This window comes from Salvelinus namaycush, chromosome 6 (assembly GCF_016432855.1).
Source record: "Salvelinus namaycush isolate Seneca chromosome 6, SaNama_1.0, whole genome shotgun sequence".
NCBI classification, from domain to species: Eukaryota; Metazoa; Chordata; class Actinopteri; order Salmoniformes; family Salmonidae; genus Salvelinus; species Salvelinus namaycush.
Genome location: NC_052312.1, coordinates 15477534 through 15578658, shown reverse-complemented (window position 1 = coordinate 15578658; position 101125 = coordinate 15477534). Strand labels below are relative to the sequence as shown.

Sequence of the window (101125 nt, the reverse complement as noted above, 5' to 3'; positions counted from 1 at the left end):
TGTTGTTGGTCCCAGGTTGGATTCCTGATCTCAGGCTAAAGATCGTCTGAGCCTGGCCAGTTTGGAGACGGTTGGGGACCGGTTGACTGGGGCTAAGTCTCAGGCTGTGGCTGGGGTTGGAGAGAGGCCTCCAGCTTCTGAGCTCCTCTGTGCCAAGAGAACATCCTTTTTCCTCTACTGTTCTCCTGCTTATGGCTACAGGGAAATGAATAAGAACATCATTCAGTTTCATTAAACACGTTTAAGTATAATTTATGTATTTCATTATAAATGTCTGAATACTAAAACCTCAATCAACACATTTCTAAATAGTGATTATCAAGTTATGGTATTAATTGCCTTGCTGAATTAAATGGACAATATGTTATAAGTAGTGGCCAGAGTTTTTTGTCCTTACATGACATTTAATATTTGTTTATAGGTCACTAATAAAGTAAGATAAGGCAGCTATGGAAGTTCATTGAGCTTGTTGATGTTTTCAAACACATAGCCTAAACCATCATATCTGGTCAAGGTAAACGATTTTATGTCACAAGATATCTTGAGGTCAAGCATTGACAATTTGATAAACACACAAATCATGTAAGGACACAATCGGAACAATAACCCTGAGTGCCTGGATATTGTTAAACATTTGCCCAACTGTTGTGCATTTAGGTCTATAAGACAAACAACAACTATTTGAACTTTATGGACATAGGTCTAAATGACCCAAAACAACCTTTGCTCACTTTTTATGCAATAAGATAAGCATGATAATTAAATCAAATCAAGCTTCATTTCTACAGCACATTTCAGACATGGAAAGATATGCAGTGTGCTTAACAGGAAAAAATCTATAAAAAACAAATAAAAGCTGAAATATTTACTGCACAACAAACATATGATAAAAAATAAAATAATTACGCAAACTGAACGAAAAGCACCATAAGGAAAAGCAAAGCTATTCCAGAGGCTGGGGAGATAATAAGTAAAGGCTGCCTCTCCATGCCTCTTGGTCCTAGGCTTTAGGATAGTTAAAAGGCCAGTTCCAGAGGACCTGAGGGACCTACTGGGTACATAACTTAAAAGCATGTCTGACATGTATTGGGGTGCACAATTGTGTATTGATTTAAAATCAATAGAAGAATCTTCAAATTAATTATAAATTCACAGGCAGCCAGTACAGAGATCTTAAAACCCGTGTAACGTGTGCTCTCCGTCTGGTCTTGGTCAGTACCCGTGCTGCAGCATTCTGTATGTTTTGCAGTTGATCAATGGCTTTCTTGGGTAGACCAGACAGGAGAGCATTACAGTCTTCAAGCCAGAGTCTCTCTGTATCAGCCTGAGAGAGAAACAGACGCATCTTGGCAATATTCGTCAGGAGGTAAAAAGCTATTTTGGTCACATTCCTAACGTGTGATTCGAAATTAAGTATAGAATCAAAAATAACACCTAGGTTGTTTACCTGGTGTTTTATCTTTATTGCCGGTGAATTAAAATGTGTGGCTAGATTCTCTCTCTGTGCTTTGGTACATTACTTCCGGCGCCGACAGAGATGGCCGCCTCGCTTCGCGTTCCTAGGAAACTATGCAGTATTTGGGTTTTTTATGTGTTATTTCTTACATTGTTACCCCAGGAAATCTTAGGTTTTATTACATACAGTCGGGAGGAACTATTGGATATAAGAGCAGCGTCAACTCACCAACATTACGACCAGGAATACGACTTTCCCGAAGCGGATCCTCTGTTTGGCCCACGACCCAGTACAATGGATCGGATCCCAGCCGGCGACCCAAAACAATGCCGCCGTAGAAGGGGCAGACGGAGCAGTCTTCTGGTCAGGCTCCGTAGACAGGCACATCGCGCATCACTCCCAAGCATACTACTCATCAATGTCCAGTCTCTTGACAACAAGGTAGACGAAATCCAAGCAAGGGTTGCCTTCCAGAGAGACATCAGAGACTGTAACGTTCTTTTTTTCACGGAAACATGGCTCACTCGAGACACGCTATCGGAGTCGGTACAGCCACCTGGTTTCTTCACGCATCGCGCCGACCGAAACAAGCATCTCTCTGGTAAGAAGAAAGGCGGGGGTGTATGCCTTATGATTAACGAGACGTGGTGTGATCATACCAACATACATGAACTCAAGTCCTTTTGTTCACCTGACTTAGAATTCCTTACAATCAAATGCCGCATTATCTACCAAGAGAATTCTCTTCGATCATAATCACAGTAGTGTATATTCCCCCCCAAGCAGACACATTGACGGCCCTGAAAGAACTTCATTCAACTCTATCTAAACTGGAAACCATATATCCTGAGGCTGCATTTATTGTAGTTGTGGATTTTAACAAGGCTACTCTGAAAACAAGGCTTCCTAAATTCTATCAGCACATCGATTGCGCAACCCGGGCTGGCAAAACCCTAGATCATTGTTATTCTAACTTCCGTGACGCATATAAGGCCCTCCCCCGCCCTCCTTTCGGAAAAGCTGACCACGACTCCATTTTGTTGCTCCCAGCCTATAGACAGAAACTAAAAAAGGAAGCACCCGCGCTCAGGTCTGTTCAACGCTGGTCCGACCAAACGGATTCCACGCTTCAAGATTGCTTCGATCACGTGAACTGGGATATGTTCTGCATAACGTCGAACAACAACATTGATGAATATGCTGATTCGGTGAGCGAGTTATTAGCAAGTGCTGTGCTTTCTGATAATGCTGCCAAAGGGTACCATATATATATATATATATATATATATATATATATATATATATATATATATATACACTAAACAGTACCGGAAACTAAATCGAACCTTATGGAATGCCACATGTGATATGTATTATCTTAATTATGTTCACCAAGGGTGACAAAAAACTCTTGACCGTTTAAATACATTTGAAGTCAGAAGTTTACATACACTTAGGTTGGAGTCATTAAAACTTGTTTTCAACCACTCCACAAATTTCTTGTTAACAAACTATAGTTTTGACAAGTCGGTTAGGACATCTACTTTGTGCATGACACAAGTCATTTTTCCAACAATTGCTTACAGACAGATTATTTCACTTATAATTCACTGTATCACAATTCCAGTAGGTCAGAAGTTTACATACACTATGTTGACTGTGCCTTTAAACAGCTCGGAAAATTCCAGGAAATTATGTAATGTCTTTAGAAGCTTCTGATAGGCTAATTGACATAATTTGAGTCAATTGGAGGTGTACCTGTGGATGTATTTCAAGGCCTACCTTCAAACTCAGTGCTTCTTTGCTTGACATCATGGGGAAATCGAAATAAATCAGCCAAGAACCTTGGGAGCAATTTCCAAATGCCTGAAGGTACCACGTTCATCTGTACAAACAATAGTACGCAAGTATAAGCACCATGGGACCACGTAGCCGTCATAACGCTCAGGAAGGAGATGCGTTCTGTCTCCTAGAGATGAACGTACTTTGGTGGGAAAAGTGCAAATCAATCCCAGAACAACAGCAAAGGACCTTGTGAAGATGCTGGAGGAAACGGGTACGAAAGTATCTATATCCACAGTAAAACGAGTCCTACATCGACATAACCTGAAAGGCCGCTCAGCAAGGAAGAAGCCACGGCTCCAAAACCGCCATAAAAAAGCCAGACTACGGTTTGCAACTGAACATGGGGACAAAGATTGTACTTTTTGGAGAAATGTCCTCTGGTCTGATGAAACAAAAATAGAACTGTTTGGCCATAATGACCATCGTTATGTTTGGAGGAAAAAGGGGGAAGCTTGCAAGCCGAAGAACACCATCCCAACTGTGAAGCACAGGGGTGGCAGCATCATGTTGTGGGGGTGCTTTGCTGCAGAAGGGACTGGTGCACTTCACAAAATAGATGGCATCATGAGGAAAGAAAATGATGTGGATATATTGAAGCAACATCTCAAGACATCAGTCAGGAAGTTAAAGCTTGGTCGCAAATGGGTCTTCCAAATGGACAATGACCCCAAGCATACTTCCAAAGTTGTGGCAAAATGTCATAAGGACAACAAAGTCAAGGTATTGGAGTGGCCATCACAAAGCCCTGACCTCAATCCTATAGAACATTGTGGTCAGAACTGAAAAGGTGTGTGTGAGCAAGGAGGCCTACAAACCTGACTCCGTTACACCAGCTCTGTCAGGAGGAATGGGCCAAAATTCACCCAATTTATTGTGGGAAGCTTGTGGAAGGCTACCCGAAACGTTTGACCCAAGTTAAACAATTTAAAGGCAATGCTACAAAATACTAATTGAGTGTATGTAAACTTCTGACCCACTGGGAATGTGATGAAAGAAATAAAAGCTGAAATAAATCATTCTCTGTACTATTATTCTGACTTTTCACATTCTTAAAATAAAGTGGTGATTCTAACTGACCTAAGACAGGGAATTTTTAACCTAAGTGTATGTAAACTTCCGACTTCAACTGAAGGTTTACAGGGGTATGATTTATCAGGCCATCAATGGTCGAGAAGAGCAATCTCAAATTATTCTGATTAATCGAGATCAAGTTACAAAAATGAGCCCATCTGGCATTTCCATACTTAACAAAAATATAAAGGCAACATATAAAGTGTTGGTCCCATGTTTCACGAGCTGAAAGAAAAGATCCCGGAAATACGTCCAACTGGCCTCACGACCGCTGACATGGCGTCCTGTGGGCGAGTAGTTTGCTGATTTCAACATTGTGAACAGAGTGCCCCATGGTGGCGGTGGGGTTATGGTATGGGCAGGCATACGTTACAGACAACGAACCCAATTGCATTTTATCAATGGCAATTTCAACGCACAGAGATAATGTGACAAGATCCTGAGGCCCATTGTCGTGCCATTCAATCACCTCATGTTTCAGCATGATAATGCATGGCCCCATGTTACATCTCTATACAATTCCTGGAAGCAGAACATTTCCCAGTTCTTCCATGGCCTGCATACTCACCAGACATGTCATGCATAGAGCATGTTTGGGATGCTCTGGATTGACGGGTACAACAGCGTGTTCCAGTTCCCGCCAATATCCAGCGACTTCGCACAGCCATTGAAGAGGAGTGGGACGACATTCCACAGGCCACAATCAACAGCCTGATCAACTCTATGCGAAGGAGATGTGTCCCGCTGCATGAGGCAAATGGTGTTTTTCTGATCCACGCCCCCACGTTTTTTTAAGGTATCTGTGACCAACAGATGCATATCTGTATTCCCAGTCATGTGAAATCCATAGATTAGGGTCTAACGAATGTATTTCAATTGACTGATTTCCTTATATGAACTGTAACTCAGTATAATCTTTGAAATTGTTGCATTTATATTTTTGTTCAGTTTAATTGCCTTGTTATACAGTATATGCCAAGTTGCTCTCCAGTGGTGGAAAAAGTACACAATTGTCATACTTGAGTAAAAGTAAAGATACCTTAATAGAAAATGGCTGAAGTAAAAGTGGAAGTCAGCCAGTAAAATACTACTTGAGTAAAAGTCTAAAACTATTTGGTTTTAAATATACTTACAGTAAGTATTCAAAGTAAAAGTGTAAACCATTTCAAATGCCTTATTTTAAGCAAACCAGACGGCACAATGTTCTTTTTTTGACGTACTATGTAGCCAGGTGCACACTCCAACACTCAAGACATACTGTAATTTACAAATGAAGTATTTGTGTTTAGTGAGTCCGCCAGATCAGAGGCAGTAGGGATGACCAGGGATGTTTTCTTGATAACTGTGTGAATTGGACAATGTTCCTGTCAAAATGTACTTTTGTGTGTCAGTGAAAAAATTACATTATTTTCTTTAGGAATGTAGTGAAGTAAAAGTAAAAATGGGCAAAAAATATAAATAGTAAAGTACTTTAAAGTATTTTTACACCACTGTTGCTCTCAGAATATCATAATGGTCCTGCAACTTTGATTTTCTCCACTTCCGCTCTGCCTTTCTACAATTTCTCTTTAATTGATTAGTTTCCTCACTCATCCAAGGGGCTCTCCATTTGGATGTGTCCTTCCTCAACTTTACTGGAGCTATGGCATCAATGGTTGTCCTTGCTATTAAAGTTATTAACTAAATCATCACAAGAGATAAGGGGCGGCAGGTAGCCTAGTGGTTAGAGCGTTGGACTAGTAACCAAAATCGTTCTGCCCCTGAACAAGGCAGTTAACCCACTGTTCCTAGGCCATCATTGAAAATAGGAATTTGTTCTTAACTGACTTGCCTAGTTAAAGGTAAAATTAAAAAATTAAATAAGCATAACACTGTACTTTTTCTCTCTCTCACCACTTGATGGAGCTAAACAACTAACATCTACAGCAGCTATCGCCAGACACAGAAACAGAAGTCTGTAGGACAAAATAAAGTTTTATTACATTAGTGCACTGACTAATATGAGAAAACGATCACTTTTCTATATATAAATGTTAATGATATCAGTAACTTTCATTAGGTTAGTGACATCAGTTACGTTACTTAAATATAATTCAATTTATCAATGCTATCACAATACAAAGTGTTGGGAAATAGTCTGTTGAGATGTTGAGGCTACTTGAGTAAAGGCCCATTGCAGTCAAAAACGTGATTTCCCTGTATTTTATATACGCTGAGTTTACAAAACATTAGGAACACCTGCTCTTTCCATGACATAGACTGACTAGGTGAGAACTATGATCCCTTAAGCCTTGTTCACACTGCAGGCCTTAATGCTCAAATCAGTCTTGTTTTTCAAATCCGTTTTGGACTACCGTCTGTCCCAACAGAAAGTTACAAGTGACCAAATCGGATGTGTGTGCGTTCAGACTGCAGTCATTTGCTGACATGGCTACGCTAATTGTCCTAGTAATGACGGGTGTGTGTGCAGTGGCATAGGCTGATTGGTGGTGGTGCTCATGCTTAGTTCCTATCACTCAGACATTATGTAGCAGTTAAGGTGACAATGCCTGCCATGGACATTTCCCTTTTGCTTTGAATGGTCAAAATCATAGTGTTCGAACACTTCAAAGGACAAGATGATCTGACTTTCAAAACAAGTACGTTTTGTCTAGCCACAGCAGTCAACTAGCTACCTAGTTAGCTGTTTAGCTTTCTAGCACATTCACTCATTTGTAAACAACGAAGTTAGTTAGTGACCACATGTCCTTGTCAAACTATCAACAGAGTAGCTAGCAAACAACAAGATCTGCCAAATAACAGTTTAAAAGCAACTTCAGGGCAAATAAATCAGATTTGACAGTTCAGACGAGCGCATGGCCAGGAATCAGATGTGTATCGGACTTCAAACCACTTAGGAAGGTGGCTTGAAATATCCGATTCCATGTGCTTTTTGGCTGTTCAGACTGCATGAAAAAGAACAGATTTGAATCAGATATGCAATTTTTTTCACTTCCAATCTGAACAAGTCTTAAGAGTCCTTGACACCGTTGCTGACCATCCACCAACCAACCAAAAGACAGAAATGCAGACAACACAGCTCAATCAGAGAGTAGTAGATTGTAAGTAACAAACAAAGATTTGAAGGTAAAAGCCTTAGAATAGGCCAGCTAATCAAGTTAGCTCTATTTGTTACATTTCTATTTGCATTCTGCAATCTTCTGAATCTTTCACCTCACTAAACACACCCCACCCTCCTCCAGAATTTCTGAGGAAAATTATACGTCATAGTGAAATTCAAGGGAAGGCATAAACCTGATGGAAACTTGGTTAATGCCTTTTCTAATATGTCGGCAAACTTTTCAAATGTTGACAAAAAGAAATATGCTAGACACGGTGGGAGCTTTTTGTGTTGGTAAAATTAATTATGAGAGAAATTGTGTTGGAAATGCCTTTACGTGCAAATATGGATACATACTGAACAAAAATATAAACACAACATGCAATGAGGAAATCAGTCAATTAAATTAGGCCCTAATCTATGGATTTCACATGACTGGGAATACAGATATGCATCTGTTGGTCATAGACACCTTAAGAAAATGGGCCTCACAATGAGCCTCTGGATCTCATTATGGTAATTGCCATCGATAAAATGCAATTGTGTTCATTGTCCGCAGCTTATGCATGCCCATACCATAACCCCACCTCCACCATTGGGCACTCTGTTCACAACGTTGACATCAGAAAACCTCTCGCCCATGTGACACCATGCAAGTGGTCTACGGTTGGACGTACAACCAAATTCTCTAAAACAACGATGGAGGCGGCTTATGGTAGAGAAATGAACATTAAATTATCTGGCAACAGCTCTGGTGGACAATTCTGCATTCAGCATGCCAATTGCACACTCCCTCAAAACTTGAGACATCTGTGGCAATGTGTTGTGACAAAACTGCACATTGTAGAGTGGCCTTTTATTGTCCCCAGCAAAAGGTGCACCTGTGTAATGATCATGCAGTTTTCTATTTGTATTTGTATTTATTATGGATCCCCAATAGCTGCCAAAGCATCAGCTACTCTTCCTGGGGTACAGCAAAATTAAGGCAATTTATACCATTTTAAAACATTACAATACATTCACAGATTTCACAACACACTGTGTGCCCTCAGGCCCCTACTCCACTACTACCACATATCTACATTACTAAATCCATGTGTATGTATAGTGCGTATGTTATCGTATGTGTGTGTGTGTATGCATGTGTCTGTGCCAATGTTTGTGTTGCTTCACAGTCCCTGCTGTTCTTGATATGCCACAGCTGTCAAGTGGATGGATTATTTTGGCAAAGGAGAAATGCTCCCTAACAGGGATGTAAACAATATTGTGCACAAAGTTTGATAGAAATAAGCGTTAGTGTGTATGGAACATTTCTGGGATATTTTTTTTCTGCTCATGAAACATGGGAAATACACTTAACGTGTTGCGTTTATATTTTTGTTCAGTTTAGAAGTAAACTTGGAGTCACGGGTTGATATATTGTGTGGTCCTCCCACTACGACTCAGGAAAGCATGCAGTTTCTTAGGCTACAGCTGAAAGAAGTTATAATGAACTTCACGGGGTGGTGAAAGTGCACGGTGATGAGCTTTATGCTCCTTTCCAATATTAACATTATGATCGATGCTTGGCTGCCGTTTGACAAATCAAAATAATCTCGCTCTTTTGTCTATAATCTCATCATGTAGGCTATACCCGCAATGTATCTGCAGGCTGCATCTGCAAGTTGTTGGCTGGAGCGCAACTGCCAAGACCAGAGTGGGTACATTCGCTATATAACACAAAACATTTTGTGACAAAACCATCAGTAGAATTGAAAATAAAATGGAAACCCATTATACTTGTATTTTCTATTCGGTAGCCTACTAGGGAATTTAACCGCAGAAGAAATGTTTATGTGCAGTACGTAATCACGCACATCTTTTTATTTGCAACAAGTCAATTTGATCGAAACATCTCTGGTGGGAAAATGTGCATAATGTTTTTATGCGATTGTTGAATATTCGCATGAAAATCTGTTGCTAATTGGATGGAAATGTAGCTATTGTGAACATTTATTTTCTTGATTATTGGATAGGCCTATATGGTACTGTATGAGCTTAAACTCTGTCTTATGTTCATAATAATGGTAAACCGAGCAGAAGTTCATAACTGTATCCTTTATTCACCTAAATGATTAACTTATTCTCATGGTAAAAGGAAGCATCAGTTACTGCTGTAACATATTTATCCAGGCTCTAGATGAAAATGAACGAACAAGACAGTAATATTGGTATGCCTATATGCTTTTATTACAACAAAACATAGGCCTACAAAAGGTACACAATCAATGAAAGTGAATGAAATAAATACACTGAATTACATATTGAATTATATTAAGTTTGTGCTTGTGAACTTAGCACCAACAATATTAAATACTTATTCTAATCTTTGGAAATGGAAAGTCATAGGGTTTGGCCGGGGTAGACCATCATTGTAAATAAGAATTTGTTCTTAACTGACTTGCCTAGTTAAATAAAATAGGCTACTTCGAAGCACCAAAGACAATTTCATACAAAAACATTTCATTTGGTAGCCTAATGGCTTCAGAGAAAAGCCTATATGGTCTTGTCATTTTCAGCCTTTACAATTCTGTTTTACCATTGTGTTTATGTTTGGTCACCACCAAATTATGACATGCAAGTGAGAAGAAATCGACATTTAGGCCTAGTTGGCTATTATAGAATGCATAGGCTGCATTTACACAGGCAGCCCAATTCTGATATTTTGTTTCCCCAATAACTGGTCTTTTGACTAATCAGATCAGCTCTGGAAAAGATCTGATGAGATTGGTTAAAGACCAATTAGTAAAAAAAAGCTCAGAATTGGGCTGCCTGTGTAAACAACGTTATATTCCTGCTAGTTTATTCTTACAATGAGTGTTTCTTTTTACAATATGTGGAGAAAAAAACTACTTTTATATCCAACTTTCCACAAATTGACCAAATGTATTTTTAGAATGTGTGGAGAAAAAAAAAACATTTATATCCAACTTTCCTCAAATTAACCAAATTTACATCCTATCTTCCTAATGGTGTGCTGCCATCTAGGATCACATGGTAAAATCACGTGGAAAACTAGTAGGCTGTATGGGGACTAGGGAGTGAGCTTCAGAAAATGTATATTTAAACCATTTTTACCATAGTTCACACATTGTATAGCCCGTACCGACTGGTAAACAGGATTATAGAATTGCCTTCAGAGACGGGTAAAGTTTCTCGTAAATAAACCAGAAGGCTGGTAAATGTTATTCGGAGTAAGGGATGTCGCCTTCAGCAACGGGAGATCAACGTGTACAGGTCTCCCAGTGCGAAGAGGCTATATTCCTGCTTGCTCCAACTTCCAACTGGACCTGCCTGTCTTCTACATTCTAAATACTGTAGCGGAGGCTCGTGGACAGCAACGCCCTCTCTCTGATCAATCAGGTGCAGCAGCACCTGATTACTTTTTTCCAACGAAGTCCTCATCAAATGATGTAGCATGACATCATGACAAGGTCTCGTAGGTCCTCATCGGTCATACAATCTGTAAGGGGAGAATAAATATGTAGGCCTATGAAAAAAACTATAAATAGTAGGCTTCTTTGCATAGCCACGGGAAGTAAAAAATTATCTGGAGAAAAAAAACAGATATATACAGTGCCTTGCTAAAGTATTCATCACCCTTGGTGTTTTTCCTATTTTGTTGCATTACAACCTGTAATTTAAATGACTTTTATTTTGGAGTTCATGTAATGGACATAAACAAAATAGTCCAAATTGGTGAAGTGAAATGAAAAAATATTAAAAAACAAAAAACTGAAAAGTGGTGTGTGCATATGTATTCACTCCCTTTGCTATGAAGCCCCTAAATAAGATCTGGTGCAACCAATTATCTTCAGAAGTCACATAATTAGTTAAATAAAGTCCAGCTGTGTGCAATCTAAGTGTCACATGATCTCAGTATATATACACACCTGTTCTGAAAGGCCCCAGAGTCTGCAACACCACAAAGCAAGTGGCACCATGAAGATCAAGGAGCTCTCCAAACAGGTCAGGGACAAAGTTGTGGAGAAGTACAGAGCAGGGTTGGGTTATAAAAAAATATCAGAAACTTTGAACATCCCACAGAGCACCATTAAATCCATTATTAAAACATGGAAAGAATATGGCACCACAACAAACCTGCCAAGAGAGGGCCGCCCACCAAAACTCACAGACTAGGCAAGGAGGGCATTAATCAGAGAGGAAACAAAGAGACCAAAGATAACGCTGAAAGAGCTGGAAAGCTCCACAGTGGAGATTGGAGTATCTGTCCATAGGACCACTTTAAGCCATAGACTCCACAGAGCTGGGCTTTACGGAAGAGTGGCCAGGAAAAAAGCCATTGCGTAATTAAAAAAAAAAAATAAGCAAACAGATTTGGTGTTTTCCAAAAGGCATGTGGGAGACTCCCCAAACATATGGAAGGTACGCTGGTCAGATGAGACAAAAATGTAGCTTTTTGGCCACCAAGGAAAACGCTATGTCTGGCACAAACCCAACACCTCTCACCACCCAGAGAACACCATCCCCACAGTGAAGCATGGTGGTGGCAGCATCATGCTGTGGGTATGTTTTTCCATCGGCAAGGACTGAGAAACTGGTCAGAATTGAAGGAATGATGGATGGCGCTAAATACAGGGAAATTGTCTTGTCTTGGAATGGCCTAGTCAATGCCTAGACCTCAATCCAATTGAGAATCTGTGGTATGACTTAAATATTGCTGTACACCAGTGGAACCAATCCAACTTGAAGGAGCTGGAGCAGTTTGGCCTTGAATAATGGGCAAAAATCCCAGTGGCTAGATGTGCCAAGCTTATAGAGACAGACCCCAAGAGACTTGCAGCTGTAATTGCTGCAAAAGGTGGCTCTACAAAGTAGTTATGCATGCTCAAGTTGTTTTTTGTCTTATTTCTTGCTCGTTTGACAATAACAAATATTTAGCATTTTCAAAGTGGTAGGCATGTTGTGTAAATCAAATGATACAACCCCCCCCAAAATCTATTTTAATTCCAGGTTGTCAGGCAACAAAATAGGAAAAATGCCAAGGGGGTGAATACTTTCACAAGCCACTGTATATACAGTACCAGTCAAAAGTTGACACCTACCCATTCAATGGTTTTTCTTTATTTTTCTATTTTCTACATTGTAGAATAATAGTTTAAACAAACTATGAAATAACACATATGGAATCAATTAGTAACCAAAACAGTGTTTAACAAATCCAAAGATATTTTATATTTGAGATTCTTCAAAGTAGCCACCCTTTGCCTTGATGACAGCTTTGCACACTCTTGGCATTCTCTCAACCAGCTTCATGAGGAATGCTTTTACAGTCTTGAAGGACTAAAAATAAAGAAAACCCTGGAATGAGTAGGTGTGTCTAAACTTTTGACTGGTACTGTATATATTTCACAAAAGTAGTGCACTGGGCCTTTAATAGTCCTGTATTAGCGGACACATACAGACATCTGCAGCGCAGGCAAACCCGCTATGCTTCTTTGGGTAGGTATAGAATATAATAACTTAAGTAGTGAAAATGCCATAACAGTAGCCATAGGCTATAACTAGAAACGAATTGAATATGAGAAGTCATGTTTTATTATCGTGAAAACTAAATTACAGTACTGCAATAGAATAGAACAATTTACCCGCACTCCGTTGGTCATGATTCCGAGTTAATTTGCCCCAGACGCGCCTCAGCGAACGGCGGAACCTTCCAACTATGGAACCCGAAGAGGAGTCCCTTTCCTCGGCTGAGTTCTCATGAGAAGTCTCATCATCCTCCTCATCTTCACTATCCTCCTCGTCGTCTGTCATGCTTAGCACGCCAGATAACACCATGCGCTCAAGAATACCTTCGTCTACACGAAGCGCTGCCCTCACTTTACCCGAGACCGACGTTGTGTACCGGCACAGTGGGCAAACAATTGTCTTGTCCTGCAGCGAACATTCCTTCCTGGATTCCACTTCACATACCGAGGGTCGAGAAAGAGTCACGATACAGCTCTCACAAAAGCTGTGCTTACACTGTAACTCACGAGGACACCGACGATCCGTGTTGTAGCTTCTGTAACAAATTCCGCACTCATATTCTGAACACATTTTTGTTTCTCTTTGGGTGCTGTTTCATTCAACGAGAATGAACTATCGGAATGATGAGACTATGAGGCTACAGTGTGTTTTGGTTCTTTTAGAGGGGAAAGTGCGTGGGAGGAAGGGATCTCACTTGGCAGCTTGCTGTTAACAGATGACTAATCTTTTAAAATACAATGATGTCATCAAAGAGAGAGGCAACTCCCACATAGGGTCATCACTTGTTAACTGTTAACACAGCCGCAAAGCCAAATTAACTACAAAGACATAAGGTTAGCAGTGTGGTTAGGGTTTACAATCACATTTTAAGAAGGTAAATGGTAGAAATGGGTGGGGTTTAGCCATAATTATGACTTTGTGCCTGTGTTAACTTGTGACAACCCTCACATTGTTGAGCCATAACCCTTCTCCCACTCTTTATCCACACTTCCTTTATACTGTATATATAATACAGTTAGTGGGCCATTGTCTGTCTGATATTATCACAAACATTTCCCAGATATAATAGAGAACCATAAATGTAAGACAAAGTGCTTGAGTCAGGGTTTCCTGTCTTGTGAAATACAGTGATTTTGATATTATTCTGCATCAAGCTGGCCCCTGTCTGGATGTCTTTCTGTTGGGAGAGGAGAGACCGGGGAAGATACTAGTGAAAGTCTTTATAGAATTCCAGATCCCTTGGTAAAATCCCTCTGTGCTTTTTCTTGATGACATCAGACTACTTTGTAACGGCACCAAACCGGACAGAACAGGAGTGAGCCATGACTAGCCTGGTTGCTGTCTCTGTTCAGCTATTACATTAAACTCCTTGCCACGACCTGTCATTTCCCAAAGACAGGAGTGGAACGTTAGCTAGAAAGACTGTTACCCAGACTAAACCATGACTGCAACGAGATCAGACTGACACAACTGCCAATGCTATCCCATAGCCTATCTGCTAATACCATAACCCATAAATAAACCCACATCAGTCACGTATGACCCATCTCATTTGATATGCCCTTGATCAGCTTAATAAACTTTGATATTAAACAAGCTGATAGTTATACCATGTGCTCTGCAAGAATCTGTGATGAAAACACAACAACAGATGCTATTGTATATGTTTCTGTAGGCCCTCTGTAATCCCTCTACTGGCTTTTCCCTTCCCAGCACCTCCCTCTTCCTGACACTCTCCTGGGTTTGTTGGGTCAAAGACGTAACAACAGTCTTCTGCCTCCACAGTAATCCTCCAGACAAAGCCCTGGACCTATCAGGTGACCCGGGAACTCTTTTCATGGAGATTTCCTCCTCCTCCTACAGTCAAAGCCAAGAGTAACATGATCTTGGGAAGGATGAGACATCTGAAAGAATCTAGAGAGTACTCTTTGATGTGTTGTGTCCTCCGGAACCCTTTTCCTCTGTGCTTAACACCTGTAGATTTACTTACTGTATAAGGGGATCCTGTATGTAGTTATGTTAAGAACAAAACAGTTTAGAACTTGTACTGAACAGAAAAAGAGGCATAGGGCCGGTTTCCCGGACCCAGATAAAGCATATTCCTTGACCAGAAAACATTTCAATGGAGATTCTCACAAACTGTACACTTTACTTTCCTTTACATTCGCTTTCTCATTCCCATTCCTGTTTCCAGTTCAACCCCATAAAATAACCAAATGACACACTGTTTGACCTTTGTCATGGGAAGTACCTAGATTCCCTCATTTGAAATAACACCCACATGGGTTCATGTCTATTTTGAAAGTGAGTCATCCTATAGTGAGTGAAAAATTGCAACATCCAGTCTTGCACGTACAGTATGATGACTCAATAAGATACGACCTCATGAACTGTCATACATCACCAAACACGCCACCTTGGGTTTCTTCACTGTACCCAAACCAAAAACTGATTGAACGCGCTGCTCAGTTATGTTTCGAGCCATGTCATCATGGAATGCTCTGCCACCAGAGGTTAATCAGGCAAAAAACAAGTTTAGCTTTAAAAAATGGATTTAAGAAAAACATTGCTTTTCTCAAACATGGCTTTCGGACAAGATACCCCCCATGGCTATCCAACTCAATGGATTCTCCTTTCAGTGAGTGGAGAGGTCAGTGGAGTCAGGGAAATGAAGAGCGGTCTGCCTCTTCATCAACAACAAATGGTGTGCTGACTAGAGCGTAGTGGAACTCTCGACCCATTGTTCACCCGTCTTGGAATACCTGATGGTCAAATGCCGACTGTACCTCTCGAGGGAGTTTTCAGCTGTTATCATGACTGTTGTATACATTTCACCTCAGGACGAGAAAAATAACTATCTGGAACTTAACGAACTGTAAGAGACTATAAACAAGCATTAAAACTTGCGACGCGGAGGCTGCTTCTCTTGCGATTTTAATTCTGCGCCATTAAGACACGTGATGCCCTATTTTCATCAACACGTCTCCTTCACCCTTAGGGGCGATAAAGACCACTATTACTCTACCACAAGCAAGCGCACAAGGCCCTTCCAAGTCCCCCATTTGGTAAATTAGATTATGACTCCGTACGCCTGCTTCCTGTTTACAAGCAGAAGTTCAAAACAGGAAGTACCCGTGACTCGCTCCTTTGAGAAATGGTCATCAGAATCAGAGATTTTGCTAAAGGACTGCTTTGTTAGAGTTTATTGGAAACTGTTACTCTACCACAAGCAAGCATACAAGCCCCCCCCCCATTCGGCAAATTATATCATGACTCCGTACTCCTGCTTCCTGTTTACAAGCAGAAGCTCAAACAGGAAGTAACCATGACTCGCTCTGTTGAGAAATGGTCATCAGAATCAGAGATTATGCTACAGGACATCTTTGCTAGGGCTGACTGGAATATGTTCAGAGTCTCTGCTGATAAAATCAACAAGCTTACGACCTTCGTCACCGGCTTCATTAGGAAATGCATCAGCGTGAAGGTTCGCTGCTTTCCCAATCAAAAGCCCTGGATTAAGACCGAGGCTGGCACTAAGCTAAAGGACATGGCTACCACACCCAGGGCTATCTCAGACAACCCTGAGGCTACGGCTGAGGACAGGGGCCAAAGGAAGACCCAACCGTGATCTGCCCAATGATACCTCTCTAGCAGTTGAAGTCAATACATTTTTATGCACAATTCGACAATAACAACACCGTGCCATGCGTGAGGGACCCTACCGACCCAGAGGACTGGGTGATCTCGCTCTCCGAGGCCGATGTGAGTAAGGTCTTTAATCAGGTCAACATTCGCAAGGCCTCGGGGCCGGACGTGTATTCCAGGGTGTGTTCTCAGAGCATGCGCAGAACAGCTGACAGGCATATTCACAGTCATTTTCAACCTCTCATTAGCCCAGTCTGTAATCGCCAAGTCTTAAGGTTACCCCCATCATTCCTGTTCCCAAGAACATTATAGCTTCATGAAACAATAACTACCGCCCTGTAGCACTCACACCTGTAATAATGAAGTGCTTTGAAAGGCTGGTTATAGCGCACATCAACTTTCTTCATCCTAGACACCCTAAACCCACTCCAATTTGCTTACTGCCCAACAGATCCATAGACAACGCAATCTCAATTGCTCTCCACATGTCCTCACCCACCTAGATAATCACCTTGGACTTAAAATGGTCCACACACACAGTCTGTTGAAAAGGTTCAGCATGGTCCCTCAAATCCTCAATAAGTTTTATAGTTGCACCATTGAGAGCATTTTGACTGGCTGTATCACTGCTACAGAGGGTGGTGCGGACAGCCCAGTACATCACGGGGCTGATCTCCCTACCATCCAGGACCTCTATATAAAGCAGTATGAAAGGAAGGCCGGGAAAATCATTAAAGCCACCCAAGCCATAGACCCATCATACTCAACTCTGGACCTCGAAGCCAGTTCCACACCATTTTTCATTTTTCCCTCTAATCAGGAACTGATTTAGACCTGGGACACCAGGTGTGTAGAATTTATTATCAGGTAGAACAGAAAACAAGCAGGCTCCGGACCTCATAGGGTAAGAGTTGAATACCCTGCCATAGACTGTTCTCTCTGCTTCTGCACGGTAAGCGGTACCAGTGCATAAAGTCTGACACAAACAGGCTCCTGAATAGCTTCTATCTCCAAGCTATAAGACTGCTAAATAGCTAACAGAATGGCTACACAGACTATCTGAGCTGACCTTTGTATTACATTTTGCACACTCACAGGACTCTACACACTCACGCACACTGACACACCAACACACACGCTTAATTTGCTCACAAACACATCATATGCACACACATTTATACTGACTCTACACGCACACACTCACATACAAATCATCATATCTGTTTATCATATATCTTGATGCTTAGTCACCCTATACATATCTACTTCTATCACTCCCGTATCCTTGCACATTGTAAATATGGTATTGGAACTGACCTTGTATATAGCTTACTTACTTTCTCATGTTCTTCTTAATTGGTATTTTTATTTCTTGTGTGTTTTTTATCTTCCTTATGTTATTTTTTGTACTATATTGATATTGATTACTGCAGTGTTGGGTTTAGAGCTTGCAAGAAGGCCATTTCACTGTACTTGTGCACGTGACATTGAAATTTGAATTGTCTGCACCCCGTGATTTAATTACTGGTGTCCCCCAGGGCTCGGTTCCAGGCCCTCATCTTTTTTCTCTATATACCAAGTCACTCGGCTCGGCAGATAGCCTAGCAGTTAGAGCGTTGGGCCAGTAACCAAAAGGTCGCTGGTTCAAATACCCGTGCTTACAAGGTGAAAAATCTTGCGACGTGCCCTTGAGCAAGGCACTTAACCCTAATTTGCTCCAGGGGCGCCATACTACTACGGCTGACCCTGTAAAGACAACACATTTCACTGCACCTATCTGGCGTATGTGACAATAAATAAGTTCCATGGTCTCTCCTATCATTACTATGCAGATGACTCTCAACTACTTTTCTCATTCCCCCTTCTGACACCCAGGTGGCGAAACGCATCTCTGCGTGCCTGGCAGATACCTCAGCTTTGATGTCGGCCCACCACCTCAAGCTCAACATCAACAAGACGGAGCTGCTCTTCCTCTTGGGGAAGGCCTGCCCGCTCCAAGATCTCTTCATCACAGTCGACAACTCCACAGTGTCAACCACCCAGAGTGCAAAGAACCATGGCGTGACTCTGTTGGCGTCCAGAGTCAGGATCTGATCAGGATTTGATGTTTGCAGATCCTGGACCCTGTTGTCCAGGATCTGCAAACATCAAAACAGTGACTCGCTCCTGCATGTTCATCCGTAGAGTACGACCTTTCCTCACACAGAAGCAGCGCGGGTCCAAATCCAGGCACTCGTCATATCAGGTCTGGACTACTGCAACTCTTTGTTAGCTGGGCTCTCTGCCTGTGCCATCAAACCTTTGCAACTTATCCTCGTCAAAGAGTATCTTAAATAAGACATCTCAGTCTTATTCCCCCCCCTCCCCCAAAAATAAATAAACCTTGTATTTTCTACTAGCACTGCTGATAACTTCTTTATTTAGGAAAAATGTACTTACTATGACTGTGATATGTGGTTATCTCACCTAGTTATCTTAAGATGGATGCACTAACTGTAAGTCGCTCTGGATAAGAGCGTCTTCTAAATGACTCAAATGTCAATCTTTCAGGGATTTCTTGTATTACTTGTTAAACAAAATCACGTACTCTAAAAATAATATAATTTCCCTTTTTTTTTTGAGCATCCAATATATGGATTATTTATATTATACAGTCTTTTTTTATAAAGGATGCCAATAATTATGGGTCAGACTGTATATTAATATGTATATGTGAATAGTGTGTAAATATTAATGTATAATTGTAACACATATTCACACACACAAATCATACCACAGTGCGCGTGCACAGACACACACGCTAACACGCACACACAATATTTGTGAAATGGGCAAAGGGTGATCTGTTCATGTCCTGTTTTTGGCTACCTATTTTATTTATTTATTTAACTAGGCAAGTCAGTTAAGAACAAATTCTTATTTACAATGACGGCCTACCCCGGCCAAACCCTAACCCGGACCAATTGTATGCCGCCCTATGGGACTCCCAATTACGGCCGTTTCTGATACAGCCTGGAATCGAACCAGGGTCTGTAGTGACGCCTCTAACACTGAGATGCAGTGCCTTAGACAGCTGCGCTACTCAGGAGCCCAACTGCCGACCTAACTTCCTGCATCTGTATCGGGACCTTATTTGGCTGCATACAGTACATGCATGATCAGAGACATGTTTTTCTGTAGATAATTCACAGAGGATGTTAACATATGCAATAGGTTTCCTAGGGTCTTACAGACATACAGATAGAAGGCAAGACATTATGTGAGTTCCATGAGACCAGCACCAGTCACTCAACTATTTATCAGGTTGCTGCTTTTTGAACTGATACCAAAATCATAAACAAATGAATTCCGCTCTTGATTGACATCCACAGCAATTTGACTCACAACAGTATGTCTTATGCTGTCATTCTGAATATCCTGTACATTGACAAAGACAATGTAAATACAAATACTGTACTGTCAGGACAGTGAGAAGTGTCAGGGTTAGAGGAGGTGGCTACTACCTATTACGTGTCCCTGGTTACTAGTTACCACCACGTCACCTGGAGATGAATTCATTAATGTCAGGGCAACCAGGAGACAACCCTGGGTCCAGTAGGAGAGATGAGAAGACGTCAAGGGATGGGTAAAGCAAGGGAGGGGAGGAGATACAGGGTGAAGAATAGAAAGGGAGAGTAAGCGAGCCAGCAAATATAAGAGGGAGAGAGGTAGATTTGATGTTTACTGTACGTGGTGGACAGAAAAGGAGGAAGATATGTATTGTGGCTCAGCGAGAACTTTGGTACGGAGCGGTGATCCGAGGGGTGTGTGACTGTGTGTGTGCGGAGGTAAGTCTTTCTTATCTTCCACCCACACTACATAGTGATGAAGTGTCAGCGAGTTTCACACCCATAGTGTTTTGATATCAACTGACATACATAGATAAAGTAGCAATATATTAATACACAGGCTATCATAACCGTTATATGACACCATAAAGTAGGCCTATGTATTATTTGTTTGGCTTTTAAACTATAGCAGCATGTATTTAAGTTAATCGCAGGATTTGCTGTGATTTAATCGCGGTTAATCACAAATTCTGAACTTTTTTATTTAACTAGGCTAGTCAGTTAAGAACAAATTCTTATTTACAATGACGGCCTAGGAATAGTGGGTTAACTGCCTTGTTCTGGGGCAGAAGGGCAGATTTTTACCTTGTCAGCTCGGGGATTCGATCTTTCGGTTACTGGCCCAACGCTCTAACCACTAGGCTACCTGCCGCCCCGACATGCTCAAATTAAGCTGTAGTTTAAGATTTTTCATACAAAAAACATTACAAGAATATTGTTGTCTTAATTTTGTCTAAAGTAACGGTTAGCTAAATTAGGTAAATTGAGAAAGCACACTTTAACTTCAATCTCATCTTATTTTTACATTGCATTGTTATTTTTTAGTTGCATAGATCAGTGGTTCCCAACCTTTTTGGGTACTGTACCCTAAAACACTTTGACCTGCCTGTAGTACCCCCTCATGATTGTGCGATCGGAGTGATTCATAGATTCATAGGTGTAAATTTGACAAAATGTGGGTTTATGCACCCAGTGAAGTTTGGCAGACTTGTTTTCAATGTCAAGGAAGTAGGAGTTGAACTCACTGTTGAGTTTGGATAAATGTGAGCGTACTATTTGCAGCATAGGAGCACTGTAAAAGGTTTGGTGTCATGCTGCTGGAAACGACTTATTAACCCCATCTTCACATTTCCTTTGATCTTCTTCATGAATCCACACACTTTGTCATACATGTTTAGAATGTGTGTCTTTACCAGGGGCGCAACTTTCACTGGGGACGGGGTACTTTATGAAATTGCATTTTTGTCCTCCCCAGTTTTATCATTGGAATGTGATATAAAACGAGGCCATGGTGTGCTTTAGGACCATGCGGCCGGGGAGGCTGTTTGGAGTGTTTATCTAACTGGATATACAACATATATATATATTATGTCCCCCTCACTTCGAAATCCAAAGTTGCGCCCCTGGTCTTTCCCTTGCAGAGTTAGATTCAGGTTGTTCAGTTTGCTTAACACTGATATCAGCAAGATAGGCAAGGAGGGCTCCCCAGTCTGTGTTCCACAAGGGGTGTGAGTGCTCAGACAGAAAATCACTTACTTCAGCACACAGCTCAAAAAGCCTCTGTTGCGTGTTCCCTTTGTCGAGACAACGGAGGTCGTCGCTATGAAGCAGTAGCTGCTGGTGCACAGTCCCACTGTCATCACAGAGCCTTTCAAACATTCGGTGATTCAGAGGCCTGGGCATTATAAAGTTAATCACTTTCACTGCGTCATTCAAAACATCATGTATCTCAGGACTCGTTGTCTTGCTGGCCAATGCCTCTCTGTGAACGATACAGTGGGATTTACCTTCTTTATGTGGTCCCGTGTGGCTCAGTTGGTAGAGCATGGCGCTTGCAACGCCAGGGTTGTGGGTTCAATTCCCACGGGGGGACCAGGGTTCAATTCCCACGGGGGGACCAGGATGAATATGTATGAACTTTCCAATATGTAAGTAGCTCTGGATAAGAGCGTCTGCTAAATGACTTAAATGTAAATGTGGCCAATTAACGTTCATCATTTCCCTCTCCCAGGCATTGATGCAGCACGACCCCGTGCCCACACGAACACAGGATTTCAAATCCAGATTGTGCTCTGTGAAAAAGCTGTCAATGATGTTAAACACCTTCTCCCCGTTAGCTTCTTGCCGAACAGAATGTGCTCATTCATTACCGAAATGTCTCTGTACCACACAAACGCAATCAACTGGGCTTCCCCATTGACATCAGTCGATTCGTCCAACTGCAGAAAAAAAGCAACTTATTTTTACCAATTGATCAACAATATCAACGCCCATGTCATCGATCCTACGGCACACTGTGTTATTTGTCAATTGTAACGTCTTCAGTGCATCTACTTCTGTCTTACCATTCGTAGTTTCTGTTAGGATAACTGTAGCAGGCATTATAGCCCTTGGAGCAAAGGATCACGAGCACTTGGCGCGAGCAGAGGATCAAACGTTGAGCCAACGGGCAGGCGGCAGAGGCCAGTAAAGTCAAAAAATAGGCCTAAAAATATAAAATAACTACATATTTCACACCAGTGACAGCAGTAAATGTTTTCCTGCCTAATAACATTTTAATAAATTTAATATATATTTTTGGGTAATATTTTTCCCAATATATTTTTTTCTTCTTCCAAATACCCCCTGGGGACTGCCCACCTACCCCTAAGGGGACGCGTACTCCCGGTTGGAAAACACTGGCAAAGATTATGTATTTGGGATGTTTTCAATGTATTTTGAATGCTTTCAGACAATGCGATTACCAGTAATCATGATTTTTTTTAAATGCATGTACTAAAATTACAAAAATGTAACTTGAGTTAACTGATTAACGCTGACAGCCCTAATGTTTTGCCATTCTGTGACATTTGTGTCTGTGCATGTCTAGGAGTTGGAACAAGTCATTAGAATTATTGTCAACCAAATTACACAGAGTAAATGTTGACCAAATTTGTGTGGAATATCTATTGAGGTTATTGAACAAAATCAAAGCAATAACTTCATTACTTTGATCTTATTAGATGTACAGCTAGATCAATTCCAGTTGTAAACGTGTTTCTTACAATCTCTGCTCCTGTGGCCCAATACAAAATAGATCCCTACTGCTAGGCAACTTCTCTCTTGAGTCAGGCTTGCCTTGCTCTGTCCCATGTGAGTGGAGGGTTGGGACTAGAATAGCACTGTTTATGAAAGTACACTGTGATCTTAATGAGGTAAACACATAAACGCCTGAGGAAATATCAGATGAGTACAATACAGTGGGTATACTCCTTTGCCATAATGTATACTACACTTGAATTGCATATTTTGGTTCATTGGCCCTATTATGCAGCAGTGGAACAACGCTCAGAGATTATATCATTGGCAGTTTACTTGAAACTAATCTATATTTCACTAGTCAACTAGCAGTGGAATTCAAACTCAGTAGGCCCGAGGCTGTTCTTCTGCATTGTATGAATTTTGCGTTGGTGTTGTTAGCGCAACAGCATTATAATGTTACCTAGCCTGCAGCAAGAAATACCTCAAACACAACGAGAGAGAAAGAGAGAAAGAGTGTGTGTGTAGGCCCCAGTAATCACTTCCATCCACAGCTCCTGTCCTCCTTTGTTTCTCTACTTTCACTTTTCCGCCTTTACTTAGTCGGAGTGTGTATCCTGCAGTCAGGCACTCTATTTCCTCAGCTCCCCACTGCTAGGGACTAAGGGGCAGGCTTTACATCAATTTACCGTTTTAACCCCATATAGGCCAATTTTATTTTCTCTATGTTACACACATACTGAAACAGGATGAAATGGCCTATACTATAGGAACACGTATACTGTACATATAAGAATATAATCAATATTTGATCATGTCATATCTCCCTTCAGGTTCTGCAGAAGAGAACATCTGACAGTCCCAACAGCAGTCTAACCCTGAACCCCCACTCTCTCTTCCACTCCCACCTCCATCTCACCCTCTCACTCACCATGGCTGAGCCCCCGGAACCAGTGCTCTTCCAGGGGCACCCAGTCTCAGCAGCCGCCCCCAGCCTGGGGGAGTCCACAGATGTGGAGTGTCCCATCTGCTACCAGGAGTACAACCAGAGCAGCAAGTGTCCTCGCATGCTGGAGTGCCTCCATGTCTTTTGCACCGAGTGCCTCCAGAGGATCCAGCTGTCCCTGTATCCAACTGACCCCTCGGACCCCCAGAGCCTTCCCAGTCCTGCCATCTCCTGCCCCCTTTGCCGCCACCCCACCACGCTGGAGACAGGTGACCCCCTCACCTTGCCCTGCAACTCCCGCATCCTGGCCCAGCTGCCGCCCATGGCCTTCCGCATGCCCACATCGGTGGCCGCCCGACTGGCCACCGTCACCCAGAGTGTGGTCCTCTCCCTGGAGGCCAGCAGGGATTCTCGCTTCATCATCCTGCCCACAGTGAGCCTCCGGGTGGAGCAGATGCACCCCAGCGATAGGCCCCACAGCGGAGGTGGAGGCCTGGTTGATGAGGTGGAGGTGCTGCAGCACCACAGGAGGACCCTGGTATGTGTGCAGCTGATAGCCGTGGTCTTCTGGGTGTTGTTTGGGGTGACCTGCGTAGTGGCGGTAGTGTTCGGGCCAAGCTTCTTCTGCAACTGAGAGGAGGATGAACACTTTTACATGCATCCTTTCTTCTGTCCTTGATTACTTTCTAAAGTAAGGAAATGTGTATTGTCAAAATATTTGAATATGGCCTCGATCCAGAATGAACTATAGGCCTACCTCAAACAGCCTTGAAACTGTAAATTACAAATATGCTTACAAGATCAAAGTTGATGTATACAGCCTCATAATCAGATTTAGTTGATGTAAGTAGCGCTAATGTTGTTCAGAAAATTCTGTATACAGCTCTGTTTTCTGCTATGCACTGATTTAGAGTTCCCTCTAGTGGTGTAATATAGGCCGTTCTCAACTGTGAAGATGGGCATTATGGAGTTTTTATTATTACATTGTACTACAGTCCATGGCTATGTATTAAAAGCATTTCATATCTGTTTCATGTTTTGACTTCCACATGTGTGTGTGTGTTTAGCATAACGGTTATCATCATGAAGATGAATTATGTTGTGGAATAAAATTCCTGGAATATTTCTACAGACCATTGGATACAGACAGACGGTGGCACGTTGAGCGAAAACGTAAAGGGAGCATACCTGACGTCATACGCCGCGTTGGCTTGAAATAGTCGAGAGAAAAGTTTTAGACCCCCCCTTATGTTTTTGTTGGGGGAGAAGTTGTGGGTAGCGGATCTTGTGAATGTAGCGTGTGCGTGGTTTTTAACCCCTTCGCCGTTAGGGAATTATATATTTTTCTTTGGAGGATATAAACTAAGGCGATATGTTCGTGATATAAGTAGATGTTCATCTTTTTTATTAGTTCTGGCCAGGGCAAACTCACTGCTGGCTAGTGTTGTAAGAGCACTTCTCCTCACCCCCCTTCTCCCGTTAGCATAGCTAGTGTTAGCTAACTAGCTACCTTTCTCTTCCATAGTTTGTGTGGTACAGCTGAAAAAAAAGTTGCTGGTGAAATGGCGGAAACCAAAATAATATACCACATCGACGAGGAGGAGACGCCGTATTTGGTGAAGATTCAAATTCCTGCCGAAAATATCACTTTGTTGGATTTTAAACAGGTCTTGAACAAGCCCAACTACAAATTCTTCTTTAAGTCTATGGACCAGGACTTCGGGTAAGTGAGAGCCAGTGATGCATGATTGTGCGGTGTCGCGTTGTGGGTTTCAGGAAAATGATGATGATAAAGAAGAAAACAAACCGAGTCCAGTAGTTGATTAGATACATTGTTGCAAAGTCTATGTATCTTTGACTATACTCCCAAAGACACAAAGGGTGAACTGTTGCTACACTTTGTTAACGTTAGTTACAATAGCTAAGTTAACTAGTAACCATTTAACTGGATGAACTTGTATGATCCAATGTTGCAAATGAAAGGTGTCATTAAGTAACTAGGTTTACAGATTTTCATGCGAATATTAATAAAACTGCGTAAAAAAACATGCGCATTTTCCCACCAGAGATGTTTCTATCAAATTGACCTGTTGCAGCAGATAAAAGGCTGTGCGCAATGACATTGTGCACATAAAAATTCAATGGTGTGCAATTCGGGGCGTTCCTGCCCCACCCCCTCGAGCATCCAAATGGTTCCTTCATGAACACTCCCCCCTCGAGCATCCCATTGGTTCCTGCATGAACGCCCCCCCCCCCAAGTACCCCATTGGTCCCAAGTACCCCATTGGTCCATCCCCCCCCCCCCCCCCTTGTTCAAAAGTGAAATAAAACTATCTGGGTTTTTTTTGTGCCCGCCCCCGGAATATGCCTTGCTAGCCAGCTGGTCGCTACCGCCTGCCGAACCCCTGCCCTTACTGTTGTTAACAGAACTGCGTGAAAACAGTGCCTGCCAGGTGGGGGCTAAGGGCATGTTGTCAACCCGCCTTCCGCTAGCACAGCTGGTGGGAGGATGGGGGATACACCGTGTGCTAGCTATCTTGTTAATTAGTGAGCTAGCTAGCTAGCACGCAGTGTCACACTCGCCTGCTGTGTACAGGAGAAAACCGTGCCCGAGAGGCGGAGGGCTGCGGCGACACTGTGTTAGGCTAGCCAGCTGCTGTTGTCGGCCCCACCCCTTCTGTGGGGTTTATTGGTGTTGTGCAGACCACACCAACCTCCGGAGTGCCCTGCGGTTGAGGGCGGTGCAGTTGCCGTACCAGGCGGTGATACAGCCCGACAAGATGCTCTCAATTGTGCATCTGTAAAAGTTTGGGAGGGTTTTAGGTGACTAGCCATATTTCTTCAGCCTCCTGAGGTTGAAGAGGCATTGTTGCGCCTTCTTCACCACACTGTCTGTGTGGGTGGACCATTTCAGTTTGTCTGTGATGTGTACGCCAAGGAACTTAAAACTTTCCACTTTCTCCACTGCTGTCCCGTCGATAGGGGGGTTCTCCTTCTGCTGTTTCCTGAAGTCAACGATCATCTCCTTTGTTTTGTTGATGTTGAGTGAGAGGTTGTTTTCCTGACACCACACTCCGAGTGCCCTCACCTCCTCCCTGTAGGCTGTCTCGTCGTTGTTGGTAATCAAGCCCACTACTGTTGTTGTCTGCAAGCTTGATGATTGAGTTGGAGGCGTGCATGGCCACGCAGTCATGGGTGAACAGGGAGTACAGGAGGGGGCTTAGCACGCACCCTTATGGGGCCCCAGTGTTGAGGATCAGCGAAGTGGAGATGTTTCCTACCCTCACCACCTGGGGGTGGCCCGTCAGATAGTCCAGGACCCAATTGCACAGGGTGGGGTTGAGACCCAGGGCCTCAAGCTTAATGATGAGCTCGGAGGGTACTATGGTGTTGAATGCTAAGCTGTACTCGATGAACAACATTCTTACATGGGTATTCCTCTTGTCCAGATGGGATAGGGCAGTGTGATGGCGATTACATCGTCTGTGGACCTGTTGGGGCGGTATGCAAGCTGAAGTGGGTCTAGGGTGGAAGGTAAGCTGGAGGTGATATGATCCTTGACTAGTCTCTCAAAGCACTTCATGATGACAGAAGTGAGTGCTACGGGGCGATAGTCATTTAGTTCAGTTACCTTTGCTTTCTTGTGTACAGGAACAATTGTGGCCATCTTGAAGCATGTAGGGACAGCAGACTGGGATAGGGAGCGATTGAATATGTCCGTAAATACACCAGCCAGCTGGTCTGCGCATGCTCTGAGGATGCGGCTAGGGTGCCGTCCAGGACAGCAGCCCTGCAAGGGTTGACACATTTAAATATCTTACTCACATCGGCCACGGAGAAGGAGAGGGGGGGCCCGCAGTCCTTGGTAGCGGGCCGCGTCGGTGGCCTTGTATTATCCTCAAAGCAGGCAAAGAAGGTGTTTAGTTTGTTCTCTAAGCAAGACGTCGGTGTCCGTGACGTGGCTGGTTTCTTTTTGTAGTCCGTAATTGCATGTAGACCCTGCCACATACGTCTCGTGTCTGAGCCATTGAATTGCGACTTCACTTTGTCCCTATAATGACATTTCGGTTGTTTGATTGCCTTACGGAGGGAATAAGTACATTGTTTATGTTCGGCCATATTCCCAGTCTTTCCATGGTTAAATGCGGTGATTCGCGCTTTCAGGTTTGTGCGAATGCCGCCATCTATCCAAAATTTCTGGTTAGGGTAGGTTTTAATAGTCACAGAGGGTACAACATCTCCAATGCACTTCCTTATAAACTCACTCACCGAATCAGCTCATAAATCAATGTTATTCTCTGAGGCTGCCCGGAACATTTCCGTCTGAGTGATCAAAACAATCTTGAAGCGTGGATTCCGATTGGTCAGACCAGCATTGAATGGTTCTTGTCACGGGTACATCCTGTTTGAGTTTCTGCCTGTAGGACGGTAGGAGCAAAATTAAGTTGTGGTCGGATTTGTCCAAGGGAGAGCAGGGGAGGACCTTGTATGCATCAAGAATGTTAGAGTAGCAGTGGTCCAGTGTATTTCCCACGAGTGCTACAAACAATGTGCTGATAGAATTTAGGTAGCCTTGTTCTCAAATTTGCTTTGTTAAAATCCCCAACTACAATAAATGCAACCTCAGGATATATGGTTTCCAGTTTACATAAAGTCCAGTGAAGTTCCTTGAGGACCGTTGTGGTATACGCTTGAGGGGGGATATACACAGCTGTGACGATAACCGATGAAAATTCTCTTGGGAGATAATATGGTCTGCATTTGGTTGTATGGAAATCTAGGTCAGGTGAACAAAAGGATTTGAGTTCCTGTATGTTGTTATGATTACACCACGAGTCATTAATCATGAAGCCTTCACCCCCGCCCTTCTTCCCAGAGAGATGTTTATTTCTGTCGGCGCGATGCATGAAGAAACCCAGTAGCTGTACTGCCTCTGACAACATATCCCGAGAGAGCCATGTTTCTGTGAAACAGAGAACGTTACAATCTGTCTTTCTGGAAGGCAACACATGCCGTAATTGTCTACCTTGTTGTCTAGAGACTGGACATTGGCGAGTAATATACTCGGAAACGGTGGGTGGTGTGCATGCCTTCGAAGTCTGACCAGGAGGCCGCTCCGTCTAACTCTTCTGCAGCAACATTGTTTTGGGTCGGCCTTTTTGATTATATCCAATGTCCTGGTTGGTGGTCCGAACAAAAGATCTGCTTCCTTTATAAAATGTTTGTGTTATATAGCGAGTGTGCCCACTCTAGTATTGGCACATGCGTTCTAGCGAACAGCTTGCAGATATACAGTGCAGGCATAGCCTACATGAGATTATTATGGACAAAAGAGCAAGATTATTTTGATTTGTCAAACGGCATTTGATCATGTCACCAGAATAAGACCCTCAATATTTATTAGAAAGGAGCATCAAGTTAATCACCTTGCATTTTCAACACCCTGTGAAGTTCATCGTAACTTATTTCATCTGTAGCCTAATAAACTGCATGCTTTCCCTACAAGTCTTAGTGGGTGGACCACACGTAATTGCGTGACTCCCAAATTTACTTCGATATGATGGTTATTGTCATTACATGTGCATAAAAGTGTTTCCAGCGACATTTCTCGCATAATTAATTTTCCAGACCCAAAAAGATTCCACCTTGTCTAGTGTATTTTGATTTGGCGACATTTGGAAAGTTTACTTAAAACTTCTTATGGCTTGGTGCTATTTTCGTCCGGATGAAAAGTGTGCCCAAAGTAAACTGCCTGCTACTCAGGCCCAGAAGCTTGGATATGCATACAATTGGTGTAGTTGGATAGAAAACACTCTAAAGTTTCTAAAACTGTTTGAATAAAGTCTGTGAGTATAAGATAACTGATTTGGCAGGCGAAACCCCGAGCACAATCCATCCAGGGATTTTTTTTTTAGGTCAATCTGTTTTCCATTGGTTTTCTATGGCAAGGCCGTTTTAATAGAAATATTCATGCAGTTGCTATAGCTTCCACTAGATGTCAACAGTCTTTAGAAATTGGTTGATGTTTTTCTTTAGAGAAATGAAGAGGTAGCCCTGTTATTTTCCTGTGTCACTCCAGGTGCACTCTAATGATTTGCTGCTCGCGACCTAGAACATGCTTTCTTTGTTTTCGTCCGGTATTGAACACAGTTTCTCCCGTCTTAAATTTTATCGATTATTTACGTAAAAAAAGACCTAAAGTTGTATTACGAAAGTTGTTTGAAATGTTTGGACAAAGATTACAGGTAACTAATGAGATATTTTGTAGTCATGTAGCGTGCGTTGGAACCCGTGTTTTTCTGGATGAAACGTGCCAAATAAATGGACATTTTGGATATATAACGACGGAATTAATCGAACAAAAGGACCATTTGTGATGTTTATGGGACATATTGGAGTGCCAACAGAAGAAGCTCATCAAAGGTAAGGCATGAAATATATATATTTTTCTGATTTTTGTGTCGCGCCTGGCGGGTTGAATTATAATTGTCTGTCTTTGTTTGATGGGGTGCTGTCCTCAGATAATAGCACGGTTTGCTTTTGCCGTAAAGCCTTTTTGAAATCTGACACTGTGGCTGGATTCACAACAAGTGTAGCTTTAATTTGGTGTATTGCATGTGTTATTTCATGAAAGTATAATATTTATAGTAATTTGATTTGATTTTGGCGCTCTGCCATTTCACCGGATGTTGTCAAATCGATCCCGCTAAAGCGATTTGATCCATAAGAAGTAAAAAATGTTTTGTTTCCGTCAGGTCTGTTGTGGTACTTTTTTATCCGACATGTACTTTACTCACACGAAAAGTTTGGATGGAAACCTGGTTAGCGGTTAGTAACCAGGTTTCCATCCAACCTTTTTATGCAAGTAAAGTACATGTCGGATAAAAAAATGTCGCGACTGGCAAAATGGAAACAGCAAATTTGTCTGTAAACTATATATACGCTAGACAAGGTGGGGTCTTTTTGTGTCTGAGAAATGTAGCTGGAAATGCTTTTATATGGATGTAATAACCATCATATCGAAGTAAATTTGGAGTAACTACATGTTGTGTAGTCCTCCCACTACGACTCGGGAAAGCATGCCTTTAACTTCATAGGGTGTCCCTTTCCAATAATTATCAAGGGGCTTATTCTGGTGGCATATTATTATTGATGTTTGGCAAATATTGTTGCTATTCTGTCCATAATAATCTCATGCAGGCTATACCCGCACTATCTGCGAGCTGTTGGCTAGAGTTCACATGCCAAAACCAGAGTTGGCAAATTTGCAACTTAACGCAACATTTTTTTGTGCCAAAACCATCAGTAGAGTTGAAAATGCAATGGAAACCCGTTTGACTTATTATTTTTTGTTCGGTACATGGGATAACACATTTTATGTGTCCTACGTCAGCACGCACAGACTTATCCGCACAAGTAAATTTGATGGAAACACATCTCTGGTGGGAAAATTTGCATATTTTATTTATGTATATTTTAGAATATTCGTGTGAAAATCTGTCGCCAATTAGTTACAAAATTGGCTAGTGGGAGAAAATAAGTGTCATGAGAAGGGGAAAACGCTTGAGTTGATCTGATGTTTGGAATAGGGGTATGTGATTTTATCTTTAGACAGTTAATGCAACAAGGTGACACATTTGGTTGGCCTGTTAGGCTATTTTAATAGTATTTAATTGAATTCAATAAGCACAATGTCCCATAACGTTACCCAATTTTATGACTGTCACCTATCAAAGAGGTAGGGAATGTGGGGGGTCAATGACTGCATATAGAAAGCCAAACCATCTCTCTATTAGAGGTTGACAGATTAATCGTAATGGCCAAAATTTTTTATTGTATTTTTTGTTATTTTTTTACGCCTTTATTTAGCTAGGAAATTCAGTTAAGAACACATTCTTATTTTCAATGACGGTCTAGGAACGGTGGATTAACTGCCTTGTTAACTTCTTCTGGCTGCAAGCCCTAAGTCGGGATCAATATGACAACAGCCACTTCAAGTGCAGGGCGCGAAATTCAAAATATTTTTTTTTGAAATATTTAACTTTCACACATTAACAAGTCCAATACAGCAAATGAAAGGTACACATCTTGTGAATCCAGCCAACATGTCCGATTTTTAAAATGTTTTACAGCGAAAACAGCACGTATATTTATGTTAGCTCACCACCAAATACAAAAAAGGACAGACATTTTTCACAGCACAGGTAGCATGCACAAAGCCAACCTAACTAACCAAGAACCAACCAAACTAACCAACAAACAACTTCATCAGATGACAGTCTTATTAGTTATTCAATAAATCTATGTTTTGTTCGAAAAATGTGCATATTTCAGGTATAAATCATAGTTTACATTGCAGCTACAATCAGAAATTGCACTGAAAGCAGCCAGAATAATTACAGACACCAACGTCAAATACCTAAATACTCATCATAAAACATTTCTGAAAAATACATAGTGTACAGCAAATGAAAGACAAGCATCTTGTGAATCCAGCAAATATTTCCGATTTCTTAAGTGTTTTACAGCGAAAACACAATATAGCGTTATATTAGCTTACCACAATAGCCAGAAACACAAGCCATTTCCCAGCAGTAAAAGTTAGCGATCGTGACACACCAGCAAAATATATATAATTTTTGACTAACCTTGATAAGGTTCATCAGATGACAGTCCTATAACATCAGGTTATACATACACTTATGTTTTGTTCGAAAATGTGCATATTTAGAGCTGAAATCAGTGGTTATACATTGTGCTAACGTAGCATCTTTTTCCCACAAGGTCCGGATATTTTTCTGACACTTTTTCTGACACACATATTCTGACCAAATAACTATTCATAAACATAACTAAAAAATACATGTTGTATAGGAAATGATAGATACACTAGTTCTTAATGCAATCGCCGTGTTAGAATTCTAAAAACAACTTCATTACGATATGCAGTTTACGTTATGGCGAGAGTACCCAAAACCTGGCTGCAAACGACTAGTTCACATGTACGACAGATATATGAAATAACATCATAAAATGGGTCCTACTTTTGCTGATCTTTCATCAGAATGTTGTACAAGGGGTCCTTTGTCGGGAACAATCGTTGTTTGGTTTTAGAACGGCCTTTTTCCCTCTCGATTTAGCAAGCACACTTGCCAAGTGGCGCGAATCTCTCCATCGTCAACAAACTCAGAGAACGGAACACGGCAAAACTCCCGAAAAAATTTCAATAATCTGATTAAACTATATTGAAAAAACATACTTTACGATATTGTCACATGTATCAAATAAAATCAAAGCCGGAGATATTAGTCGTCCATAACGACAGCTTATCAGAAGGTAAATCCAGGTCCCTTGACGCGCTCTCCAGAAAACAGGAAACTGGTGACACGTCATACAAAGAGCATTTATTCGAGCCCAGATCAAGTTACACACTCAATTTCTTCTCTCACTGCTTGTCGACATCTAGTGGAAGACGTATGAAGTGCATCTAAACGAATAAATATCAAGGACTTTAATAGGCAGGCCCTAGAAGAGAGCATCGATTTCAGATTTTCCACTTCCTGTCAGGAAGTTTGCTGCAAAATGAGTTGTGTTTTACTCACAGATATAATTCAAACGGTTTTAGAAACTAGAGAGTGTTTTCTATCCAATAGTAATAATAATATGCATATTGTACGAGCAAGAATTGAGTACGAGGCCGTTTGAAATGGGCACCTTTTATCCGGCTACTCAATACTGCCCCTGCAGCCCAAACAGGTTAACTGCCCTGTGACTACCTGTTACGCGAGGGCAGCAAGAAGCCAAGGTAAGTTGCTAGCTAGCATTTAAAGTTATCTTATAAAAAAACATTCAATCTTAACATAATCACTAGTTAACTACACATGGTTGATGATATTACTAGTTTATCTAGCGTGTCCTGCGTTGCATATAATCGATGCGGTGCCTGTTAATTTCTCATTGGATCACAGCCTACTTTTTAACAAGCGCATTTGCGGGAAAAAACACTGTCGTTGCACCAATGTACCTAACCATAAACATCAATGCCTTTAAAATCAATACACAAGTATATATTTTTAAACCTGCATATTTAGTTCATATTGCCTGCTAACTTGACTTTCTTTTAACTAGGGAAATTGTGTCACTTCACTTGCGTTCCATGCAAGCGGTCAGGGTATATGCAGCAGTTTGGGCCGCCTGGCTCATTGCGAACTGTGTGAAGTCCATTTATTCCTAACCAAGGCCGTAATTAATTTGCCAGAATTGTACATAATTATGACATAACATTGAAGGTTGTACAGTGTAACAGCAATATTTAGACTTAGGGATGCCATCCTTTAGATAAAATACGGAACGGTTCCGTATTTCACTGAAAGAATAAACGTTTTGTTTTCGAAATGATAGTTTCTGGATTCGACCATTTTAATGACCAGAGGCTCGTATTTCTGTGTTATTATGTTATAATTAAGTCTATGATCTGATAGAGCAGCCTGACTGAGCGATGGTAGGCACCAGCAGGCTCGTAAGCATTCATTCAAACAGCACTTTCGTGCATTTGCCAGCAGCTCTTCGCAATGCTTCAAGCATTGAGTTGTTTATGACTTCAAGCCTATCAACTGTCGAGGTTAGGCTGCTGTAACCGATGTGAAATGGCTAACTAGTGAGCGGGGTGCGCGCTAATAGCGTTTCAAAAGTCACTCGCTCTGAGACTTGGAGTAGTTGTTCCCCTTGCGCTGCATGGGTAACGCTGCTTCGAGGGTGGCTGTTGTCGTTGTGCTCCTGGTTCGAGCCCAGGTAGGGGCGAGGAGAGGGATGGAAGCTATACTGTTACACTGGCAATACTAAAGTGCCTATAAGAACATCCAATAGTCAAAGATATATGAAATACAAATCGTATAGAGAGAAATAGTCCTATAATACCTATAATACCTATAACTACAACCAAAAACTTCTTACCTGGGAATATTGAAGACTCATGTTAAAAGGAACCACCAGCTTTCATATGTTCTCATGTTCTGAGCAAGGAACTTAAACGTTTGCTTTTTTACATGGCACATATTGCACTTTTACTTTCTTCTCCAACACTTTGTTTTTGCATTATTTAAACCAAATTGAACATGTTTCATTATTTATTTGAGGCTAAATTGATTTTATTGATGTAATATATTAAGTTAAAATAAGTGTTCATTCAGTATTGTTGTAATTGTCATTATTTCAACAACAAAAAAACGATTAATCGGTATCAGCTTTTTTTGGTCCTCCAATAATCGGTATCGGCGTTGAAAAATTATAATCGGTCGACCTCTACTCTCTATCCATCACACCCCTCCTGATCTCTCATAGCTAAGACCAGGCAAAAATACTAGTATCCAAATATGGGTCAAAGCATAACTTCCGGGAAATAAATACTGTCTTTACATTGGACACCACAATGAAGAAAAACCCTTCTCACCCTGGCTGTTACCCTGGCTATTACCCTGGCTCTTCTCACCACTAATTCCCATTTCTCTCTCTGTGAAATCCTCAGCTTTTCTTCCCTTTTGGGAACTGGACCAAGTTTGTGTCTCCCTTAACACCCTAGCGTGGCTGGCTGCAACCCCTGTATACGTCCCTTTCTCCCCTCTCTCTCTCCTTCTTTTCTCCCATTTAAATCCTCCAGACTGAAAGAGCTGTCTCCTCTCGCAATTAATCTTTCTTTGGTGGCTGCCTGTCAGTCGTGCACTTCCCTAGGTTGAATGGAATGTATGTTTGTGTTGGAGTTTGACTGATGAGACCTAGGGCTTCTGTTAAACTCATTACTTGCAGTTAAACTGCTTAAGTTTTGTAAAGTTAGTAAAACGTACTTTGATGTCTCTCTCGGATGTTACTGAACATGAAACCAAAACGTTATGTTATTAAAACAGGCACTAAAACAATCAAATTCTCCTGCTTCATTAGTGGAGCTCCCGGGTGGCACAGCATCTCAGTGCTAGAGACGTCACTACAGACCCTGATTCGATTCCAGGCTGTATCACAACCGGCCGTGATTGGGAGTCCCATAGGGTGGCGCACAATTGTCCAGCGTCGTTAGGGTTTGGCCGGGGTTGGCCCTCATTGTAAATAAGAATTTATTAACTGACTTGCCTAGTTAAATAAAGGCTAAATCCATTTTTTTAAATGTGAGTTGTAGTCAAGCAGTTGGAAGTGTCTGACTCCTGGGTTCGTTAGACCTAAGTCTACTTCTGCCACAACCGCAACATTTTGAAACATCTCAAGAGAGTCAGTTACAAGCAGGCTACATTTAAACCCAGCTCAAAGGAGTCAGCTGCCCAATCAAAACAGAGCTAGTCAGCCTGAGGCCTCAGTAAAGTAACTAAAGCATTGGTGTGTGTGTGTGTGTGTGTGTGTGTGTGTGTTTGCCTGTTCTGTGTGTGTTTTGTTTCCTGGAGTGCGAGCCAGCTGTCAGACTGGCTGTGTGTGGCAGTCAGAGCAGAGCTGAGCATTGTGGAACAGAGCAGACCAGATCGGGGACCTGGGGTTGGACAGAGGCCATTTGCTTGGTGTCTGGCCGTGGCAGAATCAACAGGAAGAGAGAGGAGTGGGAGCAGGGGGAGAGGGGTCGAGGTAGTGGAAGTGAATGGTGGTTGTGGGTGTGCTGTGCGAGAGATTAATAGATGGGAGAAAAAAATGTGTGTTTGTTTGGGATGTGCGAGGCAAATAAGTAACGGCTAGGAGGGAGGTGCTGGGCAAGAATTTCAGGTTTTAGGATTCCAATGGGATTCTGAATTTCCAAGATGTGTTTGTGTTGTTTGAGACATTTTCGAGTGAGTTGGTGAAATAGTTTGAGGTGAGGTCATTTTGTTTGGAATGGTGAGGTATGCAGACTATTACCCTGTTAGGGATAGAATGTTGCATCTGTCCCTTTCTGGATGCAATCTGATTCTGCCCTCTTAGCAAGAAAGAACAGGATAGACCGAGGGCAAGAGAAAGAGGGCAACCGAAAGGATTGAAAGAGACAGAGCGAGAGATGAGAAAGTGGGAAAGAGAAAGAGGGCACAATAGGGGGTAAAGACGGGTTCTCACATTCACCCACTCCAGCACTGTCACACAAGGCCCGCCTCCTCCCTGTGACATGCCTCCCCGGTGCCCACCACAATCTGGCCCTGTGCTGCTTACACTCAAAACAACAGCTGCTCACACTCACCCACAAAAGCAAACATCAACAGCTGCTTACAAAACCTCAGAGTGGGGCAGAGCCGACCATACTACACCCCCCCACACACACATACACACACAATGGTGCATGTGTACACACACACACACACACACACACACACACACACACACACACTAGCCAACCAAACCACACACACAAAACATCAGGCGTAGAGGCAAATGAAGATGAAAAAGCTTAGCTGTAAGTCTTTAGACAGTCAGTTAAATGTTTCCTCTACACAGTACTCATGTCCAGCTCAGGTCCTAAGTACTGCAGTAATAAATAGTGGCTCAGACAGACAAATATTACACAGCAGACTCTGTCTCACTAACCTTGTATGAGTGGACGTAGAGGAAAAGAAGTGATGGATGTCTAAGTCTCAAGAAACATTGTCTGGTCCGTGAGTTGCAGACGTGATTGTAGGGAGTGTGTATCTGTCTCCGTTGTGGTTCGGTAAGGACGCTGAGTCATCGGGAAACACCGTGGTGTCCTCGTGTTGCTCTTTTACGTCGGCCTCTGCGTTATGGGTTTACAGTATGTGTTTGTCTCTGTGTTTTCACTTAGCCTAATCTCTCTTTCTTTCTTTTCCTCTTTTTTTTTTTTTTAGGGTGGTGAAGGAAGAGATCTCTGACGACAGTGCCAAGCTCCCCTGCTTCAACGGACGAGTGGTGTCATGGGTAAGGGCAAACTGGGAGAGGTAGACGGTCCACAGCTATCTTGGACCAGTGAAAGGCCAGCAGTAGAAGGGAGACAGAGGGGGAACTCCTGAATTGCTCCAAACTATTTTTCCAGGGCCGAATTGTAAAAGTCAAGTTCCCAAGTCGGAACAATACTGCTGAATTGGACCTAGCAGTTCAAATGTATCATAAACTGCTCAAAGTGACCTTTGAACCAGAGCCAGCGATGTAGGCTACAGACTCTGGCAAACTCGGTCTGAGTTTCAGAGTTTAAAACCATCTCCATATTGGCGTCAAGTTCCAAGACCATTGCATGATCTTCTAAGAATGCCAATTAGAACGTTGTTGTCATGGAACGTTTGGTGCCAACATGGCGGCCATTTCTTCACCGACCTCTGTGGCTATGACCCTGCTTTAACTACTAATAGAACACTGACAAGAACCCACTATCATGAACACCTTGGTCTGTGAATGTAACACTGACAGAACCAAGGTATTTCCTACATCCTCAAAATGTCCTCACTTATGATCATATTACCTACCCTAAAGAACATGCAGGATATGAGTCCTGCAGACAAAACATTGTGACTTGTCCCGGTCGGGAGGAAAACATCTGCTAAGTGCATATGAAGGAGAAGAAACGAGAGAGAGAGGGATTAAAAGGGTTGGACAAAGAGAGGAGGCCATAGGGACCGACACGTGATAGGATGGAGTATCCCAGAGGGATGACTGCTCCATAGTCAAACAGCCATTTGGAAGAACGAGGGAAGGAAGAGAGCTTAAAGAAAAGAAAGGGGAGGAAAGTGTTCTGTGGCACTGTGTCTCTGACACCTTAGAGGGGATATTCAATCAAAACGGCAAACTGGTTTTCAGGGGAAGGTTCAGGACAGAACTGTATCCGTGAAACTAGAACACATTTGAATGGATGCTTTGTTCAGTCTCCTTTGTCATAGAGACATTTAAATGTATAGAAACCCAGACTCTTTGTTGAAAGATGGTTTGTTAGCTTTTTAGCCCCTCTCCAGGCAGACTGGTCTGTGTAGGAGTATGTTGGGTCTGTAGGGAGTAGGTAATTGGATGTGTAGGAGGTCAGGGATGGGCAACTGGCGGCCTGTTGAAGGCCCTTTGAGTAAAAACAAAACAAAGTTAACAACCTATAGAATTGACTGACATAACAAACTAAAATAATAATTCCTCTTCTTCCACCTGATTTTTAAAATATTTTTTTATTTTGTACATTTTTTATCCTCCATCCTCACTATCATCCCCTTTCAACTCCTTTTCCCCTCTTTCCCTCTTCTGTCCACCCCTTCCAAATCTCTGTCCCTCCCGCTCTCCTCAGTTGGTTTCATCAGACACGCCAGGAGCAGCAGAGCCAGTACCACCAGTCCTTCCTCCACCCCCAGCAGAAGTCCGGCCCCCGCCATCACCCCCTCCTCCTCTCCCACCCCCACCTGTCGAGAGGACCGGGGGCATCGGTGACTCCAGACCCCCATCGTTCCAGTATGAGCGCACACCCTCTCCCACAGTCCCAAATAATCAGTGTGCTACTCTAATGAATCTCGTACTGTATCTAACGTATTCTATGACAGAATACCTCAGTCACTCCAGCCTATCATGTTACCTGCTGTTAAATACAACGGCCCATTTGAACATGATCTGAGCGTGTGCCGCCCATTGACAGTAAGCACCTGGTCTGGGAACAGGTTCTAGTTACTGTCTGTCTAGGTCATAATACACCGCAAACCTGGGTTCAGATAGTATTTAAAATCATTAGCTGCACTGTATCGAGTTTTCCTGGTGCAATGGGACCAGAGGAATGGCCCCAAAAGTACAAACCCACCCATCTAGCACTCAAGGCAGACTAAAGTAATCGCTCAAAGTTCTTGAAAATTAAGATTTCAAATGCTATTTGAACCCAGTTGTGATATACAGTACCTCTACTAGGCTTGATCCATTGCTTCCTATTCATACACATTGTCCTCATAGGTCGTAATATATGTAGCCTATATTATTAGATGTTAGGTGTGCGCTGCTATTTGTGTTTTATTAGTAATGTATATTCCAGAGCCGACATACAATACCATCTTTCATTCACCCATAGAATTAGAATGAGTAGAACGGACGTTCTCGTTCAAAGTCAATTTTATGTTTTCCCTACTTTAACCCTTTCCCCTATGCAGTCCCAATGCAGCAGGCAGTGTGGAGAACCTGGATGACCAGACAGAAACCGAGTCTGTGGTGTCCTTCAGGAGAGAGAGACCCAGACACAGGGAGGCCATGGAGCAACATGGTGAGCACTCTGCACCGCCCGCTCTACTGTCACATGATGGTTTCCACTACATAGAACAGCCACAAAGTCAGAATGGCTAAATCGTAAAAATTCATGAAAACGAGGTTGTTATTTTTGGTCCTAATTTAGGCATAAGGTTAGCAGTGTGGTTAAGGTTTAAAATCTAATGTAAAAAAATATAACATTTTTAAATATGCAGGGTTTAGGACTTTGTGGCTGTGGTAGCTATTGACGAACCATGATGGAACTGCACTGGGTCATGTTCAGTAGGGCACTGTAATGGAACATTTTACAATGGAAAATGACAATGAGCGTTTCTTATTGGGCAATGTCAGGCTTCCCGTTTCAAAATGTTTTGTCTACTGAACGCAACCCTTGTTCTAGTGGTAATAGCAATTGACATTGATAACATGAATAAACATGAAATCCATAGTTAACCCTCTATCTCTGTTCCTCTTCTCCCCCCTGCTCTCCTATCTCTCGATCTCTGGTGCGTCAGGGCCTAGGATGAACGGCCAGAGCCGCATGGAGCGCCACCTAGCGGGCTATGAGAGCGCTACCACGGTGATGAGCAGCGAGCTGGACACCACCAGTTTCTGTGACTCTGAGGATGACGACACCATGAGCCGGTTCAGCAGCTCCACAGAGCAGAGCACGGCGTCCAGGCTGCTCAAACGCCACCGCAGGCGCAAGAAACAGCGCCCGCCCAGGCTAGAAAGGGTAATTAATTCACTAGTCCTTCCCTCTTTTCATTTTTTTATTAAGTTTGCGACATAAACCGTTTAAGTCAGAAATGTCCCATTCTGCGTTGGAATTTATTGCGTTTTCCCTTTTCTTGTCCCAGGCGTCGTCGTTCAGCAGTGTGACGGACTCCACCATGTCTCTAAACATCATCACCGTCACGCTCAACATGGGTCAGTAACGTTTCGCCGTCTGTTCCCCGACACCACTCCCCTTCTCACGTCATCCGTTTTTACATCTTCCACCCATCTCTCTGACCCTCTTTGACTGTCGAGCTTTTTCACTCGTTATTTTTGACCACCTAACCGGTACTCTGCGCGTCCATTTTGTAAAAACCTCCAGTCGTTCTGGAAATAGCCTGGTGAAACCTGCCTGATCTTAGCAATAGCTCACATTCTGTGAAGTGAAACGGAACTTAAGCGCTCAGTCTGCTTTACCAGGCTATAGACATCCACCCCTCCCAACACATTTCTGCCCTGTGACCTGAACTCCATGTCTCACCATCGCTTCCTCCCCTCTCTCCTCCTGCCATGTCTCTCTCCTCCTGCCATGTCTCTCTCCTCCTGCCATGTCTCTCTCCTCCTGCCATGTCTCTCTCCTCCTGCCATGTCTCTCTCCTCCTGCCATGTCTCTCTCCTCCTGTCTTCACTTCCTGTCACTTTTTTTTCACCAACTCTTACCACCACCTCTCTGAGGTTCTTTATCTCAGGGAACTTTCTTCCTAAAAGTTTGAGATTAAATAACCAATATCCTCTTCCCTCCCACAGAGAAGTATAACTTCCTAGGCATCAGCATCGTGGGCCAGAGTAACGAGAGAGGGGATGGGGGCATCTATATCGGTTCCATCATGAAGGGAGGGGCGGTGGCTGCCGACGGACGCATCGAACCCGGGGACATGCTGCTGCAGGTGTGTGTGTGTGTGACTGACGGGTAACCAGATAGCCATATATAACGGGTGATTGATTACATGAGGTATTTGTTTCTCGAGTTAGGATTGGACCGTTCATATCTACTTTCTCCTCAAGGTGAACGACATCAACTTTGAGAACATGAGCAACGACGACGCGGTGCGCGTGCTGAGGGAGATCGTGCACAAACCCGGGTGCGTTTCACACCTAAGGACATCAGCACATTTACACGGTCGAGCCCTTTTTGTCTACGCTCAATGGGAAATGCCAGTTGACATGCGATGATGACGACCTGTCCTTCTGTCTCTCCCTCAGGCCCATCATCCTGACAGTGGCTAAGTGCTGGGACCCGTCACCTCAGGGCTACTTCACCCTCCCCCGCAGTGAGTAGCAGCCTGCACGCCTCGTCTCCACCATAGAGTTGTACAGCTACTCGGTCTCTATGGTCTTTGACTCTGGGTGTACTTAACATTAGGAACACCTTCCTAATATTGAGTTGCACCCCTTTTTGCCCTCCGAACATCCTACATTTGTCGGGGCGTGGACTCTACAAGGTGTCGAAAGCGTTCCACAGGGATGCTGGCTCATGTTGACTCCACTGCTTCCCACAGTTGTCAAGTTGGCTGGATGTTCATTGGGTGGTGGACCATTCTTGATACACACAGGAAACTGTTGAGCGTGAAAAACCCAGCAGCGTTGCAGTTCTGACACTCAGACCGGTGCTCCAGGCTCTTAAATCTTTTCTTGTCCCTTGACCCTCTGAATGGTACACATACACAATCCACGTCTCCGTTGTCTCCAGGCTTACAAATCCTTCTTTAACTTGTCTCCTCCCCTTCATCTACACTGATTGAAGAGGATTTAACAAGTGACATCAATAAGGGATCATAGCTTTCACCTGGATTCCCCTGGTCAGTCTGTGATGGAAAGAGCAGCTGTCCCTAACGTTTTGTACACTGTGTATAGTGGGGCCATCAATACTTTATCCTATGAAATGCCAAAGGAATTGTGTTTTTGAGATCTCTTGTATTCCCCCCCCCCCCCCCCCCCCCGTAGATGAGCCGATCCGGCCCATAGACCCAGCAGCATGGGTGAGCCATTCGGTAGCCCTTGCGGGGGCCTACCCTCCCTACACCGGCAGCTCTGCTCTCAGCACCATCACCACCACCTCTGTCACTGAGACAGAACGTGAGTACCACATGCCCTTTCTTATCTTGTCTACTCTCTCTCTTTAGCTACTCTCTCCATATTGCCACTCTCTTTTCAACTTTCTCACTCTTTTAAACATTTACCTTCTCGCTCTTTCTCTCTCCACTTGACTTACCCCAGTCTACTCTCTCTTACTTTGTCTCCCTCTCTGTTTCTCTCATTTCTGCCCTCCTCCCTCTCTCTGCTATCTTATGTTATTGTGGTCTATCCATTCCTTTGTCGCGTGCCAGGCGTTTTATCCCCGGCCTTGGCACAGGAAGCACCGGCCACATCTGGCTTTCTCTTCTAGTCTACTTTTTTTTGTTATGTGGTCAATGATGGCTGTCTACCTCCCTCTGTTTTCACCCATCCCTTTCTAAACTCAGCAGAAAAAGAAACGTCATCTCACTGTCAACTGCGTTTTTCAGGAAACTTAACATGTGTTAATATTTGTATGAACGTAACAAGATTCAACAACAGAGACATAAACTGAACAAGTTCCACAGACATGTGACTAACAGAACTTGAATAATGCCCCTAAACAAAGGGGGGGTCAAAAGTAAGTCAGTATCTGGTGTGGCCACCAGCTGCATTAAGTACGGCAGTGCATCTCCTCATGGACTGCACCAGATTTGCCAGTTCTTGCTGTGAGATGTTACCCCACTGTTCCACCAAGGCACCTGCAAGTTCCCAGACATTTCTGGGGGGAATGGCCCTAGCCCTCACCCTCCGATCCAACAGGTCCCAGACGTGCTCAATGACAACAAGCTCAGTCCGATGATGCTGTGACACACCGCCCCAGACCATGACGGACCCTCCACCTCCAAATCGATCCCGCTCCAGAGTACAGGCCTCGGTGTAACGCTCGTTCCTGGGATGATAAACGTGAATCCAACCATCACCCCTGGTGAGACAAAACCGCGACTCGTCAGTGAAGAGCACTTTTTGCCAGTTCTGTCTGGTCCAGCGACGGTGGGTTTGTGCCCATAGACGATATTGTTGCCGGGGATGTCTGGTGAGGACCTGCCTTACAACAGGCCTACAAGCCCGCAGTCCAGCCTCTCTCAGCCTATTGCGGACAGTCTGAGCCATGATGGAGGGATTGTGCGTTCCTGGTGTGACTCGGGAAGTTGTTGTTGCCATCCTGTACCTGTCCCGCAGGTGTGATGTTCGGATGTACCGATCCTGTGCAGGTGTTGTTACACGTGGTCTGCCACTGTGAGGACGATCAGCTACGTCTCACAGTACGGACATTGGAATTTATTGCCCTGGCCACATCTGCAGTCCTCATGGCTCCTTGCAGCATCCCTAAGGCACGTTCACGCAGATGAGCAGGGACCCTGGGCATCTTACTTTTGGTGTTTTTCAGAGTCAGTATAAAGGCCTCTTTAGTGTCCTAAGTTTTCATAACTGTGACCTTAATTGCCGACCGTCTGTAAGCTGTTCAACCATTCCACAGGTGCATGTTCATTAATTGTTTCTGGTTCATTGAGCAAGCATGGGAAACAGTGTTTAAACCCTTTACAATGAAGATCTGTGAAGTTATTTGGATTTTTACGAATTATCTTTGAAAGACATGGTCCTGAAAAATGGACGTTTCTTTTTTTTGCTGAGTTTATATTTCTCTCTCCTCAACCCTATCTCCCTTTCTCTTTTTTTATTTCTCCCTCTATCTTCCTCATTTTCTTTATTTCTCTCTCCCCTTCTTTTTCTCCCTCCTTTTCTGTAACTCTTACTCCTTCTCTATCTCTCCAGGTTTTGATGACTTCAACCTGTCCCTGCACTCTGACATGGCGTCGGTGGCTAAGGCCATGGCCTCCCCAGAGTCTGGCCTGGAGGTCAGAGACAGGATGTGGCTCAAGATCACCATCCCCAATGCCTTCCTGGGTGAGTTGGAGCGTGGGGGGGGTTTAAGAGGGCCATAGTCAGGCCTCTGTATCAAGACAAAAAAGGAAACATTTAAAGGGATCAAACTAATGACAAACTCTTTCCTCATCCTCTCTCTCTCTGTCCATATCTCATGTGTGTCTCTCTCTCTCTGTCCATCTCTCTCTCGCTCTCTTGTTTGTGTCTGTCTCTCTCTCTCTCGTGTCTCTCTCTCTCTCTCTCTCGTGTCTCTCTCTCTCTCTCTCTCGTGTCTCTCTCTCTCTCTCTCTCGTGTCTCTCTCTCTCTCTCTCGTGTGCGTGTCTCTCTCTCTCTCTCGTGTGCGTGTCTCTCTCTCTCTCTCGTGTGCGTGTCTCTCTCTCTCTCTCGTGTGCGTGTCTCTCTCTCTCGTGTGCGTGTCTCTCTCTCTCTCGTGTGCGTGTCTCTCTCTCTCTCGTGTGCGTGTCTCTCTCTCTCTCGTGTGCGTGTCTCTCTCTCTCTCGTGTGCGTGTCTCTCTCTCTCTCGTGTGCGTGTCTCTCTCTCTCTCGTGTGCGTGTCTCTCTCTCTCTCGTGTGCGTGTCTCTCTCTCTCTCGTGTGCGTGTCTCTCTCTCTCTCGTGTGCGTGTCTCTCTCTCTCTCGTGTGCGTGTCTCTCTCTCTCTCGTGTGCGTGTCTCTCTCTCTCGTGTGCGTGTCTCTCTCTCTCTCGTGTGCGTGTCTCTCTCTCTCGTGTGCGTGTCTCTCTCTCTCGTGTGCGTGTCTCTCTCTCTCGTGTGCGTGTCTCTCTCTCTCGTGTGCGTGTCTCTCTCTCTCGTGTGCGTGTCTCTCTCTCTCGTGTGCGTGTCTCTCTCTCTCGTGTGCGTGTCTCTCTCTCTCGTGTGCGTGTCTCTCTCTCTCGTGTGCGTGTCTCTCTCTCTCGTGTGCGTGTCTCTCTCTCTCGTGTGCGTGTCTCTCTCTCTCGTGTGCGTGTCTCTCTCTCTCGTGTGCGTGTCTCTCTCTCTCGTGTGCGTGTCTCTCTCTCTCGTGTGCGTGTCTCTCTCTCTCGTGTGCGTGTCTCTCTCTCTCGTGTGCGTGTCTCTCTCTCTCGTGTGCGTGTCTCTCTCTCTCGTGTGCGTGTCTCTCTCTCTCGTGTGCGTGTCTCTCTCTCTCGTGTGCGTGTCTCTCTCTCTCGTGTGCGTGTCTCTCTCTCTCGTGTGCGTGTCTCTCTCTCTCGTGTGCGTGTCTCTCTCTCTCGTGTGCGTGTCTCTCTCTCTCGTGTGCGTGTCTCTCTCTCTCGTGTGTCTCTGTCTCTCTCGTGTGTCTCTGTCTCTCTCGTGTGTCTCTGTCTCTCTCGTGTGTCTCTGTCTCTCTCGTGTGTCTCTGTCTCTCTCGTGTGTCTCTCTCTCTCTCGTGTGTGTCTCTCTCTCTCTCTCTCGTGTGTGTCTCTCTCTCTCTCTCTCTCGTGTGTGTCTCTCTCTCTCTCTCTCTCGTGTGTGTCTCTCTCTCTCTCTCTCTCGTGTGTGTCTCTCTCTCTCTCTCTCTCGTGTGTGTCTCTCTCTCTCTCTCTCTCGTGTGTGTCTCTCTCTCTCTCTCTCTCGTGTGTGTCTCTCTCTCTCTCTCTCGTGTGTGTCTCTCTCTCTCTCGTGTGTGTCTCTCTCTCTCTCGTGTGTGTCTCTCTCTCTCTCTCGTGTGTGTCTCTCTCTCTCTCTCGTGTGTGTCTCTCTCTCTCTCTCTCTCTCGTGTGTGTCTCTCTCTCTCTCTCTCTCGTGTGTGTCTCTCTCTCTCTCTCTCTCGTGTGTGTCTCTCTCTCTCTCTCTCTCGTGTGTGTCTCTCTCTCTCTCTCTCTCGTGTGTGTCTCTCTCTCTCTCTCTCTCGTGTGTGTCTCTCTCTCTCTCTCTCTCGTGTGTGTCTCTCTCTCTCTCTCTCTCGTGTGTGTCTCTCTCTCTCTCTCTCTCGTGTGTGTCTCTCTCTCTCTCTCTCTCGTGTGTGTCTCTCTCTCTCTCTCTCTCGTGTGTGTCTCTCTCTCTCTCTCTCTCGTGTGCGTCTCTCTCTCTCTCTCTCTCGTGTGCGTCTCTCTCTCTCTCTCTCTCGTGTGCGTCTCTCTCTCTCTCTCTCTCTCGTGTGCGTCTCTCTCTCTCTCTCTCTCGTGTGCGTCTCTCTCTCTCTCTCTCTCGTGTGCGTCTCTCTCTCTCTCTCTCTCGTGTGCGTCTCTCTCTCTCTCTCTCGTGTGCGTCTCTCTCTCTCTCTCTCTCGTGTGCGTCTCTCTCTCTCTCTCTCTCGTGTGCGTCTCTCTCTCTCTCTCTCGTGTGTCTCTCTCTCTCTCTCTCTCGTGTGTGTCTCTCTCTCTCTCTCTCTCGTGTGCGTCTCTCTCTCTCTCTCTCGTGTGCGTCTCTCTCTCTCTCTCTCGTGTGCGTCTCTCTCTCTCGTGTGCGTCTCTCTCTCTCTCTCTCGTGTGCGTCTCTCTCTCTCTCGTGTGTGTCTCTCTCTCTCTCGTGTGTGTCTCTCTCTCTCTCTCGTGTGTGTGCGTGTCTCTCTCTCTCTCGTGTGCGTGTGTGCGTGTCTCTCTCTCTCTCTCGTGTGTGCGTGTCTCTCTCTCTCTCTCGTGTGTGCGTGTCTCTCTCTCTCTCTCGTGTGTGCGTGTCTCTCTCTCTCTCTCGTGTGTGTGTGTGTGTGTGTCTATCTATCTCCAGGTTCTGATGTGGTGGAGTGGCTGTACCACCACATCGAGGGCTTCCAGGACCGCCGCGAGGCCAGGAAGTACGCCAGCAACCTGCTGAAGGCCGGCTTCATCCGCCACACGGTCAACAAGATCACCTTCTCAGAACAGTGTTACTACATCTTCGGAGACTTCAGCGACTGTGAGAACTGTGAGTACCAGGGGGACTGTGAGTACCAGGGGGAACTTATGCTGAAGAAAAATCATATTGATTTGGATTTTTTTATTTGAATGAATTTATTTGTGGAAAGGTTAATGCCTATATCTTCTTAATAGCTGTAAGAGCTTATTCAAACCCTTTGGCCAAATTAGTTCTTCAACCAGTTAAAGTTGAACTCTCTCTCTCCTCGCCTCCTCCCTCCGTACTTCTCCCCTCCAGACATGGCCAATCTGTCCCTGATTGACAACGACGGCTCCAGCGGGGCCTCCGACCAGGACACCCTGGCCCCCTTGCCCCTCCCGGGGGCCACACCTTGGCCCCTGCTACACTCCTTCCCTTCCTTCCAGTACCCCCACCCCCACCCCTACTCCAGCCAGCCCCCACCCTACCACGAGCTGTCCAGCTACAGCTTTGCCCCAGGCAGCACGGGCACAGCCAGTCAGCACAGTGAAGGTAAGACCAGGGGCGGGGGGGGGGGGGGGGGGGGGTAGGGAAGGAGGGAAAGATGTCCGCCGAGGGTGTCACATTGGTGGCCAATGTCCCAACCGTGACTGCATTATGGAAACTAACGAAATAACCATAAATGTGTGAGAGCTGGCAGTTGTAATCAGTTGTAACCCCTGTGTTTATCCCCCCAGGGAGCCGGAGCAGTGGGTCAACGCGGAGCGAGGGGGGTGAGAGGCGACGAGGCAGTAAGGGTGGTCAAGGCAGTACGGCGGGAGGAGGAGGAGAAAAGTCCCCCTCTGGAGGAGGGGAAGGGGGGGACTCTCGCTCGGGCAGCGGCAGCGAATCAGAATACTCGGTCCGCAGCAGCCTGAGGCGGGGCCACGGCTCGGCCACGCCTAGCGAGCACAGCCACTCCTCCCAGCGCTCGCATCATCATCATCACCGCATGCCACCGCCCCCCCACATGTCGCCCTATCCCCCGGGGATGCCCATGCCCTACAACCCTATGATGGTGATGATGGTGCCCCAGCACCCACACCCACACATGGGACCCCCAAACATGGGACACCCCCACCAGTACCCCCAGCAGCACCCCTCGGTCCCCATGCACCCGGGCATGAGCCCCTCTGTCCCTGGAGGACCACCCGGGGCCCCCCCAACCCGTGACCTGGGCTCTGTTCCCCCCGAGCTGACGGCCTCGCGCCAGTCCTTCCACCTAGCCATGGGCAACCCCAGCGAGTTCTTTGTGGATGTCATGTAGTCTGATGACGTGTGTGTGAAGTGAGTGGCTATTGATGTGAGGTTTAGGAGTTTCACTCTTTGGGGACTGAATATTCTAGTCTATGCTGGTAATTAACTTGTGGTCTGATTAGGACCTAGTAGATTGGTGTCACTCATTTCTTGTCTGGTAAGAACAGGGTTCAACATTGAGTCAGGAATTTTGGCACAGTATCATAAAAGACATGAAATGCATCGCGTCTGGTTTCCCTTTTCTGAATATACTGGCATACTGTATCTTGACTTGCTACTCCAAAACATGCTGCCTGACTCTCCATGTCAGAAAGAAACTCTTCTCGTTTCATTTCAAACGTGCGTGTATTGGTTTAGTTCTGCTTCTGAAATCACCGATTTCAAAATCAAATTCTATTGGTCACATATTTCGCAGATGTTATTGCGGTTGTAGTGAAACGCTTGTGTTCCTAGCTCCAACATTTAGTTAGTAGCGTTTGGCTGACTGGGTGGGCGTGAGTAACTGTAGTGGTCGTTCATTGAAACGACTGAAGTAACGAACTGGCCAAATGAGCTGTCGCCAAGTGTACTGAGAGGACTCGGACAGTAGAGGGCGCCACTTCCTCTTTTATATTGGGGGAGGTGAAATTGATCATGTTTCCAAATTTACCTGAGTGTTGATAATGGCATTTGTGGCTGTATCACGTGACTCATAAGTGCCTTATTTTCAGCCATTAGCCTCCTAAAAGACATGTATGAAATGTATTATGTCTCATCAAGCCTATTTTTTTTCATGAATTTGTGTGCCAACTAGTTTTTATTGTATTATTTTTGCCTTTGTATATATCTATAATAACTTCCATGTAAATGCAATAGTATAGAATAGTGAACTTGTGAAGCTATAGGTCAAACAATGACAGACAAACTTCTGTCTGGCAATCAGAGGATAAAGACCTCAAATGACAAGAATGGGTAACATGTACTGTGACCATGTCTAGGACTATGTGGTATAAGAAATGGTACTTCAGGCTGACGAAGGCACACCAAAAACTGTACTTTTGGGATTGAATCATGAGTTCTCTCTTCAAATAACTGTGATTCCCCCTCATCCTCTTGCCTCATATTTTGTATGTTAATGACACGCGAAAGCATCCATTTTGTACGAAGGAATATATCGAAGATGACGACGATGTATAACCGAACCATAAAGGTGCTAAATGAAGTAGTGTCACCTTGGTGTCCTTCTTGTTTGATTATTGTCACTTTTTGTTTCTGTATTTTAGAATAAATTTGTAATAGACTGAAATTGAAAGACTTTTTTTTTTACCATATCTTGTGAATGTAAATGGATTTTAGAGAAATATTTATGTCCACCAACTTTCCAGAACAGTAGATGGCGCTATGGTATGCATTTTCTTTGAAGAAGTTTTATTTTCTTGACTCTTCCCACTTTGAAATAAGGAAACCAGACTTTCTCGTGCTGCCGGAGTCTGGGGTGTATTCATTAGTCGGATTCTGTTGCAAAACGTTTCGTTTGGAGTTATTGGACAAATTCAAGTAGTTCCCTCCCAATGCACGACCTGTGCGTTGGCATCACCCTGGGTGGTCATCGGCTTCAAGGACATCCTGCTGTATGGCAACCCTGCCCAGAAAGAGAAGTATCTGCCCAAACTAGCCACAGGTAAGAGCCAGCCAAAGATCCTATAGGTCTGGACAGTAATTAGTTAAAAGAAGATGTTTGCATTGATGCATTGTGTCTTCTAACTGTCCAAGAATAGGATCCAAAGTGTTAGGAAATATTTGTTCCCATAAATACAAAGGAGGGTGTCTCCTCATACCTCTGGCACTTTAGTCAGACTGCCAGACTGTGCACCACAGAGACAATCAGGCGAGAATACATACAGGTTAACGGTGCCAATTGAAAGTCAAGGGGTGTGTCTGTGCCTTTTGGATGACTCTCTCTTTACAGAGAACCCCTGTGGATCAAGTCAAGAACTACCCTTCCCCTTTGTCTGCTCTGCACATGTCTGAACGTGACAGCCAACAGCCAAGAGTTTTTCACAGTATGTCATAAAAAAATATTACATTCATGAATGTAGGTAAAATGCTAATATGTATTAGATCCAGTACAATGGAATAACTAAGACCTGAATTTGAATGCAGTGTGTTCCGATTCCTCCTTCTCTTTCTGTCCAGCAGGGTCAACCAAAAACACTGGGCCTGATTGTTCATGCAGATATTGGGGAAGCAATGTAGAAATGTATTGATCCCTTAAATGATATTACTATTAAATGACACATATCACAACCCTCATACCTCTTCACAAAAATGTACCTAAATCAATTTTGGAAAAATTATTTTACCCTGAAATGTATTTTCCCAGTTAGAAATAGTAGGCCATGCATCAAATAACTCTTTTCATCAGAAAAACGAACCCTCAAATGCAATATTGCATTTTGTAAGTTGTCTGCAGGTGGCTTGTTGTGAATGCACTCAAATGTCAAGTCATTATCAGGTTATGTAAACTGCATTCTAATACTCAACGTAGAAGGATTTGTCTTAATGTACAGTATATGAAAGTGATGCTATGAAAAGGATTCTTTCCCGTTATCAAGCTCACTCTAACAAATCACTGCCTATTACTGTATTTAAAAAGAGCATATGAAACATTGTTTTTCATGAGGCCTACCTGTGTGCCTTCCTTTAAGCACCTCTGTTACATCACCTCTCCTGTCCTTGATCCATACCACATACAGACATTTGCGGATCTTTTCAGTGTCCATGGGAAAGATAGTTATTGCGAGGCTGGAACATTTAACTTAATAAAACATTTTTTTTACCACTCACGTGAAATGAAGGCCTGCAAAGTTTACAGATTTAAGTCTAATAGCATGATATGAAAGTAGACACATCAGAGTGTGCGATATGAAGGTATAGTCAGTGGACATTCTGAACCTTGTTTGAGGTCAGTAGGTCACATGACCAAGAAGCTATTGAAATTTTACATTTGGAAAAATTCATGTAAAATCTTGTGAGATGAAAATGGACAAATTAAAGGGTGTGAAATATAGAAGGGTAGTCAGTGGACATTCTGGACCTTGTTTGAGTCAAGTAGGTCACATGACCAAGGAGCTATTGAAATTTGAATGTACAAAAAGTTTGTACTTTGTTTACGCTCCCTAACTAATTCAACTAGGAATACAAAATGCTGCTCACATTTCCACATGTTTATTAGCTTTGGAAAGTGAATTAATGTCCAAATTGTGAAAATAGGCCTGTGCAATGTGTGCAATTTTTCAAACATAATGACACTTATTTGGAGCCTGTGGCTCAAGTGGTTTGAAAGCTATTGACATTTGAAAGCGCGAATATCTGTTGAATCTCCAACTTGAAACCTTCTTTACCTTGGTGTCAAAAATACAATAGTCGACTGCAGTTCCTGCACTTTTATGGCAGTTTCAAAACTGCAATCTTTTTTTGTAAGGGCATTAAGGATTCCATCTTTAAAAGTCAGTTAAGAACTTGCCTGTAAGAAGCCACCTCGCTGTTAAGGGAGTGTTAGTGTTGGTGTGGCAACCAGCTGGTTTTCCGAAAACAAGATAATGAATTGAGACTAATCTGCCTGAATCCTGCTTTGGCAAGAATCAACACGTCTGGTTGCATGCATACACACACCCACACACACACACACACACACTGCCCTGCCCTATTCTCAGCAGTATGTATATTCATCACTTTTCAGGTAGACAAGATTACCAGCAGTACTCCGGATCGTTTTATAACCCCTGTGATCGAGACATCAATCACTATCCTTTGACCAATCAGATCAGAGGCAGTTGCATTGTTCTCTCAGTTTGGGAGACCACTGCTTGACAATTCTGAGATCCTTACCTTTGGAATCCCGTACAGGACAACATGATTTTGAAACATTTGAAATGTATCTTGGTTCTACAATACTTTATTCATTTCGTCGCAACAGAGATTGCAGCTGAGAAAGGTAATGCAATTGTGTGAACTTTACATTACCTTTGTCATACTGTATGTGGCACAAGTTGTTTAATCATTTTCAGTAGGAAAGCCTTTTAAATGAAAGTACATCTGCATCCATTGTAACATGTAAATTTTACACGGACTACGATTATTAGCCTATTCTTTTTGATGTTGCTCAGAAATTGTAACTAGGACCTACACCAAACAGATTTGTAGATCAGGAATAGCAAAGATGATATATATAGCATATATAGCAGTTGGTCATCACATTACCATACAAAGTAGTTTACACTGCTCGTCTCTTGTCACCTCTTCAGCTCTCCCTGAGCCGCTCAACCTGTCATTGACGTGGGAGTCTGAATTCCGTATAAAGCTGTCGTGGAACGCACCAAAGAATTTAGATGCATCATGCAAGGTGAACTACATGATCACTACAACGATCGGAGAGGTGAGTCGACTGTTCCACTCAGGCCCAAGAAAGGGACATTTATTTTAATACAAATATTAATTTGGAATTTATTTTAATACTGACTGGCTTGTACGCATAGACTGAATGGGAACACATATTCATGCATATAATATTAAACAATCCATGCAAAATATGAATCACAATTCAATTTATATCAAAAGCCAAGTAAAATATTAATTCACCATTTTCAAAACTTTTCTTATAGCTACTTTATAAATTATAACATCTTAAAGTATGAGAAACATCTGATATGAAGTGATGTTAACCTGTAGGCCATTTTAATATACACCATATTAATTTAAGATATAACACTGAATTTGAAATTACAGATAACATTTTTCTTTGCAGAGGAGACCCAAAGTAGAGACAACTTTCAAGTTGTATAAAGAGTATAGACTCTCTACAGAAGATGCAGTGAATTACACAGTGCAAACAAACCCCAAACACTGTACAGGCAGAACCATAAGCAAACCTGTCAGCAAATCCATCACTAAACCCACAGGTAGGTAACAATCACTGGGGCAAATCCTAACTTGAATTTTCACTTAGTCTCCCTCTGAAATCATTGCATGACCAAGTGAAAAGTTGGCTTAAGTGGAAGGAGTTTTTCCTTTCTGAATTGGGACAGTGAACCCCTCTGAACTATATCCAATGTGTCTACTGTAACATGAACAATGTGCTGCGATTCAATATTGTTTTACATGTTTGAAATTCCCTTGCATTTAATTATAGTTTACGGTAGGTACTGTACGTCCAATAAAATATTGAACAAAGGGTTGAGCAAACAGCCACACGGCTTAAGGCTATGCTGGATGGAAAACCTTAATAGGTCAACATTTAAATCTCCATCTCTCTCTTTGTCGGATCCTATTTTTGTAGTCTGCCATGAGTGTGTTCTCTCTCTCTCTCTCTCTCTCTCTCTCTCTTATAACAGAGTTGGTGAAGAATTTCCGGTGTTCCCTCTACTCCTCTAAGGCCATGAACTGCAGCTGGCTCCCAGCCAATCAGGCCTCAGACCTCCAGCTCTACTATGGGTGAGAACTATTCTACTTCCTGTCAAAATCCCCTAATCCATCCCTACCCAATTCAACGGATAACAACTGAACTGGTAAAATAACTCCTGGAACACTGTGAATATCTGTGTCAGTTGAGCTGTGCCAGTTGAGCTGTGTCGGTTTAGCTGAGCAGTGACAGATTGTCATCCCTCTCATCCCTTATGTTTCAGGTACCTTGGTCCCTCCCACATAGCAGCATGCAGTGAGTACCAGTACAGAGATGGTCAGAGGACAGGATGTCACCTGAGAGGATCCTTCCTTCAATATGACGTCTACTTCAAGGTCAATGGGACTCTCGATGGCTTATCTGTACGGAATAACTTCCTGGTGCTTCCTAGATATCATGGTAAGAATAACTCCATACCACAATTTTTAACAGTTAAAAACAAATGTTTACGATATCCTCATGGTATGATCTGAAAAACATTCAAACACATTTACCTCAGGAAGTGAAGTCAGTAAAAATGTCTTTAATATAAAAAAGCTATATCTTTATGAAAGTAGACCAACCAGTGAGTAATTATATGATACGACTATTCTCTCAAGTATGCAATACTGTTTATTACTAATAGTCTCATTTATCTAATGTTATATTATATGTCTGATTCTCTTCAGTCAAGCCCCCGGCCCCTAAGGTGAAGATCACAGAGGAAGGTAGGAATCTCATCCTGAGCTGGGACCCTCCGGACATAGGCGCTGACCACTGCTGGAATTACATCTTAAAATACAACAAGTGTCAAGAGTCTCTGGTAAGCCCTGGATGTGTGGATATTTTTATTTATTTATGTCACCCTTTATTTATCCATGAAAACAATCTACACACAATAACCCATAATGACAAAGAGAAAAAAGGTTTAGACATTTTTTGCAAATTTACAAAAAATAAAAACAGATACCTTATTTACATAAGTATTCAGCCCCTTTGCAATGAGACTCAAAATTGAGATAAGGTGCATCCTGTTTCCATTGATCATCCTTGAGATGTTTCTATATCCTGATTGGACTCCAACTGTCGTAAATTCAATTAATTGGACATGATTTGGAAATGCACACACCTGTCTATATAAGTGTCCCACAGTTAAGAGCAAAAACAAAGCCATAAGGTCGAAGGAATTTGTGCGTAGAGCTCCGAGACAGGATTGTGTCGAGGCACAGCTCTGGGGAAGAGTACCAAAACATGTCTGCAGCATTGAAGGTCCGCAAGAACACAGTGGCGTCCCTCATTCTTAAATGGATGATGTTTGGAACCACCAAGACTCTTCCTAGAGCTGGCCACCCAGCCAAACTGAGCAATCGGGGGAGAAGGGCCTTGGTCAGGGAGGTGATCAAGAACCTGATGGTCACTCTGACAGAGCTCAAGAGTTCCTCTCTGGAGATGGGAGAACCTTCCAGAAGGACAACCATCTTTGCAGCACTCCACCAATCAGGCCTTTATGGTAGAGTGGCCAGACGGAAGCCACTCCTCAGTAAAAGGCACATGACAGCCTGCTTGGAGTTTACCAAAAGGCACTCAAAGACTCTCAGATCATGAGAAACAAGATTCTATGGTCTGATGAAACCAAGATTTAACTCTTTGGTCTGAATGCCAAGCGTCACATCTGGAGGAAACCTGGCACCATTCCTACGGTGAAGCATGGTGGTGGCAGCATCATGCTGTGGGGATGTTTTTCTGCGGCAGGGACTGGGAGACTAGTTAGGATCGAGGCAAAGATGAAAGGAGCAAAGTACTGAGAGAACCTTGATGAAAACCTGCTCCAGAGCGCCCAGGACCTCAGACTGGGGCGAAGGTTCACCTTCCAACAGGACAACAACCCTAAGCACACAGCCAACACAACGCAGGAGTGGAATCGAGACAAGTCTCTGAATGTCCTTGAGTGGCCCAGCCAGAGCCCGGACTTGAACACGATCTAACATTTCTGGATAGACCTGAAAATAGCTGTGCAGCAATGCTCCCCATCCAACCTGACAGAGCTTGAGAGGATCTGCAGAGAAGAATATGAGAAACTCGCCAAATACAGGTGTGCTAAGCTTCTAGCGTCATACCCAAAAAGACTAAAGCAGGAAGTACCAGTGACTCGCTCAATACGGAAGTGGTCGGCTGACGGGGAAGATTCGCTACAGGACTGTTTTGCTAGCACAGACCGGATGTTACGGATTCATCAAATGGCATTGAGGAGTATACCACCTCAGTCATTGGCTTCATCAATAAGTGAATCGACGACATCATCCCCACAGTGACCGTACGTACATATCCCAACCAGAAGCCATGGATTACAGGCAACATGCGCATCAAGCTAAAACCTAGAGCTAACACGTTCAAGGAGCAGGACACTATTCCGGACGTTTATCAGAAATCCCGCTATTCCTTCAGACGAACCATCAAACAGCAAAGCGTCAATACAGGATTAAGATTGAATCCTACCACACTGGCTCTGACGCTCATCGGGTATGGCAGGGCTTGAAAACTATTACGGACTACAAAGGGAAACCCAGTTGTGAGCTGCCCAGTGACACGAGCATACCAGACAAGCTAAATGCCTTTTCTGCTTGCTTCGAGGCAAGTAACACTGAAGCATGCATGAGAGCACCAGCTGTTCCCTGACCGAGTCTGTAATACCTACATGTTTCAAGCAGACCACCATAGTCCCTGTGTCCAAGGAAGCGAAGGTAACCTGCCTAAATGATTACCGCCTCGTAGCACTCACGTCGGTAGCCATGAAGTGCTTTTAAAGGCTGATCATGGTTCACATCAACAGCATCCTCCCAGATACCCTAGACCCACTCCAATTCGCATACCACCCCAACAGATCCGCAGATGACGCAATCTCAATCCCACTCCACACTGCCCTTTCCCACCTGTACAAAAGGAACACTTATGTGAGTGCTGTTCATTGACTACAGCTCAGCGTTTAACACCATAGTGCCCACAAAGCTCATCGCTAAGCTAAGGACCCTGGGACTAAACACCTCCCTCTGCAACTAGATCCTGGACTTCCTGACGGGACGCCCCCAGGTGGTAAGGGTAGGCAACAACACGTCTGCTACGCTGATCCTCAACAGTGGGGCTCCTCATGGGTGTGTGCTTAGTCCCCTCCTGTACTCCCTGTTCACCCACGACTGTGTGGCCAAACACGACTCCAACACCATCATTAAGTTTGCTGACGACACAACTAGTGGTAGGCCTGATCACCAACAACGATGAGAGTCTATAGGGAGGTCAGAGACCTTGTAGTGTGGTGCCAGGACAACAACCTCACCCTCAATGTGAGCAAGACAAAGGAGTTGATCGTGGACTACAGGAAAAGGCAGACCGAACAGGCCCCTATTAACATCGACGGGGCTGTAGTAGAGTGGGTCAAGAGTTTCAAGTTCCTTGGTGTCCACATCACAAACAAACTATCATGGTCCAAACACACCAAGACCAAGTGAAGAGGGCACGACAACACCTTTTTCCCCTCAGGAGACTGAAAAGATTTGGCATGGGTCCCCAGATTCTCAAAAAGTTCTACAGCTGCACCAATCGAGAGCATCCTGACCGGTTGCATCACCACCTGGTATGGTAACTGCTCGGCATCTGACCGTAAGGCGCTAAAGAGGGTAGTGCGTGCGGCCCAGTACATCACTGTGGCCAAGCTTCCTGCCATCCAGGACCTATATACTAGGCGGTGTCAGAGGAAAGCCCCCAAAAATGTCTATTCCAATCACCAAAGTCATAGACTGTTTTCTCTGCTACTGCACGGCAAGCAATACCGGAGCATCAGGTCTAGGACCAAAAGACTTCTTAACAGCTTCTAGCCCCAAGCCATAAGACTGCTGAACAGTTAATCAAATGGCCACCGGATTATTTACATTGACACCCCCCATTTGTTTTTTACACTGCAGCTGCTCGCTGTTTATTATCTATAAACTTCACCCATACCTACATGTACAAATGACCTCGACTAACCTGTACCACCGCACATTGACTCGGTACCAGTACCCCCTGAATATAGCCTCGTTATTTTATTGTATTACTTTTTATTATCTTTTACTTTAGTTTATTTGGTAAATATTTTCTCAACTCTTTCTTGAACTGAACTGTTGGTTAAGGGCTTGTAAGTAAGCATTTCACGGTTGTATTCAGCGCATGTGACAAAGTTTGATTTGATTTTGATTTGACACTAGTACTGAGTAAAGGGTCTGAATACTTATGTGAATGTAATATTGAAGTTTTTTAAATATGAACTAGCAAACATTTCTAAAAACCTATTTTTTCTTTGTCATTATGGGGTATTGTGTGTAGATTGATGATGGGGGAAAAAAACTATTTAATACATTTTAGAATAAGGCTGTAACGTAACAAAATGTGGAAAAAGTCAAGGGGTCTGAATACTTTCCAAATGCACTGCACGTCACTCAGTCGTGCCATTGTTATACAGGCTAGTCTCACGGAGATAAAATCTATTTTGCAACAGGGAACTTTTCAGAACCTGTGTTTGTAAAAATACTTAATGATCCATAAACAAATACACGGATAAAGAGGCCTAAGTTTAGCTGGCTGCAGACAGAATATGTGTCAGATGAGGGGTTGGGCGTTCTGCTATTATTAACATGAGACAGGCCACGTATGTGAATTACACCAATCAAAATAGAGCTTTAGTCACTGGACAGTATTTACATTGTTTTTACAGACCTACTGAATGTGTTAGAATAAAGGGCTTTGGACATCTGCTGTGTGTTTGTGTGTGTGTGCGTGCATGGGTGTGTCAGTCAAATAGTACACTATTTGAGTTCCACTCATGGTTCTGTGTATGTTTCTTCCAGGGTAAGGAAATACAATTGAATAGTGTGACGGTTTCATATGACCAGAGATGCCAGTACAGAGTCAAGCTTAAAGCAGTCTATACGAAATGGTGTGGGGAGGGAGGCAGCGACTGGAGCGAAGAGGAAATCTATGGTACTTTCTCCTCTTTCTTTCTCTACATTCTCTCCCTCTTTCAGAACACAGACAGTGATGTCCTGTAATTGTGTTACCATACCACCATGTTCCCGTTATCAAAAAAAATAGAAGACAAATAGAATACAACATATTTAATATACCAGTAGTCTATAGTCTGTATAATAGTATATGTCGTTTTAATAGAGTCCCTGCCCATCTTCTACAAATGTCTGGAACGCTACCTCTTCAAAGAGTATCTTAAATAATCCCACAGCGCACTTGACTTTTTTCCCTCTGCTAGCACTGACTGCTGATAGCTACTTTATTGAGAAACAATGTACTTACTATGACAGATATGTGGTTGTCCCACCTACTGTAGCTATCGTAAGATGAATGCACTAACTGTAAGTCACTCTGGATAGGAGTGACTGCTATATGATTGAAATGTAAATGTGTTTAGATTGATTGAGTGGAAAAGAGATATAGGAAATGTGATTTCACTCATTTTGGTGGTGCATTTTGGGCTTATTTTTTTGGTTCTTTTTCAGGCACAGAAATACGTTTTTCCCCAAGATTCCCCCAAGGACCCTAACTGCACTGCTTAAGAGTGTCTGGAGTGGGAGCGCCGCAATCGATCATAGATCAGCACTCCAACTCTGAAAGCACTCGTGACTGCAACTTTTCCTCTCTCTATACCTCTCTCTTTCCTTTCTTCTGTACTGCTCAAGTGGCTCTGGATTTCTGTGCTTCTCCACCCTAGCTTTTGATGCAGCCTTCTTTCTTTTCTTATCTGCCAAGACGTTTATCTGCCAAGATAACAAGAAGTTTAGATGAATCAGATTGTTCTAGATTATTGCACATCCCCTAAAGGAGCATTACACTCAAAAATGTCAAGTTTGGCACATGTTTGCACACCTCAAAAGTAGACTTAAAGGGATAGATCACCCAAATTACAAAAGTACATTGGATTCCTTACCCTGTAAGCAGTCAATGGACAAGGCAAGACACCAATCCATGCTTTGGTTTATAGCACAAAACCACTGCAAGTGGATATCCCCGATTTATAAGCATTTTCACATTCCATGTCCAAATCATCCCAGTGCCAAAAATGGATTGTATAGCTCAAGAAAGTTAGTTTAAGATGATTTGGACATGAAATGTGAAATATGCTAATATCACAGATATTCAGTTAAATTGGTTTTGTGCTATCAATGTTAAAAAGATGGAGACAGTGACCAGGTAAACAAAACCCAAGCATGGATTGCTGTCGTCTCTTGTTCATAGACTGCTTACAGGGTAAGGAAGCAAGCAGCATACTACCCTGTACCCCACTGCTGGCTTGCCTCTGAAGCTAAGCAGGGTTGGTCCTGGTCGGTCTCTGGAGACCAGATGCTGTTGGAAGTGGTGTCAGAGGGCCAGTAGGATGCACTCTTTCCTCTTGTCTAAAAAAATATATATATCCCAATGCCCCGGGGCAGTGATTGGGGACATTGCCTTGTGCTGTCTTTCAGATGGGATGTTAAACGGGTGTCCTGACTCTCTGTGGTCACTAAAGATCCCATGGCACTTATCGTAAGAGAAGGGGTGTTAACCCTGGTGTTCTGACTAAATACCCAATCTGGCAACCTAATCATCCCCAGCTTCCAATTGGCTCATTCATCCCCCCCCCCCCCCCCTCTCCCCTGTAATTATTCCCCAGGTCATTGCTATAAATGAGAATGACTTCTCAGTCAATTTAACTGGTAAAATAAGGGTTAAATAAAATTAACACCAATTACATATTGGTTTATTTAACTATCCATTTAAATCCACATCCCAGGCCATTTATTGTGTAGATACACCTATATGCAAAAACCCCAAAATGAATGAAAAAGATAAGCACCAAATAAGACCTGGAAATGATATGTTGATCTTTTCCTGTTGGTGTTGAGGCATAAAGCTGGCATGGGGTTTGTATTCATCTTGTGAAAAGGAGAAACCATTTTTGTTTATAATTATAAGAATGTCTGGGTTTATGTGTGTGTGTCTCAGTCCGCATTGGTCCTTGAGGGGTTGTCTTATCTGTTTTTAAAACTGATTTTGATTGCCTAAGTTACCTGAGGTGGAAGATAATTCCATGTAGTCATTGCTCTATACAGTGCTGTGCGTCTCCCAGCCTCTGTTCTGGACTTGGGGACTGTGACGAGACCCCCTAGTCATATGTATTGTGGGGTAGGTATAGGTTTTAAGCTATGTGTTAACTGGCCAAACAGACAATTTGGTACTTTCAGCACATCAATACATCTTACAAAGACCATCAGGGATGCAGCCAATCTCTCCTTCATTGTGAACCAGGAGATGCTGACTTGCATGTTATTGACTGACATTTGAGGGCCATACGTGCTGCTCTGTTCTGGGCCAGCTGCAGCTTTTCTAGGCCCTTTTTTGTCGCACCTGACCGTACAACTGGGCAATAGTCAAGATGCGACAAAACCAGAGCTTGCAGGACTTGTTTGGTTGCATGTGATGTTAAAAAAGCAGAGCATCTCTTTATCACAGACAGACCTCTCCCATCTTTACAACAATAGAATCAATATGCTTTGACCATGGCAGACTACAATCTAATAGAACACCAATAAGTTTAGTCTTCAGTGGAAAAGATAAATACCACAAGTCTGGAAATTATTTTTCATTCATTTTGAATTGTTTGCATTGTTATAAATAAATAAATTCATTAAAAATCCTACAATGTGATTTTCTGGATTTTCTTTCTCATTTTGTCTGTCATAGTTGAAGTGTATCTATGATGAAAATTACAGGCCTCTCTCATCTTTTTAAGTGGGAGAACTTGCACAATTGGTGGCTGACTAAATACTTTTTTGCCCCACTGTAGCTGAGCCGGATTTACAAAACATATGGTCTAGGATGGGGACATCTGTTGACAGAACACCACTTTTGAGTTCTAAAAACATCTGATAAACTTTGGATTTTTAATTGTAATGTGCCTTTAAAAATTATAAACATGGTTACTTTTTTTTTAGCAGTGGTGGTACACGAAAGGGTCATGCAGGGGTTGTGGTTGTTCAGATTTTTTTGCTTCAGGTTTTTGCTCTAAAAATCACACTTTTCTAATAAAATTGGATGTGCTAACAATACTTAAACCCCATCAGGAGACCATTTTTTTTAGGTCTGGGAAAAACTTGATTTTTTTTTATAATTGCAGTGCGGTTTCCCTTTAATTCAAGTGTGCATGCACCTTGAACTGTTGTTTGGTTAGCAGTGTATCTGTTGCGCACATAGTATGATGGAGTTACATTGTACATGCATCAGAAACAGTTTCTATCATTACCGTAACTGAACTTTGAATTACTGTAACAGACAACCATATGGCATGGTATTGATAAATGAGCATTACGGTAATGAGAAGGCCAATAGCAAATTTTAGCTAACCATGGCAGAAGCCATTATGACTCAGCTAAAAAAACTTACATCATCAATTCATGCTCTTTCTAATCTATTATACTGTAAATAGTTTCATCAATAATTATTCTCAAACATAAATATTACACAGTTATGGTAATCTAAAATGGGTAAATTGTGTGTAAGAGGACAATTACCCTGTAGCCATCTTTGATCTTCTCTTCTTAGTAATGTATTATGGGTACATTTTTTAATTATTATATTTTTTTTTACAGGAACTGTACTTTTTACAGGAACTGGAAAAAAAAACACTACGGTAATGAGAAACAAGTGCTCGGACACACGTTTTTTTGTCTAAAATAAGACTTGTTTATAATGTGAATACCCAGAAATTATGACTGTCTTTGAATATGTACCACTTTACACTTTATAAATTAAATGCATGTAAAGTCCTGCAAAATTGACCTGGACGTGTTACGGTAATGAGATTGAGTAAACACAAAAATAATATTGGAGCCCAAAACAAGTTAAAGAGCCAAAAACTAAGCATATATAGCTGAATTCATCACAGACATGGTTTCAGTTGGTTTCATGAGAATCACCCACATAAGTAATAAATAATCAACCAGTACAGATATCAATTGCCATAGTCAACTCAATCATCTTTTTCCTGCCAAGGTAGGATTTACCCTCCATCCTCCTTCTCTTCCAAACCTCTCCTTTCCAGTTTGGAGGGTATTTTCCTGGAGGGGGATGATGCTGAGAGATTCAATGGAGTGGGATGATGCTGAGAGATTCAATGGAGTGGGATGGACTGGCTGGTTGACTGGTTGATCTAACTAACATTAGCTAACTACATGGTTGACACTGCAGCTAGCTAATTTAGCGAGTTTATCTAGTAGAAATCTAATGTGAAAGCTATTTAACTATTGCAACATACATCTGATTAATCTGTTCACTCTTTATGCCAATGACAAGGTGGCTAGTTAGCCAAGAAGCCGAGATAATATGGGGAGCTATAAACAGGAGATTAAACATTATCTGTCAGATTCTGGATTAGCATAAAATAGCTGGTTAACTACCTAGCCATTTGATTTGCACTCGCCCTCAAAACACAATTTCAACAGCAGAATTATATCTGAGAAATACTTACTTCTTATTGCGTCTCGCTTAGAACCCACAAACAAAAATAAACCCAGAAACAAAAATATCATCAGGAGTGAAGATATGCGTTTGACGGACATTTTCACCAGCCAATAGAGCCAATGAAAAGCTATTTTGAACACATTTTATTGGTCCAGGGGTCGTGAAACGTTCATACAGATGTAAAGGGGAACCAATAGTATTGATTCATGTATTGCATTTTTTTTGTTATAAGAGCTGTGTTTTAATACACATACTTAAAAAATAAATAAAATCAATACAGGAAGTACATGTGGAAACACAAGTATATATAAATAATATACAAAGGACAATTGGGCTAGGGGGTACAATATCACATTACACAAGGACCTTAAGGGACATACATACACTTACAATTCTAACAGCTTTTTTGTTAGTAGAGTATTTCATTGTCTTAAAATATAGTTTAATTTATTTTTGTAAGGTAAGAAAATGTGGTGTTTGTTTGTAAATTTACATTTGTGAATATGACATTTGGCCAAAAGAATAATGAAATTAATTACATAAAATTGTTTCAGCTTATTTCTATCGTAGGTTAAGAATACAAGCAGTACATCTCTCCACAATAGTGTAAAATCTTCATAAATGTGTTCAATTATAAATCTACTGATGTCTTGCCACATTTTCCTTACATGAATACAATGCCAAAAAAGATGCAACACTGTTTCTGGGTGGTCATTACAGAAGGTACAATTTGAGTTTATGTTTTCCTTAAACTTCTTCACAAAGTGGTTGGCAGGATAATATTTATGAACAATTTTAAAGGAAAATTCCTTAATTGTGTTAATAAGTAGGTATGTGTGTGGCAACATCCAAACTTTTTTCCAACAGATATTATCAATCAAACCATTCCAATAAGGCATTACATAAGGTATAGATACAACATCCTGCTGAAACAAGGTTCGTATCGCTCTGTTGTTGGATGGACCAAAAGACAAACAAATCTTTCCTACTGATGAGTCAACAGGGTTATTGGAAGGTAGGCTCTGAGGGTCAGGTCTTGACACATCCCTGAATAACAAAGCAACACCTGAGGGAATGGCATGTAAAACAATTGCAAAATCTTTAGGTGTTACAGGGACCTTGTAAAGTGATAAGAATTCCTTATAACTAAGTAAAAAAAAACTCTGCATTTACAAATTGGCTCACCAATAGGATATTATTTCAGAACCAATATTCTAAAAACAAAGAAGTATTTTTATACAATATATCCCGATTAGTCCATATATAATATCTGTGTGGAGAAAAATGATGCTTGTAAATTAAGGACCATGACAAGAAAACCTGCAGATGAAAAGCAAAGTTTCACTGGAACTTTGTCAATATTATAATTGCAAACCAACATGAAGTTAAGGCCACCAAAGGTAGAGAAGACAGGATGAGGAATAAAATTCCACATAGAAGTGGGTCTTCTTAGGAATTGTTTTATCCAATTGATCTTAAAAGTATTATTTAAGGTAGTAAAGTCCAGAAAATTCAGCCCACCATACTCATAAGTGTTCATTACAACAGTTTTCCTCATGTAATGGGTACGGTTTCTCCACAGAAAGTTGAAAAGCATCTGGTCTATCTCCTTGCTTATTTTACCATCAAGATATAAAGATAGAGTGCCATATGTTAGCCTAGAGATACCTTCAGCCTTGGTTATTAGGACTCTTCCTTTTAAAGATAAGTCCCTCTGTAGCCATTGATTTAACTTATTCTGTTTTTTTTAATAAGAGGGTTAAAATTTAGTAAGCCTCTAGACTTCTGATCCTCAGTAATGGTTATGCCTAAATATGTAAGTTCTTCTTCACTGGAACACCATAATATGAAGGTGTCACACAATCTTTTACAGCCATGAATTCACATTTATTAATGTTAAGATATAGACCAGACGCTTTGGAAAAGGATTGTATCACATTGATTGATATGAGAATTAGGTTAGCGTAGTTTTGTCAGCCACCTGGCTTATAATAATTTCTTTACCAGATATGGAAATACCTTGTACAGGACTATTATTTAATGAATTTGTAAGAAGATGGGTGATTAATAAAAACAGATACGGAGAGATAGGACAGCCTTGCCTAATTCCTCTCTTTAACTCAAATCTAGGTGAGGTGCCATATTTCAGTTTGATAGAGCTGTTACCATTTGTATAGAGTCTTATTAACCTTACAGAAAACAAATTCTCAAGGGAGTGGAAAAGGAATTGATGCTCTACTTTGTCAAATGCTTTATAAAAATCTAAAAATAATATTAAGCTATCCTCGGTTATTAGGTCTGAGAAGTCAATTATGTCTAATACTAGTCTGATATTGTTAGAAATATTTCTGTTCCTCATAAAGCCAGACTGTGTTTCATCAATGATTGCATCCATGACTTCTTTAATTATTTTTGCAAGTAGTAAGGCTAATATCTTATAGTCATTATTAAGAAGACAAATTGGACGCCAGTTATCGATGAGGAGCACTTATTTTTAGGCTTAGGTATCAGTGTTATTAACCCCTGACTCATTGTAGGAGGGAGAACATTGTTTTTAAAACTCTATAAAAATACTTAAATGGGAAGAGAGCTACTTGTTCAAAAAATTATTTGTAAAATTCTGAAGTAATTCCATCAACATATGGTGATTTATTGTCCTTTAAAAGTTTGATAGAGTCTATAATCTCTTCAACTTTGATGGGTTCATCACACTGTTTAGATTCTGTATCACTGATAGAGTGAACATTATTCAGTGAGTCAAAAAACATTGGTGAATTCCTGACAATACGTACAGTTGAAGTTGGAAGTTTACATACACCTTAGCCAAATACATTTAAACTCAGTTTTTCACAATTCCTGACATTTAATCCTAATAAATATTCCCTGTCTTAGGTCAGTTAGGATCACCACTTTATTTTAAGAATGTGAAATGTCAGAATAATAGTAGAGAGACTGATTTATTTCAGCTTTTATTTCTTTCATCACATTCCCAATGGGTCAGAAGTTTACATACACTCAATTAGTATTTGGTAGCATTGCCTTCAAGTTGTTTAACTTGGGTCAAACGTTTCGGGTAGCCTTCCATAAGCTTCCCACAATAAGTTGGGTGAATTTTGGCCCATTCCTCCTGACAGAGCTGGTGTAACTGAAACAGGTTTGTAGGCCTCCTTGCTTGCACACACTTTTTCAGTTCTGCTCACCAAATTTCTATAGGATTGAGGTCAGGGCTGTGTGATGGCCACTCCAATACCTTGACTTTGTTGTCCTTAAGCCATTTTGCCACAACTTTGGAAGTATGCTTGGGGTCATTGTCCATTTGGAAGACCCATTTGCAACCAAGCTTTAACTTGCTGACTGAAGTCTTGAGATGTTGTTTCAATATATCCACATACTTTTCCTGCCTCATGATGCCATCTATTTTGTGAAGTGCACCAGTCCCTCCTGCAGCAATGCACCCCCACAACATGATGCTGCCACCGCTGTGCTTCACGGTTGGGATGGTGTTCTTCAGCTTGCAAGCCTCCCCCTTTTTCGTCCAAACATAACGATGGTCATTATGGCCAAACAGTTCTATTTTTGTTTCATCAGACCAGAGGACATTTCTCCAAAAAGTACAATCTTTGTTCTCATGTGCAGTTGCAAACCGTTGTCTGGCTTTTTTAATGGCGGTTTTGGAGCAGTGGCCTCTTCCTTGCTGAGAGGCCTTTCAGGTTATGTCGAAATACTGTGGAAATAGATACTTTTGTACCCGTTTCCTCCAGCATCTTCACAAGGTCCTTTGCTGTTGTTCTGGGATTGATTTGCACTTTTCGCACCAAAGTACGTTCATCTCTAGGAGACAGAGCGGTATGAGCGGTATGACGGCTGCGTGGTCCCATGGTGTTTATACTTGCGTTCTATTGTTTGTACAGATGAACGTGGTACCTTCAGGTGTTTGGAAATTGCTCCCAAGGATGAATCAGACTTGTAGAGGTCTAAAAAAAAAAATCTGAGGTCTTGGCTGATTCATTTTGATTTTCCCATGATGTCAAGCAAAGAGGCGCTGAGTTTGAAGGTAGGCCTTGAAATGCATCCACAGGTACACCTCCAATTGACTCAAATGATCTCAATTAGCCTATCAGAAGCTTCTAAAGCCATGACACCATTTTCTGGAATTTCCCAAGCTGTTCAAAGGCACAGTCAACTTAGTGTATGTGAACTTCTGACCCACTGGAATGGTGATACAGTGAATTATAAATGAAATAATCTGTCTGTAAACAATTGTTGGAAAAATGACTTGTGTCATGCACAAAGTAGATGTCCTATCAAACTTGACAAAAATGTAGTTTGTTAACAAGAAATGTGTGGAGTGGTTGAAAAATTTGTTTTAATGACTCCAACCTAAGTGTATGTAAACTTCTGACTTCAACTGACTTCAAATGCTTAATGGTCATAGTATAGTTTGCCAAAAGTTCCCGGATGTCATACTAAATTTGCCAAAATATGAAGTATACATGCAGAGGACACTATTTCCATACTTTATGGCCCATAATACGATTCTTCAGGAAATGGGCGTGGCTTCAAATAGTTTTCAGATTTGAAGAAAATGGCGGAAAATATGCAGCCGAAGTACAACGAGAGCGGATACAAATTCATTGCTTTAACTATTTATGACAAATGTTAAGAAAATGTTGAGCAATGTAATAAAGTAATGACTTTTCAAATAAGTTACCTTACACGTTGTATTGGCTGACAATTTGTTAACTACGCTGTCCTTACGAACCACATAGCACATCATTACAGCAGTATGTACTCTTATGTTAGCTAGCTACATAACGTTAGGCGGCTATTTATACATCAAACTTGCCAGTATATTAACTCTAGGCTATCTAACTACCCAATGTTTATTGACTTGATTATTCCCGTCATTCTTAGCTTAGCTAAATGGTATAGTCGTTGTGCGTTCTCAATGGACATTTGGGTGCTTTCGTAAATTCGCTCTGGCTTTCTACTCGGATTTCAGAGCATTCTCGTCTGAGTGTACCAGAGCACAGAATAATTCATTTCCGAGCACTCAACACCCGTTGAATATCAGGACCTCCAGGACCTCTATACCAGAGGAAGAAGGCCCTAAAAATAATCAAAGACTCCAGCCACCCTAGTCAAAGACTGCTCTCTCTGCTACCGTACGGCAAGCAGTAACGGAGAGCCAAGTCTATGTCCAAGAGGCATCTAAACAGCTTCTACCCCCAAGCCATAAGACTCCTGACCATCTAATCAAATAGCTATCCAGACTATTTGCGTCCAAGGATGCGTCGCTAGCTAATCAAGCCAAAGCAAACTAGCTACCTTTGGGTGCTTAGAACACCTGTGTGTAAGCATAACTCTGGAAGTGTATCACAAGTGTAGTTTTGTCAGATGAAGGCATCCATAGCTGTATGGATCCGTGCAAACTGCTACAGTAAATGTATATTTTTTTATTCAAAAGATTATTTTTCGCTGATGAATGATGAGCCATATGTTTCAAAAGATGTATCGCAAACGATGGTTATTGACGTTTCTAAATGTTAAAACACATCGTCAGTATTGTAGTTCACATGAGCCAGTCCTGGGCAAAGCTAATTGCTGAAAATTGTAGGGAGAAGGCACAATGCCGCCTTGAGTTTGAGAGATAACCATAACCCTTACCTTAACCATTTCAAATGTCAACTTCAATGGGGTAATGTCAGAGTTGGACGTCCCAAGAAACTTGGATAGCAAGGAGCGTCAGCTTAAATCACATGTCTAGTTATTTGAAGGAAATGTGCTTGTCTAGTTGAAAGAGAGAACGTCCTCATAAACCCTAATCTCATTCTATCTGGTGCAAAGTTCATGGTGGGAATGCTGACCAATAGGTGGCATGCTTCAGTTCTCTCAGTCGGAGGACAAGACAGTCAAACTGTATTAGGGATGAGTAATGGACGAAGAGCAGACCCACTTCCTTAAAGAGCTGGTGGAGCCATGTGTCATTTTGTAGAGCCAAAACTTTTTGTGAAAGTTTCTACACCATGCATAGACCTCCATGATGTTGAGTGCGCGAGGGGAAGTCCATTTTCCTTGTAAATGGGCTATTTTATGGGGAAACTGTGAAGCCAGCTGTATAGCCTATTGCCTGTTTCTGTTTGCGTCTTTTATTAAAGAATGTGAAACAATGTTGTGTCTGTTTGCTGCTTTTCATTAAATCATGAATAGCTGTTCTTTATATGGACTAAATACATGTGTTCATATGGGCAGAATATTATCTATAGGCTATAGCATACCAAATTTTGATCAGTTATGAAAATAGAACAATCCATGCGAGAACAAAAATATTAGTAAAAGATCCAACATTTGGACGTTTTAATTTTAAAAAGACTCACATGACTATAGATTTGGAAACATAGTCATTTTAGAGACACAAGGTAACAAAAGCCCATGATTAAAGGGTTAGGTTATACTGGGTTCTCACCATCATTATTATTATTCACATCACTACAATTCAATCAAGTCACAATTATCAGATTTGGTATTGGCAGGCTTTCCGAGTGAGGATAGACACACGGGTAGGCCTACCAAAGGAAAACATCTGAAAACCAAATTGATTATGAAATTCGAGCCACAGGAATCCAATGTTTATATAAAATGTCTGCCAGTAGTCAGCTAGCCACTGCTAGCGGTCATCAGCTACCTTTAGCCTGGACAACTCTCACCAGTCTGCACAGCGTGACTCAAACCAGAGCAAATCTGACTTATTTTTCTCCATATCTCCGGATTCCTACCGCAAGCTCTGAAGCTTTTTTCACCTGGATCATTGCCGCTAGCTAGTTGCTGTCTGAGTGGCCACTCCTGGCTAACGTCTCTGTCCTGAAGCAAGAACCAATTAACCTGGAGCTAGCCTTGCTAGGCCCATCTCCCGGCTAGCCGAAGAGGTCCATCAGCCACTCCTTGGGCTACAATACCTATTTTGCCAATTGGCCTGGACCCCCGCCGACCCATCACAACTGGACTACTGACGTAATTCGCCCGAGGGGTTTCTCAACTGGCTCCTCAGTCGCAACGTCCCCTGAATGCCCATCCGCTAGCCTGCTAGCCACAGCCCGCTAGCTGTCTGGAGCACATCAGACTGTAATCTTAAGAGGCCCATCGGACAAATTCTTTGGCCACTATATCTATTTTGCCAATTGGCCTGGTTTACCACACGGAGTCCTGCTGATCCATCTGCCGACGTAACAGCACGAGGGGGCCACAACAGACTTTCGTCCGTCGCGACGTCCCTCTAAGGCCCTCCTGCTAGCTTGCTAGCCCCGGCCCGCTAGTTGCCTGAAGCCACTCACTGGACTCCTATGATCACTCGGCTACGCATGCCTCTCCCTAGCGTCAATATGCCTTGTCCATTGCTGTTTTGGTTAGTAATTATTGCCTTATTTCACTGTAGAGCCTCTAGCCCTGCTCAAAATGCCTTAGTTTACTTAAAAATAAAGGAGAGCCGCACACTCCAGGAGCTCAGATGCAAAAATGGAATTACCAACGTTTCAACAGCCAAGCTGTCTTCATCAGGGTATAATCACAAACACTGCGGGATGACTCGTTTATATCAAAAGACACACAGGTGTCTGTAATCATGGCAAAGAGTGGCCTAATATCATTGGTTAATTCTCAAATATTAAAATGGCATATAAAGAGCAGCATACAAAAAACAAATGGATAGCATACGATCATAGATTAATTTTAGACTACACAAGCTTACAAACAATTACAATGGAAAAGTCACAATAATCACAAGAATGGCTTCAGATCAAAGTCTACGTTGAGACCGAAGGGAGCAAGTGTCTTTAAGTTAAAGAGCCAGGCAGCCTCTCATTTTAACAATAAATTATCAATGTCACCCCCTCTCCTAGGGAGGGTGACATGTTCGATGCCAATATAACGCAGAGACGAAATCGAGTGGCCTGCCTCCAAAGTGAGCCGCAACTGGGTAAGTCAAGTTTTTGCACCTAATGGTGCTACGATGCTCTGAGATACGTACTTTTAATTCGCGCTTTGTTTCACCCACATCATTTTTACCACAAGGACAAGTTATAAGATAAATAACTGCCTTAGTGGAGCACGTAATAACACCTTTGATTGGGATCGACTTCCCTGTTTGTGGGTGTTTGAAGGATCTGCATTTAGAAGTGCCATTGCATTGAGCACAGCCATTACGCTTGTAATTTCCATCCAGTAGGGGCGCAAATAGACGTTGTTCAGGAATATCTTGGGATGGTAAATCAGAGTGTACCAATTGGTCTCTGAGATTTCTGCCCCGCGAAAATACGACCAAGGGAAGGTCCGAAAACACATTACCGAGACTATCATCGGATTTTAGAATGTGCCAATGTTTGTGAACTATTCCCTTAATTTGTTCAGAGCGCTTTGAATAGCGGGTAGTTAGAATGCAAGAATGCGTCTTTTTGCGAGACTGCCCTTGAAAAAGGTCATGTCTTGTTTTGTTTTGAATTTTCTCAATGGCAATATTAATCTGATCATTTTTGTACCCCCTCTCCTTGAACTTTCTTTGCGTCTCAGCCATATTTCTGTCGAAATCGGATTGTTTTTTGCAAATTATTTTGATTCGACAGAATTGGCTGTAGGGCAAACTATTTTTCAAGGGAAGTGGGTGACAACTGCCAGCCCTCAACAAACTGTTACGATCAGTAGGTTTCCTGTAAAGATCAGTGTATAGAACATTATTTTCACACAAGATCAGAAGATCAAGAAAACTGATTTGACGTGTATCAGATTGCATAATAAATATCAAATGTTCAGAACAGGAGTTAAGAAAAGCATGGAATGCCTGGAGCTGTTTTGCATCACCCCTCCATAGAACAAAAATATCATGTTTCCAAATAATGATGTTAGGCAAGAAAACATTTTTGAGAGGATTGAAAATAGACTGTTTCTCCATATAACCCACATACAAATTAGCATAGTTAGGAGCCATGGGGGATCCCATAGCAGTACCCTTCGTCTGAATAAAGAAATCATTTAGAAACATGAAATAGTTGTGTGTGAGTACTATTTCAGCCAATGTTATAATGCATTCACTGGAAGGTAGTTTATTAGGGTCACGTTGCAGAAGAAAATGTTCCATAACTTCAATACCGCCCTCGTGTGGAATATTTGTGTATAACGACTCAACATCAAAAGTAACTAACAAGGTATTCTCAGGGAGAGGATCAAGAGATTCTATGATAGAGATCATACTGCTGGTGTCCTTTACAAAGGAGGGGAGCTGTTCTGCGAGTGGTCTAATAAAAAAGTCAACAAAAGTCAATAGAGGGGCCGTTACTGCATCAATGCCCGCTACAATAGGGCGCCCTGGAGGTTTTGTAACATTCTTGTGTAATTTCGGCAAAGTATAGAAAGTGGCAATTTTAGGGTGTTGAATAGCCAAAAAGTCATGTTATTTTTTGGTTATCTGACCAGAAGTTAAATACCCATCTAGGACAGTAAAGATAGTATTCTGAAATTGGGAAGTAGGGTCACTTCTGAGTTTCTTGAAAAAGGTGTTGTCAAGCAGCTGTCTATAAAACTCATTTACATAGACTGTCCTATCCATGAGTACAACCGACCCACCCTTGTCAGCAGGACGAATAAGGACTGAGGTATCGGATTGTAAATCAAGCAAAGCTTGTTTTTCATCCTTAGGTAAATTGTGGAAAGATTTGGACTCCTGTTTGTTCTTAAGGAGATGAGCAACATCTTTTTCAACAAGTCTACAATATGTCTCGATAGAGTGATTGCGATTGGTTGGTGGTATAAAATAACTCTTGCTTCTAAAAGGAGTCGGAGTATGTGCAGGTGAGCAACATACTGGTTCAATAGAAATGTCAGGATTAGGGGAGCTAAAGTATTCCCTTAAACGGATGTGTCTAAAAAACTTAAACATGTCTACCTTAACATCAAAGTCGTTGCACTGGGTCGTAGGCACAAAAGAGAACCCTTTATTAAGCAAAGAGACATGGGAAGGGCTCAATATCTTGCTTGATAAATTAAAAACACTCAGTCCCGTGGGTTCTGGGACCGTGTGAACGGTCTCCTCTGCCTCTGATAGTCGTTTCTTCTTACCCCGTCGGGTGCCAATACGCCTTAGTTGACACTTTAGTTCCACCTCCCACACTTACGGTGACATCATCTAGTTTAAATGATATTTCTAGAGACAATATCTCTTTCATCGTCACTCTATGCACAGGTTTACCCCCACTGTATTCACATCCTACCATACCTATGTCTGTACATTATGCCTTGAATCTATTCTACCGTGCCCAGAAATCTGCTCCTTTTACTCTCTGTTCTGAGCGTACTAGACGACCAGCTCTTTTAGCCTTTCGCCGTACCCTTATCCTACTCCTCCTCTGTTCCTCTGGTGATGTGGGGGTTAATCCAGGCCCTGCAGTGCCTAGCTCCACACCCATTCACCAGGCGCTCTCATTTGTTGACTTCTGAAACCGTAAAAGCCTTGGTTTCATGCATGTTAACATTAGAAGCCTCCTCCATAAGTTTGTTTTATTCACTGCCTTAGGACACTCTGCCAACCCGGATGTCCTAGCCATGTCTGAATCCTGGCTTAGGAAGACCACCAAACACCCTCAAATTTCCATCCCTACTATAACATTTTCCGACAAGATAGAACTGCCAAAGGGGGTGGAGTTGCAATCTACTGCAGAGATAGCCTGCAGAGTTCTGTCTTACTATCCAGGTCTGTGCCCAAACAATTTGAGCTTCTACTTTTAAAAATCCACCTCTCCAGAAACAAGTCTCTTACCGTTGCCGCTTGCTATAGACACCCTCTGCCCCCAGCTGTGCCCTGGACACCATATGTGAATTGATTGCCCCCCATCTATCTTCAGAGCTTGTGCTGTTAGGTGACCTAAACTGGGACATGCTTAACACCCCGGCCATCCTACAATCTAAGCTTGATGCTCTCAATCTCACACAAATTATCAATGAACCCACCAGGTACAACCCCAAATCCGTAAACTCGGGCACCCTCATAGATATCATCCTAAACAACCTGCCCTCCAAATACACCTCTGTTGTCTTCAACCAGGATCTCAGCGATCACTGCCTCATTGCCTGCGTCAGTAATGGGTCTGCAGTCAAGCGACCACCTCATCACTGTCAAACGCTCCCTAAAACACTTCAGCGAGCAGGCCTTTCTAATAGACCTGGCCCGGGTACCCTGGAAGGATATGGACCTCATTCCGTCAGTAGAGGATGCCTGGTTATTCTTTAAAAGTGCTTTCCTCACCATCTTAAATAAGCATGCCCCATTCAAAAAATTGGAACCGGGAATATACATAATCAAATCAAATTGATTTATATAGCCCTTCTTACATCAGCTGATATCTCAAAGTGCTGTACAGAAAGCCAGCCTAAAACCCCAAACAGCAAGCAATGCAGGTGTAGAAGCACGGTGGATAGGAAAAACTCCCTAGAAAGGCCAAAACATAGGAAGAAACCTAGAGAGGAACCAAGCTATGAGGGGTGGCCAGTCCTCTTCTGGCTGTGCCGGGTGGAGATTATAACAGAACATGGCCAAGATGTTCAAATGTTCATAAATGACCAGCATGGTCAAATAATAATAATCACAGTAGTTGTCGAGTGTGCAACAAGTCAGCACCTCAGGAGTAAATGTAATTTGGCTTTTCATAGTCAATTATTGAGAGTATCTCTACCGCTCCTGCTGTCTCTAGAGAGTTGAAAACAGCAGGTCTGGGACAGGTAGCACGTCCGGTGAACAGGTCAGGGTTCCATAGCCGCAGCCAGAACAATTGAAACTGGAGCAGCAGCATGGCCAGGTGGACTGGGGACAGCAAGGAGTCATCATGCCAGGTAGTCCTGAGGCATGGTCCTAGGACTCAGGTCCCCCGAGAGAGAGAATTAGAAAGAAAGAGAGAATTAGAGAGCATACTTAAATTCACACAGGACACTGGAGAAATACTCCAGATATAAGACTGACCCTAGCCCCCCGACACATAAACTACTGCAGCATAAATACTGGAGGCTGAGGCAGGAGGGGTCAGGAGACACTGTTGCCCCATCCAATGATACCCCCAGACAGGGCCAAACAGGCAGGATATAACCCCACCCACTTTGCCAAAGCACAGCCCCCACACCACTAGAGGGATACCTTCAACCACCAACTTACCATCCTGAGACAAGGCCGAGTATAGCCCACAAAGATCTCCGCCCCGGCACAACCCAAGGGGGGGCGCCAACCCAGACAGGAAGACCACGTCAGTGACTCAACCCACTCAAGTGACGCACCCCTCCTAGGGACGGCATGGAAGAGCACCAGTAAGCCAGTGACTCGGCCCCTGTAATAGGGTTAGAGGCAGAGAATCCCAGTGGAGAAGGGAACCGGCTAGGCAGAGACAGCAAGGGCGGTTCGTTGCTCCATATAGCCCTTGGTTCACTCCAGACCTGACTGCCCTTGATCAGCACAAAAACATCCTGTGGCGTACTGCATTAGCATCGAATAGCCCCCACGATATACAACTTTTCAGGGAAGTTAGGAACCAATATACACAGGCAGTTAGGAAAGCAAAGGTTAGCTTTTTCAAACAGAAATTTGCATCCTGTAGCACTAACTCCCAAAAGTTCTGGGACACTGTAAACAGCACCTCCTCCCAGCTGCCCACTGCACTGAGGCTAGGAAACACTGTCACCACCGATAAATCCGCGATAATTGAGACTTTCAATAAGCATTTTTCTATGGCTGGCCATGCTTTCCACCTGGCTACCCCTACCCCGGTCAACAGTCCTGCACCCCTCACTGCAACTTTCCAAAGCCTCCCCCATTTCTCCTTCACCCAAATCCAGATATCTGATGTTCTGAAAGATCTGCAAAATCTGGACCCTACAAATCAGCAGGGCTAGACAATCTAGAGATTGACATCTCTTTCTAAAATTATCAGCCGAAATTTTTTCAACCCCTATTACTAGCTTGTTCAACCTCTCTTTCGTATTGTCTGAGATCCCCAAAGATTGGAAAGTTTCTGCGGTTATCCCCCTCTTCAAAGGGAGAGACACTCTAGACCCAAACTGCTACAGACCTATTTCTATCCTACCCTGCCTTTCTAAGGTCTTCAAAAGCCAAGTTAACAAACAGATCACCAACCATTTTGAATCTCACCTTACCTTCTCCGCTATGCAATCTGGTTTCCGAGCTGGTCATGGGTGCACCTCAGCCACGCTCAAGGTCCTAAATGATATCATAACCGCCATCGATAAGAGACAATACTGTGCAGCTGTATTCATCGACCTGGCCAAGGTTTTCGACTCTGTCAATCACCACATTCTTATCAGCAGACTCAACAGCCTTGGTTTCTCAAATGACTGCCTCGCCTGGTTTACCAACTACTTCTCAGACAGAGTTCAGTGTGTCAAATCAGAGGGCCTGTTGTCCGGACCTCTGGCAGTCTCTATGGGGGTGCCACAGGGTTCAATCCTTGGGCCGACTCTCTTCTCTGTATACATCAATGATGTCGCTCTTGCTGCTGGTGATTCTCTGATCCACCTCTACGCAGACGACACCATTCTGTATACTTCTGGCACTTCTTTGGACACTGTGTTAACTAACCTCCAGACGAGCTTCAATGCCATACAACTCTCCTTCCGTGGCCTCCAACTGATCTTAAATGCAAGCAAAACTAAATGCATGCTCTGCAACCGATTGCTGCCCACACCTACCCACCTGTCCAGCATCACTACTCTGGACGGTTCTGACTTAGAATATGTGGACAACTACAAATACCTAGGTGTCTGGTTAGACTGTAAACTCTCCTTCCAGACTCACATTAAGCATCTCCAATCCAAAATTAAATCTAGAATTGGCTTCCTATTTCGCAACAAAGCATCCTTCACTCATGCTGCCAAACATACCCTAGCAAAACTGACTATCCTACCGATCCTTGACTTTGGCGATGTCATTTACAAAATAGCCTCCAACACTACTCAGCAAATTGGATGCTGTCTATCACAGTGCCATCCGTTTTGTCACCAAAGCCCCATATACTACCCACCACTGTGACCTGTATGCTCTCGTTGGCTGGCCCTCACTTCATATTCGTCGCCACTGGCTCCAGGTCATCTATCAGTCGTTGCTAGGTAAAGCCCCACTTTATCTCAGCTCACTGGTCACCATAGCAGCACCCACCCGCAGCAAGCGCTCCAGCAGGTATATTTCCCTGGTCACCCCCAAAGCCAATTCCTCCTTTGGATACTTTTCCTTCCAGTTCTCTGCTGCCAAGGACTGGAACGAACTGCAAAAATCACTGAAGCTGGAGACTCATATCTCCCTCACTATCTTTAAGCACCAGCTGTCAGAGCAGCTCACATATCACTGCACCTGTACATAGCCAATCTGTAAACAGCCCATCCAACTACCTCAGACTGTCTCTATTGTATTATTGACTGTATGTTTGTTTATTCCATGTGTAACTCTGTGTTGTTGTTTGTGTCGCACTGCTTTGCTTTATCTTGGCCAGGTCGCAGTTGTAAATGAGAACTTGTTCTCAACTAGCCTACCTGGTTAAATAAAGGTGAAATAAAAATTAAAAAAAATGTATCTGTTTATTATTTTTTACAGCTAAGTCCCCTCATGTTCCCTGATTTAAGAGGTGATGACTAATCCACTCCACTACCATTGTCAACTTTCTCCTGACATTAACTGAAGCCTCATCTCATGTGCCTGCTCATCCACTGACACATTGCATGTTTCCCCTCCAAGCACTGTGAGTACTCCTTTAAAAAAAAAAAAATTCACGCCTCATACTCTCATTCAATCACTGCTGTGATCCCTTTCCAACACTGTGTATGTAGCCCTCTCATTCCTATTTCTCATAATATTATACTATAAATGTCTTTATTAAATGCTTTAGGTTAAAAATGTTTGTCTTTGACGAGTTTTGAAATACACTTAGTCATCTCTGTGCGTTCCGCGCCTATACCGTCGGCCTGCCATCCTCCTCAATTTTTCAAGTCACCAGCCTTCACTGGTTCCAATTCATCCCAAAGGTGCTTGATGGGGTTGAGGTCAGGGCTCTGTGCAGGCCAGTCAGGTTCTTCAACACCGATCTTGACAAACCATTTCTGTATGGACCCACGGGGGCATTGTCATCATGCTGAAACAGGCAAGGGCCTTCCCCAAAATGTTGCCACAAAGTTTGAAGCACAGAAACATCTAGAATGCCATTGTTTTCTGTAGCATTAAGATGTCCCTTCACTGAAACTAAGGGGCCCAGCCCGAACCATGAAAAACAGCCCCAGACCATTTTTCCTCCTCCACCAAACTTTACAGTTGGCGTAATAAATTCGGGCAGGTAGCGTTGTCCTGGCATCCGCCAAACCTAGATTCGTCAGTCAGATGGTGAAGCGTGATTCATCACTCCAGAGAACGCGTTTCCACTGCCCCAGACTCCAATGGCGGCGAGCTGTACACCACTCCAGTCGATGCTTGGCATTGCGCATGGTGATCTTAGGCTTGTGTGCGGCTGCTCGACCATGGAAACCCATTTCATGAAGTTTTGACAAACAGTTATTGTGCTGACTTTGGACAGATGATTTTTACACGCTACGCACCTCAGCACTTGACGGTCCAGTTCTGTGAGCTTGTGTGGCCTACCACATAGTGGCTGAGCCGTTGTTGCTCATAGACTTTCCACTTAATAACAGCACTTGCAGTTGACCTGTATAGAATAACTATCTTCAAAGTAATGACTCGGGACGTCGGGTTTGATATGAAAGCTTCTTTTAGTAATAATATTTGATCACGTTACATTTAACAACTTTAGATTCTACAGAGCAATGCCAGCAAGCTGCTAGCGCAAAGGAGCCAAATAATCACCTGTTAATTGCACTTAACTAGCGCGTTCACTCTCTACTTCCTGTCGCAAGGCATTCTGGAACTTGCAGTCAAAAGCGTAATTCAATACTAACCAATACAATTACATATGTAAATAACTGTAAAGAAATATCTTTAGATACAGCTCAATGAATTAACTTAAACATTAACTCTGTAACACATTAAAGTTACAACATCCTCCCCCCCCCCGATGAACAACTGTGTTCATCTAGATCTCTAGGCAGTATATTTACATTTAAGTCATTTAGCAGACGCTCTTATCCAGAGCGACTTACAAATTGGATCAGCTGAATAGGTCTCCTCAACAAAGTCCCTGAAGCAGTACGAACTGAACATGATCGAACTAGGCCATCTCGGCCTGGAAACAGTTCCTCAATCTTTCCTAGTTTCCAGGTTTGTCTGGGTGTGTTATCTTCTCCTATGAGTACAACGTCACCCGCTTTCAGTGGGGTGGGCTGTGGTGTATCACAGCGGTGTGCTGACTTTAGATCCAGCAAGTAGTCTCTTCGCCAACTGTTCCAGAAACTGGTCACAAGTCTCTGCCTGTACTTCCATCTGCGTGTCATGTCCTCCTTGTTTAGCGTTGGGTGCTGAGTGTCAGCTGGAAATGGCTTTGGAGGCAAAGAGGTTAGTCGTTTACCCACCAAGAAGTGTGCTGGGGTCAGGGGTTGTGGTTCATCCACTTCATTGTGCACGAAGGTCAGAGGCCTAGAATTTAGAATAGCTTCAACCTCTGTCAGGACTGTGCACATCTCTTCAAAGTTGAGTGAAGCTCTCCCAAGAACCTTTCGCAGGCATGTTTTCACTGACCTGACAAGTCTTTCCCAGAATCCGCCCCACCAGGCTGCTCGCTCGGCGATGAACCTCCAGGTGATGCCCCTTTCTGAGAAGAAAGCCAAGAGTTGGGGCTCTTCGATTGCCTTCCACAGCTCTTTCAAGTCCTGGTCAGCTCTCTTGAACGTTTTTGCATTGTCTGAGTAGCTGTACTTGTTGGGCAGAACCCATGGGTGCTGCTCTCTGAATGTGAAGCTGGACTGTTGCAGTCTTCCTCCTACACTGAGTAGTTCGTGTTCGTCCAGGAACGGTTTCAGTTCTCTGATTTTACAGTCATTGTTTAGGCTTTTTCCTGCCTTCAGTAGTTTTATCTCCTGTCCAAAACTCTGTTGTTGTGTTACCTTAATCCAGTACTTTTCTGCATCGAACAGTTCGTCAGCAGTCAGTTCACCTTGCATCTTTATGTTTGTACGAGCATTGGCTATGAATCTCTTTATCCAGGCGGTGACTCTGAACACTCTTTTCAGTTTGCTGTACCTTTCAAGCTCCAACACAGGTTCAGTGATGTCTGTGCTGTTTGCTGCGAGTTGTACAGTAACCTGGCAACTGGACTTGAGTTCTATATTCACCTCTTCCGGAACTTTGTTATCATCAGTCTCTTCGGACTGATTGGGTGATGTCAGAATTCTGGGTCCATTCCACCATAGCTCGCTCTGTGTCAAGTTTCGAACAGTTTGTCCTCTTGTAGGGAGGTCAGCTGAATTAGTTTTCCCTTCAATATGTGACCATGACTCTGGATTGGTCAAGGACTGGATCTCCGTCACTCTGTTTGCAACAAACTGTTTCCATTTCTGAGCTGAGCTGCAAATCCAATGCAGCACGATCATCGAGTCTGTCCACATTTTGATCTGTTTTTCTTCCATTTTCAGTGTAGTCATCAAGTTGTTTGCTAGTCTCGCTCCAATCACAGCTCCCATGAGCTCCAGGCGTGGCAGCGTCATTTTCTTGAGTGGGGCTACCCTGGACTTGGATGCGACTAGACTTGTTGTTTCCCTGTCTTGTGATTCACCTTGCAAGTAAGCTACTGCACTGTAAGCCCTTTCACTTGCATCACAGAACACGTGTAGTTTCAGAGTGTGGCTATTCTGTGGCCGCATGTCTGTTCTGTACCACCTTGGTATGGTGAGCTGGTGTAACTGGGGTAGTTCTGAACACCACTGTTGCCATTCTTGTGTCAGATCAGATGGTAATTCTTCATCCCAGCTGAGTCCCCTCTCCCACATTTCCTGGAACATGCACTTGATCCTGATGGTGAAGGGAGTTAAGAAACCAAGAGGGTCGAAGATACGTGCAGACGACTGTAGAACACTTCTCTTTGTGTTTTCCTTTTGCTTTAGAATGCTCAGTAGCGGCCTGAGGTCAAACACAAAGTCATCTGGTTCCGGTCTCCATACTAAACCTAAAACCTTCAGCACTAATCCTTGTGTTTCTAGCGTCAACGGGTGGTCAGTTGTCGTACTCTCCTCCCATTTTGGTTTCAATTCAGGAGAGTTGGTCATCCACTTGCAGAGGTCCATGCCTGCAATCGACAGCATTTGCTTTGCAATTGTTGTCACAAGGTAAGCCTCTTCAACATTGCGTGAACTTGCAATGAAATCATCTACATAGAGTGACTCTCTCAGTATCTCTACAACTTCTGGTTGTTCTGTTTCATATTGTTTCAGGTGCTTCCTGATTGTAGCTGCCAGCAAAAATGGACTTGGGGAAGCTCCAAATACCACTCTTTTCATCCTCAGCACACGCAGCTCCTCTTCATTTTCTCCCCTTGGTGGGCCTGTGAGCCATAGAAATCTCACGGCGTCTCTGTCTCTCTCTGCTAGGGATATCTGCAGGAAAGCTTTCTTGATGTCTGCCATGAATGCGATCTCATGTAGTCTGAACTTTATCAGAACGCTGAGCAGATTCGGATTCAGGTTCGGTCCTGTGAGTAGACAGTCATTGAGGGATGGACAGCCATCTTCATGGGACGAGGCATCAAACACCACTCTCAGTTTTGTTGTCACCTTGTCTTCTCGGAGTACTGCATGGTGAGGTAAGTAGTATTTTACGTTGTCTGCACTTGATGCGTTGTCCTTGGGCACGTCCTCTGCCATATCTTGTTGTAAATAGTCCTCTACTACTTCATTGTATCTGCTGTACAACGTCACATCCTTCTTCAGTCTTTTCTTCAGACCTTCAAACCGTTTCTTGGCGATTCTATAGTTGTCTTGGAGTTCTGGCATTTCTCGTTTCCATGGCAACTCCACGTGGTATCGCCCATCTTTGAAGGTGGTTGTTTCCTCGAACCTCTGTAGAGCCTCGGTTTCCTCTGGGTTCTGTGTTTTCTCGCTTATAATACCCAGAGACTCAAGCTCCCAGAATGCATGCAGTTGTTTGGAGACTAGTGTGTCTTCATCAAGTGGGATGAACATGCAAGTTGCCTCAGCGACACTTGACATGGACACGGGTCCCTGCACCGACCATCCAAAGGTGCTCTCTAAAGCAATCAGTGTCTCCGTCAGTCGCTCCACTCTGCCTGATACTATCTGCCAGTAGTAGTCTGCTCCTATCAGGACAGAGAGTTCAGGATCATTGTCATCTCCTGGAAAGTCTGCGAGCTGCAGTCCCTTTCTATTGAGCTCATGTCGAATCTGTTCACCAGGAACCTTCATCACAGCTGTGCACACTTGTGGGGTTTCAATTGCCTCTATCTCTATTCGCTGTTTGTCCCAGACATTCTCCAAGATTACTTTCACTGTGTTGCGTTGGGACGTTGCTGGGGCAGAGGAGCCAAACGTGTGAAGAGTGAGTGCCTCTTGTCTGATTACTGGTAGCTTCAAGCCCTTCACAAGGTTTTCATGTATGAAGCTTCTCTGACTGCCTCCATCTAGTAAGCAACGAGCTATCTTCCTGCCCGATGGGCCTTCTACCCATGCCTTTGCCGTTTGTAGCAACACAGTGTTCTGTCCATCTGGTTTCATCTTCACTGAATGGGGAATAACTGAGGAAACAACAGCATCTACAGAAACAGTAGGGGGTTGCACCTCACTCCTCTTACTGGTACACACAGCAATGTGATGTCTGCTTCCACATGTTGCACATGACACTTCTTTGACTTTACAGAATTTTGCTATGTGTTTCTGTCCTAAACATACAAAGCATCTTCCCATTTTCTTTAGTTTCTCTTTGCGTGTAGCAATATTGTGGTCAGGGCAGTTTTCTGATTTGTGGTCTGCACTGTCACAGAATAGACAGTTTTGTTCCTTCTGGCTGGCTGTATGCAGTGCTGCAGCAGAGGGCATGTTGGGTATTTTTGGTTTCATTTCATTGGAGGAGCATGACTTGTTCCATGGTTTGCTCTCTTTCTGTTGGTTGCATGATCTTGTCATTTGTAGCGCTCTCTCCCTGCTCTGAACCTCTTTCTGTAGGAAACTGATAATCTCAGACACTTTCCATTCATCATCTACTCCCCTCAGACGACTATAGTCAAGAGCTATGTCCTCTGGAATCATCTGCAGTAAGATTGGGCATAGTAGGCTTCCATAGGTTTCTGACACTACACCCAGTGATTCCAGGCTCCTAATCTGAATTTCACATTCATCATATAGCTGCCTCAATGCATTTAGATCAGAGGATTTCTTCACAGGAGTGAGATTCAGCAGCTTTGACATATGAGCACTAATCACAAGATCTTTCCTTCCAAATCTGCTCTTAAGCAAAGCGATTGCATCATCATAGTTACTGTCTGTTAACATCAGTCCTGCTACTGCCTTTGCAGCTGGTCCATTGAGATAGGTAAACTTCTCTTTATTACACAGTGAATCATTGTTGTGAATAGCAGTCTCATACTGGCTCCAAAACTCCTGCCACATACTGACATCTCCATAGAATTTCTCAATAATCAACTTTGGTAGCCTTACTGATTGTCTCTGTGATCTGTTGGCGTTAGCGTCACTCACCCGTGCTGGTAGTGGATTGAGATCCTGGTTTTTCTTTATCACTCGTTGTGCACGGCTCTTAAGCATGATAATGCGCTCTTTGTAATCCTCCGTGTATGCAATCTCTGCCTCCAATCCGTCCAATGGGGTTAACTGTTCAATTCCACGATCAAGTTCAAACAAACTGTTCTCCTTAGCTAACAGCAATTCCAACAATGTACTCAAGTGATCGGTATCCGGATTCGACTGGGATATTTCCACGTCAATCTGATTCAAAATCCGTGTTGTGGCACCTCGAATGGTACCCCGCTTTCGTCTCATTCTTTCGGTTTCATGCCGACGTTCCTCCTCAGCCATTTCAGCCGCTTCTTCGTCGCAGCTCATATCCTGGGTTTCGGCACCAAAATATAGAATAACTATCTTCAAAGTAATGACTCGGGACGTCGGGTTTGATATGAAAGCTTCTTTTAGTAATAATATTTGATCACGTTACATTTAACAACTTTAGATTCTACAGAGCAATGCCAGCAAGCTGCTAGCGCAAAGGAGCCAAATAATCACCTGTTAATTGCACTTAACTAGCGCGTTCACTCTCTACTTCCTGTCGCAAGGCATTCTGGAACTTGCAGTCAAAAGCGTAATTCAATACTAACCAATACAATTACATATGTAAATAACTGTAAAGAAATATCTTTAGATACAGCTCAATGAATTAACTTAAACATTAACTCTGTAACACATTAAAGTTACAACAACCTGGGCAGCTCTAGCAGGGCAGAAATTTGAAGAACTGACTTGTTGGAAAGGTGGCTTCCAACGACAGTTCAACATTGAAAGTAACTGAGCTCTTCAGTAATGCCGTTCTATTGACAATGTTTTCCTATGGAGATTGCATGGCTGTGTGCTCGATTTTATACAACTGTTAGTAAAGGATGTGGCAGAAATAGCCGAATCAAATAAACAAGACATACATATGGGAAACATTGGCTTACATCTAAGGCGTCTGACTTTCTCCACAACCCATGTTGCCTGAAAGTATACTACACAGTCATGGCCAAAAGTTTTGAGAATGACACAAATATAAATTTTGACAAAGTCTGCTGCCTCAGTTTGTATGATGGCAATTTGCATATACTCCAGAATGTTATGAAGAGTGATCAGATGAATTGCAATTAATTGCAAAGTCCCTCTTTGCCATGCAAATGAACTGAATACCCCAAAAACATTTCCACTGCATTTAGGCCTGCCACAAAAGGACCAGCTGACATCATGTCAGTGATTCTTTCGTCAACACAGGTGTGAATGTTGACGAAGACAAGGCTGGAGATCACTCTGTCATGCTGATTGAGTTCGAATAACAGACTGGAAGCTTCAAAAGGAGGGTGTTGCTTGGAATCATTGTTCTTCCTCTGTCAAACATGGTTACCTGCAAGGAAACACGTGCCGTCATCATTGCTTTGCACAAAAAGAGCTTCACAGGCAAGGATATTGCTGCCAGTAAGATTGCACTTAAATCAACCATTTATCGGATTATCAAGAACTTCAAGGAGAGCGGTTCAATTGTTGTGAAGAAGGCTTCAGGGCGCCCAAGAAAGTCCAGCAAGCACCAGGACCATCTCCTAAAGTTGATTCAGCTGCGGGATCGGGGCACCACCAGTACAGAGCTTGCTCAGGAATGGCAACAGGCAGGTGTGAGTGCATCTGCATGCACAGTGAGGCGAATACTTTTGGAGGATGGCCTGGTGTCAAGAAGGGCAGCAAAGAAGCCACTTCTCTCCAGGAAAAACATATTCTGCAAAAGGTACAGGGATTGGACTGCTGAGAACTGGGGTAAAGTCATTTTCTCTGATGAATCCCCTTACCGATTGTTTGGGGCATCCGGAGAAGACAAGGTGAGCGCTACCATCAGTCCTGTGTCATGCCAACAGTAAAGCATCCTGAGACCATTCATGTGTGGGGTTGCTTCTCAGCCAAGGGAGTGGGCTCACTCACAATTTTGCCTAAGAACACAGCCATGAACAAAGAATGGTACCAACACATCCTCCGAGAGCAACTTCTCCCAACCATCCAGGAACAGTTTGGTGATGAACAATGCCTTTTCCAGCATGATGGAGCACCTTGCCATAAGGCAAAATTGATAACTAAGTGGCTCCTGTCACGACTTCTACCGAAGTCGGTTCCTTTCCTTGTTCGGGCGGTGTTCGGCGGTCGACGTTACCGGTCTTCTAGCCATCGCCGATCCATTTTTCATTTTCCATTTGTTTTGTCTTGTTTTCCCACACACCTGTTTTTTATTTCCCTCATTACGTGTTGTGTATTTAACCCTCTGTTCCCCCCATGTCTTTGTGTGGTATTGTTTGTTGTAAGTGCTTGTGCACATGTTGACTGGTGCGCGTCGGGTTTTGTACCCATGTTGTTATTTTCTTGATGCCATTGGTTTTGGAATTAAACTGCTTCGGCTATTACCTAGTTCTGCTCTCCTGCGTCTTATTTCCCTGCCACCAGTTACGCACCCCTTACAGGTCCAAGGCCAGGAAACTCCCCAGACCTTAATCCCATTGAGAACTTGTGGTCAATCCTCAAGAGGAGGGTGGACAAACAAAAACCCACAAATTCTGACAAACTCCAAGCATTGATTATGCAAGAATGGGCTGCCATCAGTCAGGATGTGGCCCAGATGTTAATTGACAGCATGCCAGGGCGGATTGCAGAGGTCTTAAAAAAGAAGGGTCAACACTGCAAATATTGACTCTTTGCATCAACTTCATGTAATTGTCAATAAAAGCCTTTGACATTTATGAATTGCTTGTAATTATACTTCAGTATTCCATAGTAACATCTGACAAAAATATCTAAAGACACTGAAGCAGCAAACTTTGTGGAAATTAATATTTGTGTCATTAACTTTTGGCCACGACTGTATATACAAAGGTATATGGACACACCTTCAAATGAACACAATAATGGCTTTATTCTTCTTCTTATTGATGACAGCATGCCAAAGGACAATTACATGGTTCCTAATCTGCTTCTATCTCTTTTTTTATTTTCAGAATTATGGAACTGCCACGATGCTGTCCTGCAAGGATTGGCGAAGACCAACAACGGAGAGGAGGGCTAGCATCGAACATGTTTGGTGACTCTTGGCACTACCCACGTCACCATTTGGAAGTTAATCAAGTTATTTCAATGACAGCAGCAAAGTGGTGAAATGAGAATGGAGCAGCAATTTACTGGCGTTTCCCCGCCATGGCAAAAACCCTGCTATGGCAAGCAACAGAATGATCATAAGTCACTGGTTCAGAAGTACAACACGACTGAACGGCTGGAGACTCACCTGAAGAGCGTTGCCTACACTTTCAAGATGCAGTTGAGAATACTCCAAAATCCATGAGAAATATTTGTACCGACCCTACTTGGACATATCTTCATGAAACATAGATTTCAACCCTTTCAATGACTCCAAAATCCTCATGAGACGAGAACATAAAGCACATTTTTGGAAGATTTGTTTCTGAACTTGTTTTTATGGTGCTGCATTGTGATGTAGCTTACTTTTATTTTTTGTAAATGTTGGTAATTCGAAATAAATGTTTTAGGCTTACTTATTTTTGCCCCATATTTTTTTTAGTGAAAAAAAAAAAAAAGTTTTATAGTGAATGGTTGGTGTTATTGGGTGGAGTAAAAACGAGATAAAACGAAAATACATTGTAGAAACTAGATATTGGCCATTTTTACTCTTCAGTCTTTATATAACCATATGAAAAAATGTATATACAACATTCTGCCCATATGAACACATTTATATAGGCCTAGGCTACAATATTCTGCCCATATGAAGGAAGGTGGGCTATTTACAATATTTGTAGCCATACATGATTTAATGAAAAGCAGTAAACATACACAACAGACTCATGAACAAAATCAGGCAATAGTTAACATACACAACATTGTTTCACATTATTTAATAGCCGACTCATAAACATAATCATGCAATAGTCCACAGCTGGTTTCACAGCTTCCCCAGCGCTTCGCAGTTTCCCGGGGAAACTCGACTTATTGTAGCCTCATGCGGATGAATGAGTAGCGGAGGAAGGAGTTCGCTTCTGCTGCAGTGTTCGAGGTAAAATATTGTGGCGGTGCTTCAGCCAAATTCTTTGAGGTTTGTGTAACATTTTCTTGTCATGATAAGTTTAGTTCTTATGTCTGATAGACAGTCTATGAAACCCAAGAGACATATGATAGAATATATATGGTGTATCTACAGGTAACTGCCAAAACAAATGAAACACCAACATAGTGTCATATTAGGGGTTTGTGCCACAATGAGCCCCACAACAGCTTCACTGCGCCTTGGCATATATTCTACAGGTGTCTGGAACTCTACTGGAGGGATGTGACAAAAAATTTCCACAAGAAATTCCATAATTTGGTGTTTTGTTGATAGTGGTGGAAAAGCCACCACTCCAGAATCTCCTATAAGTGTTCAATTGGGTTGAGATCTGGTGTCTGAGACTCTCTCACACACACACACACACACACACACACACACACACACACACACACACACACACACACACACACACACACACACACACACACACACACACACACACACTTTAACCCCCTATACTCCTTTGAGACCCCTTTTTCTGTCACTGAGATCTCTTCTTCTAGCCATGGTAGACAAAAAATGGGGAACTTGGTATTTTTATACAAGACCCTAAGCATGATGGGATATTAATTGCTTAATTACTCAGGAACCACACCTATATGGAGGCACCTGCTTTCAATATACTTTGTATCCCTCATTTACTCAAGTATTATTTTATTTTGGCAGTTAACTGTATTTCATGTTTTAAAAATTACATTGATTCATACTGTATTTGGTCAATGTGTTCTCCCTCTCTCCCCTTCTCCCAAGTAGGAGGGTACTGATCCTATGAAGACTTACATGCTGGGGAAGGTGGAGGACCACACCATAGAGGGTCTGATAGAGATGGGGGGTCTTCGGGCTGCAGGTCCCCGCTTACATGGGAGGCTTGGAACTCACCAACACACAGGTATTTTTTTACGTATTTTGTACATAATGTTGCTGCTACTGTCTCCTATGACCGAAAAGAGCTTCTGGACATTAGAACAGCGATTACTCACCTCGAACTGGATGAAGATTTTTTATTTAATGAGTCCGACGCGAAGGATATACAGCTTTCTCGAGTCCAGGCCCAAACCCCTGTCATTTGCGTGAAGAAAAGATGGAGAAAAAGGGGGGCGGAGGTCGGGCTGCCTTCTGAGAATTCGTAGGCGAGTGAGTAAACGCCCACTACCATCCGTACTGTTGGCCAACGTGCAATCACTGTAAAATAGAATGGATGATTAAAAACTGTAATATCTTATGTTTCACAGAGTCGTGGTTGAACAATGCCACAGATACTATAGAGCTTGCATCAGCAGGACAGGGAAGCTACGTTTGGTTAGACGAGGGGCGGGGGTGTGTGTCTATTTGTAAATAACAGCTGGTGCGCGATTTCTAATATTAAAGAATTCTAGAGGTATTGCTCGCCTGAGGTAGAGTATCTCATGACATGCTGTAGATCACACTATCTACCAAGAGAGTTCTCATCTATATTATTCATAGCCGTCTATTTACCAACTCAAACCGATGCCGGCACTAAGACGCACTCAACGAGCTATATAAGGCAATAAGCAAACAAGAAAATTATCATCCAGAAGCGGCGCTCCTAGTGACCGGGGACTTTAATGCAGGCAAACTTAAATCTGTTTGACCAAATTTCTATCAGCATGTCACATATGCAACCAGAGGGGGAAAAACTCAAGACAACCTTTACTCCACACACAGAGACGCATACAAAGCTTTCCCTCGCCCTCCATTTGGCAAATCTGACCATAATTATATCCTCCTGATTCCGGCTTACAAGCAAAACCTAAAGCAGGAAGTACCAGTGACTCGCTCAATACAGAAGTGGTCAGATGACTCAGATGCTATGCTACAGTACTGATTTGCTAGCACAAACTGAGATCCGGGATTCATCCAATGCCATTGAGGAGTATACCATCTCAGTCACCAGCTTCATCAATAAGTGCATCGACGACGTCGTCCCCACAGTGACCGTACGTACATATCCCAACCAGAAGCCATGGATTACAGGGAACATCTGCACCGAGCTAAAGGCTAGAGCTGCCGCTTTCATGGAGCGGGACACTAATCCGGACGCTTATAAGAAATCGCTTTACACCCTCAGACAAACCATCAAACAGTCAAAGTGTCAATACAGGTTTAAGATTGAATCCTACTACACCAGATCTGATGCTCATCGAATGTGGCAGGGCTTGAAAACTATTACAGACTACAAAGGGAAACCCAACCACGAGCTGCCCAGTGATGCGAGCCTACCAGACGAGCTAAATGCCTTTTATGCTTGCGTTGAGGCAAGCAACACTGAAGCATGCATGAGAGCACCAGCCGTTCCGGACGACTGTGTGATCACGCTCTTGGTAGCCGATGTGAGCAAGACCTTTCAATAGGTCAACATTCACAAAGCCGCGGGGCCAGATGGATTACCAGGACGTGTACTCAAAGCATGTGCGGACCAACTGGCAAGTGTCTTCACTGACATTTTCAAACTCTCCCTGACCGAGTCTGTAATACCTACATGTTTCAAGCCGACCACCATAGTCTCTGTGCCTAAGGAAGCGAAGGTAACCTGCCTAAATGATTACCACCCCATAGCATTCACGTCAGTAGCCATGAAGTGCTTTGAAAGGCTGATCATGGCTCACATCAACATCATCATGCCGGAAACCCTAGACCCACTCAAACTCGCATACCGACCCAACAGATCCACAGATGACACAATCTCAATCACACTCCACACTGCCCTTTCCCATGTGGACAAAAGGAACACCTATGTGAGAATGCTGTTCATTGACTACAGCTCAGCGTTCAACACCATAGGTCCCACCAAGCTCATCACTAAGCTAAGGATCATGGGACTAAACACCTCCCTCTGCAACTGGATCCTGGACTTCCTGACGGGACGCCCCAGGTGGTAAGGGTAGGCAACAACACATCTGCCACGCTGATCCTCAACACTGGGGCTCCTCAGGGGTGCGTGTTTAGACCCCTCCTGTACTCCCTGTTCACCCACGGCTGTGTAGCTAAACTAAACTCCAACACCATCATTAAGTTTGCTGACGATACAACAGTGGTAGGCCTGATCACCGACAATGATGAGACAGCCTATAGGGAGGAGGTCAGAGAAAACAACCTCTCCCTCAATATGAGCAAGACAAAGGAGCTGATCGTGGACTACAGCAAAAGGCGGGCCAAAAAGGCCCCCATTAACATCGACGGGGCTGTAGTGGAGCGGGTCGAGAGTTTTACTAACTAACTATCAAAAACACCAAGACAGTCGTGAAGAGGGCACGGCAACACCTTTTCCCCCTCAGGAGACTGAAAAGATTTGGCATGGGTCGCCACATCGTTAAAAAGTTATACAGCTGCACCATTGAGAGTATCCTGACTGGTTGCATCACCACCTTGTATGGCAACTGCTTGGCATCTGACCGTAAGGCACTACAGAGGGTAGTGCGTACAACCCAGTACATCACTGGGGCCAAGCTTCCTGACATCCAGGGACTATGTACTAAGCGGTGTCAGAGGATGGCCCAAAAAATTGGCAAAGACTCCAGTCACCCAAGTCATAGACTGTTCCTTCTGCTACCGCACGGCAATCGGTACTGGAGCGCCAAGTCTAGGACCAAAAGGCTCCTTAAAACTTCTTGCCACTATAGGGGGTGCTGTTTCGCATTAGCATAATTTGCTCTACAGATTAAACTGCCTAGTACTCAATTCTTGCTCGTACAATATGCATATTATTGTTATTATTGGATAGAAAACACTCTCTAGTTTCTATAGCCGTTTGAATTATGTCTCTGAGTGGAACAGAACTCATTCTACAGCACTTTTCCTGATATGGAGTGAGATTTCAGAAATCTTGGCCTCTGGTCCCAGGTCAGTTTTAATGTCCCTGTAAATGCTATGAGGATACAAACACTGCCCACGCCTTCCTCTAGATGTCAGTAAGTGGTGACAATTTGAATGGAGTCGATTGCGCAATCAGGGCCTGTATAAAAGGCCAAAGACCGGATGTACCGTTCTTTTGCTCCCTGCGCCTGACGCACGATGGACGTCGGACCTGCTCTCTTTCCAAGCTATGGTTTAGCCACTTCTAAATCGCCGGTCATGTTTTTACTCGTTATAGGTGTTAAAAACATCATAAGGTAGTTAACCTTTCACGAACCTCAACCCCGTATCCGGGATCACCCCCCACCCCCCCCACACTGATTAGCATCGCTAGCATAGCGTCACAATTAAATAGTAGCATCTAAATATCATTAAATCACAAGTCCAAGACACCAAATGAAAGATACAGATCTTGTGAATAAAGCCACCATTTCAGATTTTTAAAATGTTTTACAGGGAAGACAAAATATGTAAATCTATTAGCTAACCACGTTAGCAAAAGACACCACTTTTCTAACTCCATCAGTTTCTTACTCCATCAGGTGCTATCACCAATTCGGCCAAATAAAGATATTGATAGCCACTAACCAAGAAAAAACCTCATCAGATGACAGTCTGATAACATATTTATTGTATAGGATAGGTTTTGTTAGAAAAATGTGCATATTTCAGGTAGAAATCATAGTTTACAATTGCACCCACCATCACAACTCGACTAGAATAAATACAGAGAGCAACGTGTATTACCTAATTACTAATCATAAAACATTTCTTAAAAATACACAGCTCACAGCAATGGAAAGACACAGATCTTGTGAATTCAGACAATATTTCAGATGTTCTAAGTGTTTTACAGCGAAAACACAATAAATCGTTATATTAGCATACCACATGTGCAAACGTTACCAGAGGAGGCGGAGCTAGCATGTTGGAGTGAACGGTGGCGTGTGAGAGGCTCCTGCAACTTTTTTGCGAAATAATCTAACTTAACCTACTTTATGATACTTTTTACAACAAACGTTTCTTTCTAATACAACATCGTAACTTTCTGTGTAAAAATGCCGAGTAATAAGCGACCAAAGGACAATAAATCCACATCGGAGGCCTACTCCACACCAAACAACGAGACAGACATGGCGGAAGGCACAGGCAACAACGTGACACTTAAAGAACTTATCCAGGCTTTGGGAGAACTACGTGTTGCTTTAGCTGAGGATCTTAAGGCTACTATTGCTGAACTGGACACCAAAATCGAGGGCACCATTCGAGCGGTCGCTTCGCAGGGCCAGAGTATTGTGGACCTTGAGAGGGCTTCTGAATTCAGCGCTGGTAGGATCGACGAGTTAGAGAAGCTGTGCTCGTCACTACAGGGTACTGTGCAGAGGCTTTCTGTGAAAGTGGTCGACCTGGAGGGCCGTTCCAGACGTAATAACCTTCGCGTTGTTGGTCTGGCAGAGGGGGTAGAGGCGGGCTCTCGCCCCACCGACTTCTTCGCCAAGCTATTGAAGGATGCAATGGGATCGGATGTTTTGGCTTCGGACCCCCAGCTGGACCGTGCACATCGCGCCCCTGTCCCAGTGCCTGGACCGGGTCAACGCCCTCGCCAAGGAAACATCTGTTGTCACAGTTTCAAGACCAAGGATCTTATCCTGCGCGAGGCCCGAATGAGGGGCAACCTGTTACATAAAGGGCACCCCTTCCGTGTCTATGATGATTATGCGCCCGATGTGGCAAAGGACCGTGGCGGCTACAGAGATGTCATGACCAAACTCTACAAACTCCATCTTCGCCCAGCCTTGCTCTTCCCTGCAAGACTAAGAATTACCCCGCCCTCCGGTGAGAAGATTTGGCTCTCCTCGGTTTTGGACGCAGAGAAGTTTATCCGGGAACATACGCCAATCTCCCGTACAGGTTAGAGTGCCTTGTCATTGTGTGTTAGGGTCTGCTCATGGAATCGAATCCATACTAAACCATAACGGGTGAAACCGTATTGAACGGTCTCAACAAGGGCTACCGAACATGTAAGATGCTGTGGAGGGCGGTCTTGGCTCTCAATTAAAGTCACTTTCATTCTGGCTGTGTTCAGAGCGATGCCTATTTAGGATGCCTTCCAGGTTTGATCATTGACACTTTCGGATGAATATACTTATATTCCCCCATTTTTTTTGTTTTGTTTCGTTATTTATTTTTTAATTCTTACATTTATTGTTATTACAATACCATTTATTTAAAGCTTGCAGGGGACTGGGGGTGATGGTGGGGAAGGGGCAGACACAGACACCTGGATAGCAAGTTGATGTTTTGTGCCGTTCTGCCTTTGTTATAGCCGAGGGCCGCTCTCCCGATTAGATCCCCACCAGCCCTCTGTAGTGTCTAGGTAGGTGTGCGTACATATAATTATTATTTGTACTTTATAATTATTTTCTCTTAGCATTTTACTATTATGTATGTGTATATTTTAAATTAGTGTAGATTATTACTCTGGGGCATGAATGTTTCTGTATGTATGGGTATGTATGTGTATATGCGCATATGTATATATGTATGGGTGTGTGTGTGTGTGTATATGTATATATATATTTTTTTAAATATATACTTTTATATGTATTTTTTGGGGATGTGTGTGTGTGTGTGTGTATGTGTGTGTATGTGTTTGTATGTATGTATGTATGTGTGTATGTATATATATATATATATATATATATATGGGTATGTATGTATGTGTATGTGTGTGTATGTATACATGTATATAACCTTTTTATTTATTTATTTTCTGACTGGGGGATACGTTTAATTTAGAAAAATTCTTGTTTCCGATCTAACCCACAATATGTAAATGTACGGCTGTCTAAGTTGGTTGCTGATGGTTCATGTTTAGACCGGCAGTGCTTAGCAAAATAATCTTGTGATGCTATATCTTGCTTATCTCAGGGATAAATAGACCCAAGATGACGCTTAAGTGCGCAATATGTTTAAGTTGCAACTTATTCTCTTTAGGTTTATTAGATGCTAATTGGACACTTTATTCGCGGGAGCCTCCTCAGTTCATATGTTAGTAGAAGTTCTAGGATAGTGAGAGGTGAACGTACAGTTGGGATTTTATTTTTGTTTTACCTCTTGTTCGAGGTCGCGCCGTGCTTTTTTGGCATCGGCCAGACAATGTGTTTATTATTTTTATTTTTATTTTTTTTTCTCTCCTATTTGTGTATGCCTGTTAAAGGTGGGTTGATCGGGGGGGTAAATAGTGGGGAAAGTAGGGGAACAGGGTGGGAAGTAAAAGGGCTTGCAGGGGGGGAGGGGCTGGTTGGATACTGCTCGGGTGTAGCTGCTACATATGCTGATCGTGATGGTTTGGTGCGCTTTCTTACCTTTTTATTGAGTTACAAGTTATGCAGGCCACCATAGGAACTACAAATGAGAGGGGGGCGGGGCTCACATTCACTTCCTGGAATGTCAAGGGTTTAAACGAACCAATTAAGAGAGGCAAGGTCCTAGCCCACTTGAAAGCACTCTCGTCTGATATCATATTTTTGCAAGAAACCCATCTGAAAAATAATTCTCACAGCAGACTTAAATGTAGGTGGGTGGGGCAAGTGTATCACTCTAACTTCTCTGCCAAAACGAGAGGCACAGCGATTCTGGTACGGAAAGGAATTCCCTTTCTACATAAAACCACTATTGTGGATAAAGAGGGTCGTTATGTGATCGTAATAGGAGAAATCCACTCTACTTCTGTAACTCTACTAAATATCTATGGGCCAAACATTGATAACCCCTCTTTTTTCAAAAGAGTCCTTGCCCTGATTCCAGATATCTCCCATACTAACCTGATCATTGGAGGGGACCTTAACTGCGTGCTAGACCAATATTTGGACAGATCCTCTACCCGGCGAACCCCCACCTCCTATTCAAGTGAATTCTTGAATACCTACATAAAGAATTCTAACTTATTTGATATATGGAGGATCACTAACCCTACGGGTAGGGAATACTCCTTTCACTCTCATGTTCACAATGTTTATACTCGAATTGACTACTTTTTGGTTGATGCTAAACTACTCCCCTATACCTGTAATGTGAAGTATCATGATATTATAATCTCGGACCACAGTCCACTCACCTTCTCCCTGAGATTGGGTGACATGGTACCAAACGAGAGGGTCTGGAGGTTAAATCCTCAGCTCCTCACAGAACCAACATTCTGTGAACATCTTAAAGACCAAATAACATTTTTCTTTGATACCAACGACAACACAGAGACTTCCCCAGCATTACTGTGGGAAACACTTAAGGCTTATTTGAGAGGCTGTATCATCTCCTATCAGACTGCCAGGAGTAGGCAAAACAAGGGAAAATTGGTAGAACTGGAGGGACAAATTCACTTACTGGATAGGGAGAATGCTAGACATCCATCTATGGAGAAACATAAAAAAATTACCTCTTTAAAATTTGAATATAATCAGATTCTCTCAGCTAAAATTGCTAAATCTTTTCTCTACGCCAAGCAAAAATATTTTGAGTTTGGTGACAAACCACACAAATTACTCGCCAGACAACTTCGAAAAAATGTGAGTGACCGAATGATTCACAAAGTTAAGTCTGCATCTGGGGAATTACTCTCTTCCCCCAAAGACATCAATGACAGATTCCGTCAGTTTTATGAGACTCTATATACATCTAAAGCCGATTCTAACCCCTTAATTATGCAAAACTTTTTGGATGACTGTAATCTTCCTGCCCTGAACCAGGAAGATTCTAACTTCCTGAATAAGGAAATATCTCTTGAAGAAATTCGAGAAACAATCAAAACTCTAAAGAGTGGCAAGACCCCGGGCCCAGATGGATACCCTGGTGAATTCTATAAAACATTCAGCAACATGCTCTCTCCCTACCTGCACAAAATGTTGGTTCAGGCCAGAGAGGATGGAGCTCTCCCATCTACTTTGGATGAAGCATTCATTACAGTTATACATAAGAAGGGTAAAGATCCGGAAGAGGTAGGGTCATACAGACCAATATCCCTCCTCAATACAGACCAAAAGATTTTAGCAAAAACCCTGGCTAACAGGCTTAGCACTTTAATTGGCAAACTGGTCCATTCGGACCAGACCGGCTTTATCCCGAACAGAAACTCATTCTTCAATCTCAGGCGCCTCTTCAACATTATGTATTCTCAGAGGTTACCAAACGTGGACCTTGCCGTTATATCTCTTGACGCCGAGAAGGCTTTTGACCAAGTTGAGTGGTCCTATCTATTCAAAGTCCTACAGAAATGTAATATTGGAGATGGGTTCATAAATTGGATCCAGCTTTTATATAGGAACCCCTGTGCGAGAATACTCACTAACCAATCATTGTCGCCCCGATTTAACCTCTACAGAGGGACAAGGCAGGGTTGTGCGCTGTCGCCTATGCTCTTCGCCCTAATCATTGAACCTCTCGCTCAGGCGATTAGATCTGATGCAGCAATACACGGCTATAATACTAAAGATACTCTAAATAAGATTTCCCTATACGCAGATGACATTCTCCTCTATGTAACAGAACCCCAAGCTAGTATTCCAGCTATTCTTGATGTGATTAATTTGTTTGGTACCTTCTCGGGATACAGAATAAATTGGAACAAGAGTGAATTAATGCCCATACGGTTACAAAACACCTCCTGGCTAGAACATCTTCCAGTTAAGTTATCTTCAGAAAAATTTACCTATCTAGGAATTGTAGTTACCAAACAATACTCCTTACTATTTAAAGAGAATTTCCCCTCGCTGATGCAAAAACTAAAGACAAACATACAATTTTGGAGAACTCTCCCAATTTCTCTGCTCGGAAGAATTAATGCCATTAAAATGGTCTTCCTCCCACAACTGCTCTACCTATACCAGAACATCCCAGTATTCATACCTAAATCCTTTCATAAACAACTGGACTCAATTATCAATCCTTTCATCTGGGATTATAAAACACACAGGATAGGTAAAAAACACCTCTGCAAATCCAAGATGGAAGGAGGATTGTCTCTCCCAAATTTTATATTTTATTATTGGGCCGCTAACCTCCGTGCGGTTACGTTTTTGCTGGATGACGCACGTCCGTCACCCAGCTGGCTTAGTATGGAGCGGGAGGAGTGTCACCCCTTCTCTATTGGTGCTGTGATTTTGTCGCCTGTCAATCTGGAGAGGTCACTTTATCGTAACAATCCTATTATACATTGCACAGTCCGAATCTGGAAGCAAATTAAAACCCACTTTGAGCTTAGACCAATGTCATTCATGCTCCCTGTTGCCAGGAACCCCTCCTTTGCCCCCTCCAACCTTGATAACACCTTTGAGCAATGGGGAGAGTTGGGGATAAGTACCATAGGGGATTTATATATAGAAGGGACCTTTGCTTCCTTTGAGTTGCTGAGGGAAACTTATAATCTTCCCAGAAGTAACTTTTTCAGATACCTACAAATCAGAGACTATGTTAGGAAACACCTCCCAACATTTGGGAACGCTAAGCCTTCCATGTTTGACGGATGCATAAAAACATCCCCCACCTCAGACAAACTGATATCTCGTTTATATGATTCTTTTCAATCGGTTAGCACACCCTCTACAGATGCCATTAAGGCAAAATGGGAGGAAGAACTAGGGACTGACATTTCGATGGCAGACTGGGAAGATAGCTTGGAGTATATCCACACCTGCTCCATTAACTCCAGACATCGGCTCATACAATTCAAGGTATTACACAGATTACACTATTCCAAAACCAAACTGCATAGGATATTTCCTGATACATCCCCTATGTGTGATAAATGTCAGGCTGCACAGGGTACACTTCTCCACTGCTTTGCCCTATGCTCTAGCTTGTATGGTTACTGGTGTGGAATTTTTAGGATCCTCTCTGAAGTTCTGGAGACTTCAATTGACCCAGACCCGCTTCTGATAATCCTGGGAGTGTCTGATTCCCTAATCGGATTAACCAACCCCCAAAAACAACTCATCTCTTACAGTCTCATTTCGGCAAAAAAACTAATCTTGTTGTTCTGGAAAAAGAGGGAAGCGCCCACTACCAAATTATGGCTCAACGAATTGGCAAACACTGTACACTTAGAAAGGATTAGATATATTCTGAACAATAAATTATTAACATTTGATCAGATCTGGCAGCCTTTCCTCTCTTACTTGGACCATTCGGCGCTGTGAATTTGTACTTTTTAACGCACTCTCCATTGTAATATTTTAATCCACCTCTGGGCAGCACGTGCTGGCACCGCCACCCGAGCAGTGGGGAGGGGAATAAGGGGAAGGGATAAAGGGGGGGAGGGATAAAGGGGGGGAATAAGGGGGGGGTGACACCCACCCTCTTTCTTTCTACCTGTCCTTGTTTTGTATGTCTTGTTTTGTAATAATTGTTTTGTACCCAGAACTCTGGATCTTTTTATTTCTGTCTGCTCTTTTATGTTTAGTTAAAAATTGTATACCTGCCTTTCATACCTATACACCATTCCTGTGTGTGTTCAATAAAAAATATTTGAACGGAAACGTTACCAGAGCATTGATTCAAGCAAAAGAGAGCGATAACGTAATCATCGCCAAAATATATTAATTTTTTCACTAACCTTCTCAGAATTCTTCCGATGACACTCCTGTAACATCATATTACAACATACATATAGAGTTTGTTCGAAAATGTGCATATTTAGCCACAAAAAAACGTGGTTATACAATGACAATACTAGCAAAACTAGCCTGAAAATGTCGGGCGCCATATTTGACAGTGATCTTGTCTCATGAAAAACTATTCATAAACTTGACTAAAAAAATATAAGTTGGACAGCTATCGAAAGACAAATTAGTTCTTAATGCAATCGCTGAATTACATTTCTAAAATTATCCTTACTGTGCAATACAGGGTTCGCCAAGCGAAGCTATACCAAAAAAAATGGCGGAATATGCGTTTAAAATTTTTCGACAGAACAACGATTTATCATCTTAAATATTTCTTACTATGAGGTGATCTTCCATCAGAATCTTGGGCAATGTATCCTTTCTTGTGTCTAATCTTCTTTTGGTCGAAAGATGTCCTCTTGTCCGTCGAAATGCCCACTAACGTTCGACCGGTACTGGAAACGTGCCCGGCGCTTCAAAGTGCATCACTAAGAATTGCCTCAAAATCGCACTAAACGGATATAAATTGCTATAAAACGGTTTAAATTAACTACCTTATGATGTTTTTAACACCTATAACGAGTAAAAACATGACCGGTGATATAGAAGTGTCTAAACCAAAGCTTGGAAAGAGAGCAGGTCCGACGTCCTTCGTGCGTCAGGCGCAGCAGGAA

At 43.0% G+C, this 101125-nt stretch overlaps 4 protein-coding genes across 4 annotated transcripts; 3 read left to right on the top strand and 1 right to left on the bottom strand.

Annotated features, from left to right (window-relative positions):
• Positions 1-9672: 9672 nt before the first annotated feature.
• Positions 9673-13692, bottom strand: LOC120049247 (RING finger protein 227-like). Its single transcript, XM_038995484.1, has 2 exons — positions 13121-13692; positions 9673-10974 (listed from the first exon to the last, which is right to left on the bottom strand). Exons 1-2 carry the CDS (start codon positions 13572-13574, stop codon positions 10916-10918), a joined length of 513 nt encoding a protein of 170 aa, XP_038851412.1. The 5' UTR covers positions 13575-13692; the 3' UTR covers positions 9673-10915.
• A 10515-nt stretch (positions 13693-24207) lies between these two features.
• LOC120048971 (E3 ubiquitin-protein ligase rnf152-B-like) lies at positions 24208-24855 on the top strand. The gene has a single exon (XM_038995233.1). It carries the CDS (start codon positions 24208-24210, stop codon positions 24853-24855), a length of 648 nt encoding a protein of 215 aa, XP_038851161.1.
• A 598-nt stretch (positions 24856-25453) lies between these two features.
• On the top strand, positions 25454-50415 carry LOC120049687 (segment polarity protein dishevelled homolog DVL-2-like). The gene is made up of 14 exons (XM_038996038.1): positions 25454-25944; positions 38021-38090; positions 39433-39593; positions 40274-40383; positions 40883-41103; positions 41228-41297; positions 41892-42031; positions 42150-42226; positions 42348-42415; positions 43089-43220; positions 44976-45107; positions 47753-47929; positions 48158-48391; positions 48577-50415. The coding sequence occupies exons 1-14, from the start codon at positions 25784-25786 to the stop codon at positions 49143-49145; spliced, it is 2322 nt and encodes a 773-aa protein (XP_038851966.1). The 5' UTR covers positions 25454-25783; the 3' UTR covers positions 49146-50415.
• A 2614-nt stretch (positions 50416-53029) lies between these two features.
• LOC120048968 (interleukin-13 receptor subunit alpha-2-like) lies at positions 53030-59632 on the top strand. The gene is made up of 7 exons (XM_038995232.1): positions 53030-53111; positions 53422-53552; positions 53922-54075; positions 54508-54607; positions 54799-54974; positions 55244-55377; positions 59432-59632. The coding sequence occupies exons 1-7, from the start codon at positions 53030-53032 to the stop codon at positions 59630-59632; spliced, it is 978 nt and encodes a 325-aa protein (XP_038851160.1).
• The last annotated feature ends 41493 nt before the right edge of the window (positions 59633-101125 follow it).

Coding starts and splice junctions, on each gene's coding strand:
- LOC120049247 (XM_038995484.1), bottom strand. CDS start 13,574: ATGTGTTCAGAATATGAGTGCGGAATTTGTTACAGAAGCTACAACACG. Junction 10,975..13,120: donor TCATGACCAACGGAGTGCGG/GTAAATTGTTCT, acceptor CTCCCCTTACAG/ATTGTATGACCGATGAGGAC.
- LOC120048971 (XM_038995233.1), top strand. CDS start 24,208: ATGGCTGAGCCCCCGGAACCAGTGCTCTTCCAGGGGCACCCAGTCTCA.
- LOC120049687 (XM_038996038.1), top strand. CDS start 25,784: ATGGCGGAAACCAAAATAATATACCACATCGACGAGGAGGAGACGCCG. Junction 42,416..43,088: donor CTACTTCACCCTCCCCCGCA/GTGAGTAGCAGC, acceptor CCCCCCCCGTAG/ATGAGCCGATCCGGCCCATA. Junction 45,108..47,752: donor CATCCCCAATGCCTTCCTGG/GTGAGTTGGAGC, acceptor ATCTATCTCCAG/GTTCTGATGTGGTGGAGTGG.
- LOC120048968 (XM_038995232.1), top strand. CDS start 53,030: ATGATTTTGAAACATTTGAAATGTATCTTGGTTCTACAATACTTTATT. Junction 54,975..55,243: donor GGTGCTTCCTAGATATCATG/GTAAGAATAACT, acceptor GATTCTCTTCAG/TCAAGCCCCCGGCCCCTAAG. Junction 55,378..59,431: donor ACAAGTGTCAAGAGTCTCTG/GTAAGCCCTGGA, acceptor TGTTTCTTCCAG/GGTAAGGAAATACAATTGAA.